Source organism: Myxine glutinosa, chromosome 8 (assembly GCF_964187855.1).
Source record: "Myxine glutinosa chromosome 8, kmMyxGlut1.1, whole genome shotgun sequence".
NCBI lineage: Eukaryota > Metazoa > Chordata > Myxini > Myxiniformes > Myxinidae > Myxine > Myxine glutinosa.
The window spans coordinates 166,166,333-166,310,511 of NC_136268.1; the positions used below are offsets into that span (position 1 = coordinate 166,166,333).

Here is a 144,179-nt window from a genome sequence, read left to right on the forward strand (position 1 = left end):
CATACACCGTCATCCTGCAAGAATCACAAAACATTTCGTTGGTCATTTACTCCTTCCATATCGTTCAATCTATTGCATTTGCATCACAAATATATTTTCAAAACAACACTTCACCATCACCAAGATACAACAATTTCACTTCATTTTCAAGTTTTATAAAGCATCTGCACCATCTGGCAAAAAACGTTTGCCTCCACACAAATGTTGACTTTGTTTGAAAGGAAGGGCTGATCACTTGTGTTTGAATCCTGGTATGAAACATTTTCTCCTAATGTCTTCATAGCTCCTGCACTACTTCGTGTAGGATTTTGCTGTTGTGGTGACATTTCGGAGTCATAGACTGACCCTGCTCTCCTTGTAGCATTCTTGCCACTTTTTGCTGTAAACCATAGTAATTCCTGAACAAGGCCTTCACCCAGTTGTAGTCGACTTGCCTCCTCCCTCATTGTGAGTGGGCAGCAAGTATTGGTGTGACGTTGATTGGCCAGCAAGATGTGGAACAGGGATGCCGGATGCATCCACACTGATGTTGGGACCATGGTGTTCAGGTCATTCATGGTCCTTACCAGGAGCAACCAGCAGAATCGTGCACAGCTGTTGTGACAAGGGCACAGCCGTTTTTTGCAGCTCCATGCTGGTTCCCCGGACGTTGGTGAAGTAATAACATATGTCCCCGCATTTCACAGAGGTTGCAGGTAAAATGTCGTTGTCCTGCAACTTCTGATGTGGTGAATGTTCGAAGCCTTCGAACAAGAGTAAGTGATCGCCTTTCTTTCATATGTTGCAGTGTGATCCAGGCAAATGGTCACATAAATTTCCTTGGTGAAGGTAAGCATTCATCTCCAAGTTACACGGGAGAATGTCTTCATCATTCTTTGAGAAAGAGGGTGTATGCCACGATTAACTTCATTTTTTAGCCACAAATTTTCTTTCTCGAACTTCTTCCCAATTCCGTTAGCAATCCCTCCAAAATGTGATCTCGTCTTATCCTTATGCTCAGTCACATCTGAATCTGCTTTCCGCACACACTGGATCAGATAGGGTACATCTTACCATGAAATCAGCATAATCATGTATATCTTCCGACAGTTTCACATTCAACAATTTGTTGTTTTTCCTTAACACAAAAGTTATATTCATTTATATGCGTCACACAAATAATATTCAATCAGGTATGTATTTTATTACTAAACTAAGAATAGCATTGTATATGATTACAATCACAAACGGGAATACCTAATTCCCAACAACAATTTTTCCAAACCAACAAATTAAACATAATGTATTATTACCATAATTCCTCTCCACTTTTTCTTTTCCCTTTTTTTTCCTAACAGTGTGTCACTCGTGGTGATATGAGTTCACTGATATTGTAATTGACACAACTCATAACATTGTCGTTATGCCATTATCTTAATTCTACTGTATTCACTATTCATTTGCAACATCACTTGATTCATTCTTTTAATCTCGGTATTATTCATATCATCATAACAATCTTTCTATTTTAGGTCCATATTTGTTTATATTCTTATCAACCTCCTACGGTTTATCAATTTGTTCCAAAACACTGCAACCAAAGGTTTTAACCAAAGCTCTACCAAACTATTTCCAATTTGAACTCAAAATGCTAATTAAACAACAATTCAAAGAATTAACTTCAATGGGTATCAACAAACTCATTTTATAAACAGATCTAATTTTCCCATCCAATAATTTTCCTTGCCAAATGTCATATTGCAACACTTTAATAAACCTTCGAAAAATGTCTCCCAAATCAATAAATTCCCTTTTTACTTCCCAAATACTCATCTGTAAATTACATATTCAATTACAGTTTTTCCCTATTTGTTTGGCCTAAATGGCCACTGAAGTGGCTGCCAACATGCAGTACCGTTTTATCTACCAAGCAAGTATTCGTCCACATAAGATCTCTACCAAAATGTTGTTTGTAAAAAACAAATCTGGGATTTCTGATTACATGGATGCACACTCTCAGGACATTTCAGGCTGCTTGTTAACAATCCACTACGATTAATTAATTCCTTTACCCACAATCAAATAATTAGTACAAATTGAGGATATTATCCCTATCACATTCATTTATAGATTCATTATGTTGGATCTAAATTTTCTCCCACTGCTGCAAGGAAGAACAATAGCTCTAATAAGTCTTTGTAATATCTCACTTCATTTACCCAGCATCGAAGAATTTATTTACTATCCATTCCCATCTGTTAACCAGTGACTTTGTTTGAACTCCAAAACTTAATTTGATGAATCCCATGTGTATGGTACCACTTATTGAAACCCCTACTTTTGTAGAAAATATCCAAGTAAGTGTTTTTTTTTTTTTTTACACCCCCTTAACTGTTGCTCATCCATTTCTATGCACCCAGTGAGTACTACTGACACCAGTATGCCAATATAGGTGTGCGAGATTAACAAATATGTTGCAGGTACACGTAACAGCGCGTTCTGAGTATAAATAACGTAACAGCGCGTTCATGGCTGCCCCTTGGTTTAAGATGCACAATGCATTCCGTTTTAAAACTTTTTAAAAAAGTTTATATATATATATATATAAATCCATGAGCAGAGTATTCTGGGAAGTCAGTGTAAGACCTCTCCCAAATTTGGATAATTTTGTACTCCCTCATTTCTTTTTATGAAGCTCATATCCATAAATAGCTGTTATTCTCATATAAATTCTATCAAAAATGGAATCCCCAAGTTACTCACAATTTTACTATTTAATTAATGGCTGCTCATAACCCAGCACATCATATCTTTATATTCCATCTCCCTTGACAAAAGAGATAATGTTCATAATCAAATTTTATTTCTATTTTATTTTACGGATTCTCTGCATATTCAATCCCATCCACATAAAACTATCCATTTCCAGACAGGCACACTGTCGGTGTCAACAATCTTTTAAGATTGATACACAAAACAATAAAAACACTAACATTGACACACAAAAAATACACACACATGCATTATGCGTATTTGTTTGCGTTGGAACTATTATTTACAGATCAAGATGGGTGTCAATTTTATTTCAATTTCATAAAATTTGTCCTTCAATTTTTTAGAAATGCTAATACACAAATGGACCAAAAAGTTTATTCTTAGAAAACCCCTATGATGTCACATTGAAATTACCCTTTCAGTTCCCACAATAATTTATCCAAATTTGACTACACACCCATTTACATGTCAGTCGACCACTGACTTATCAATCATGCGGAACACTAGTCCGAAATTCTCACCTGATCATCATGTGACCCTTGTCACTTAGTTTCAAAAATTTGCAAAGCAATTGTTCCAACTTTGTAAATTTAAAATTGTGTGCCCAACATAAAAGATCCAATTTCGGCATGTGATCAATTAATTACTAATTTGCTTACAAGCAAAAGAAAAAATGAATAATTCTTGCTCCGAAAACTTTTCAGACCCAAGAATCATCGACAGTTATTCATGTTTGTCCAGTAATCTAATTTGTTGAGGCCAATCGTCATTTGGGATTTGTCGCAATGAAGGCCTAATCATTGTCTGAGGTATCGGTCAGCACTGGTACCCTTGATCTTAGTTTACCCTATGAACTTGTCTTCCTTTTGGTATACGGACATCCTCTTTTCCAATGTCCCATCCGTCCACACTTGAAACACCGGTTTCTGTCGTTGCCTGGTCTGCGCACCTGTGCACTTGTATTGCTGGGCTGCATCTCTACATCCCTGAGTTGCCACTGCAATCTCTCGTTATCTCCCGAAACACGAAAAAATTCTCTGTATTGTCCTTTTTGGGGAGACAACTGGAAATCAGATGGGACAACTGTCCCTTTCATTCCTAATTTCGAGGGCAGTTGTGCATTTGTCTCCTCCACTGTATCCTGTATCCTTTTTATTTTAAGTTCTAGATCCGTTATCCGTTCTTGCTGTTCCCGTTGTCTGGATTCACCATCCCAAAGATGGAATGCAAGCCAGTCTACCATTAGATTCTGTCTCTTCCTGGCTTTCAATCTTTGTTCCAATCTTTCCAATCGACTTCGCTCAAATGTACCATCTCTTGGAAACTCCTCATCATGTCCCTTTGTCCACAAATACCAATTCTCGACCTGCCTTATAGCTTCGGCACCATAACGGTCGTACATATGATGTGTACAAGTACCTTTTTGTGGAATTTCTGGTTGTCCCTGTGTATTCTTGCAGGCTCCATTTCCCATTCTGCCTTTTATCAAAGTAGCGTTGGATGTGTTGTAGCTTGTTCCAGGTTCCTCTAAAGCTTCACTCGTACCTCCAGGAAGGATCTCTCCACCTGTTCACACGGTGATTTCCAGAGAATCTCCCTCAGCTGTGGCTTTTGCACAATCCAATCTCACAGATCAGTATTTGCAGATGAGCCGGAGGGTCAGTATGAAATGGGTGAATCCTCAGGTGTCCGCTCTGTTGACGGGGAAATCACACAATGGTAACCGCACATATATATCTGTATATAAACTCACCACCTTGCTCAATTTTCCCAGGTTGTCTCCACATTGATAATATCTCGCAAAGATATCAAAGCTTCTTTCTTGAGACCGCATTTTCATCAACCAAACAATCAATATATTCAATTCAATTTATTCAGTTCAATTTATTCAGTTAAATTTATTCAATTAAATTCAATCAATTAGATTCAATCAATCAACAATTCAATCAATTATTCAATTTCAATTAATTCATCAATATTCATCAATAAATCAAATTAATCATTTTGGATGTCTCCTTGCATAAGCCCTTTCCCCAATGATGTCAGGACAGGTCCATCCATTGACTGAGATCGAATTTCATCGGTCGTCACCTCGGGTTCGTACCTCATGTCAATTGATGAATCACCGTCCTGTCCTAGGGTCATATCTAACATATTTCCCCATTTTGCCTGGTCTCCACAAATTTTCTTTGCAACCACTAAAGGCAACTCATCCTTCATTCGTGAGACAGCCAAAATGGATGGCAGATATTAAAGTTCATTGGGAAAAATATCTCATCATTTTTTCTTTTAATAGTATCCAAAATCTCTTGGCAATATAAATTTCGTAAAACTCCTGAAATAAGACTGTAAAATTCCTTCAATCATGCTAAATTTTGAAACTCCATCGCTTGTACCACCCAATTTATCCCATAGGGCTTGAAAGTTCTTTCCCAAGTTCATGCAATCATTCTGCATTTGAACCCTATGATATCATTCATAATAATCATCATGATTTTATAGTCATGGTCCTATCATAATCATCTATTTAAAACGAACATTTCCTTTATCACCACAGCTATGTGGTATAATCAACAATAGAATAAAACTGTACATAGCAACAGGCTACCTCATGGCCACTTAGTATACCTATTGACAATAAGTCATAACAATATCGAATAATCATTGAACAATTCAAAAATCGCTTTCACTGCTCCAGCCGCAGCATTCGTCATTTTCTCTGCTCGTCCGCATGACCAAAACGAAATAAAGGGAGCTCAACCATTACACAGCGCTTTTAATGGCGCATGCCATAGGACCTCAACGCAATTTCGACTCGGCCAGAAAACGAGCAAATTTGCAGGATGTTAACTGGAATTAGTCGTGAAAATATATCAAAAATACACAAAAATACACACCCACAAAAATAAACAACAAAACCCAAACAAAACCTAAGGTCGACCATCTTACACAGTAAATTACATCATTTCAGCATCGTATTGATTGCTGACATATTCCAGGGTTTATACACACCTTAAAAGAGGTATGCGTGGTGTTGCCCCCTCCCACTTTTAATTCCTCATTAAATTCCTCATTAAATTCCTTATTAAATTACTCATTAAATTACTCATTAAATTACTTATTAAATTGCTCATTAAGTTACTTATTAAATTGCTCATTAAGTTACTTATTAAATTGCTCATTAAGTTACTCATTAAATTACTCATTAAGTTACTCATTAAATTACTCATTAAATTACTCATTAACTTACTTATTACATTGCTCATTAAGTTACTTATTAAATTGCTCATTAAGTTACTTATTAAATTGCTCATTAAGTTACTCATTAAATTACTCATTAAGTTACTCATTAAATTACTCATTAAATTACTCATTAAATTACTCATTAAGTTACTCATTAAATTACTCATTAAATTACTCATTAAATTACTCATTAACTTAACTTACATAGTTTCAGCATTGTATTGATTGCTGAAATATTCCAGGGTTTATACACACCTTAAAAGAGGTATGCGTGGTGTTGCCCCCTCCCACGTTTATTCCAGGGTTTATACACACCTTAAAAGAGGTATGCGTGGTGTTGCCCCCTCCCACTTTTAATTACTCATTACATCGTTTCCATTTAAAAAAACATCGCTTCTACTGCTCCAGCCGCAGCATTTGTCACTTTGTTTGCTCATCCGCATGACCAAAACGAAATAAAGGGAGCTCAACCATTACACAGCGCTTTTAATGGCGCATGCCATAGAAGCTCAACGCAATTTCGACTCGGCCAGCAAACGAGCAAATTTTGCAGGATGTTAACTGGAATTAGTCGTGAAAATATATCAAAAATACACAAAAATACACACCCACACAAATAAACAACATTTATTCCGTTCAACAGAACAAACATTTCCTCTATCATGACATGCATGTCTTCAAAATTATATGACCAAGAGAAAAGTAAAATTAATTAAAAACTGCGGGCAGTGATGATCCGGGGACCATACCGCTCCATCCTGATTGGACGAGTGCGTGCTAGAGTCGTTAACAACGACAGTCCAGATCCGATTGTTCAAAATTTCAACTCAATCGATCGAAAAATGAACGCAGGGATGCATTTTAAAGGTGCAGTGGCACTAACTGAGTTGCCACGAATATGGCCACGAAATTGCCAATATGACAAAATATTTTCCTTAATCAATTGGCTCATAGCATAACCAATCTGTAAGTATTTCATCCGAAGATGTATCTCTGAGGACTTTTAATTAAATAAGTCATTTATAAATCAACGAGTTAATTTATTAAATGATTAATCAATAAATCAATATTTTCCTTGACAGCCACATCACTTGGTCAGTGTCATGTCCAAATATCAGCTTCCTTACTCAAAAGGTGCCTGAGTTAATGTAATGTAATTACTGTAATAAGATTACTGCAATTACTGTAATGATTACTGTAATTACTGTAATTACCGGAACTGTAATTACTGTAATTACCTCAGGTAATTACTGTAATGTAATTACTGTAATTTAATAAGAAATGTAATTAATTAAATGAGTACTTCATTAATCGCTCATAATGAAATAATTCCTTAATTTTCATTCGATTCACTTGACATTCGAATGGGATTTATATATCCGTCAACTATTTTATTCAATCACTACATTTTATTCAACATAGGCCAAAGTCCACAACAATTTGAAAAATCCTTAATTTTCATTCGATTCACTTTACATTCGAATGGGATTTATATATCCGTCAACTATTTTATTCAATCACTACATTTTATTCAACATAGGCCAAAGTCCACAACAATTTGAAAAATCCTTAATTTTCATTCGATTCACTTTACATTCGAATGGGATTTATATATCCGTCAACTATTTTATTCATTCACTACATTTTATTCAACATAGGCCAAAGTCCACAACAATTTGAAAAATCCTTAATTTTCATTCGATTCACTTTACATTCGAATGGGATTTATATATCCGTCAACTATTTTATTCAATCACTACATTTTATTCAACATAGGCCAAAGTCCACAACAATTTGAAAAATCCTTAATTTTCATTCGATTCACTTTACATTCGAATGGGATTTATATATCCGTCAACTATTTTATTCAATCACTACATTTTATTCAACATAGGCCAAAGTCCACAACAATTTGAAAAATCCTTAATTTTCATTCGATTCACTTTACATTCGAATGGGATTTATATATCCGTCAACTATTTTATTCAATCACTACATTTTATTCAACATAGGCCAAAGTCCACAACAATTTGAAAAATCCTTCATTTTCATTCGATTCACTTTACATTCGAATGGGATTTATATATCCGTCAACTATTTTATTCAATCACTACATTTTATTCAACATAGGCCAAAGTCCACAACAATTTGAAAAATCCTTAATTTTCATTCGATTCACTTTACATTCGAATGGGATTTATATATCCGTCAACTATTTTATTCAATCACTACATTTTATTCAACATAGGCCAAAGTCCACAACAATTTGAAAAATCCTTCATTTTCATTCGATTCACTTTACATTCGAATGGGATTTATATATCCGTCAACTATTTTATTCAATCACTACATTTTATTCAACATAGGCCAAAGTCCACAACAATTTGAAAAATCCTTAATTTTCATTCGATTCACTTTACATTCGAATGGGATTTATATATCCGTCAACTATTTTATTCAATCACTACATTTTATTCAACATAGGCCAAAGTCCACAACAATTTGAAAAATCCTTCATTTTCATTCGATTCACTTTACATTCGATCATTTCGTCGTGTCACCCATGCTATTTATCTGGCAAATTTCGTCAAAAAAAACAACAGCACTGGTTTTATTTCCTGGAAGCGTCCTGCAAAACGCTTTGCTTCTCGCAAAACGTCCGCCAATGGGAAGTAAAGGGAGGGAAAAGGAGCGGGAGGAAGAGACAGGGTGCCGGAATGGACATGAGGGACAATGAGGGACAGTGAGGGAGTGTTGGTATGCAATTTTTATCCAATCGCCATCTTTCACAGTAATTCTGGACCGGCATGAGGTGGGATTGTCTGTCATGAATTTATTTGTTGATCGAACGAGTTTTAATTTGTCTAAATCCGACCAGTCGTTTCCAAAGATATAAGCCTTTTTGTCGCAATACCATAAATTGGAATGAGGTAAAAATATATATATGTAAATATAATTCCCTTTCCCGGTTCCCTGTCGCTCGCCGAGCGCCGAGCAAGTCGCTCGCTCGTCGAGCAAGTCGAGTGCTTTGAACAAGTGCAAAAAAAAGAAGTACTTTATACGTGTACGGGTGGGTAAACGAGTGTACCGGCCTTACACATCCTGGAAGCAAATGGTCGCAAGGTGCACGCTTGCTCCGTTTGCTCCCAGGTCACAGTAAGACCCTTAATGACCAGCGCAAAAATACGTATTTACAGAAATCATTTAGAGAAAAAAAACACGAATAAATTGCTACAGTCGTTTAACACGTTTCATCCTTGTATTTCCTATGGACAATCGCTAGTCCCACACACCAAATCCTCCATCTTCAGAATTCATATTTCATAATGGACAGATCCCCAAGAGGTCATGCTCACCTTGACCCTTGACGACGTCCACTCGAAATTCCAGCGGTGCCTCCAGATTGTTGGAGAATTTGTAGCTGAGAGACTCACAGGACTCCAATGACCGGACACAGGTTTACAAAAGGTCTGGTTTATTAACTGGTTATTCACTTCATTCCATTTACCAAATAATACCGCATAATATAATGGATCAGGTTAACTCTTTTCGCATGGTCCTTCTCGTTCGGCTGATGTTCCTCTGCCACTCCCGTTGGTCAGAGCTTCTGGTAGCAGCTTCTCTCGACTCCACGTTTGCTCTCGTTTATATGGACAAACTGGACTTAATCCCCTCTCCGCTAATGCCCCGAGGTCATGCATGTACCAAGTCCTGGTATCAGCTCGCTCCCCTCCTGTTGTGAGTTCCGTTTACCAAACGATAGGGGGGTGCTTCAGCCAGGGGCTGTGACCAGGTGGACAAGAGATTATCATGTTCGGGCGCATTCCTGACTCATTTACAAACTCGGCTTTCACAGAGTTTGCAGGTAAAATGTATCTGCTTTGTTACCAGGTTAATTAATAAGTTACCAGTGCCAATTAATAAGTTACACTGAGTTACACTTCCACAGTAGATGGATGTAAAGGGTGGATGTGTGGAGGGATGTTGATGGTGGAGGTGGAGAGGGATGTGTAGATGGATGTAAAGGGTGGATGTGTAGATGGATGTAAAGGGTGGATGTGTAGATGGATGTAAAGGGTGGGTGTGTAGATGGATGCAAAGAGTGGATGTGTGGAGGGATGTTGATGGTGGATGTGGAGAGGGATGTGTAGATGGATGTAAATGGTGGATGTGTAGATGGATGTAAAGGGTGGATGTGTAGATGGATGTAAAGGGTGGATGTGTAGATGGATGTAAAGAGTGGATGTGCAGATGGATGTAAAGGGAGGATGTGTAGATGGATGTAAAGGGTGGATGTGTAGATGGATGTAAAGGGTGAATGTGGAGATGGATGTTGATGGTGCATGTGTAGATGGATGTAAAGGGTGGATGTGTGGAGGGATGTTGATGGATGTGTGGTGGATGTGTAGATGGATGTAAAGGGTGAATGTGGAGATGGATGTTGATGGTGCATGTGTAGATGGATGTAAAGGGTGGATGTGTGGAGGGATGTTGATGGGATGGGATGTTGATGGGATGTGTAGATGGATGTAAATGGTGGATGTGTAGATGGATGTAAAGGGTGGATGTGTAGATGGATGTAAAGGGTGGATGTGTAGATGGATGTAAAGAGTGGATGTGCAGATGGATGTAAAGGGAGGATGTGTAGATGGATGTAAAGGGTGGATGTGTAGATGGATGTAAAGGGTGAATGTGGAGATGGATGTTGATGGTGCATGTGTAGATGGATGTAAAGGGTGGATGTGTGGAGGGATGTTGATGGTGGACGTGTTGATGGATATAAAGGGAGGATGTGTAGATGGATGTTAAGGGTGGATATGGAGAGGGATATAAAGGGTGGATATGGAGAGGGATATAAAGGGTGGATATGGAGAGGGATATAAAGGGTGGATATGGAGAGGGATATAAAGGGTGGATATGGAGAGGGATATAAAGGGTGGATATGGAGAGGGATATGCAGGGTGAATGTGTAGATGGCTGCAAAGGGTGGATGTGTGGAGGGATGTTGAAGGTGGATGTGGGGAGGGATGTGTAGATGGATGTAAAGGGTGAATGTGTAGATGGATGTAAAGGGTGGATGTGTAGATGGATGTAAAGGGTGAATGTGTAGATGGATGTAAAGGGTGAACGTGGAGATGGATGTAAAGGGTGGATATGGAGAGGGATATAAAGGGTGGATATAAAGATGGATATAAAGGTGGTGGATATAAATTCCCCTAGTGGTGGATATAAAGTGTGAATGTGTGGATGGATATAAAGGGTGAATGTGTGGATGGATATAAAGGGTGAATGTGTGGATGGATATAAAGGGTGAATGTGTAGATGGATATAAAGGGTGAATGTGTGGATGGATATAAAAGGTGAATGTGTGGATGGATATAAAGGGTGAATGTGTTGATGGATGTAAAGGGTGAATGTGGAGATGGATGTAAAGGGTGAATGTGTAGATGGATGTAAAGGGTGAATGTGGAGATGGATGTGAAGGGTGGATGTGTAGAGGGATGTTGATAGTGGATTTGTAGAGGGATGTAAAGGGTGGGTGTGTAGAGGGATGTTCATGGTGGATGTGGAGAGGGATGTGTTGATGGATGTAAAGGGTGGATGTGTCGATGGATATAAAGGGTGGATGGATGTAAAGGGTGAATGTGTAGATGGATATGATGGGTGGATGTGTAGATGGATGTAAAGGGTGAATGTTGAGATGGATGTAAAGGGTGGATGTGTAGATGGATGTAAAGGGTGGATGTGTGTAGGGATGGTGATGGTGGATGTGTAGAGGGATGTGTAGATGGATGTAAAGGGTGGATGTGTAGAGGGATGTTGATGGTGAATGTGTCGAGGGATTTATAGATGGATGTAAAGGGTGGATGTGTAGATGGATGTAAAGGGTGGATGTGTGTAGGGATGGTGATGGTGGATGTGTAGAGGGATGTGTAGATGGATGTAAAGTGTGGATGTGTAGAGGGATGTTGATGGTGGATGTGTCGAGGGATTTATAGATGGATGTAAAGGGTGGATGTGTAGATGGATGTAAAGGGTGGATGTGTGGAGGGATGTTGATGGTGGATGTGTAGATGGATGTAAAGGGTGTTTGTGTTGATGGATGTAAAGGGTGGATGTGTAGATGGATGTAAAGGGTGGATGTGTGGAGGGATGTTGATGGTGGATGTGTAGATGGATGTAAAGGGTGTTTGTATTGATGGATGTAAAGGGTGGATGTGTCGAGGGATGTTGATGGTGGATGTGCATAGCTATGGCATGAAGTGGTTGTGGGTATTTATTCTGTTTGTTTCTTCTCTCGCTCCCTGTGTGCTTCACTCCACTGATTGTGGCCTATTTTGAGCACAACCCAGTTCGACATGATGGACAGGCGCCAACTGCTGGAGCGGACAGTGCGGATCGAGACCTCGACCGTGAAAACACTTCGCGATCACTCGAAGAATTTCTCACTCTCTCACCTCATGGAGACGTGGTAAGTGTGATCACGTGGGTCACGTAACACGGATCCGAATTGACGCCACCATTCTTTAATATGCACTTTGTGTGTGTTTGGGGATAATAAAGGTGCCATGTCGCCTCGCGCTTCCACACTCGGTGCGTGTGTGCAACAGGGATGACGCAAACGTAACGGAAGAGCAAAGACAAATGAAGAGGGAAGTTGGACAATCGGTGGCGCGAGTGGCCGTGAAGATCCGCCAGTCGGTGGAAGATGGACGATGTCTCGGTACGAAATACGAATTTCCTGTCACTTTGTTAGTTTGTGACATGGGCGAGGGGCGGTCCTTGCTCTCACGCTGTTACACGTCATCGATGACGTCACGGATTATTTCCTGGAGCGAGTTCTGTCATAACTGCACTGTAACTCAGACTCAGCACAATGACGTCATACTCAGCACAAATGTCGATTGAAAGAAACGTTCTGACAATTACTTGGAGTATGTAAGTTTGAAAAGGAATGATTAATTTGTTGGAGTATGTAAGTTTGAAAAGGAATGATTAATTTGTTGGAGTATGTAAGTTTGAAAAGGAATGATTAATTTGTTGGAGTATGTAAGTTTGAAAAGGAATGATTAATTTGTTGGAGTATGTAAGTTTGAAAAGGAATGATTAATTTGTTGGCGTATGTAAGTTTGAAAAGGAATGATTAATTTGTTGGTGTATGTAAATTTGAAAAGGAATGATTAATTTGTTGGCGTATGTAAATTTGAAAAGGAATGATTAATTTGTCGGAGTATGTAAGTTTGAAAAGGAATGATTAATTTGTTGGAGTATGTAAGTTTGAAAAGGAATGATTAATTTGATGGTGTATGTAAGTTTGAAAAGGAATGATTAATTTGTTGGAGTATGTAAGTTTGAAAAGGAATGATTAATTTGTTGGAGTATGTAAGTTTGAAAAGGAATGATTAATTTGTTGCAGTATGTAAGTTTGAAAAGGAATGATTAATTTGTTGGAGTATGTAAGTTTGAAAAGGAATGATTAATTTGTTGGAGTATGTAAGTTTGAAAAGGAATGATTAATTTGTTGGAGTATGTAAGTTTGAAAAGGAATGATTAATTTGTTGGAGTATGTAAGTTTGAAAAGGAATGATTAATTTGTTGGAGTATGTAAGTTTGAAAAGTAATGATGAATTTTTTGGAGTATGTAAGTTTGAAAAGGAATGATTAATTTGTTGGAGTATGTAAGTTTGAAAAGGAATGATTAATTTGATGGTGTATGTAAGTTTGAAAAGGAATGATTAATTTGTTGGAGTATGTAAGTTTGAAAAGGAATAATTAATTTGTTGGAGTATGTAAGTTTGAAAAGTAATGATGAATTTTTTGGAGTATGTAAGTTTGAAAAGGAATGATTAATTTGTTGGAGTATGTAAGTTTGAAAAGGAATGATTAATTTGATGGTGTATGTAAGTTTGAAAAGTAATGATTAATTTGTTGGAGTATGTAAGTTTGAAAAGGAATGATTAATTTGTTGGAGTATGTAAGTTTGAAAAGGAATGATTAATTTGTTGGAGTATGTAAGTTTGAAAAGGAATGATTAATTTGTTGGAGTATGTAAGTTTGAAAAGGAATGATTAATTTGTTGGAGTATGTAAGTTTGAAAAGGAATGATTAATTTGTTGGCGTATGTAAGTTTGAAAAGTAATGATGAATTTTTTGGAGTATGTAAGTTTGAAAAGGAATGATTAATTTATTGGCGTATGTAAGTTTGAAAAGGAATGATTAATTAGTTGGAGTATGTAAGTTTGAAAAGGAATGATTAATTTATTGGCGTATGTAAGTTTGAAAAGGATTGATTAATTAGTTGGAGTATGTAAGTTTGAAAAGGAATGATTAATTTGTTGGAGTGTGTAAGTTTGAAAAGGAATGATTAATTTGTTGGAGTATGTAAGTTTGAAAAGGAATGATTAATTTGTTGGAGTATGTAAGTTTGAAAAGGAATGATTAATTTGTTGGAGTATGTAAGTTTGAAAAGGAATGATTAATTTGTTGGAGTATGTAAGTTTGAAAAGGAAAGATTAATTTGTTGGAGTATGTAAGTTTGAAAAGGAATGATTAATTTGTTGGAGTATGTAAGTTTGAAAAGGAATGATTAATTTGTTGGAGTATGTAAGTTTGAAAAGGAATGATTAATTTGTTGGCATCTGTAAGTTTGAAAAGGAATGATTAATTTGTTGGAGTATGTAAGTTTGAAAAGGAATGATTAATTTGTTGGCGTATGTAAGTTTGAAAAGGAATGATTAATTAGTTGGAGTATGTAAGTTTGAAAAGGAATGATTAATTTATTGGCGTATGTAAGTTTGAAAAGGAATGATTAATTTGTTGGCGTATGTAAGTTTGAAAAGGAATGATTAATTTGTTGGAGTATGTAAGTTTGAAAAGGAATGATTAATTTGTTGGCGTATGTAAGTTTGAAAAGGAAAGATTAATTAGTTGGAGTATGTAAGTTTGAAAAGGAATGATTAATTTGTTGGAGTATGTAAGTTTGAAAAGGAATGATTAATTGGTTGGAGTGTGTAAGTTTGAAAAGGAATGATTAATTTGTTGGAGTATGTAAGTTTGAAAAGGAATGATTAATTTGTTGGAGTATGTAAGTTTGAAAAGGAATGATTAATTTGTTGGCGTATGTAAGTTTGAAAAGGAAAGATTAATTAGTTGGAGTATGTAAGTTTGAAAAGGAATGATTAATTTGTTGGAGTATGTAAGTTTGAAAAGGAATGATTAATTGGTTGGAGTGTGTAAGTTTGAAAAGGAATGATTAATTTGTTGGAGTATGTAAGTTTGAAAAGGAATGATTAATTTGTTGGAGTATGTAAGTTTGAAAAGGAATGATTAATTTGTTGGAGTGTGTAAGTTTGAAAAGGAATGATTAATTTGTTGGAGTATGTAAGTTTGAAAAGGAATGATTAATTGGTTGGAGTGTGTAAGTTTGAAAAGGAATGATTAATTTGTTGGAGTATGTAAGTTTGAAAAGGAATGATTAATTTGTTGGCGTATGTAAGTTTGAAAAGGAATGATTAATTTGTTGGAGTATGTAAGTTTGGTGAAGTGCATTTTACCATGGTGAAGGGTATTGTTATTAACGACTATCAGCACATTTTACCATGGTGAAGTGTAGTTATTAACGACTATCAGCACATTTTACCATGGTGAAGTGTAGTTATTAACGACTATCAGCACATTTTACCATGGTGAAGTGTAGTTATTAATGACTAATCAGCACATTTTACCATGGTGAAGGGTAGTTATTAACGACTATCAGCACATTTTACCATGGTGAAGTGTAGTTATTAACGACTATCAGCACATTTTACCATGGTGAAGTGTAGTTATTAACGACTATCAGCACATTTTACCATGGTGAAGTGTAGTTATTAACGACTATCAGCACATTTTACCATGGTGAAGTGTAGTTATTAACGACTATCAGCACATTTTACCATGGTGAAGGGTAGTTATTAACGACTATCAGCACATTTTACCATGGTGAAGGGTAGTTATTAACGACTATCAGCACATTTTACCATGGTGAAGTGTAGTTATTAACGACTATCAGCAGATTTTACCATGGTGAAGGGTATCGTTATTAACGACTATCAGCAGATTTTACCATGGTGAGGGTTATCGTTATTAACGACTATCAGCACATTTTACCATGGTGAAGGGCAGTTATTAACGACTAGCAGCACTTTTTACTATGGTGAAGTGTCGTTATTAACGACTATCAGCACATTTTACCATGGTGAAGGGTAGTTATTAACGACTATCAGCACCTTTTACCATGGTGAAGGGTAGTTATTAACGACTAGCAGCACCTTTTACCATGGTGAAGTGTCGTTATTAACGACTAGCAGCATATTTTACCATGGTGAAGGGTATAGTTATTAACGACTATCAGCACATTTTAACATGGTGAAGGGTAGTTATTAACGACTATCAGCACATTTTAACATGGTGAAGGGTAGTTATTAACGACTATCAGCACATTTTAACATGGTGAAGGGTAGTTATTAACGACTATCAGCACATTTTAACATGGTGAAGGGTAGTTATTAACGACTATCAGCACATTTTAACATGGTGAAGGGTATAGTTATTAACGACTATCAGCACATTTTACCATGGTGAAGGGTAGTTATTAACGACTATCAGCACATTTTACCATGGTGAAGTGTCGTTATTAACGACTATCAGCACATTTTACCATGGTGAAGTGGAGTTATTAACGACTATCAGCACATTTTACCATGGTGAAGGGTATCGTTATTAACGACTATCAGCAGATTTTACCATGGTGAAGGGTATAGTTATTAACGACTATCAGCACATTTTACCATGGTGAAGTGGAGTTATTAACGACTATCAGCACATTTTACCATGGTGAAGGGTAGTTATTAACGACTAATCAGCACATTTTAACATGGTGAAGGGTATAGTTATTAACGACTATCAGCACATTTTACCATGGTGAAGGGTAGTTATTAACGACTATCAGCACATTTTACCATGGTGAAGGGTAGTTATTAACGACTATCAGCACATTTTACCATGGTGAAGTGTCGTTATTAACGACTAGCAGCACCTTTTACCATGGTGAAGTGTCGTTATTAACGACTATCAGCAGATTTTACCATGGTGAAGGGTAGTTATTAACGACTATCAGCAGATTTTACCATGGTGAAGGGTAGTTATTAACGACTATCAGCACATTTTACCATGGTGAAGGGTAGTTATTAACGACTATCAGCACATTTTACCATGGTGAAGTGTCGTTATTAACGACTAGCAGCACCTTTTACCATGGTGAAGTGTCGTTATTAACGACTAGCAGCACCTTTTACCATGGTGAAGGGTAGTTATTAACGACTAGCAGCACCTTTTACCATGGTGAAGGGTAGTTATTAACGACTATCAGCACATTTTACCATGGTGAAGGGTAGTTATTAACGACTAGCAGCACCTTTTACCATGGTGAAGTGTCGTTATTAACGACTAGCAGCACCTTTTACCATGGTGAAGGGTAGTTATTAACGACTAGCAGCACCTTTTACCATGGTGAAGGGTAGTTATTAACGACTATCAGCAGATTTTACCATGGTGAAGGGTAGTTATTAACGACTATCAGCAGATTTTACCATGGTGAAGGGTAGTTATTAACGACTATCAGCACATTTTACCATGGTGAAGTGTCGTTATTAACTACTAGCAGCACCTTTTACCATGGTGAAGTGTCGTTATTAACGACTATCAGCACATTTTACCATGGTGAAGGGTAGTTATTAACGACTAGCAGCATATTTTACCTTGGTGAAGTGTCGTTATTAACGACTATCAGCACATTTTACCATGGTGAAGTGTCGTTATTAACGACTAGCAGCATATTTTACCTTGGTGAAGTGTCGTTATTAACGACTATCAGCATATTTTACCATGGTGAAGGGTAGTTATTAACGACTATCAGCACATTTTACCATGGTGAAGGGTAGTTATTAACGACTATCAGCACATTTTACCATGGTGAAGTGTCGTTATTAACGACTAGCAGCACCTTTTACCATGGTGAAGTGTCGTTATTAACGACTATCAGCACCTTTTACCATGGTGAAGGGTAGTTATTAACGACTAGCAGCACCTTTTACCATGGTGAAGGGTAGTTATTAACGACTATCAGCACATTTTACCATGGTGAAGTGTCGTTATTAACGACTATCAGCACATTTTACCATGGTGAAGTATAGTTATTAACGACTATCAGCACATTTTACCATGGTGAAGGGTATAGTTATTAACGACTAGCAGCACATTTTATCATGTCTCACTAATACAAATAACTTTGTCTGTGTTGATTCATTTGCCCTCCATTTACAGAACTGTCTTCTCGAGGTTCTTTGTCCTAATTCTTCCCTCCAATGCCATGGTGAAGCAATGCGCTGCCACCTCACTTCAACCCCCCCCCCTCCCCCTTCTTGCCCCCACAGTCTTTATGAACCCCATTAACCCTTCCTAATCCAACTTACTTACAGGTTGCAGTGTATCTCTCCACTCCTCTCCTCTTTTCCTATTTGTTAATTCCCTTGCTTAATATGTGTAAAGTTGCCCCACTGGCGGAATTCATACCCTCAGTCATCTTGCTCTTCCATGAGCTTCGATCTTGCTAGAAAAAAAACGATATATCTACCATTAAAACACAACGAGTGTGTCTGTGTGTTTGTGTGTCTGTTCCCCTTCATAGGGCGAGGTTTTAAAGGTTTTGAGTTGTGCTTTAGGAGGGATTTGAGTGGGGGAGTTTAAGGGACAATCTTTGAACATGCCCGTGTGTCCACCGGTTAAAATAGCTAAAAGACTCTGAGGACCCAAAAGACCCCAAGGACCCAGAAGACCCCAAAGACCCAAATGGACCCCAAAATACCCTGTAGACTGTTAAATACACAAAAGATAATGAAGACCTAGAACACCCCAAGGACCCAGAAGACCCGAATGGCTCTGAAGACCCAAAAGACCCCGAAGACCCAAAATACCCCAAAGACCCAAAGGACCCCAAATACCCAAAAGACTGACAAGACACTGAAGACCCAATGGACCCCAAAGACCCAGAAGACCCAAAAGACCCAAACAACCCCAAGAACCCAAATGACAAAAAGGACCCAAAATACCCCAAGGACTCAGAAGACCCTCAAGGACTCTGAAGATCCAAAATACCCTGAAGACCCAAAACACCAAAAAGACCCAATGACCCCCAAACACCAAAAATACCCCAAAAACCCCAAAATATGCCAATGACCCAAAATACCCAAAAAGACTGAAAAGACCCTGAAGATCCAATGGACCCCAACGACCCAAAATTTAGGTATGACCCAAAGACCCAAAATACCTCAAGGACCCACAAGACCCAAAGACCCAATAGACCCCAAACACCCAAAATACCAGAAGACCCAAAATACCCTGTAGACTGTTAAAGACACAAAATGTAATGAAGACCTAGAAGCCCCCAAGGACCTAGAAGATCCCAAGGACTTGGAAGACCCAAAATAGCCCAAAGACCCAAAGCACCCCAAAGACCCAAAGCACCCCAAAGACCCAAAAGACTGAAAGACTCTGAAGACCCAATGGATCCCAAATACCCAAAAGACCCTGAAGACTCAAAATATCCAAACAACCCCAAGGACCCAAATGACAAAGAGGACCCAAAATACCCCAAAGACTCAGAAGACCCCCAAGGACTCTGAAGACCCAAAATACCCCAAAGACCCAAAATACCCCAGAGACCCAAAGGACCCCAAAGACACAAAAGACTGAAAAGACTTTGAAGACCCAATTGGCCCCAAATACCCAAAAGAGCCTGAAGACCCAAAACACCCCAGGGATCCAAAAGACCCAAACAACCCCAAGGACCCAAATGACAAAGAGGATCCAAAATACACCAATGACTCAGAAGACCCCAAGGATTCTGAAGATCCAAAATACCCCAAAGACCCAAAAGACCAAATAGACCCAATGGACCCAATGGACCCCAAACACCCAAAATACCCCAAATACCCAAAATACGCTGACGACTCAAAATACACCAAAGACCCAAAAGACTGAAAAGACCCAATGGACCCCAAATACCCCAAATTTTGGTAAGACCCAAAAACCCAAAGGACCCTAAGACCTCAAGGACCCAGAAGACCCTGGAGGCCAAATAGACCATAAACACCCAAAATACCTGAAGACCCAAAATACCCTGTAGACTGTTAAAGACACAAAACACCATGAAGACCGAGAAGTCCCCAAAGGCCCAAAAGACAGAAAGTCATTGAAAACCCATTGACCCCAAACACCCAAAATACCCCGAAGACCCAAAAGACCCCGAAGACCCCAAAGACCCCAAATACACCAAATACCCTTAAAGCCTCGATCTTGTATTAAAGTCTTTTCTCGATCTTGTATACAAGCCTCGATCTTGTATACACGAGCCTCGATCTTGTATACAAAAAAAAAAAAAAAAAAAAAGACCCAAAATGACCACAAAGACACAAAAGACCCCAAAGACCCTTAAATGCCCAAAAGACCATGGACACTCAAAGGACCATGAAGACCCCAAAAACCCCAAAGACCCTTGAATATCCAGAAGACCCAAAATACCCAAATACCCCAAAGACCCAAAATACCCCAATGACCCAAAATACCCCAATGACCCAAAATACCCCAATGACCCTTAAATATCCAGAAGACCCAAAAGACCCAAAATACCCCAAAGACTGCAATACCCTTAAAGACCCAAAAGACAACAAAAACCCAAAAGGCCCTGAAGACCCAAAATTCCCCAAAGACTCATAAAGACTGAAAAAGACCCAAAACACTGAAAAGACCCCAAGACCCTTAAATCCCCAAAATACCACCAAGACCCAAAATACCCCAAAGACCCAAAATACCCCAAAGACCCAGACTCTGAATATCCAAAGACCTCAAAAACCTTTAAATACCCAAAAGACCCTGAAGACCCTGAAGACTAAAAATACCCTGAAGATCCAAAAGACCCAGAAGACCCTTAAATACCTCAAGGACCCAAAATATCTCAATTGCCCTTAAAGACACAGAAGACCGAAAAGACCACAAAGACCCAAAAACCCCAAAAACGCAAAAACCCAAAAGACCCCAAAGACCAAAAATACCCCAAAGACTCAAAATACATCAAAGACCCAAAACACCAAAAAGACCACAGAGACCCAAAATATCCCAAAGACCAAAAAAAATCGAAAAGACCCAGAAGACCAAAAAGTCCCTGAAAACGCAAAATACCCGAAGACCCTTAATGACCCCACAGAACCAAACAATCCAAAACACCAAAAAGACCCTTAAAAACCTTGAGGACCCAGTGGAACACAAAGACCCAAATTACCCAAAATACCCAAAATACCTAGATGACTGAAAATACCAGAGGACCCCAAAGATGCTGAGGACCCAAAGGACTCAAATGACCTGAAATACCGAAATGAACCAGAAAATCCCAAGGATGCAAAAGAGCTTGAGCACCCCAAAAAAAAGACCCAAATTAACCAGAGAACCCAAAAGACCGTTAGGACTCTGAAGACTCAAAATTAGAGTAATTCTGTCTCTTACATTGGAATTGTAGACGGTGGCTTGCAAACCGAGCCTCAAGGTCTGTGTACAGAAGTGGTTTTTTAAAAATTAGAATAAGTACACGGCATAGGGAGGTGAAATTCACTGAACGTGACGTGCAAAATGCGCAGAGTAAATTGAGTGTTCATTTACGTCTGTAGGATGTCAATCCAAAACAACAAAAAGACCCTTAAATACCTTGAGGGCACAGTGGACCCCGAAGACCCAAAATACCCCAAAGACCCAGGTGATCAAAAAGACCCGAGGACCCCAAAAATCCCGAGGACACAAAAGAACCAAAATATCCCAAGGATGCAGAAAAGCCAGATATTGGGCCACTTGAAATTCCGTAATTTTTTTTTTCAAATTTTTTCAAATTTCGTAATTTAAAATTTTTGGAAAGAAAAAAGAAAAAAAAAAAAGAAAAAAAAAAAAGCTTGAACACCCAAAAGTCCCAAATGAACCAGAGGACCCAAAATATCCTGAGGACTCTGAAGACCCACAAGAAGAGTAATTATGTCTCTTACATTGGAATTGTAGACGGTGGCTTGCAAACCGAGCCTCAAGGTCGGTGTATGGAAGCGTTTTTATTTAAATCACAATAAATACAAGGCACAGGGAGGTGACATTTGCTGAACATGATGTGCAAAGTGCGCAGAGTAAACCGAGTGTTCATTTACGTCTGTAGGATGTCTAATAAATATAGAAGATAGAAGCACACCTGACACTAGGCCCATGCTTCATTTATGACGGGCTTTATACACACATACATATATATATATATATATATATATATATATATATATATATATATATATATATATATATATATATATATATATATATATATATATATATATATATATATACAGTCACGTGAAAAAGTAAGTACACCCCATGTAAAGTTTTGACTTTTTCAACATATTTCAGCATACAGCTATTTGATCTACATTTCAACAATATTGATAGATAAAGGTGATATAATATAACAAATATCATGAAACATTTACATTTTGTAGTCCATTGTATAATTTAAATAAACATAAATGCAAATTTCGCATGTGGAAAAAGTAAGTACACCCCTACATTTATCACTACTTCAAATACCTAAAATCACAATCTGGTACACCAGCTCAGGTGCCAATGATTAGAACATCATTAGAGAGGATCTTGGAGGAGCCTGTCTTATTTAAACCTCAGACATTTAGTTTGGTTTGCTCTTTGTTGTTGAAGTGTGCGGCGTCACCATGCCTAGAACAAAAGAGCTCTCTGAGGCCTTCAGAAAGAAGGTTATAGATGCCTACGAGTCTGGGAAGGGATTTAAAAAGATCTCCAAACAATTTGAAATCAATCATTCGACTGTCCGGAAGATCATCTCCAAGTGGAGAAGATTCCAAACAACTGCCAACTTGTTCAGGCCAGGCCGCCCCAGCAAGTTCAGCCCGAGAGCAGACCGCAAGATGCTGAAAGAAGTCTCTAAGAACCCCAGCATGTCATCACGGGACCTACAGGTAGCTCTTTCCACTGTTGATGTCAAAGTGCACGAGTCTACCATTAGAAAGAGGCTGCACAAATTTGATCTACATGGGAGGTGTGCCAGGGGGAAACCTTTGCTGTCCAGAAAGAACATCAGGGCAAGACTAAAGTTTGCCAATGAACACCTAGGCAAAGATCAGCACTTGTGGAACAATGTGCTCTGGACAGATGAGTCAAAGGTAGAGCTATTTGGCCACAGTACCAGAAGACATGTTATTGACGAAAACCAAAGACAGCATTTGACCACAAGAACCTGATACCAACTGTAAAGCATGGTGGTGGAAATATTATGATTTGGGGCAGCTTTGCTGCATCAGGGCCTGGGCAGCTCACCATCATATAATCCACTATTAATTCTTCATTGTACCAGAGGGTGCTTGAGGATAATGTGAGGCCATCTGTCGGAAAGTTGAAGCTCAACCGAAGGTGGACCTTGAAACATGTCAATGACCCTAAACATACCAGTAAATCCTCCAAGGAATGGCTAAAAAGAAAGAAATGGAGGGTTCTGGAATTGTCAAGTCAAAGCCCGGATCTAAATCCCATCGAGATGTTGTGGGGGGATTTGAAACGAGCTGTGCATGCAAGAAACCCCTCAAACATTGCACAGCTGAAAGAATTCTGCATGGAGGAGTGGGCAAAAATTTCTCCCAGTCGATGTCAGAGACTGGGACACAGTTATAAGAAACGTCTACTTGAGGTTGTTTCTGCCAAAGGGGGCAGGCAATACCACCTATTAGAGCCAAGGGTGTACTTACTTTTTCCACATGTGAAATTTGCATTGAGGTTTATTTAAATTATACAATGGACTACAAAATGTAAATGTTTCATGATATTTGTTATATTATGTCACCTTTATCTATCAATATTGTTGAAATGAAGATCAAATAGCTGTATGTTGAAATATGTTGAAAAAGTCAAAACTTTACATGGGGTGTACTTACTTTTTCACGTGACTGTATATACCAGCCGAAAGCACCTGGCGTTGCCCGGGTTCTTTTTGACTGAATTTACTACTATAATTCAGTTTTTACTCGCGGCCGTAGAAGATTGACGACTATAATTCAGCTCAGCTTTTAATTGCGAAATGGGCCCAGCTTGGCCGAAGCGGCCTCGACCAGCCTCGCTACCTTGCCTATAACCTTCCCGGGGCCCGTCCCAACATTTTTGGTTCTTTTTGAATGCATTTACTACCATAATTCAGCTTTTACTCGTGGCCGTAGAAGATTGACTACTGTAATTTAGCTCAGCTTTTAATTGCAAAATGGGCCCAGCCCGGCCGAAGCGGCCTCAACCGGCCTCGCCACCTCGCCTAAAACCTTCCCGGGGCCCGTCCCGACATTTTTTGTATTAGAGGTTTCCTCATATCTATCACCGTTCAAGAGATTAGTTTGCGCAGACAAACAATCAAACAAACAAACAAAAACTTTATTTTATATATGTAGAAGATATACACGCTTATTGAATTTGAATGCACATTGAAGTTCTAAAAACACTGCAAGAGCCCTATTGGGTCGGTGAGCTCATTCTGATGATGACATCATGATGATTCTTAAGGTTGGACAACTGACATTTTTGATCCTCCGTAGGCTTTATTAACCTCCGATCATCAACTGATCCGTAGATCCGCCACGTCCCTACCCAAATATATATTTTGTGACACGCAGCACTCCCTGCGATGATTACACCAGAAGGAGAATATATTTGAGTAAGATTCAACTTTCCAATCAAGCGTCAGACAAATTGGGGACAGGTATGCTGTCAATCGAGCTATCCTTTGAAACCTCTGCTTAGTTTCCAAGATTTGATCGATTGGATACTTTCAAACATATAGATTTAAGACATTTGTATGGATGTTGGGAATCTTAAATTACCTTTGTTAATCTGTGCTTGGGTCATTTTGAATTCTCATTTTGGGATGGCAAAATGAATGATGTGCTGTGTTTGGAAACACTATCAGACCTAATTCTGCCAACCCCAAGGTAGTATTCTGGGTCCTGTGCTATTTCTTGTCTTCATCAATGATCTCACCGACTCTCTGGAAAATCCTCTCTATCTCTTTGCTGATGACTCCACTCTCTGCCGCTCCATGCCTCATCCCTCAGATCGGCAGTCTGCAGCCTCCTCACTCTCTGCAGACCTGGACAAAATCACAGACTGGTCAAACAAGTGGAACATGTCTTTCAATCCTGACAAATCTCACACTCTTACAATGTCTCTCCGAAAGGACCGACTGGAAAACCCTCCCACCTACTTTCTCAATAATCCTCTCCAACAAGTTCTGTCGCTCAAGCTTTTGGGTCTCACTATCTGCCATGATCTTTCTTGGGAAAACCACATTTCCAAGCTGGACTCCAAAGCCAGTCGCCGACTGGGCATCCTCCGTCGTGCGAAGTCCTTCCTTGGCACACCTGAGCTCCTCACCACATACAAGGCTTTCATCCGCAGCTCAATTGGAATACTGTTCCCCCCCCTCTGGGCTGGTGCTCCTGCCTCACACCTAGCTCGGCTTCACGCTGTTGAAACCAAAGCTTTCAGAATCATTAGAATCTCCTGCGATGAAGCTAACTCCGAGGGCCTTTCACTCACTCACCGCAGGCTGGTTGGTGGTCTTTCTGTCTTCTACCGACTCCTCTCCGGCCTTGCTCCCCCAGCTCTCTCTGTGCTCTGTCCCCCCAATATTCCTTCAGGTCGCACAAGATCTGCCTGCAACCCTCTTATGGTTAAACTGCCAAAATCTAGGCTCTCTGCTCACCTTCACTCTTTCATTTCCCCTTTTCTCCCGCCTCTGGAACAAACTCCCCCACTCCCTTCAATCCCACTCCCTCCAGGTCTTTAAAACAGCTGTTCACCACCATCTCTTAACTTCCCCCATCCAAAACCTTGATCTTTTCTACCCCCGCTAAATCACCCCAGATACACTTTTTTTTTGGAAATTCCAACTTCTTTCCTGGAAGTCCTGGCAGTGTTCATATGTTTTATACCTCTCCCACCTCCCCCCAAGCCCTCCCCCTCCCACATTTCTCCCGATGTCCCGACTCTCAAATGTTGTGTTTGTGTTCTTCCCCCTCTCTCCCCATCTTGTCTACCGCTCCCCTTATTAGTACCCTACCGGTGTGCACCGGAGGGGACTATAGGTTTGCACGCCGTCCCTCCGTCTGTCAGTCCATCAGTCCATCAGTCCGTCACGCAAAGAACAGTTTTCCGGACTTTTTTTCTAAACGCGTAATGCTAATGATTTCAAACTTGGCACATGGTTTCCTCATGATAAGTTACAGGTCAAGTTCGAACTTCACGACGTTTCGATCATTTTTGACAAGGTTATGGCACTTTGAACTTTGGGAATTCTGATAATTCTGATGATCCTTAACTCAGTGCCATTTTAAGTTTTAATTTCCTTTAAAAACCAATTTCTCTGCAATAATAGGACCGATTGAGATAAAAATTTTCACCATATGATGGACTCGGTCTGTAGAATATTTTATTGTTAATTATGACGTCACAGGTCACGTGGTTCAGCCGCCATATTGTTTTCCTTAAAAACACGAAAACCCCTTTTTCTCTGCAACGGCTGAACAGATCGAGGCCAAACTTTGCAGGCAGAATCGCATACCCATGACGAACAAAAAATCGCCGACCATGACGTCATGCATCACATGGTTTCAGAGTTATGACGTTTTTAAGCATGAACCTTTAAAACCGAGCTCCTCCCTCATTTTTGATCCAATCGAGGGGAAACTTCACAGATCTGTTCAGCATGTCAATCTACTAAAATGTCCTTTTGGAGTTTGCGATAGGGCACGTGGTTTGGCAGATATCGTTAATTAAACGAAAATATTTTTAAAAATGGATATCTCTTGTTTATTCTCGAGTTCTCCTCAAGCCGCACTGTGCGCCCTCAGCCTCGTCCCGTGAACGTCAACAGCGCGACACAGCGCGCGCTTTCAGGAGGTGTGGAGCCAAGCCGAGCAACATATATATACACATCGATCATTGATCGTGAACCGGAAAATATAATAAATTACTGATGGTTTCAGAGTTATGACGTTTTTAAGCATGAACCTTTAAAACCGAGCCCCTCCCTCATTTTTGATCCAATCGAGGGGAAACTTCACAGATCTGTTCAGCATGTCAATCTACTAAAATGTCCTTTTGGAATTTGCGATAGGGCACGTGGTTTGGCAGATATCGTTAATTAAACGAAAATATTTTAAAAATGGATATCTCTTGAATCGCTAGTACCTCAGACCGTGAGTTGGTAATTATATAATTCACACAGTGCAATATGTGCAGGCCGCTACACGGAGCGACCTTGCAGGCTTATCAACGAGGCGAGGCGTGACACACTTGTGTCTCAGCATACCTCAGATCAAGTTTGAAAACCAGCATCAACCTTGCAGAAATTTGCATATTCGATCATTTTTGACAAAGTTATGGCACTTTGAACTTTGGTATGGGACATGTATTGCAGCGCAATACTCAGAATGCTTGTTTTTTGTGTTTTATGTGTCGTTTTGACTTTTTGTGTGATTAATGTTAGCTCTTTCACGAGCCTCGATCTTGTATACCAAGAAGAAAAGAAAAAAAAAACCTAAAATTGTTGGGTGACCACCTGTGACACAAAAGCGTTAAACATGATTTCATCAATAATGGCGTTTGACGGTGCCTCTAATACCTAAACGTAGTTTTTTTGTGAAAAACAACCTTCTTGAAAACGTTACTGTGCCAATTGACACACATGGAACTGCACACTGATCTGCGTTGATGCTGTGGAAATGGTTTCCTTTCAGATCTATCAGATTGCAAGTTGATCTGCATTCCAGATGCCGTGTTCAAGATGATGCGTGCAGTATGTGCACATGTGCAGGTAGCGCGCCTCAACTGCAATGAACTAACTTCGTTGTCTGTGCGCTTCATCAACACATTCAGCAAACTCCAGGGTGAGTCTCTAAAACTCCAGGGTGAGTCTCTAAAACTTCAGGGTGAGTCTCTTAAACTTCAGGGTGAGTCTGTTAAACTCCAGGGTGAGTCTCTAAAACTTCAGGGTGAGTCTCTGGAGAAAGTGTGTTGTCCATAATGTTAATTCTGGTTGGGAAAATGATTTTTGTGAATCTCTTGAGTGATATTGGCGTTTGCTTGCTTAATGTTCCTAAATCAGCAGGTAGGTCACAATGGTAGGATCCCAGGTTCAAATGTCCTATAGATTATTCCCTTCTCCTAATTAATATCATAATTATTCCCTAGTGATTCATGTCAAGGAAGAGTTTTTTTGAAATCCTTGTCTTGCAATGATGCTCCCCCATAAGCCTAAAGACACCGTAGACAGAGAAGGATGTAATTTGGCATTTCAACAAAGCCACAGTACCATTTCCTTGCTTGTTTAGTAACAGGTGTATAAATAACAAGTGTATAAATCACTGGGGCAGAGTATACTGTATTTAAATCTTGAAACAGACATTTATTTGAGAAATAAAAGTGAGGATTTTCAAAGATCATTGACTGGAGATATCAAGATGCTTCCTCTGCGCTATGCTCGTATTCACTTGGCATGAAGTTGAGGTTTAAGCTGGAGGCATCCTTGCATGCTCTGCCATATTGTATTTCCTGTCAAAACATCCTGAATCCTCAACAGACTTGTGAGCAATAATATATTCACAAGCTCAGCCGTTGTGTATTTTTTAAATGAGATTCATAATTCAGGAATGGGGTGTTTTGGGGTTTGGAAGAATACAGGTGATGGCAGAAGCATTCCAATGTGGAGAGGGAGGATGACAAAATGAGAGGAGAAGGGTGGGTGGTTGTGGGACAATTGTCTTCATTTTCGGAGGTGAGGTGGGGCAGTGTTATGGGGGCTGTTCAATAGCCCGAACCAGCTCATTGTGAAACAATTGCAAGAATGACAAGAAGCTTTGCCATCGACAGTTGCCAAATGCTAATTGTACTCGGCATGCTATGAGCCTTTTCCTGCGCAGTAAACAGATCAATAAGTTTGGAGACAGACCAGTGATACAAATAATTAAGTTCTTCAGAATTCAAATTCTGCAACGTCTCCAAGCAACAACAAACAGTCATGCATGAAATATTCTCCTCATTCTGAGATACCAACAAGCCTGACTGCACCCTTTATTAACTTTCAAACTTCTGTCAAAGAAAAATGGTTCAAACCGATAAGCTAAATTAGTTTCCAAGTTTCGACCCGTGTCAATCTTACAATCAGCTTAGTGTGTAACTTAATTCTTACTTGAAGTTTAGCTTACAGAGACAAATCACCAGTTTCTCTACTGCGGCTCAAAGAAAGTTCCGTTTCCCAACAACATGAATGTATTTCCAGGTTCACGGTCTTTCAGTAACTTTTCCGCATTAAGCACTGCCGAGTGCAGGAGAGAGGGCACTTGGTCGTTAACGGCAAACTGCAGGTACCACTGCAGCTGTTGAAGCACAACAGTTGGTGGTCGTTGACCTCGTAATGACCTTGCACAGCGAAGATCGCCAGTGAAGTTGAATAATCTCAGGGACAAAATGTGGTGATGTCTGGAGTTCCCTTTCTCTGAACCTGAGCCCTTCTGAAATCGACCTGTATATTTCCATTCCCAAAGTCTTCCACCTCTGAGTGATGATAACCCATCCTTCCAGATCCCTCCAGAACTATAGTACGGAAGGCCCTGAGAGGCACCACCAATCAAATTGTACAGTCATGTGATACGGTCCTCTTCTCTTACCAATAAATGCAATGAAAAACTAAATATGATACGTGTATTGATTGTCCCAACTCTCACCTTCATGGAGATTTGGGCACTATGCATGGTAATTTTGTTGCGTCGTTGAAGATGTTTATCCATGTTAGAGGAAACTACTATATTTCTGTTCTCCACAAAATGATGAAACTACTCTATTCCTTTTGTCTACGTCGGTTTATTGTACTTCCTGGATTTCTCAGCCATTTGTCAGTCTCTTCTTCTCCTCTTCCTATTTATAAGGAGTGAGGTCCAACGGTACCAAGCTCCTGCCCTGCCTTGACCATGATACTCCCCGACTCCCCTCCGTCTTAAGCCACTCTCCAACCACCCCCAGCTTACTGATATCGCTCTTCACACAATCGACCCACCTCAACCGTGGTCTACCTCTTTTCCTCCTATACCGTACCTTGTTCCCTCAACCTATTTCTCTTTTTCATTCTCTCTTCCCGATCCACACCAAATGTCCAGCCTATCTCAGCCGGCATTGCACCAATCTCCCCGTCAAGGCCATCTGCACACCAATATCCTCCCTCGGTTCATCCATCCTCCTTCTCTCTCCAGATCCACAAATCCCAATGCCATTTCACCTTGCACCTGCAATCTCCTCTCCACCAGATGTCTCAGCACGAACATCCCATCTGTTGTTCCCCTATCCTTTCTAAAACTCCTGCTGCTCTTCTCTGATCTCCTGCTCCTCACTCTTCCTTATCCTCCCAAAAAAGAACCCTCTCCAGCACCTTCATGACATCACTAAGGAGACTAATGCCCCTGTACTTCCCTGGATCTTGAACATCCCCCTTCCATATCGGCACAATTAACACTGTCCTCCATTCCTAGATCCTAGAATTGAACCCTCTCTGTCCACCTGACTAGGACTTCTCCCTCCATTTATCCCACATTCAAACTACCTAGTCTTATCTCGCTTCTGAACCGCTGCCCACCTGGCAGAGCTTGATCAATTTGGGATGTTCAGGTCATCAATCAGCAGCGCTTCCTGGGCAATGTGTGGCTGTTTGTGCGAGTGTGTGACTGTATGACTGTGTATGTGACAATTTGTGTGACTGTGTGCTACTGTGTGGTTGAGTGTGTGTGACTGTGTGTGTGTGACTTTGTGGGAATGTGTGTGTGACTGCGTGTGAGACTATTTGTGTGACTGTGTGCTACTGTGTGGTTGACTGTGTGTGACTGTGTGTGTGTGACTTTGTGTGAATGTGTGTGTGACTGTGTATGTGACAATTTGTGTGACTGTGTGCTACTGTGTGGTTGACTGTGTGTGACTGTGTGTGTGTGACTTTGTGTGAATGTGTGTGTGACTGTGTGTGAGACTAGTTGTGTGACTGTGGGTGACTGTGTGTCACTGTATGGGCGACTGTGTGTGACTGTGTAGCGTGTAGGTGACTTTGTGTGACTGTTTGTGACACTGTATGGGTGGCTGTTTATGACTGTGTGTGATTATTTGTGTGACTGTGTGGGTGACTGTGTGTCACTGTATGGGTGATTGTGTGACTGTTTGTGTGAGTGTGTGGCTGACTGTGCGTGTGACTGTGTACGTGACAATTTGTGTGACTGTGTGTTTGTGCGACTGTGTGTGACTGTCGGTGTGTGTTTGTGACTGTGGGTATGTGTGTGACTGTGGATGTGTGTTTGTGCTTTCCTTTCCCTACTTCCCTTCCCTTCTCTTTATCCCTGGTCTCCCACCTCGTACTCACTCCCACTCATCCATCGCAGTAAAACGTCCCCCCACCCTCAATCATTCTATAATCCCCTGTCTCAGTGCTCTCCAATACAGGTGGGCTCGGATGTATGTTTGCCTGGTTACCTGCCCAGAGGTAATGCAGTTTGATACCAAAACTTACCAATCCTTTTGGGGAGAAACTGTTCTCCCTGTACCCGTGGAAAAAGAGAGGAGCAAAGGGAACGTAGTGAGTAAGCTACTTTTGAGTGAATTGAGTGAGTTTGGATAATTGGGTAGAAAATATCACCATTAGGGATCTGGGATAACATGGAATGGATGTTCGCCGCTGGCTTGAAGCCCAGGAGGGAAGAGTGGGATTGAACATCCTTCGGAATGCACTTCCACAAATGAGAGAATGCTATTATTTTAGCTCTTTCACGAGCCTCGATCTTGTATACAAAAAAAAGAAAAGAAAAAAAAGAAGACATTTTTCGAATCCCATTTCGCTAAACGACTACAACATGCTTGATTAATTAAATAAAACAGCAATTCTAGAAGCAGTTGTTTTTTTCCCCTAAAATCCTCATAAAATATGAATTTGTTTTCCTGAAAAGGTCCCAACAGCATTCCCTGGTCCTCCGATGGAAGGTGAATTTAACAAATTCGCAATGATACAAGCAATCGTATTATTTTGCAAACTTCCATATATATCCATCATAAAAATGATTACATAAAAAACACGAGCCACGCTAATTTAGATAATATGGAGGCTTCATAGTTCTGAATGAACGAACGAAATAATTGATTCGCTCTGATTGTTCAGATGTTTGGAAACGCCGGTTTGTTAAAATGAATTGAGTTCCAACGTCCAGCGCGCCATGGTCCTATTTGGCGCATTAATCACGTTCGGTGAATAGATGACCAAGAAAAGATATTTGTGGGTCTTTGGTCCAGTAGCTTTTTATCGAGACGTTTGTAGAATTTCATTTTGCGAAACGAAAAACACAGACAGACATAAATCAGGTTCATTGGCGCAGCTGATCAACTCCGCCGCAGCCGAATAAATGTTGCAGCTCGAAAAATCCTCAATCATGTTTGTTTTTTTTTATATAGAAGATCGAGACTCGTGTAAGAGCTAACATTGATCAATAAAAAAGACAAACTGACACTTAAAACATATGATAAAGGGAGCGGGAGACAAGATGGAGAGCAGGGACATTGGGAGATCTGTGGGAGGGAGAGGGCTTGAGGAGAGGTGGCATGGGATGGGGGTGGGGAGGGGGAGGAGAAGTATAAAACACAAGGACACCAAGGACTTCCAGGAAAGAAGTTGGTATTTCAAAAAAGTGGATTTGGGGTGAAATTAGCGGGGGTAGAAAAGATCAAGGTTTTGGATGGGGGAAGATAAGAGATGGTGGTGAACAGCTGTTTTAAAGACCTGGAGGGAGGAGTGGGATTGAAGAGAGTGAGGGAGTTTGTTCCAGAGGCGGGCGACAAGAGGAATGAAGGAGTGAAGGTGAGCAGAGAGCCTAGACTTTGGCAGTTTAACCATAAGAGGGTTGCAGGCAGATCTTGTGCGACCTGTAGGAATATTTGGGGGACAGAGCACAGAGAGAGCTGGGGGGGGGCAAGACCAGAGAGGAGTCGGTAGAAGACAGAAAGACCACCAACCTGCCTGCGGTGAGTGAGTGAAAGGCCCTCGGAGTTAGCTTAAAGTGCACGACTAGTGAGAAATGGGCATGGAGCATGGATACACCTTCACTTTTCAACGTTCTGGCTATGTGTGACAAATATATATTTCCATGAATGCGAATGGGTTCCTTTTCCCACCCTTTAGCCCTGGCTCATTCTATCCTGTAATTGCTAGGATGGAGAATAAAGAAACTGTTAATTTCTGAACATCACACTTCTTTATGCCCTTTTATGTATCAATACACTATTTTATGGAGAGTATGGAAATGGAGGAATTCTTTTTAACTGATGTTTCGTGGGGTGCTTATTCATTCCTTTGGGACAGGCTGGATGGAGCACAATGATTCACGAGTTATGAGTGGGCAGGTGTCATAAGCTCCAAATGTCAGCTGTAAGCCGAAAGGACGCGGAGCATTTTCCAGGATATTAAAGAGCAGAGAGGGCTGAGATATAACTAAAACCAATTGAGTGGAATTGCTTTGGATGCTCGACGGTAGTTACAGTGAAAGAGGGTAACATAAGGTCTTTTCTGGCCACTTTGCATTCCTTCGTCATCATTCCGATCGGATACAAGGTGTTCAGAAAAGCAATTGCTTTTGTGAAAGGATTACTTGACTTTGCCATAATATTATCCCCGGAAGAGCATGGAAGATAAGGTTGTAATTTATTGTGTGCAGCTTGTTCTGACAGTCATGCATCATCTTTGGCAGAATACCATTGCTCATGATTGTTTTAGTTTCATCTTTGGTGTGTCCTCATACGTGAAAAGAGTCCGACACGTGACGCACACTCCGTACTACAGTTGGGGCATTCCAAGTTGGAGATAGACTCTGTTTGAAGTGTTCTTTTTCTCCTTTATTTCTTTTCCTTTTCACCTTGCCCAATCTCAAAGGATAGAAATCCATCATTTATGTTCTTCCTCCACTTCGTTCTGTCCAGCACTGTAGCTTCCAATGATTTTTCCAACTTGTTAGTCCTTCAAGTCATCTTTACATAGATCTTTGAAACGAGGTTTTGGCCTTCCAATTTTGCGGATGCCCTCATCTTGAACTGCATAAAGGATCGATTTGGCGGACACACATTATCCATACGAACCATATGCCAAAGCCACTACAATCTTCGCCGCTTCAGCATCGCCATGATACCGACTGATTTAGCCATGGTCAAAACTTCTGTGCCAGGAATGTTGTTTTGCCAGTGAACCCCAAGGATCTTCCACAGACACCGGAGATGGAAAGGGTTCAGCCTGCACTCCTGCTTGGCATATAAAATGAAGGTTTCAGTAGAATAGAGAGTTACACCGAGACCGCATCTTGGTATATGTGTAGCTTTGTGTTGCTGTTGTTCTTGTTGTTGTATATCCCGGACAGTTCTCTTGAACAAGCCTGTGACACAGAGACAGCTGATCGATCTCCAAGGAGCAGCCCAGATATCCGCCACATCCAGGATGGTGTACCCCACCTTCACAAAGTCAGGGCCATGGCAGAGAGAGAGAGAAGAGAAGAGAGGAGACAGGAGACAGGAGACAGGAGACAGAGGAGAGAGGAGAGAGGAGAGAGAGAGAGAGAGAGAGAGAGAGAGAGAGAGAGAGAGAAAAAGAAAGAAAGAAAGAATTGAATTGAATTTGCAACACCGTTTATTTCACAAAAACAAACCAGGTCGTCAAATTTTACAGGAGAGATTGAAAAATTGAAAAAAACAAACACAGTTCTTAATGTAATTATTAGAAAAGAAAGACCAAATTCGATTCATTCACAACACATAAGGCTTCATTAATACACCATTTGCACTCAAAGAGTTTGACATTTTCATTCGCCACATAATAATCAAACTCTAACCTTATTCTTGCAGACACCAGCCCATTAAACATAGGAACAACATCAAACCCATGCCCATTATCAATTTTAATTTTCCTTGATTTATATATTGCATATTTTGCTGTGGCGACTAAGAAGTTTAGGGGAATACCAGAGTCCTTCCAGGAGGGTCTGAAAGGTACACCAAAAATAAAAGAATGTGAAGTGAAAGAAAAAGACAACTGATCAAAAAGGTGTGTGAGAATCAAGAAAAGAGGTGTTAGTCTTTCACATTTCACGTGGGCCTGAAAGAGATCCTCGTTCTGGTCACAGAAGGGGAATGCTACCGGTACTGAGCTATCAAGGTGATTAACAAAGGTGTTCGTAGGGAGAGCCCAATGTGCTAATCTCCACTGGATATCGAGTCCATGTCCATAGGGATTCTGAAGTCATCAATAGCAAATTGGTTGTCAAAAGCAGTTTCTTTTGTAGTTACTGCTGAGTAAAAGGATCTTGTAGCTTGACAATGTTGATCCTAGGATGGGCCAAATACCTTTTCTTTGACATGTGGAGAATCTTGAATTTACCCTTCCAACGAACCAAGGCATGGTCAGTGTTGCAGGTTGCACTGTGCATTGCCTGAGAGTGGACGATTTGTTTGATATCTCACTGCCTTACAAACACATGGTCAAGCTGCTGCCAGTGACCTCATCTGTGATGGCGTCATGTGACTTTCTAAGCATCTTCCATGGGAAATAAGGTATTGGCAAATGTGAGGCTGTGGCGACTGGCAAATTCCAGCAACAGCTGCCCATTTTCATTCTTCTTTCCTACACATTGGCAGCCCAAAACTTGTGTCAAAATTTCTGCCAACATGCCTCGTGGCTTGTGTAGATTGGGAGACGTGGACGTTGTGCGAGGCTCACTCACCCGTGCTGATTGGCAGGGAGCACCGGAGACTTTCAGATCACATGCCGCCCACGGTTCTTGAGCAGGACAAAATCTCGCAACATTGCCACATCCCCAGCACGTCGTGACCTTTTACACAGTCTTGTACATTTTGGAGGAGGTGGTCTATGCAAGTGTTAGAGCAGAGAAATACACGAAGACAGATACACAACAGGGAACGTTTCACAATATGAGGGAGCTAGAGGGGAATGGACCTTAGAAACAACACATTTGGACAGCATAGATGAGAGTACATTACACACTACTCCACACGATATTTTTAATTACTGAAATTACACATGCTTATGCTGATACATATTTATTGGCCACCATTCCTCCTATCCCATCTCCAGGTGCCGCACAGCCATTGCCGGGCACTGAAGGCCTTCGCTGCTCGCCGATAATTAATGTGCGTCAAAAGGGCGTACTCGGTTTTCAGTCCATTTGTTTTATTTATTTATTTCTTGTTTGTTTGTTTGTTTGTTTGTCCGGGCGATATCCCAGCCATCCTTTGAGCTAGTGAGCTGAAATTTCGGCACAATAGTGAGCACGTGCATTGGCCAAAATGATTTTTAAAATCTTTTGATTAATCAATTAATTGATTAATTACTTAATTACTATCAATTAATTAATTAATTAATTATTTTCTTTCTCATCTGGGCAATATCTCAGGCACCTTTTGAGATAGTAAGCTGATATTCAGACATGCCAAGTGATTTGGCTGAAATAATTTATTTATTTATTGATCAATCAATTAAACAATTAATCTTCAAAAAGCTACAGATTTGGATGAAACATTGTTGGTTTAGGTATGCTATTAGCCAATTGATTAAGAAATTAATTATTTTATGATTATTATTTATTGATTCTAATTACGCAATTGATCAATCAATTATTGTACACCTCTCCCTCCCAATTCTGTCTCTGTGTGCTACATGGCGGTATCGCCGGGCGCCGAAGGTGTTCCGGCAATGTCACGTGCTGGAGATCTATGTTATTTATTTATTTGGCATGGGGAACGGTGTACTTTGAATGTATCTGTACTTATTTGCTTTCTTGTGAAATAAATATTTTAATCTATTCCCCATTTACTCTTTTAGCCAGATGCATAAAAATATGTTATAATCACTCAGTTTCCAACCTCCCTCCACACCTGAATGACACTTTATATTGTTGCCAACACCACTACCACCCCCCCTCCCTTTCCCAAACGACTCCATTCAACTAAATCTTATGTTGAAATGAGCAAACTGAAACGAAATGATTGTAGACATGATGTGAAATTTTCCAAGCATCCTGTATTCTGTCGCCCATCCCAGATAGATATGCAATCTCTGTAAATGGTGCTTGCAGTGTCGAGACAAAATTCAGGTGTGCATCTAAGGATTAATATGTTCCTGCACAATCTCTCAAGCAGAACTATTTTTCCTCGTGACCAGTTTTAAGCTCAAATGTAGCTCGGTATAGATAATCTTCCAAACAAGCCATTCCTTCTTCCTGATGAAATCAAAAATATGAAACATCAACTCGAAAGACACAACAATTGGCGTTAATTGGAGAAATGCCATTTTAATCAATGCATCATTTACTCAACTGTGGGATTGAGAAAAGTAAAACAAGGTTGGGAAAAGATGAGAATTTAAACAACTTGCACATGTAATTTCAGAACCAACATCTGCCTTTTAAAGCCTGGTGCCGCAGCGTGCAGTTTTCCTCTGACCAAGTATAGATTTCTTACAGGAATGGAGTTTGATGCATTTAATTAGCGCCTTCTAAAAACAATGCTTGGCATAGTAAACCACCTTATGTGGGCGTTATGTTGTGCTGTTTGTTGCATTGTGTGAGTGAACTGCATTGTATGATTTGATGTGTTTGTGCCTGATTTGTTTTGATGTCAAATCTCAAAACCTGATACTGTTCTCTTATTTTAACAACAAATGGAATGCAAAACTAAATATAATAATATTGTCGTGTTCACAGGGATTAACACTCCTGGGTGACAGATGGCCGACTGAGCTTTAACTCCAAGGTGTGTACTCAACAATGGCGGTAGTGACATGCACAGGAGGGTGGGGGGGGGGGGGTATTGGAGGGCAGTGAGTGCTTACCTGTACGGCCTGACGCGACTGGTTTTCTGAACCACAAACAAATCAACGGACAAGACAAGGAATGTAAAATGTAACAAATAATGATTTAATGAAAATAATGCCAGGATAACAATGAATGTGCGGTAAAACTAAAATACCTAAATTGAGGATCCTCCACTCAGACACAATTACACACAAGGGGGTGATAAGATAATGAAAGTAAAAATGTATGTAATGTTAGCTGGGACTCTGGTCTCCTTGACCGTCCGGGGTCATCAAAGGTCCCACGTCCCTGCGTGGGAAAACACGTGTTGGCGCGGTCACGTCACCGCCTGCCACCGACACGAAGCGAACAGGCCCGATCCCCTCTCGCGTCCTTCTCGCTCAGCTGCACCAAGCTCCGACCGTCTGAACTTCCCAGGTGTACACGGCATGAAATGCAGCTGTCACTAGCCAACATCAAGGAGAAGAAAGAGAAGGATGCGTCTGCTCGCTATGAAGGCCAGGACAGAAGAGTGCGTCCACTCACAATGAAGGCCAGGACAGAAGAGTGTGTCGGCTCACAATCAAACCCAGCGCAAGAGAGTAAATGTGACTGCTTGTTATGAAACCCCGAACCAAGAGAGAGAAAATGGCATTCCTCTGCCGTTTTGTTCCTTGGTGCTCGAATGTTCTCTCTGACGTCACCCCCACTCCAATCAAAGAGCGCCATCGCATCAGTCTATCGTTTCTTAACCAATCGTCCTTTAGGGCGTGGCCTCACGGCCCTTGTCGCGCCCATCGAGATGATTTGCTGGGTGGTGTCATAGTGGTCGAATGTCCGGATCCGGTCGGCGATTGTGTGGTTTATTCAATTTAAGTGCTGATCGCATGGCTGGTGTTGTAAGTGTCATAAGGAACAAAGGGAAAACCACAGAGGCAACTACACACAGGGAATCTACCCTTATACCATAACTAATTAGCATAGCTCCACCCCTCCAATGGAGACAAATATACACTTATGCGACATCCGGCCCTACTTAGTTACAAGAAGGTTGTTTCTTCTTCGTGACATTCAGAGCACACTACCCTATATAATCTACCTGGACTAAGGTATTCCATTGCCTACCCCCATAAACGTAACAATATAATATGAGGACACTCAAATTTTATGGAGATTTGACCACGACAGATGGCCACACGGACCTGCAGTTTGGGTTTGATTCCCACGGCTCTCGGTCTTTGTCAACCTGCACTCGGCAAGTTTGGTGAGCAAGCAAAATGTCCATAAACATGAGATGATTGAGGCTATCCTGTCCTGCAGTGGACAGTTTTTTTTTTTCTGACAATAGTCTTGGTACATTTTGGAGGAGACGGTACTGCAGGACAAAATTTTAATGTACTGCAGGACAAAGGCTTGTTGATGGTCATTAAAGTTATTTTGGAGTATTACTGTATAGTTGTGTGATATGGAAGGACCACATTTCAATCTACACATACTCTACTTTTTACTGCACCTCACCATGTTCCACTTATTGTCCATTGGTTGTCTAGTCTGGCTTGTTGTTACCCTGCGCACTTAAAGCGAAAAGCAGAGTTTACATCTACAACCATCACTTTATAATCGAAGAACAACTTATTTATATTAAATGTTTTATTTTGAACACGAATCAGAACATGATTCGGAAAAGAAACCTGCAGTTTATCAGTACTTTGGCTCTGAATTTGTCCTGATCGCGCTTGCTCAGAGAGGGTGACATAATTTTACTCTGTCTGCCTGCTTCGCAGTCAAACAAAATGTTAAATAACTCCAAACAGGAAATCTACGTTTTTAAGGATGTCATAATGGACACAAACAACAGGCACAAACTAATGTGTAATGTGTAGGGGCGACACCCATGTAGAATGTTTTATGATAATTGTGATGTCATAGGTTACATGTTATGGCAGCCATTTTGGATTAAACACAAATAATGAAAAAATTATTTCTCGGAAACCGCTGAATGGAAAAATTTGAAACTTGGCGCATTAGTCAGGTTCACTATGTTTTTTCGTTCAAAATCATGGTAGATTAGCAAACCTATACATTTTTGGAAACGTTATTACATGGAAAATCTGAAAATCAATGTTTACATTTGCCAATTCCGACCAATTCGATTCGACCAATTCGACCAATTCGACCAATCGACCAATTCCATTCGACCAATTCGACCATTCGACCATTCGACCAATCGCTTCGATCGACCATTCGACCATTCGACCATCGATCGATTCGATTCGATTCGATTCATCGAATTCGATTCGATCGACCATTCGACCAATTCGATTTGCCAATCAATTTGACCGACCTTTGCTTGTGTGGAACGGACTGTGAAAACGATGCGGACTATATTGTCGGATACGACACACAGGACAGTGATGACGAACTCTAAATGGCATATTCTGTAATCGTGTATGTTTGATGCCATTGACTGCCTGTGTATATTTAGTCATTGACTGCCTGTGTAGATGTGAAGTTATACTGACTGCATGTGTATATATGATTTTGCTGACTGCCTGTGTATGTTTGGTGATATGAATTATTGTGACACATTTTGATGTTATTAACTGCCTGTACAAAATGATAACATGTATTTGATTATGCAACTTATCGCGAATATAAAGACAGTATTTTGCAATTCAAAACCTTTGATTCGTGTCTTACCATTCCCCATAGCACTAATTTGATACTTTCATTGGATTCCTTGTCCCTGAAAATATAGGTTTAGTATATTTTAAAAAGTTTTTAGGGTAATTAGAGGCAGAAATAGAACAAAATATGTATTTTACAGTGGCCATTTTGAAAATCCAAAATGGCCGCCATACAGGTATCTCTCCAAATGTAAACATTGATTTTTAGTTTCCTTACGCTATAACCTTTCCAAAAATGTATAGGTTTGCTAATCTACCATGATTTTTAACGAAATATAATTTATTGACATCGTGAACCTGACTACATTGTCAAGTACTCCCAATGGGGAACAAAAGCATGATCTGGGGACATCATTGCTGAAGTGGTATACCAGCCATAAATGTTTTAATCGAATGCCTTATCCTAAAAATCTGAAATTGTATGCACATTATCTATGACCCATTATTATTGAAATATTAAATTTATGACATCATAGGTCACATGGTTTGGCAGCCATATTGGATTTAACCTAAAACCTTTAAAAAAAAAACATCTTCTCCCAAACCACAAAAGTGAGCCACTCAAAACTTTACATGTGTCATCGACTAGGCATGGCGATTAAAAGTTGATCACGAAAACGTCATCAGTCACATGGTGTGGCAGCCATATTGAACTGAAGGGAAATATTAAATAATTGTATGACAGAAACCACCTACCCTATCGATGCGAAACTTTACAAATGTCATCTAACACCATTGCTGCATATAGTTTGGAAATGATGACGTCATACGTCACGTGGTTTGGCAGCCATCTTGGATAGAAAAACGAACCCTATCCGATCAACACAAAACTTCACAAATGTGATCTCCTACCCATATATATGCAGAATGTACATTTTTCATGTCATATGTCACGTGATTTGGCAGCCATATTAGCTTGAAAGCCGATATTTCACGAATCAATTTGTATCGATTGGTGAAACCACTTCACCAAACGATGTGAAACCTGTCATGTGTGGTAAAAATGTAATACATGAGAACAGCTGAAGGGATTAAAATCAAACTTGTGTATTTTTGGACAGTGAATGATGGCATCTACCCATTGTCACAGGCATGGACTATGTGGAGGCATATTGGCGACGCAGTCACATTGCTCTAGTTTCTTATATGACCTTCACAATCTTGATTTAATTTAAATTTAATTGTATCCCGGAACACTGGAGAACACAAATCGCCTTTTTGCCACTTTCAGAAACGCCCGGTTTTGCAGGACCTGTTACAGTACATGTTGAATAGGGTGGTGGATAAGACTACTTCAATATCGCTAAAATTCTGGATTTTTTCAAATTCTCTTTAATATCATTTTATTTACATTGAAGTACAGTAACACCCCGCCATTGGCAAGGGCTATCTTCCTGAAAAATGGCGCGAATGTCGAATCTGCGAATGTCGAATCCGTGAATGTTGAGGCGATGTTTCAATGGGAAAAAGGAGGATAGGTTCCCGGTGGTTCATGATTCATAAGGGATTTTAAAAAAATTTTTACGAACATGAACACACATCATTACAGTTTCATTAAAAATGCTTCCAAATAATAAAGCAACAGCTACTGTTTCCAATTTTCATTTAAGATATGGTACATAGAGTACAACGTAACTTTTGTTTATGATGATGATGATGATGATGATGATTTACAATCCAGTGGACTCGGTGAACTCCTCTAAAGAAGATGCAGGTGATGATGTTGGTGAGTCCTGCAACGAAGGGGATGCAGGTGAGGGTGCTGATGTTGTTGAGATGGAGAGGTTGGGACAAAAAATGGGTGATCGAGAGTTGTTACACTGAGTGCTGCAGGTTTCTGTGCAGCTCTTTGTACGTCAGCAAAACATCATCAAACTCCCTTTTGAACCGGAGTTCCTCACTCAAACAGGAACTTGACAGTCAGGTTGGGCCTCACCACCTCTTCCTCCTCTTCACTGCCCTCCTCCTCGGAAATCTTGATGATGGCCTTGAACTCCTCCTGAGTCAGCACCTCCCCATGCAAGGGAATGAGCTCCTCCAAATCCTGAGCGTTGAAGCCTCTCCCTTACCCCCCTTCCATGTAAACCCGGAAAATGTCCGCCTCTCTTCCGTGGTCTAGGGGAAAAGCCTCTGAAGACCAAAGTCGTTGACTTCCTGGGGCCATATGTTTTGTCAGCAAGTGCTGATGAGTGTAGGCTCTGACTTCGTCCAGCAAGTCTTTGGTGGTGTTGATTCACTGCGCTATGTTGAAGTCTTTCCAACATTTTCCGACGGTAAGTTAGGGGTCGGCATCATCTGCATCCAAGATGTAATACGTTTTAAACTTTGAAATTACCCCTTGGTCAAGTGGTTTGATCAGCGAGGTGGTGTTGGATGGAAAGAAGATAACCTCGACATTGGGATGGGTCACCTTAATCAGCACCTAGGGGTCACCAGGAGCATTATCCACCAGCAGGAGCACCTTGAAGGAGAGGTTATTATCTCTCCCCTTGAGAGACAAAAAAGCCTTTGTAGACGGTTCGTCAAAATCTTTAGAGACTTTAAAATTATTTTCGATCCAAATTTTTTTAGGCAAACTGGAAATCGTTTTTTATTCATAATTCGAGTACGCAGATTCCAAAAATCCAATATTTTCGCTTATTTGGTTGCACATTAATTTTTCTATGACGTCATCAAATTTGCATATGGCCATTCAATATGTAGAATCAATATTGGGTGTTTAATGCCGAATTTCGACATGGGTGGCATCAACTTTTCAAAATTCAAGTATGAGGAGTACAATAATTCAATATTTGCAATTGATTGCGATGCACATTAATTAGTTATGATGTCATCGAATTTGAAAAAAAAACATTATCCGCCAAAGTTAATCTTAAACATTTTGCAGTGAGGCGAACAAAGGGAATGCAAAAAAAATTCTAATTCGAGAATCCAGAATACAAAAGTGGATTGTTGCGGTAATTACGATGCACATTAATTACTTATGATGTAATCTGATTTTCCATTATACTGAAGGGGATGCGAATGTTGGGGCAATGCTTGATGTGAAACCTGTCATGTGTGGTAAAAATGTAATACATGAGAACAAAATGTAATACATTTCTCCATGAAATCGATAAATTATGGTGCAAAATACACAGACACAGCGTGTAATAAGAACATGGAAAATACAAAGATACCATGCTGACATTTAAATGTGATGCATACTAATTAGTGATGACGTCATAATCACTAATTAGTGTATGTCATCATTCTACATTTTAAACATCCGAATCTCGAATTAGACACAAAAATGTATCACGAAGTTAACAAGAAAGAGCAAACAGAGATTGCAGAACCTCGCCAGGAATGTTTTTAGTGGTTTTTAAGGCTTTTCTGTTAAAACAAATAGGGTGGCCAAACCACGTGACCGATGACGTCATCATTATTTTTTTCTAAACTAATTTATTCCTAGATTATGCTCAAGAAATTTCATCTTGATCGGATGAAGTTTTGTACTTGTCGAATTATGACGTCATAATGGAGGCACCTATGACATCATCATTAACATATAATTTTTCCATGGGGAGTTCTTTACAATGAGCCATGTCACATTTTTTCTGTGCAGCGCTTTCGGAGATATTGAGGTGCAAAGTTTTTTGTTTTTTCCAAGATGCGCCCACACCACGTGACCTATGACGTCACAATTATCATTAACAAATTCTACAGGAGGAAGCACACCTAATGTGAAAATTTAATGTCAATTGGACCAACGGTTGCAGAGAAAATCATATTTATTCTGTGCAGACAAACAAACAAGAAGACGTCATGCAGAGCACGATACTTGCAAAATCCACCTCATCAATCCCCCCGGAAAAAAAGGTTGCAATTGATCCAGCAAATTGTCCATTTCATCAAGATCAAAATTGACGATCTTAATCAAAGCTCAAGTCAATAGGATGAAAAGTTGGTTTCCCAATTCAATGAGGTGCTATGCAAATGCTGTTAACTTTTCAAGTCAATCGGATGAAAATTTATGATTTTTCAGATAAAAATTGATGATTTTGGAAGTTCGACCATGAGTTGACCTTTGACCTTTTGACCTCAAACATAGTTGGTTTCCCAATTTAATGACTCGATGTGCAAATGCTGTTCAATTTCTAAGCCAATGTGATGAAAATTGACGGTTTTTCAGATGAAAATTGATTTTGGAAATTCGACCTTGAGTTGACCTTTGACCTTTTGACCTCAAAAATAGTTAGTTTCCATATTTAGTGACTCGATGTGCAAATGCTGTTCAATTTCTAAGCCAATGTGATGAAAATTGATGGTTTTTCAGATGAAAATTGATTTTGGAAAATTTGACCTTTAGTTGACCTTTGACGTTTTGACCTCAAAAATAGTTATTTTCCCTTTTTGGTGACTCAATGTGCAAATGCTATTCAATTTTCAAGTCAATCGGATTAAAAATGGCGATTTTAGAAGTTTGACCTCCAGATGACCTTTGACCTCAAAATCAATAGGCTTCTCAGTTGTGACGACCTCTACAACTTGGTGGTTTCGTGACGATCGATTTAGAATTGTGACCTGTAGGCAGGTGACAAACAAACAAACAGGCAGACAGACAGACAATAAGAAACGCAACCACCAATATACTTGAAAAATCTTCGATTTTGCAGGTAACAAACGCAGAAACAGACAAATGGACTCAACTGCAATACCCTCTCCTCTGGCGAGAGTAATAATGGCAGAAAATGAGTCGAATCGATCCTCATCGCTGGATTTGTCTCCTGGATCATTGTCATCGTCACTGGTCACGTGTTCTTGACGATCACAGCAATCGCTGCACCCGTAAATGTCAGTGCAAGGGAGACTGATGCAGGACCAGTTTGTGTGTTGGCAATTACTCTTTTAGCATTTGCAATGCACGTTCTGGAGTATTCACAATGCACGTTCTGGAGTATTCACTATGCACGTTCTGGAGTATTCACTATGCACGTTCTGGAGTATTTACAATGCACGTTCTGGAGTACACTCGAAGGGGCTGGACCGTCGCACATCCTGTGTGTTGTGAAGCATTCATTGTGCATCTTCCATCCATGATTCACTGGACTTGGGGCACTGATTGAGGTGTCAAGACATCGACGATAAATCACAAACCGATAAGCGGCTCGCAAGGTGTGCTGTCTCAGGCAATCTCTGTTTGATGGGAGAGCTTCATCAGTTCGACATTTTATCAGGAAGAGATTCTAACGAATTTTGTTTACATGACGTCATTGTGGCTGATTGTAGAGATTGCAAACAAACTTTTCCAGACCAGAGAAACTGTCATCACAGGTATCCAGTCAACGCCAAGATTCCTGAATATTTGTACAGCTGCCGGAGACTTCAACAGGAGACAACGCCCTTAGTTCGTTTCCTTTGAAGACACTCACACCGCCACACCTGGTGAAGACACTCACACCACCACACCCCGTGAAGTTACTCACACCGCCACACCCCGTGAAGACACTCACACCGCCACACCTGGTGAAGGCACTCACACCGCCACACCTGGTGAAGGCACTCACACCGCCATACCTGGTGAAGGCATTCACACCGCCACACCTCGTGAAGGCACTCACCCCGCCACACCTGTTGAAGGCACTCACCCCGCCACACCTGGTGAAGGTACTCACACCGCCAGAGCTGGTGAAGGCACTCACACCGCCACACCCCGTGAAGACACTCACACCGCCACACCTGGTGAAGGCATGCAGTCAGAGAATGTGTGATATTGAAGTGCAGTGCTATGCGCATGACTTGTTTGCCAAGAAGAGAAGCAACAACGCAGGTAACCAAAAAAGAGTCTTTATTACAAAGCTCAACTATAGCACTGAGGTGCTCGGGGCTGCGCGCCCCGTGTATATCCCGAGGCCACGCCTACGCCTCGGGCGTGGCCGGCACCCTCTTGGTGCGCGGAATGATGTCACCGCGCCAGCGAGCCATCGTGTCCGCCACACGCGCCCCCCCAGAATTCCCGCGCACCTGAAGGGTCAGTTTGCGTGGCAAACGGATGACCCGGCCGAAGCGCCCTCTGGCAGCTGGCGGCGTCTGGGACGCCGGGGTGTCATCTGGGATGCCTCCGGCGGCACCTGGGATGGGTGCAGGACCGGGGGGGGGGGGCGTGCCGGCGGGGCCGGGCAGTGCCTGAGGTCCGCCCGCCGGGGGGCGGCCCCACCGCGGGGGCCGTGCCACTGGCGAGGGGTGGTCCACGTCGAGGTGGGCCGGCTTTAGGCGGTCCATGGAAACGCGGTCAGGAGTACCGCCGATGTCGAGGGTGAAGTGTTTTGCACCGGTCATCAGCACGCGGAAGGGCCCGTCGTACGGGGGCCGCAGCGGTGTCCGGTGGGCATCGTGGCGGACGAACACGTACTCCGCCGTGCGAAGCTCCGGGGCGACGTGCGTTGGCGGGCACCCGTGGTGCGCCGTCGGCACTGGGGCGAACCTCCGGGCGGTCTCCTGCAGTGCGGAGCGCTGCTGCGCCGCGGACCATGGTGCCGTGGAGTCGGGGAGGAACTCGCCCGGCACCCGCAGCGGTTGTCCGAAGACCAACTCCGCCGCGGATGCGCGCAGGTCGTCCTTGGGCGCCGTCCAGAGGCCCAGCAGGACCCAGGGGAGCCTGTCGACACAGCCGCCGTCGCGGAGGGTGGCCCGGAGCGCGGCCTTCAAGGAGCAGTGGAAGCGCTCGCACAGGCCGTTGGCCTGGGGGTGGTAGGCCGTGGTGCGGTGCAGCTGGACGCCAAGCCCCCGCATGACCGCCCCCCAGAGCTCCGAGCTGAACTGGGGGCCGCGGTCGGACGAGATGTACGAGGGGGCGCCGAACCGGGCACCCCAGGTGGCGATGAATGCCTGCGCGACGTCCGCCGCCATCGTCGCCGCCAAAGGCACGACCTCCGGCCACCGGGTGGTGCAGTCCACCATGGTGAGGACATGGGTGAAACCCCGAGAGGGGGGCAGAGGTCCCACCAAGTCCACGTGACCGTGGTCGAACCGATGTTCGGGCACCGTGAACGGGGCCAACGGGGCCTGGGTGTGGCGGTGCACCTTCGCGCGCTGGCACACGAGGCACGTCCTGGTCCAATCACGGATGGCCTTCCGGAGGCCATGCCAGACGAACTTGTCGGCGACCAACCTCTGGGAGGCCTTCGTGCCAGGGTGGGACAGGCCGTGGATGGCGTCAAAAACCCGGCGCTGCCAGCCCGCCTGGGCACGATGGAGCGAGGCTGCCCGAGGGAGACGTCACACAAGAGGGCTGTGCCCGCGCCATTGAACGGCACCTCAGTGACGCGGAGGCCCGTGACGGCGGTCCGCAAAGCCTGGACGTCGGGGTCGGCGGTCTGGTCCGCCGCCATCCGTGCATAGTCGATCCCGAGGTGGACTGCGTGGGCGACGGACCGGGAAAGGCAATCCGCCACCAGGATGTCCTTTCCCGCGACATGCCGGATGTCCGTCGTGTACTCGGACACGGCCGAGAGGTGACGCTGCTGCCGGGCCGACCATGGCTCGGCGACCTTGGCCATCGCGAAGACCAGGGGTTTGTGGTCGACGAAGGCCGTGAATGAACGGCCCTCGAGCAGATGGCGGAAGTGCCGCACCGCCAGGTGGAGCCCGAGCCACTCGCGGTCAAGGGTGCTGTACCGGCGTTCATGCGGGCGAAGCTGCCGGCTGAAAAACGCCAGCGGTTGCCAAGCACCATGCACCCATTGCTCGTGCACCGCGCCCACCGCGTAGTCCGACGCATCGGTGGTGAGGGCGATCGGTGCATCGAGCGCCGGGTGCGCGAGCATGGTGGCGTTAGCCAAGGCGAGCTTCGCGCCCGCGAACTCCGCGTCCATCTGCTCAGTCCAAACAACGTCACCTTTGCCCGGATTCCCCGGAGGGCCTCGTGCAGGGGGCGCAGGAGCTGGGTGACGCGGGGCAGGAAACGGTGGTAAAAGTTTACCATGCCCAGGAACTCCTGGAGCCCCCTGATTGTGCGGGGGGCGCGGAAACCCCTTGACCGCCTCCACCTTTGCCGGCAAGGGGGTGGCCCCGTGCCTGGTGACGCGGTGCCCCAAAAAGTCGATTTCAGTGATGCTGAACCGGCACTTGGCAGGGTTTACTATCAGGCCATGCTGGCCCAGGCGTTCGAAGAGCGTGCGGAGGTGGTGGAGGTGCTCTTAGCGGGATGCGCTTGTGACGTGGATGTCGTCCAGGTAGACGTAAACGCAATCCAGGTCGCGCAAGACGCTGTCCATCAATCGTTGGAACGCCTGAGCTGCATTCTTCAAACCGAAGGGCATCCGAAGAAACTCGAAGAGGCCGAATGGTGTAATGACGGCCATCTTCGGTACGTCCTCCGGCCTGACGGGGACCTGGTGGTATCCGCTGATGAGGTCCACCTTAGAAAAGAAGGACATTTTCGCCAACCGGGCGGAAAAGTCCTGAATGTGAGGGACCGGGTAGCAGTCGGGGGTGGTGGCATCGTTGAGGCGACGGTAGTCCCCGCACGGCCGCCATCCCCCGCCGGGCTTCGGCACGATGTGCAGTGGCGACGCCCAAGCGCTCTTGGAGCGCCGTACGATGCCCAGCCGCTCCAGTGTAGCGAACTCCGCCTTTGCCACCGCGAGCTTCGTCAGCTCGAGGCGGTGTGCCCGGGCGTAGACCTGTGGCCCGACGGTGGGGATGTGATGTTCCACCCCGTGCTTGACGGCCACCGCCGAGAAGGTGGGCCGCGTAAGGGCCGGGAAGCTGGCGAGGAGGCGGGTGAACTCGTCCGCTGCCGGAAGCGTACAGACCAACCTCGCCGGGATCGAACCGCTCAGCAAGCCGCTTGGCGAGCCGCTCGGTGAGCCGCTCAGGGAGCTGCCCAACGAACTGCTCAGCGTGCAAGCAAGCGAGCTGAACGTTTCCGCCTGGACGAGGCGCCTGTTCTTCACATCCACCAACAGCCCATTTGCACATAGGAAATCCGCACCGAGCAATGCCATGGGCACACTGGCGGTTACGAACGTCCATTGAAAGCGTTGCCCTCCGAACCGCAGGGAGAGGCAGCGCTTCCCGAATGTGCATATGGGTGTACCGTTGGCTGCAAGCAACGCGGGGCCCCGGCCCGCGGTTCGCTTGTCGGACGTGGAGGCGGGGATAACGCTCACCTGTGCGCCTGTGTCGCAGAGGAAGCAACGCCCGGACAAGGTGTCCGTGACAAAAAGGAGGCTGCCGGAATGGCCGACGCTCAGGGCCACTACCAAGCGCCGGCTTGGTAGTTTCCCGACTTGCCAAACGAGCACGGTGGGCAACAATTCCTAGCCTTGTGGCCAAACCTGGCGTGGAAACGGCACCAGGTTTGCGGCGAAGGCGGAGGCCGTGGTTTTCGCGGTGGTGGTGGGTGGGGCGTGGTGGCGGCTATGCGGTGTGCATCGGCATCAGCCTCGGGAACCACGATGTGTGCATGCGCATCAGCCTCGAGATCCGCGACGGCCGCACCGAAGCTCGCCCGCGTCTCACAAGCCGCGAAAAACTTGTCGGCCTCGACGGCCAGCGCGCGGGGTTCCTTTATTTTGGAACCGGCCAACGCGAGGCATACCTGTGCCGGCAGCTGGCGTATAAAGAGCGCCCGGAATAAAAAATCCGGGGCTTTGTCACCCAGTAGCGAAAGCATGTGGTCCATCCGGACCGATGGTCATGTGTCGCCGAGTTCGGGAAGGTCCAGGATGCGGTCGGCCCGCTCACACTCCGTGAGGCCGAACGTGGCGATGAGGAGATGCTTGAGCGCCTCATACCTGTGGTCGGCTGGTGGGTTCCGCAGGACGGACACGACTCGGGCAGCTGTGCCGGGCCCGAGGGCGGCGATGACGTGGTAATACCGCGTCTCATCCGCCGTTACGCCTCGAAGTCGGAACTGTGCCTCGGCCTGCACGAACCATACTTCGGCCTGAGCTTCCCAAAACTCGTGGAGCTTCACCGCTACCGCGTTGTTGGCCATGGCGCGTTCTGTTGGTCAGCGGCAGCTGAACCAGCGTCGAGGTCACCAGTGAAGTGCGGTGCTATGCGCACGACTTGTTTGCCAAGAAGAGAAGCAACAACGCAGGTAACCAAAAAAGAGTCTTTTTTACAAAGCTCAACTATAGCACTGAGGTGCTCGGGGCTGCACGCCCCGTGTATATCCCGAGGCCACGCCTACCCCTCGGGCGTGGCCGGCACCCTCTTGGTGCGCGGAATGATGTCACCGCGCCAGCGAGCCATCGTGTCCGCCACAATATCATTTGCTTTCCTTGTGTAACATTTCCGATGGTAAACGAGATCCGTGTTCTGACTGGAATCCTTCATCGTAGCACTGAATCCAATGGCAACGTTTCACTCCTTTGCATCCAGGTTTTCCCATCTTTTACACACTGACAATTTTTTTGGAAACTGACATCAGAAATCGGTACAATAGGGCCATTTTCAGCCGGTACAATGTGCAAAGAACACCCCATGGGGGCCGCCATATTGGATCGAGAAACCAGGAGACTGGTGTCGACCTACGCATGGAGGTCGTTGATTGGCCGCTCGCCAGAGTCACGTGGCAGCTGAGCACCATTTTTCAGCTGTTGCTCTCTCGTTAATGTTCAAATAGAATCGCTGGGACATCTGTGATTCCTAATCTCAACATCATAAAGTACATCTGGTGTGAATATTGGGTTGCCTAAAGAAAATTGCATCAAGAAGACAACCTGGCGATTTTGGCCCACGGTCTACTGAGAGCACGCGGGTTTAGGGAATGGTACGGCATCATGGGTTTGATCATGAAGTCCCCTTTGTCATTGGTGCAGAGGAGAAGAGATACCCTTCCGTTGGCAGACCCCGATGCTGTCCTCTTTCACTTTGAGATGAAAGATCTTGTGGGCATTTTCTTCCAAAACAGGCTGGTCTCATCTGCAATGAAGATCTGTTCCGTTACCCCTACTCCTCGATGAGCTGCCCAAATTAAGCAGGGAAAGTTGCAGCAGCCTCGTGGTCCACTGAGACACGCTCACCTGTGAGCTTTACATTGTGGAGACTGTACCACTTCTTGAAGTGGTCAAACCATCCCCTGCTGACTTGAAAGGGATTGGGGTCACTCATTCCCACATCACTCCTACCCGCATCACTCGGAATGGTTCACACCATAGTGCCTGCATAAGAGGCCACACTCTCACCTCTTGATAGTCCGTCAAGCAGCTCCACTTTCTGGCTCAAGCTCATGACTTTTTGTCTGCCTCTTGGGACCAGACACATCTCCTGCACTACTCGTTTGCTTCGGGTCCATCATGAACAATGGGCGCAAAATAGACACTACACGCTGTACATAAATAGTCGTGCAGGGCTTGTGGGTAGTGTGCCCATTGTTTGTGGAGGTTGGTGGTGGAGGGTAGTTTATGCGCACGTACGGCTGCTTTATGTGAGGTTGGTGGTGGAGGGTAGTTTATGCGCACGTACAGCTGCTTTATGTGAGGTTGGTGGTGGAGGGTAGTTTATGCGCACGTACAGCTGCTTTATGTGAGGTTGGTGGTGGAGGGTAGTTTATGCGCACGTACAGCTGCTTTATGTGAGGTTGGTGGTGGAGGGTAGTTTATGCGCACGTACAGCTGCTTTATGTGAGGTTGGTGGTGGAGGGTAGTTTATGCGCACGTACAGCTGCTTTATGTGAGGTTGGTGGTGGAGGGTAGTTTATGCGCACGTACAGCTGCTTTATGTGAGGTTGGTGGTGGATGGTAGTTTATGCGCACGTACGGCTGCTTTATGTGAGGTTGGTGGTGGAGGGTAGTTTATGCGCACGTACGGCTGCTTTATGTGAGGTTGGTGGTGGAGGGTAGTTTATGCGCACGTACAGCTGCTTTATGTGAGGTTGGTGGTGGAGGGTAGTTTATGCGCACGTACAGCTGCTTTATGTGAGGTTGGTGGTGGAGGGTAGTTTATGCGCACGTACAGCTGCTTTATGTGAGGTTGGTGGTGGAGGGTAGTTTATGCGCACGTACAGCTGCTTTATGTGAGGTTGGTGGTGGAGGGTAGTTTATGCGCACGTACAGCTGCTTTATGTGAGGTTGGTGGTGGAGGGTAGTTTATGCGCACGTACAGCTGCTTTATGTGAGGTTGGTGGTGGAGGGTAGTTTATGCGCACGTACAGCTGCTTTATGTGAGGATGGTGGTGGAGGGTAGTTTATGCTCACGTACAGCTGCTTTATGTGAGGGTGGTGGTGGAGTGTAGTTTATGCGCATGTACAGCTGCTTTATGTGAGGTTGGTGGTGGAGGGTAGTTTATGCGCACGTACAGCTGCTTTATGTGAGGTTGGTGGTGGAGGGTAGTTTATGCGCACGTACGGCTGCTTTATGTGAGGTTGGTGGTGGAGGGTAGTTTATGCGCACGTACGGCTGCTTTATGTGAGGTTGGTGGTGGAGGTAGTTTATGCGCACATACAGCTGCTTTATGTGAGGTTGGTGGTGGAGGGTAGTTTATGCGCACGTACAGCTGCTTTATGTGATGTTGGTGGTGGAGGGTAGTTTATGCGCACATGCAGCTGCTTTATGTGAGGGTGGTGGTGGAGGGTAGTTTATGCGCACGTACAGCTGCTTTATGTGAGGTTGGTGGTGGAGGGTAGTTTATGCGCACGTACAGCTGCTTTATGTGAGGTTGGTGGGTGATTGTTTTCGAAATGTGTTGTGCGTGTGACTGTTTATCTTGAGTCCGTTTGTTTATTTCACCAGAAGAAAGGGATGATTACAGTACAATTGAAATTATGGGAACAAAGGTGCAAATTGAAGTTTAGGTAAAGAATTTTAGGGTGTTTTATTTGTCAAATAACCTTTGTCTGAATAAATACTAGTAATATTTTTTGAAATAGCGAAGGAAAGCATGTAGTTTACATGCAATTGCATGTCCCATGCATTTAAAGCATGTCCCATGTTTTGACATTATCTTGTGGGTACAAAAAGGTTTAAAAGGTCCAAATGTCCATGGCCTTTTTAAATATGAATGTGAGACTCATTGAGGAGTTTGTACATAAATCACATTGAGGACAAAAATATTGGTGGACATCAGTGTAGTCTCACATGACTTCCAAATAAATGAGTAAATAATGGATCGTATTTGGATCTGGATTCCCAATATCATCAGCTATTCTTCAGATGGGAATGCTAATCAGGCCTTTGGCAATGTTTGCAAGGTCTTTAGAAATCAATGGACTTCAATTTTTGGGATGATCCAAGGTTCTGGTTAGACTTTCATGATTCTTGGAGATGTGTTTAAAGATGAGAAAAACGATTCTTGCTGCTTTTCCCGAGATTATCATTTTTCCATGAAATAAAAAAAATAGTCTATTTTGAACATAGTATTTTCCTGGAATACCTGTATGTGATGACCTACTGAATCCTTCATGAGTTAGCTGCTCTGCATCTCACCTATTTATTGTACAATCGAAAGCCTTAAACATCATGATCATGGCACCACTGAAGAAAAAGCACAGATGGATAAAGACATACCTTTCTCTCATTATGGGATACAGGTAAAATACCGTTTGGCACCAAATCAGATTTGTACATCAATTTTATTTTGACTTAGACTCCCTTCCCCTCCCCGTTCCCAATCCCATCCGTTCATCTTTCCATTTCTACCAACCCACCAGGTGTTGCACACACCTATTCAATGACGTTTTTTAAACTTTTTTTTTTTTTTTACTTTTCTTTTTTGTACCAACCTCCACTCGTTTATATCTTTTCTCTGTCTCCATGGAATCATCTTTGTGTTCAAGGTGCTATGTTCTCTGTCGAATATTGGAAGTACAGTTAACAGTGAATAGTAACAATACGTGATCGTAACCATGATAATCTGTACAATTCTGTATAAGGAAAACCCTACACAACAGACCAAGAATACGATTTGCTGGTACTGATCCTGTACTAATTAGTTGGATTGTTTGATGCCGCTGATCACGTGACTCAGCCCCGTTGCAACGAGCCGCCATTTCTGAGTTAAACGTATTGAGACCAGCTCCATGTGCTTTGCCTTTATTACTCTCCCTCTCAGAACCCGGTGAAAGGTGGCAACATCTCCACTGCGCAGGGGTTTGTATGATATCCCTCGATACTTTGTCAGTTTTCTCTCCAATGTTTCTTTTAGTCATTTCAAAAACAAGAACAAACAAGAAAGAGCAATCAGAGATTGCAGACCCTCGCCAGGATGTTTTCAGTGGTTTTTAAGGCTTTTGTGTTAAAAAAATATGGCGGCCGAACCACGTGACCGATGACGTCATCATCATTTTTTTTCTAAACTAATTTATTCCTAGATTATGCTCAAGAAATTTCATCTTGATCGGATGAAGTTTTGTACTTGTCGAATTATGACGTCATAATGGAGGCACATATGACATCATTAACATATTTTATTCCACATGGAGAGTTCTTTACAATGAGCCACGTCTCAATTTTTTCCATGCAGCGCTTTCGGAGATATAGAGGTGCAACGTTTTTCGTTTTTTCCAATATGGCGGCCGAACAACGTGACCGATGATGTCATCATTAACATAAAAATATATATACAGGTGGAGTTGCACCGACGGTGAAAATTTCCTGTCAATCGGACCAACGGTTGCAGAGAAAATCATAAATTATTCTGTGCGGACAAAGACAAACGGACTGAAATACAATACCCTCTCCTCAGGCGAGGGGAATAACAACATTTATCATAATGGCATAACATTAATGATGTATTTTCAATGACCTGATCTAACATGTTATAATGTCATGCATGTTCTGATCCTTTCAATATCTCCTGCTGCGCATGGAACGGGCTAATAAAATCTGAAATATATGACCTGCCACCATGAAAGTTTCCATACACGGTCGAGTCCCAGTCCCATGAATTTGGTATGTGCACGCATCACAATAACCTGATCTAACATGTTATAATGTCATGCATGTTCTGATCCTTTCAATATCTCCTGCTGCGCATGGAACGGGCTAATAAAATCTGAAATATATGACCTGCCACCATGAAAGTTTCCATACACGGTCGAGTCCCAGTCCCATGAATTTGGTATGTGCACGCATCACAATAACCTGATCTAACATGTTATAATGTCATGCATGTTCTGATCCTTTCAATAACCTGATCTAACATGTTATAATGTCATGCATGTTCTGAGCAAGTGTACTAATTCTCAAAATAACGAAAAGTTAAAAAAAAAATACAAAAAGGAAAATTGATTTTATGCAGCCTTGACCTTTGAGTTTTAGATTTTAAAAAAATAATGAGCTTCTCGCTTTTGATTAGTGAACCAATTATGTAACCCAACATGCAAATTCTTTAAAATTTCAGGGTAATCGGGTGAAAATTGAAGATTTTATGTGACACTGATATTTGATCTTCAGAAAAAAATTATTAACTTGCCTTCTTCATGGTCTCATAATAAAGCTTTGGTAAAAATTTGACGACAAAACATATAAATGAAATGATAAAAAATGGTTAAAAAAAAAGTTATGGCCCGGACAAACACACACACACACACACACACACACACACACGACACACACAAACAAGACACACACACACACACAAACAAGACACACGCACATACACACACACACGACACACACAAACAAGACACACACAAACAAGACACACGCACACACACATGCAGACACATACACACGCACACACACACGCAGACACGCCCACACACAAACAAGACACACACACACGACACACACAAACAAGACACACACACACACACACACAAACAAGACACACGCACACACACACATGCAGACACATACACACGCACAGACACGCAGACACGCCCACACACAAACAAGACACACACACACGACACACACAAACAAGACACACACACACAAACAAGACACACGCACACACACACATGCAGACACATACACACGCACACGCAGACACGCCCACAGACACACCCACAAAGAAACACACATACACAGCCACAGACACACACAGACACACACACACACACACATGCACACACAGCCACAGCCACACAGACACGCACACACACGCAGACACAGACACACAGACACACGCACACACAGATACGCGCACACACGCACACACACGCAGACACGCCCACAGACACACCCACACAGAAACACACATACACAGACACACATACACATACACAGACACAGAGACACAGACACAGACACAGACTGCAAAACCCCATCTCCTGCTGCGCATGGAACGGGCTAATAAAATCTGAAATATATGACCTGCCACCATGAAAGTTTCCATACACGGTCGAGTCCCAGTCCCATTAATTTGGTATGTACACGTATCACAATTTTAGCGACCTGGCTTGAAATAATGAGAAAAAAATACTTTTCTTTTCTGTATAATTTCGTGTGCATGATAACAATCTCTCATGGCAACTGTGGAAGTGTAATTCAGTGTAACTTATTAATTGGCACTGGTAACTTATTGGTTGACCTAGTAACAAAGCAGATGCATTTTACATGCAAACTCTGTGGGGGACGGGTTTGTAAATGAGTTAGGAATGTGCACGAACATGATGGTCTCTTGATACACCTGGTCACAGCCCCAGGCTGGAGCACCCCCCTATTGTTTGATAAATGGAACTCACAGCAGGGGGGGGCTAGCTGGCGCCAGGAAGGCGACCGGTGACGTCGGCGGAGAGGAGATTACGAGTTCAGCGGACAGAGGATTAAGTCGAGTTGGTCCATATAAGCGAGAGCTGCGGCTGGAGTCGGGAGGACTTGCTGCGAGGAGCTCTGACGAACGGGACCATGGCGGAGGAACATCAGCCGAACGAAAAGGACCATGGAAAAGAGTTAATCTCAGCCATTGAATAATGCGGTATTATTTGGTAAATGGAATCAAGTGAATAACCAGTTAATAAAGTTGTGACCTTTTGTAAAACCTGTTTCCGACCATTGGCGTCTTGAGTCTCACCCTCCACTTCCGCGACAATATGGAGGCACCGCTGAAATTTCGAGTGGACGTCGCCAAGGTGAGCATGTAAGCATGACGTCTTGGGGATCTGTCCATTATGAAATATGAATTCTGAAGATGGAGGATTTGGTGTGTGGGACTTGCATTCCGTAGGTAATCCAAGGAGTGTAAAAGTATTTTTGTCACGACCGTCCAAGGTAAAAGTCACGGATGGAACGGTTTAAATGATTCTATTATTCGTGTGCTTGCATATGCGTACGGTATACGCTGGGTGTTAAGAGCCTTACTCTGGTCTGCGGGCAAGTCGGCTCATGAAGTGCACCATGAGGCGATTTGTTTGCCGGGTCGGTAAGGTTCGGTAAGGTCCGTCCGTACACGTGTACAATCGTGTACACCCGTTTTAAATAGAGAATTTTTTTTCAGTTTTCCCGCCATAACTAAAACTTGTTGTTTTTTTTTTGACGAAATTTGCTAGATAAATAGCATGGGTGACACGGATTAAATGATTTTATGATTATGAATTAATGAGAAAATGATTTTATATTTAAATAAAAAAATTGATCTGCTTGGTGTTAGTTTAAGGGCTGTTCCAAATTTATCTTGATTATGAGACAAAAACAGCAGAATGGGAATCAACAGACAATGGAACAGCTCGCGACGAGTGTTTGTGGGTGACAACCACCCTCTGGTCGAGGCTCATAGAAGGGGTGATGCTTACTGATTCGGCACGCTTAAAATAGGTGTTAATGGTGGGATGTCAGAGGTTTTGGCGTGGGCTTAATAGTCACACTGTTTGAAAAATAATGCTCGATGCAACATGATCCTAAAAAGAACCCATCCCTACATCTACCCCAGAGACAGACAAAAAGAGATAGACAGAGTGAGACAAAGTGAGAAAGAGAGACAGACAGAGAGAGATAGACAGAGAGAGAAAGAGAGAGAGACATAGAGACAAACAGAGATAAAGATGATAGTCAGACACATAGAGAGAGACAGACAAAAAGAGATAGACAGAGTGAGACAAAGTGAGAAAGAGAGACAGACAGAGAGAGATAGACAGAGAGAGAAAGAGAGAGAGACATAGAGACAAACAGAGATAAAGATGATAGTCAGACACATAGAGAGAGACAGACAAAAAGAGATAGACAGAGTGAGACAAAGTGAGAAAGAGAGACAGACAGAGAGAGATAGACAGAAAAAGAAAGAAAGAGAGACATAGAGACAAACAGAGATAAAGATGATAGTCAGACACATAGAGAGAGACAGACAAAAAGAGATAGACAGAGTGAGACAAAGTGAGAAAGAGAGACAGACAGAGAGAGATAGACAGAAAAAGAAAGAAAGAGAGACATAGAGACAAACAGAGATAAAGATGATAGTCAGAGTCAGACACATAGAGAGAGACAGACAGAGAGAGATAGACAGAGAGAGAAAGAGAGAGAGACATAGAGACAAACAGAGATAAAGATGATAGTCAGACACATAGAGAGAGACAGACAAAAAGAGATAGACAGAGTGAGACAAAGTGAGAAAGAGAGACAGACAGAGAGAGATAGACAGAAAAAGAAAGAAAGAGAGACATAGAGACAAACAGAGATAAAGATGATAGTCAGACACATAGAGAGAGACAGACAAAAAGAGATAGACAGAGTGAGACAAAGTGAGAAAGAGAGACAGACAGAGAGAGATAGACAGAAAAAGAAAGAAAGAGAGACATAGAGACAAACAGAGATAAAGATGATAGTCAGAGTCAGACACATAGAGAGAGACAGACAGAGAGAGATAGACAGAGAGAGAAAGAGAGAGAGACATAGAGACAAACAGAGATAAAGATGATAGTCAGACACATAGAGAGAGACAGACAAAAAGAGATAGACAGAGTGAGACAAAGTGAGAAAGAGAGACAGACAGAGAGAGATAGACAGAAAAAGAAAGAAAGAGAGACATAGAGACAAACAGAGATAAAGATGATAGTCAGACACATAGAGAGAGACAGACAAAAAGAGATAGACAGAGTGAGACAAAGTGAGAAAGAGAGACAGACAGAGAGAGATAGACAGAAAAAGAAAGAAAGAGAGACATAGAGACAAACAGAGATAAAGATGATAGTCAGACACATAGAGAGAGACAGACAAAAAGAGATAGACAGAGTGAGACAAAGTGAGAAAGAGAGACAGACAGAGAGAGATAGACAGAAAAAGAAAGAAAGAGAGACATAGAGACAAACAGAGATAAAGATGATAGTCAGAGTCAGACACATAGAGAGAGACAGACAGAGAGAGATAGACAGAGAGAGAAAGAGAGAGAGACATAGAGACAAACAGAGATAAAGATGATAGTCAGACACATAGAGAGAGACAGACAAAAAGAGATAGACAGAGTGAGACAAAGTGAGAAAGAGAGACAGACAGAGAGAGATAGACAGAAAAAGAAAGAAAGAGAGACATAGAGACAAACAGAGATAAAGATGATAGTCAGACACATAGAGAGAGACAGACAAAAAGAGATAGACAGAGTGAGACAAAGTGAGAAAGAGAGACAGACAGAGAGAGATAGACAGAAAAAGAAAGAAAGAGAGACATAGAGACAAACAGAGATAAAGATGATAGTCAGAGTCAGACACATAGAGAGAGACAGACAGAGAGAGATAGACAGAGAGAGAAAGAGAGAGAGACATAGAGACAAACAGAGATAAAGATGATAGTCAGACACATAGAGAGAGACAGACAAAAAGAGATAGACAGAGTGAGACAAAGTGAGAAAGAGAGACAGACAGAGAGAGATAGACAGAAAAAGAAAGAAAGAGAGACATAGAGACAAACAGAGATAAAGATGATAGTCAGAGTCAGACACATAGAGAGAGACAGACAAAAAGAGATAGACAGAGTGAGACAAAGTGAGAAAGAGAGACAGACAGAGAGAGATAGACAGAAAAAGAAAGAAAGAGAGACATAGAGACAAACAGAGATAAAGATGATAGTCAGAGTCAGACACATAGAGAGAGACAGACAGAGAGAGATAGACAGAGAGAGAAAGAGAGAGAGACATAGAGACAAACAGAGATAAAGATGATAGTCAGACACATAGAGAGAGACAGACAAAAAGAGATAGACAGAGTGAGACAAAGTGAGAAAGAGAGACAGACAGAGAGAGATAGACAGAAAAAGAAAGAAAGAGAGACATAGAGACAAACAGAGATAAAGATGATAGTCAGACACATAGAGAGAGACAGACAAAAAGAGATAGACAGAGTGAGACAAAGTGAGAAAGAGAGACAGACAGAGAGAGATAGACAGAAAAAGAAAGAAAGAGAGACATAGAGACAAACAGAGATAAAGATGATAGTCAGAGTCAGACACATAGAGAGAGATAGACAGAGAGAGATAGACAGAGAGAGAAAGAGAGAGAGACATAGAGACAAACAGAGATAAAGATGATAGTCAGACACATAGAGAGAGACAGACAAAAAGAGATAGACAGAGTGAGACAAAGTGAGAAAGAGAGACAGACAGAGAGAGATAGACAGAAAAAGAAAGAAAGAGAGACATAGAGACAAACAGAGATAAAGATGATAGTCAGACACATAGAGAGAGACAGACAAAAAGAGATAGACAGAGTGAGACAAAGTGAGAAAGAGAGACAGACAGAGAGAGATAGACAGAAAAAGAAAGAAAGAGAGACATAGAGACAAACAGAGATAAAGATGATAGTCAGACACATAGAGAGAGACAGACAAAAAGAGATAGACAGAGTGAGACAAAGTGAGAAAGAGAGACAGACAGAGAGAGATAGACAGAAAAAAGAAAGAAAGAGAGACATAGAGACAAACAGAGATAAAGATGATAGTCAGAGTCAGACACATAGAGAGAGACAGACAGAGAGAGATAGACAGAGAGAGAAAGAGAGAGAGACATAGAGACAAACAGAGATAAAGATGATAGTCAGACACATAGAGAGAGACAGACAAAAAGAGATAGACAGAGTGAGACAAAGTGAGAAAGAGAGACAGACAGAGAGAGATAGACAGAAAAAGAAAGAAAGAGAGACATAGAGACAAACAGAGATAAAGATGATAGTCAGAGTCAGACACATAGAGAGAGACAGACAGAGAGAGATAGACAGAGAGAGAAAGAGAGAGAGACATAGAGACAAACAGAGATAAAGATGATAGTCAGACACATAGAGAGAGACAGACAAAAAGAGATAGACAGAGTGATGACCAAGTGAGATTGGATTGTGGTTTCAAAGTTTTGTTGTTGTTGTTTGCACGCATGTTTTTTGCAAGCACGTACGGGCGAGCACGTACGTGCGGGCACGCCCTAGTATATATAAACCAGAGGTAATATTAAGTTATGGAATTAATTGCTTTCAACAATGCAAAGGGTGACAAAATATGGGATTTTAATGGGATTTTTTAATGGGATATTGGTTTAGGAATGTTTAGAGGTCATTGCAATGTGATAATAACTTGTTGGAACTTGTTGTTGGAACTTGCTGTTGGAACTTGCCGTCGGAACTTGTTGGAACTTGTTGTTGGAACTTGTTGTTGGAACTTGCTGTTGGAACTTGCTGTTGGAACTTGTTGGAACTTGTTGGAACTTGTTGTTGGAACTTGCTGTTGGAACTTGCTGTTGGAACTTGTTGGAACTTGTTGTTGGAACTTGCTGTTGGAACTTGTTGGAACTTGTTGTTGGAACTTGCTGTCGGAACTTGTTGGAACTTGTTGTTGGAACTTGTTGTTGGAACTTGCTGTTGGCACTTGTTGGAACTTGTTGGAACTTGTTGTTGGAACTTGTTGTTGGAACTTGCTGTTGGAACTTGCTGTTGGAACTTGTTGGAACTTGTTGTTGGAACTTGTTGTTGGAACTTGCTGTTGGCACTTGTTGGAACTTGTTGGAACTTGTTGTTGGAACTTGTTGTTGGAACTTGCTGTTGGAACTTGCTGTTGGAACTTGCTGTTGGAACTTGTTGGAACTTGTTGTTGGAACTTGTTGTTGGAACTTGTTGTTGGAACTTGCTGTTGGAACTTGTTGTTGGAACTTGTTGGAACTTGTTGTTGGAACTTGCTGTTGGAACTTGTTGTTGGAACTTGTTGTTGGAACTTGCTGTTGGAACTTGTTGTTGGAACTTGTTGTTGGAACTTGTTGTTGGAACTTGTTGGAACTTGCTGTTGGAACTTGTTGGAACTTGTTGTTGGAACTTGCTGTTGGCACTTGTTGGAACTTGTTGGAACTTGTTGTTGGAACTTGTTGTTGGAACTTGCTGTTGGAACTTGCTGTTGGAACTTGTTGGAACTTGTTGTTGGAACTTGTTGTTGGAACTTGCTGTTGGCACTTGTTGGAACTTGTTGGAACTTGTTGTTGGAACTTGTTGTTGGAACTTGCTGTTGGAACTTGCTGTTGGAACTTGCTGTTGGAACTTGTTGGAACTTGTTGTTGGAACTTGTTGTTGGAACTTGTTGTTGGAACTTGCTGTTGGAACTTGTTGTTGGAACTTGTTGGAACTTGTTGTTGGAACTTGCTGTTGGAACTTGTTGTTGGAACTTGTTGTTGGAACTTGCTGTTGGAACTTGTTGTTGGAACTTGTTGTTGGAACTTGTTGTTGGAACTTGTTGGAACTTGCTGTTGGAACTTGTTGGAACTTGTTGTTGGAACTTGTTGTTGGAACTTGCTGTTGGCACTTGTTGGAACTTGTTGGAACTTGTTGTTGGAACTTGCTGTTGGAACTTGCTGTTGGAACTTGTTGGAACTTGTTGTTGGAACTTGTTGTTGGAACTTGCTGTTGGCACTTGTTGGAACTTGTTGGAACTTGTTGTTGGAACTTGCTGTTGGAACTTGCTGTTGGAACTTGTTGGAACTTGTTGTTGGAACTTGTTGTTGGAACCCGTACTTATTTAATTAATTACATTTCTTATTACATTACAGTAATTACATTACAGTAATTACCTGAGGTAATTACAGTAATTACAGTTCCGGTAATTACAGTAATTACAGTAATCATTACAGTAATTGCAGTAATCTTATTACAGTAATTACATTACATTAACTCAGGCACCTTTTGAGTAAGGAAGCTGATATTTGGACATGACACTGACCAAGGGATGTGGCTGTCAAGGAAAATATTGATTTATTGATTAATCATTTAATAAATTAACTCGTTGATTTATAAATGACTTATTTAATTAAAAGTCCTCAGAGACACATCTTCGGATGAAATACTTGCAGATTGGTTATGCTATGAGCCAATTGATTAAGGAAAATATTTTGTGATGGCCATATTGGCAATTTCGTGGCCATATTCGTGGCAACTCAGTTAGTGCCACTGCACCTTTAAAATGCATCCCTGCGTTCATTTTTCGATCGATTGAGTTGAAATTTTGAACAATCGGATCTGGACTGTCGTTGTTAACGACTCTAGCACGCACTCGTCCAATCAGGATGGAGCGGTATGGTCCCCGGATCATCACTGCCCGCAGTTTTAATTAATTTTACTTTTTCTCTTGGGCATATAATTTTGAAGACATGCATGTCATGATAGAGGAAATGTTTGTTCTGTTAAACGGAATAAATGTTGTTTATTTGTGTGGGTGTGTATTTTTGTGAATTTGGATATATTTTCACGACTAATTCCAGTTATCGTCCTGCAAAAGGTCTGCTCGTTCTTTTCCTTTGAGTCGTAAATTCCTGTTGAACTCTCATTAAAAAGCGGAATTAAGTACGCTGTGTGATGATGGAGATCCTTGATGACGAATCAGGAATAGTGAATGAGCAGACAAATATCACGGATGGTACACCAGATAGGGAAAATGTAGATGAAACCCCTTTTGCTCAGGTGCTGTGTAGCGCTGCACAAAGATCCATATGAGCGGGGCCTGGGTGCTGTGTAATTAGTACACAAAGAACCAATTACTAGGGTGCTGAATAAACACAAAGATCCATTTTTGGAGCTGGTTCTCCCGGTGCTGTGATTTATTCAAAGAACCAAAATCTTGTAAGAATTAAGATATGATTTGTCGACATCATAAATACTTTAATATATGTAACGATTTTTGTAACGATCATCCTGCAAAAGGTCTGCTCGTCCTTTTCCTTTGAGTCGTAAAATCCTGTTGAATTCTCATTAGAATGCGGAATTAAGTACGCTGTGTGATGATGGAGATCCTTGATGACGAATCAGGAATAGTGAATGAGCAAACAAAGTGACAAATGCTGCGGCTGGAGCAGTAGAAGCGATGTTTTTTAATGGAAACGATGTAATGAGTAATTAAAAGTGGGAGGGGGCAACACCACGCATACCTCTTTTAAGGTGTGTATAAACCCTGGAATAAACGTGGGAGGGGGCAACACCACGCATACCTCTTTTAAGGTGTGTATAAACCCTGGAATATTTCAGCAATCAATACAATGCTGAAACTATGTAAGTTAATTTAATGAGTAATTTAATGAGTAATTTAATGAGTAATTTAATGAGTAATTTAATGAGTAATTTAATGAGTAATTTAATGAGTAATTTAATGAGTAATTTAATGAGTAATTTAATAAGTAATTTAATAAGGAATTTAATGAGGAATTTAATGAGGAATTAAAAGTGGGAGGGGGCAACACCACGCATACCTCTTTTAAGGTATGTATAAACCCTGGAATATTTCAGCAATCAATACGATGCTGAAATGATGTAATTTACTGTGTAAGAGGGTCGACCTTGGGTTTGTTTGGGTTTGTTGTTTATTTTGTGGATGTGTATTTTTTGTGTATTTTGGATATATTTTCACGACTAATTCCAGTTAACATCCTGCAAAATTTGCTCGTTTTCTGGCCGAGTCGAAATTGCGTTGAGGTCCTATGGCATGCGCCATTAAAAGCGCTGTGTAATGGTTGAGCTCCCTTTATTTCGTTTTGGTCATGCGGATGAGCAGACAAAATGACGAATGCTGCGGCTGGAGCAGTGGAAGCGATTTTTGAATTGTTCAATGATTATTCGATATTGTTATGACTTAGTGTCAATAGGTATACTAAGTGGCCATGAGGTAGCCTGTTGCTATGTACAGTTTTATTCTAGTGTTGATTATACCACATAGCTGTGGTGATAAAGGAAATGTTCGTTTAAATAGATGACTATGATATGACCATGACTATAAAATCATGATGATTATTATGAATGATATCATAGGGTTCAAATGCAGAATGATTGCATGAACTTGGGAAAGAACTTTCAAGCCCTATGGGATCAATTGGGTGTTACAAGCGATGGAGTTTCAAAATTTAGCATGATTGAAGGAATTTTACAGTCTTATTTCAGGAGTTTTACGAAATTTAAATTGCCAAGAGATTTTGGGTACTATTAAAGGAAAAAATGATGAGATATTTTTCCAATGAACTTTAATATCTGCCATCCATTTTGGCTGTCTCACGAATGAAGGATGAGTTGCCTTTAGTGGTTGCAAAGAAAATTTGTGGAGACCAGGCAAAATGGGGAAATATGTCAGATATGACCCTAGGACAGGACGGTGATTCATCAATTGACATGAGGTACGAACCAGAGGTGACGACCGATAAAATTCGATCTCAGTCAATGGATGGACCTGTCCTGATATCATTGGGGAAAGGGCTTATGCAAGGAGTCATCCAAAATGATTAATTTGATTTATTGATGAATATTGATGAATTAATTGAAATTGAATAATTGATTGAATTGTTGATTGATTGAATCTAATTGATTGAATTTAATTGAATAAAATTAACTGAATAAATTGAACTGAATAAATTGAATTGAATATATTGATTGTTTGATTGATGAAAATGCGGTCTCAAGAAAGAAGCTTTGATATCTTTGCGAGATATTATCAATGTGGAGACAACCTGGGAAAATTGAGCAAGGTGGTGAGTTTATATACAGATATATATGTGCGGTTACCATTGTGTGATTTCCCCGTCAAACAGAGCGGACACCTGAGGATTCACCCACTTCATACTGACCCTCCGGCTCATCTGCAAATACTGATCTGTGAGATTGGATTGTGCAAAAGCCACAGCTGAGGGAGATTCTCTGGAAATCACCGTGCGAACAGGTGGAGAGATCCTTCCTGGAGGTACGAGTGAAGCTTTAGAGGAACCTGGAACAAGCTACAACACATCCAACGCTACTTTGATAAAAGGCAGAATGGGAAATGGAGCCTGCAAGAACACACAAGGACAACCAGAGATTCCACAAAAAGGTACTTGTACACATCATATGTACGACCGTTATGGTGCCGAAGCTATAAGGCAGGTCGAGAATTGGTATTTGTGGACAAAGGGACATGATGAGGAGTTTCCAAGAGATGGTACATTTGAGCGAAGTCGATTGGAAAGATTGGAACAAAGATTGAAAGCCAGGAAGAGACAGAATCTAACGGTAGACTGGCTTGCATTCCATCTTTGGGATGGTGAATCCAGACAACGGGAACAGCAAGAACGGATAACGGAACTAGAACTTAAAATAAAAAGGATACAGGATACAGTGGAGGAGACAAATGCACAACTGCCCTCGAAATTAGGAATGAAAGTCACAGTTGTCCCATCTGATTTCCAGTTGTCTCCCCAAAAAGGACGGTACAGAGAATTTTTTCGTGTTTCAGGAGATAACGAGAGATTGCAGTGGCAACTCAGGGATGTAGAGATGCAGCCCAGCAATACAAGTGCACAGGCGCACAGATCAGACAACGACAGAAACCGGTGTTTCGAGTGTGGAAAGATGGGACATTGGAGAAGAAGATGTCCGTATGTCAACAGGAAGACAAGGTCATGGGGCAAACCAAGATCAAGGGTACCAGTGCTTACCGGTACCTCAGACAATGATTAGGCCTTCATTGCTGCAAATCCCAAATGATGATTGGCCTCAACAGATTCGATTACTGGACAAACATGAACAACTGTCAATGATTCTTGTGTCTGAAAAGTTTTCAGAGCAAGAATGATTCATTTTTCTTTTTGCTTGTTAACAAATTAATAATTAATTGATAAAATGCCAAAATTGGATCTTCTATTTTGGGCACAGCAATTTTAAATTTACAAAGTTTGGAACAATTGCGTTGCAATTGTTGGCAAACCAAGTAACAAGAGTCACATGATGATCAGGTGGGAATTTCGGACTATTGTTCCGCACGATTGATAGGTCAATGGTCGACTGACATGCAAATGGGTGTGTAGTCAAAATTTGGATAGATTATTGTGAAGGCAGAAAGGGTAATTTCAATTTGACATCATAAGGGTTTTCTAAGAATGGACTTCTGGTTTATTTGTCTATAAGCATTTTGAATTTGATTGACAAATTTTATGAAATTGAAATAAAATTGACACCCATCTGATCTGTAAATAATGGTTCCAACGCAAACAAATATGCATAATGCATGTGTGTGTGTGTTTTTGTGTATCAATCTTACAAGATTGTTGACACCGACAGTGTGCCTGTCTGGAAATGGATAGTTATATGTGGATGGGATTGGGATATGTGGATGGGATTGAATATCCAGAGAATTCGTAAAATAAAATAGAAATATAATTTGATTATGAACATTATCTCTTTTGTCAAGGGAAATGGAATATAAAAATTTTTTGATGTGCTGGGTTATGAGCAGCCATTAATTAATAGTAAAATTGTGAGTAATTTTGGGATTCCATTTTTGATAGAATGTATATGAGAATAACATCTATTTATGGATATGAGCTTCATAAAAGGAAATGAGGAAGTACAAAATCATCCAAATTTGGGAGAGGTCTTACACTGACTTCCCAGAATACTCTGCTCATGGATTTTATATATATAAACTTGAATTTTATCAGCATATAAATTGTGCTGTATGTATGGATGTGTTTTAGGCATAGATGATATGGGAAAAGAGTAAAGAAAATTTTGCTGGTTTGAACTATTGTGGGTTTTTCAGTTCTGGAGTTTAAACAAAGTCACTGGTTAACAGATGAGAAAGGATAGTAAATAAATTATTCTCTGCTGGGCAAATTAAGTACGATATTACTAAGACTTGTGAGAGCTATTGTTCTTCCTTACAGCAGTGGAAAATTATTGGAAAAAATTAGATCCAACATAATGAATCTATAAAAGAATGTGATAGGGATAATATCCTCAATTTGTACTAATTATTTGATTGTGGGTAAAGGAATTAAGTCATCGTAGTGGATTGTTAACAGCAGCCTGAAAATGTCCTGAGAGTGTGCATCCATGTAATCAGAAATCCCAGATTTGTTTTTACAAACAACATTTTGGTAGAGGTCTTGTGTGGAACACTTCCTTGGTAGATAAAAACGGTACTGCATGCTGGCAGCCACTTTTACGGCCAGTTAGGCCAAACAAATTGAGAGGAAATTGTAGTTAAATACGTAAGTTACACATGGCTATTTGTAAAAAAGGAAATTTGTTGAGATGGGAAACATTTTTTCGAAGGTTTATTAAGGTGTTATAATATGACATGTGGCAAGGCAAACTATTGGATGGGAAAATTAGATCTGGCTATAGAATAAATTTATTGACCCCTTGAAGTTAATCCTTCGAATCATTGTTTCACTGGCATTTTTTGTTCAAATTGGAAATAGTTTGGTAGAGCTTTGGTTAAAACCTTTGGTTGCGGTATCTTGGAACGAATTGATAAACCATAGGAGATTGATAAGAATAGAAACAAATATGGACCCAAAATAGAAAGTTGGATTCATGCCTCTCATTGCAAGCAAGCACATGGGGCTAAGGTGGACGATCCCACAGAAAATGAGGCTGCACCTAGCAGCCCAGCAGAACATTCAGTGGTAGAAAAATGATAGTCGTGATTTACAGTCATTTGAATTACATTTTAACACCCCTTGCATTGATAAACATTACATTTTCAACATGTGATATTCCTACTTGGAATAGTGACATTTATTTGCCTACATGACATACAATTACCTGCTGATATTAATACAGCATGAGTGAAAAAATGTATCACAACTACACTCATGATCAGGGGATTGAGTTCAACCCCGGGAGATAGGGGGATCAGGGTAAGACAAATAATCTGATTATGTTACATATTAAGGGATTTTCTTTATTTACCTTTTAGGAAGCTTGTTAGTTTGGTATATAATGTTAAATGTCATCGACATATAACTATGTCATAGATATGAATATATACAAGGAGTAGCAGACTTGTTTGTTGGTTTAGTAGTTATATTGGCAATTGTTTTAGTGGTGGCTTGCTTGAAAGCCTTAGTGACGGTGTGTTTGAATAAGGTAACCAACAACACGATGATAACGCATGAAGTGACAAATGAGGAAAGAAATGTGGAACCAGAAAAGGAAGACTTTTATGGCGACATAAATACTGAGATTAAAAGACTAAATCAAGTGATGTTGCAAATGAATACAGTAGAATTAAGATAATGGCATAACGACAATGTTATGAGTTGTGTCAATTACAATATCAATGAACTCATATCACCACGAGTGACACACTGTTAGGAAAAAAAAAAAAAAAAAGAGGGAAAAGAAAAAGTGGAGAGGAATTATGGTAATAATACATTATGCTTAATTTGTTGGTTTGGGAAAATTGTTGTTGGGAATTAGGTATTCCCGTGTGTGATTGTAATCATATACAATGCTATTCTTAGTTTAGTAATAAAATACATACCTGATTGAATATTATTTGTGTGACGCATATAAATGAATATAACTTTTTGTGTTAAGGAAAAACAACAAATTGTTGAATGTGAAACTGTCGGAAGATATACATGATTATGCTGATTTCATGGTAAGATGTACCCTATCTGATTCAGTGTGTGCGGAAAGCAGATTCAGATATGACTGAGCATAAGGATAAGACGAGATCACATTTTGGAGGGATTGCTAACGGAATTGGGAAGAAGAAAGAAAGAAAATTTGTGGCTAAAAAATGAAGTTAATCGTGGCATACACCCTCTTTCTCAAAGAATGATGAAGACATTCTCCCGTGTAATGGAAGGAGTCAATGACCAACGAAATGTTTTGTGATTCTTGCAGGATGACGGTGTATGCCTAAGGGAATTTGATTACCAAAGTTATGATTATTTACTTATACTTGTAATGATGTTTACTTGTAGTGATTGATTGTTTACTTATATTGATGTTTAGATTAATGGTTAATATAAACAAAAACAAAAAGATGAGGGAATTGTGGAAGTGTAATTCAGTGTAACTTATTAATTGGCACTGGTAACTTATTGGTTGACCTAGTAACAAAGCAGATGCATTTTACATGCAAACTCTGTGGGGGACGGGTTTGTAAATGAGTTAGGAATGTGCACGAACATGATGGTCTCTTGATACACCTGGTCACAGCCCCAGGCTGGAGCACCCCCCTATTGTTTGATAAATGGAACTCACAGCAGGGGGGGGCTAGCTGGCGCCAGGAAGGCGACCGGTGACGTCGGCGGAGAGGAGATTACGAGTTCAGCGGACAGAGGATTAAGTCGAGTTGGTCCATATAAGCGAGAGCTGCGGCTGGAGTCGGGAGGACTTGCTGCGAGGAGCTCTGACGAACGGGACCATGGCGGAGGAACATCAGCCGAACGAAAAGGACCATGGAAAAGAGTTAATCTCAGCCATTGAATAATGCGGTATTATTTGGTAAATGGAATCAAGTGAATAACCAGTTAATAAAGTTGTGACCTTTTGTAAAACCTGTTTCCGACCATTGGCGTCTTGAGTCTCACCCTCCACTTCCGCGACACAACGAAGACAAAATGAATAATTGCCACGTTTATTTCCCAGGAAATCATTTTAATAACCTGGTGTGCCATGACACCGTAAAAAATTTCTGAACCACTGAAGGGATCTTCTTGGTCCAAGCTGACAATGAAAATCACAAAAACCTGGGTTTCACTTTTGGATTTCCAACCTCGTCTAAGTTGCTCGGCCTTTGGGTGAAATGAATGGCTTCGTCAGAAGGTGCTTTCTGATGTGTACAACAGGGGCCATCGCATATGAATGTCGACACATAAACTTTCATACTGGTGAAAATTTGATCTCAATCGGCCCAATTATTGCAGAGAAAATCTTTTTTAAAGGAAATTAAAACTAAAAATGGCACTGAGTTAAGGATCATCAGAATTATCAGAATTCCCAAAGTTCAAAGTGCCATAACTTTGTCAAAAAATGATCGAAACGTCGTGAAGTTCGAACTCGATCTGTAGCTTATCATGAGGAACCCATGTGCCAAGTTTGAAATCATTAGCATTACGCGTTTAGAAAAAAAGTCCGGAAAACTATTCTTTGCGTGACGGACTGACAGATTGACGGACTGACGGACGGAGGGACGGAGGGACGGCGTGCAAACCTATAGTCCCCTCCGGTGTACACCGGTAGGGGACTAATAAGCGAAGTACCAACTTCTAATCTGGTGTGTGGGTGTATCTAGGCATAAGGAAGAACGCTATTGAAAATTGGGTCGCCACGTCAAAATCCAAGATGGCCGCCTCCATGTATGTCTGAACCTTGTGAGCGAAATATCATATCATAGCATGTTTTCTGCGTCTTCCACTTTGTCAACTCACATCACTTCCCCGACGGGGGACCTCGGCGTAACGCTTGTTTACCTTAACTCTGGTGTTTGTGGGTTTTCCCCTCTCTTTCTACTGTTCCTTTTGTTCTGTTATGTTCTGATCCATTCTATGTTCCAACTCCTCCACAATCTTTGACATTGTAGTGTAAATGAATACATGCCCTGTCCAGTATTTTTGCCTTCTCCTGATCATTTCTAGAAAACACAACAAACAATTTGAAAATGACAATAAACCCTGTTTGTTATACTTATAAATATTCGTTTTTCATTAATCATCCACTTTCAATTCTCCCCCATCACCCCTCCCCACGACAACTCCCCCCTCACCCTTCCCTTTTAATTCTCCCCCCTCACCCCTCCCCTCCTAAACTCCCCCCTCACCCCTCCCCTCTAAATCTCCCCACTCGCCCCTCCCATTCAAAACTCCCCCCTTACTCCTCCCCTTCAAAACTCCCCCTTCACCCATCCCCATCAAAACCCCCCTTCTAATCTCCTCCCCCTATCTTTCACCAAATTTCCCCGCCTCCCCCCTCCTCCTCAAAGCTGCCGCCTCCCCACTTCCTCTCCCTTCCATCACATACCTCCACCTCCTCCAACCTTCGACTTTGCTCTGACCCCCCCCCCCCCCCTCAAACAACACCTCACTGTGCCTCTTCCCATCACCATCAAACCTGTTGTCCTCCTCGTCCTTCCCTTTCTCTGAAATCTTCTGCAATCTCTGACACACCATCAACAGCTTTCCCTACCTCCCCTCTCACCACTCATCTTACCCTACCCCTCCCCTGTCCTGTACCCGATGCTCCCCCTCCCTCTTCCTTAACGGTATGGACCTCAAACATTCGGGGTCTTCGCTCAAACGTGATTGATCTCTCCATACAGGTTGATTCTGACAAACCAGAAGTAATCTGCTTAACAGAAACTTTCCTCATTCAAGATGTCTCTGATTCCTTAATATTTCTTCCTGGTTACTCCCTCTTCCTGTATGATAGACCTGAGCCTCCTCCTGGTAGTGGAGTTGCTATCTTTATCAAAAACTCTCTTCCTCACTCTCCTTGCACTGTCCTCTCTCCACCCCACCCTCAGGTGTACCTCTGGCTACGGCTTCCTCTCCGCTACCACCTTTTGTTCATATGTGTTCTGTACCGTCCTCCAAACAGTGATGACTCCATTTACATCTCCATGTCTGACAACATGGACCAACTTCTATCCACTCATCCCATCTCTCTCTTCCTCATATGTGGCGACTTCAACTGTCATCATGCCAGCTGGCTGGGTGTGGGTTCCTCTCTCACCAGCCATGGCATCTCAGCAAAGGACTTCTGCGACTCATTGGGACTGACACAATCTGTCAATTTCCCGACCCAGATCTCAGACAATAGAGTATCTTCTCTTATAGACTTGGTTACGACTAATTTCCCTGCGAATGTCTGCTGCTCTTCTTCTGCTCCAATCGGTTCTTCTGATCATTTCCTTGTTAAATTGGACATCTCTCTGGCCATTCTCAGAGAGCCTCCTCAGCGTGGACGAGTCTGGCATTTCACACAGGCTGACTGGCATGGGCTGCAAGCAGCCATCAATCATCTGGACTGGTCTTCCATCTCGACTGCCCCTGACATCAACTCTTCCTGGGAATTCTTCCAAAGTAAACTTCTCTCTCTCATGCACAGATTTATCCCATCTCGTCTTCAGTTGTCACACCCTTCCCCCCGTCCAAGCTACACTGAAGATTGTGGTGAGCCAGTTGCCATGAGGCAACTTGCCTTCATCTCATTGAAGGCTAATCCAACTGAAGGCAATCTCAGTTCCTTTCACAAAGCTCGGAAAAAGTGTGTCCACCCTCAGGAGTGCCAGGAAACAATATATCTCTGCTCTCAAGACTGATTTCTCAAACCTGTCTCCCTCCTCCAAATCCTGGTGGCATCTGGTCAAATCCGTTTCTGGTGTTTGTTCCCCCTCCATCGCCTCCATTACCTCAAACGGTTACACAGCTGACACCGCACGCGAAAAAGCCGAATGCCTCAACTCTGTTTGTCTCAAAATATTGCGCCCCGAACCCACCTCTCTCTGTACCCACCTTTCCCAGTCGAACCCAGCTGCTCCTGAACTCTGTGTCTTTCTCTCCTGACAATGTGGAGAAGTTTTTGTCAAACCTCGACTCTGATTCTGCAACTGGACCAGACAGCATCAGCCCACGGGTCCTAAAATCCTGCTCTTCCGCTCTATCTCACACTCTCTGTTCTCTTCACCTTCTCTTTTCCTCAACGTCATCTGCCATCAGCTTGAAAATCAGACAACATTACTGCTTTACACAAAAAGGTGCAAAAACAGATCCTAGCAACTACAGACCAATCAGCTTTCTCCCAAATATCAGCAAAGTCATGGAATCCATCATTGCTTCGGATATGAAATCTTTCCTCTTCTCCAATGGCTTGATCTCTGATCATCAATTTGGTTTCAGACCTGGTCACTCTACTCTGGACATGCTGCTTCTGCTGTCTCAACAATGGATGGAGGTCCTCAATGCCAAACAGGAAATTAGAGCTGTCTCCCTCGACATATCACGTGCCTTCAATACGGTCTGGCACCCCGCTCTGCTCACCAAACTCTCCTCCTTTGGTATCCATGGAAATCTCCACGCATGGCTGGCGGACTTCCTCTCTAGTCGTAGTCAACGTGTGGCCCTGAATGGGTTTCTCTCATCTCCTATTCCTGTTCAGGCTGGAGTTCCCCAAGGCAGTGTTCTGGGCCCTGTGCTTTTTCTGGTCTTCATCAATGATCTCTCTGACTCTCTTGAAAATCCTCTCTATCTCTTTGCTGATGACTCCACTCTCTGCCGCTCCATTCCTCATCCCTCAGATTGGCATTCTGCAGCCTCCTCACTCTCTGCAGACCTGGACAAAATCACAGACTGGGCAAACAAGTGGAACATGTCTTTCAATCCTGACAAATCTCACACTCTTACGATGCCTCTCGGAAAAGACCGACTGGACAACCCTGCCATCCACTTTCTGAATAATCCTCTCCAAGAAGTTCTGTCACTCAAGCTTTTGGGTCTCACTATCTGCCATGATCTTTCCTGGGAAAACCACATTTCCAAGCTGGCCTCCAAAGCCAGTCGCCGACTGGGCATCCTCCGTCGTGCGAAGTCCTTCCTTGGCTCACCTGAGCTCCTCACCACATATAAGGCTTTCATCCGCAGCTCAATGGAGTACTGCTCTCCGCTCTGGGTTGGTGCTCCTGCCTCACACCTAGCTCGTCTTCATGCTGTTGAAACCAAAGCGTTCAGAATCATTGGAATCTCCCACGATGACGCTATCTCCGAGGGCCTTTCACTCACTCACCGCAGGCAGGTTGGTGGTCTTTCGGTCTTCTACCGACTCCTCTCCGGCCTTGCTCCCCCAGCTCTCTCTGGGCTCTGTCCCCCAAATATTCCTGCAGGTCGCACAAGATCTGCCTGCAACCCTCTTATGGTTAAAGTGCCAAAATCAAGACTCTCTGCTCACCTTCACTCCTTCATTCCTCTTTTCGCCCGCCTCTGGAACAAACTCCCTCACTCTCTTCAATCCCACTCCACCCTCCAGGTCTTTAAAACGGCTGTACACCACCATCTCTTATCTTCCCCAATCCAAAACCTTGATCTTTTCTACCCCCGCTAATTTCACCCCAAATCCACTTTTTTGAGGTGTCTTTTGACTGCTTTCCTGGAAGTCCTTGGTGTCCTTGCGTTTTATACCTATCCTGCCTCCCCCCAGGCCCTCTCCCTCCCACACATCTCCCGATGTCCCTGCTCTCAAATGTTGTGTTTGTGTGCTTCCTCCTCTTCTTTCCCCATCTTGTCGACCGCTCCCCTTTTTATATACTTTGTTTGCTTGTTTGTTTGATTTGTTTGTTTGATAAATGTTAGCTCTTTCACGAGCCTCGACTCTGTATACAAAAAAAAAAAAAAAAAAAAAAAAATGTTGGTCTCACGTTCAATTAATCGAATCCTTGCCTTTCATCATTAAGTCTACATTTCATAAGCTTCGAATTTCATTGTATCCTGCTTTGTAAGCATCTAAGTCTTTAATCCATACAGAATTACAATAATCCAAACTGAAGTCTCCATTTTATTATCAGCTATTTATCAAAACTCATTGGTGACAATTCCTTCCTCTTGTTGAAGGTCGCTTTGTCTATTACAATCCATCACTTGATCTTCCTGTGGCAAGTCATTCTCTGCAAATTTACAACTGAAATCCTTCAACTCAGTGGTCTGTTCAAACACCTTTGCATCCACTCAAATTGGCAAGCTTTTGCCTACAATCCGTGAAATTCTCATTATCGTCATCTTTTTCATTCAAAATACTTTGATACCTGGTTCATGGCTTCAGTCATCCTCTGCAGGCCTTGCTCAATGTCCACCACAATTGATTGGCCATCTGCAAATAACACAGTCTTCATCATTTTCCTTCCAACCTCAAAGCTTCTCCTTCCGCATGATTTTAAGCTTCTTTTAATAAAATAATGCTTCACATACAAATTACAAATGTACTTGCATTTAATATGGACCAGATGTCTAAAAAGGAGCCAACCTCAATGTTAATATTAAAATGGGAAACGATTTTGAAGAAATTGCAAACTTTATTACAAACTCGGGGTCTAATATGTAGCCAGTGATGTTGTGAGTTTATTTTTTTAAAGAGTTGAACAATTAGACATTTACTAATAGCCATATTTATACACGACAAGTTAACAAAATGTCTTTCCTAACAGAGCTGGTGTTACAAGGAAACCGGCTTCAACGTCTTCCAGATGAAGTGGCTCGTATGCCTCGCTTGATATACATTGACTTGTCACGGAACAAGTTTCAAGAGTTTCCTGAGGTCGTTACTCATTCATCTTCACTCCAAAAAATCTGCCTTACCGAGAACAGCATTCGTGGTATGTGCTACACACACACACACACACGCACACACACGCCCACACACACACACACACACGCACGCACGCACACACACACACACACACACACATAGTCCATGAGCCAGGCCCCTACATTTTGGCCACGGGTACCATCTAGGAGGGGAATAATGCTCATAGTGTTTTTTGGCAAGGTATTCACTCCGAGAGCTGGAAAATATGTGATACCATTGCAGCAGTGGGACCTTTTTGGGTGATATCACCCTTTTTGTAACCCTACCCTAAAATAAACTTTGCTGAAATGTGTCGAGCACAAAATACGACATCCCACTTCAAACTAATGGTTCTCCCTTATTATAGACCAGATCTTGCAAATTGTTGGGCATGTAGCTCAGCCCATTTGCACACATGTGGGTAATGTCTATTTGACATTTCAACTAAAAAATGGTGTGGTGGTGCAACATGGAAATTCCAACATGGCAGGCCCCAGTCCATTTGCTGCAGGTTCAGCTCTTACAACTTCATCATAAACATACAGCAATGTTTGAGATTTTGATAGGTTGGTATAATGCAACAAGACTACGAACATGTACGACAATATAAATAATCAGATAAGTTAAGTGTATAATGGGTATTTGAGCTGTTTCGTTCTGGCGAACTAACATTTTTGTACGTTGTTGTGGAGAATTGTGAAAAGTTATTACTATTTTGCATGTATAATGAATAATTTCCTAAATTGTCTACAAATTTTATTTCTGTGATTGGAAAATAATTGCAAACAATGTCAGAAACATAAATTGATGTTCATTTATTCTGATGATTGATAAATATATATAATATTGTAGGAGCTGTGCTCCCACGTCAATCGGAAGAATGGACGCGACAAAAAGCTGGAATTCGTCCGAGTTTCTTTATTGTCACAAAACAACTCGGGTACTCTGAAAATCCCGTTTATCGGGCAGCAATATATATACACACATTATCCCGGAGCGTTTGCCCGGGAAAGGCGAGAGGGGGCGTGGCCGGGCGTCCTGGCCGCGGCCTGGCAAGTCGAGGGCGGGCATGCCCGGGCATGCCCGGGCGTCCCAGACGCGGCCTGGCAAGTCGAGAGCGGGCGTGGCCGGGCGTGCCCGGGCATGCCCGGGCGTCCCGGCCGAGGCCTGGCAAGTTGAGCGCGGGCCTGCCCGGGCGTCCTGGACGAGCCCGGCATGGTGATCGCTCCGCGTCCTTGGTAGGTGCAAGGCGATTGTGTAAACCCAGCGGTAGCCGCTACAATATAATTAATATGATTTATTTTCAGGTTTATTACTCCCGCCAGGGAGTAACGCATTCGATCGTGTCCGTCCGTGCGTATGTGTGTTCGTATGTTCGTGTGTTTGTGAACAAGATATCTGGAAAAGTTCTGAACGGATTTGGATGAAAGTTGGTGGGATGATTGCCCTTGGGATGAGGAAGAATTGATTAGTTTTTGGTGAAGCGCAGGATATTATTCCGGATCCAGGAATTTTTTAGGAAAGATTTTTTCCGTTTTACTGCATTAAAGCTTTTATTCTTATTCTTAAATGATGTTTTTCTCCTCTAATTCCGAGATATATCAAAATAAATTCTCTGACAGTTAGGGCCTACTTTCTTTTTCATTTATTGTTTTGGGGAGAGGGGGTGTTAAACAAAACATATTATTCCAACTTGACCCACGGCGGGAGTATGCGCTCTACTGAGTGACGTTCTAGTTGATAATATTTTCTAACTTACATTTTTGGAATCCTCAAGGTGTCTATTAAACGAATTTTCATGTTGCCAAGACGAACTATTGTCCCATGGGGTCCGTTGGCTGCCATCTTTTCGGCCATATTTGATTTCCGATGAAAATCGATAATTGGCATAACTTTTGAACAAGACATCATACAGAGACAAATGCCCCCATTTTTCCGGCTAATTCTGGCCTGAGGAATCGTTTGAGAGGGTTATTTTCATGATTTAAACAAGTTTAATACAATAAAACTCGAAAAGTATGCAAAAAATCAGTAATATTTACACTCAAAAATCTTGCCAGACGTCTAACTTCAAATATACCAAATTATAAGATGCCCGTGCATACTGGAAATTATAATAATTGTGAGTAATTAGGGTTAAATAAGACAATATGACACTATGAATTCAATAAATGAAAATAAGAAGGAAACTCTGCCACGAATGTTCTCATCTTGCACGACAGGTCAAGCTACAGAAGCGGTAAGCAATGCCATTTTTTCATCACACTGCTGTATATCTAATCATCGTCATCGAATAGCTCCTCATAATCAGTCTCTTGCTACCTTTCGGCCTCTTCATCCTCCTCCACCTCTTCAGCAGTTTTCCCTACCAAGTCAATGAGGGAAGGAGGCAGGATGGGGCCACACGACCACAAAGGCTGCAAGATACCCTCTTCCGTCTTCTCCCAGCCTTGCCCAGGATCATAGCGTTTGGGGCACCAGAATATCGTCTTGCCAGCTCACTTGTAGTGGGCAAGGCGGTGGTTCACACGCTCAATGTGTTGGACAAGGTTGTCTCTGCAAGGTGGTACCTGAGAGAGGTCCACCTTAGATTTGGTCATGAGTTGCTCGTCCTCCCCCACCATCTGCTTCAGCATGATGCTGCGTACGGCATTGACAGACTTTTCCAGGGCCTGGCCATACATCAGACACGTGAATGCCTCGATGTCATCCATCACCTCTGGTTTTACAGACCATTCATCACAAAGTTTTCTGAAAAAGATATAATGCTACATTGCAAAATCATGATGTAGTGGTACGTATATTCAGCAATTACTTGATTGCCATGAAATACTACTGAAATTGAAAAAAGAAAACACTCTCACCTGAAGGCAGCGTGGTACTTGGGGTGGCTCTGGAGCTTCTTCAGGGGTCCGACCTTGCCCTTGAAGGCACTTGTTACATCTTCCCCGGTGAACACGTACAGGCCGAGCGAGTATCATGGTGCAGTAGTCCGCTCCCTTCGATTCCGCAAGTTCACTGACGTTCACAATCTGGCGATGCTTTCCAGTCCCAGTATCGAGGTAGATGGTGAGTCGGATGGAGTGAGCATGGTGCAAAAGGATCATGAAAATGTCGGTGCCTGGCGTCATCACCACAGCTGACATGTACCCCAGCTTGGCAGCATTCGTGAGGTAGAGCACAACCCAGGTGTCTGTCTCCTCCTGGTTCGACTCCAGCTCACGGATCTCACGTGCCGTCACCTGAAACATGCAAATGTGCGAGTTTTGATTTTATGTTAAGGTACATTTTTTTCACTGTTTCTCATGTCTGTTCGAACCTATTGAATCAGAGAATTAAAAATGGTGCCCTTACAGTGCTGAGCATTTGGTAAAAAAAGGCTCACTGCTGCATCATATGAAATTGAATATCCTCACGTTGCCATCTAATGAGTCCATCTGATACGCCTTGCCCTCCACCACAGCCACCGTTGTTCCACTTTTCTCGAGACGAGATGCCGCTGCCTTGCTCTGCCACACCTGTAGTAGTAGGTTACAGAGCTGTGTCTTATTCTGCTTGTTGGCCAGGAATAGTTTGAAGTCACTCGGCTTCCTTGTTGCCGGCACCTCCAGGATATACCGCTGGGAGAAGGCACGGCGCAATCTCTCCTGAGACTTGATGGAGTCATCATGATATGAATCAGTTGAGAAGACAAAATTCTTCTTAGCCACCATTTGATCTGGAATCTGAAGACAAATATCACCAAACGTTGGGGGGAGGTTCCTCAGGGCATGAAAAAGTGCATTGCCATCCTGGATGTAGAGGGCATCTTTTGGATAAGGCACATCCTCAGGAGCATCTTCCATCAGTAAATGAAGCATCGCGGCCTTGTTGGTCTTATTGAAGAACCCGTCGGCGGTGCCGAGGCTGTGAGGGACAGGAGTGAGCGAGTATCACATCAGCTCGTCAATATTCAGGGGCTCGTCCAAGTGCTGAGACTTGATGAGCAGCATGAAAGAGATGTCGCTTTGCTCACGGTACTGGATAACCTGCAAAGATGAACATGGGAACAATTTTTTAGTCCTCACTTCGGCATGCATATTGTATTGCAACAATGTTGAAGGAGCCGGGGCTCCCACGTCGATCGGAAGAATGGATGCGACAAAAAGCTAGAATTCATCTGAGTTGCTTTAATGAAATCAAACACTCAGGCACTCTGAAAAACCGTTTATCAGTCAGCAATATATATCTATTCCGCCAGGGGGTTTGCCCAGGCCCGGCGCCAGGGGGCGTGGCCCAGCGTCCTGGCTGCGGCCTGGCAAGTTGAGCGCGGGCCTGGGCGTCCTGGACGAGCCCGGCATGGTGATCGCTCCGCGTCCTTGATAGGTGCAAGGCGATTGTGAAAACTCAGCGGCAGCCGCTACACACGTCCCCCCAGAATCGACTTGCACCGGCAGGGTCAATTTGAGGGGGGTCCTGATGACCCGGCCGAAGCGACCCCTGGCGGGTCGTGGGAGGGGGTCCGGTGAGGTGGTGGGCGGTCGAGTGGGGGGCACCGTGGACGGGGGACGGCCTCGCCGCGGCGGAAGGGCCACCCGTGGTGGGTGGTCGACGTCCACGTGCGCCGGCTTGAGGCGGTCCACAGCAATCCGGTCCGACCTGCCGCCGATGTCGATGACGAACGACTTGTCGTCCCGTCGCAGCACCCGGAAGGGCCCGTCGTACGGCGGCTGGAGTGGCCACCGATGTGCGTCGTGACGCACAAAAACATACTCCGCTGTGCGGAGTGCTGGGGGGACGTAGGACTGGGGGTCACCGTGGTGGGATGTTGGCACGGGGGCAAACCGTCGGGCGGCCTCCTGGAGGTCCGAGCGCTGGTGAGCTGCGGACCAGGGACTGGTAGCGTCGGGCACAAATTCGCCCGGGACGCGTAGCACCTGGCCATAGACAAGCTCGGCGGTGGATGCCTTGAGGTCCTCCTTGGGGGCCGTGCGAAGGCCCAAAAGGACCCACGGCAGCCGGTCGGCCCACCCGACGTCTTGAAGGCCGGCCATGAGCGCGGCCTTCATGGAGCGGTGGAATCGCTCGCACAACCCGTTTGCTTGGGGGTGGTAGGCCGTAGTACGGTGGAGCTTGATCCCCAGGTTGCGGGCGACCGCGCCCTACAGCTCGGAGGTGAACTGTGGACCGCGGTCTGACGAGATGTCCGCCGGTGCGCCGAAGCGGGCGACCCAGGTGGCGATGAAAGCCTGCGCCACGTCGGCGGTGGTGGTGGAGACGAGGGGAACGGCCTCCGGCCACCTGGTGGTCCTGTCCACCATGGTGAGCAGGTGTGTGAACCCCCGTGACGGGGGGGGGGGGGGGGCCCACCAGATCCACGTTGACGTGGTCGAAACGTCGTTCGGGCACGGTGAAAGGTGCCAGCGGGGCCTGGGTGTGTCGGTGGACCTTGGCCCGTTGGCAGGCCGTGCAGGCGCTGGTCCAATCGCGGACGTCCCGACGAAGGCCGTGCCAGACGAAACGCGCCGACACCAGCTTCTGGGAAGCTTTCCGGCCCGGGTGGGAAAGGCCGTGGAGGGAGGCGAAGATGCGGCGTTGCCAGGCGACGGGCACGATGGGGCGAGGCTGGCCTTGGGAGACGTCGCAGAGCAGGACAGTGTCCGCGCAGGGGATGTCGGCCAGGCGGAGGCCCGTGTCCGCCGCCCGGAGGGCTTGCACCGTGGTGTCGGTGGTTTGGTCCGCCGCCATAAGCGCAAAATCCACGCCCAGGTGGACCGCGTTCGCGCTGGCCCGGGAAAGACAGTCGGCCACGGCGTTGTTTTTGCCGGCGACGTGCCGGATGTCCGTGGTAAACTCCGACACGGCGGAGAGGTGGCGCTGTTGGCGGGCCGACCATGGCTCCGTGACCTTGGCCATGGCGTAAACCAACGGCTTGTGGTCGACGAACGCCGTGAAAGGTCGGCCCTCCAGGAGGTGGCGGAAATGGCGGACGGCCAGGTGTAGACCGAGGAGCTCCCGGTCAAACGTGCTGTATTTGAGCTCGTTCGGCCGGAGCTGCCGGCTGAAAAAAGCGAGTGGCTGCCAAACCCCGTTCACCCATTGCTCATGTACGGCGCCCACCGCGTAGTCGGAGGCATCCGTGGTGAGGGCGATGGGAGCGTTGAGCACCGGGTGAGCGAGCAGTGTTGCGTCGGCGAGGGCCCGCTTTGAGCCTTGGAAGGCCGCATCCATTGCTGCGGACCAGGCGATGTCGTGCTTGGCCGGCATGCCCCGGAGGGCTTCGTAGAGGGGCCGCATGAGCTGAGCAGCGCGGGGCACGAAGCGGTGATAAAAATTCACCATTCCCAGGAATTCCTGCAGGGCCTTTATGGTGCGGGGACGCGGGAACGTGGTGATGGCCTCGACCTTGGTTGGCAGCGGCACGGCCCCGTTCTTGGTGATGTGATGGCCCAAAAAATCAACGGCCGTCGTGCCGAAGTGGCATTTGGCCGGGTTGACGATGAGGCCGTGCTCGCTGAGGCGCTCGAACAGCGTCCGGAGGTGGAGGAGGTGCTCGGCCCGGGACGTGCTGGCGACGAGGATGTCGTCCAGGTAAACGAAAAGGAACGGCAGGTCACGCAGCACGCCGTCCATCAAGCGCTGGAACGCCTGAGCCGCGTTCTTGAGACCAAACGGCATCCGCAAGAATTCGAATAAGCCGAACGGCGTGATGACTGCCGTTTTAGGGACGTCGGCCGCCCTGACAGGTACCTGGTGATATCCCCGTATGAGGTCAATTTTCGAAAAAATGACCCGTCCCGCCAGACGGGCGGAGAAGTCTTGGATATGCGGGATCGGGTACCTGTCGGGGGTGGTAGCGTCATTGAGACGGCGGTAGTCGCCACACGGGCGCCATCCACCCCCCGGCTTTGGCACGATGTGCAGTGGCGAGGCCCACGCGCTATCGGAGCGCCGCACGATGCCGAGGTGCTCCAACGCGTCGAATTCGGCCTTCGCTACGGCGAGCTTGGCTGGGTCGAGGCGGCGGGCCCTGGCGTAGACCGGCGGGCCCGTGGTTGGTATGTGGTGCTCGATCCCATGCCGTACTGCGACGGCCGAAAACGTCGGCCGCGTGAGGGCCGGGAACTCCGTGAGCAGGCGAGCAAACTCGTTCGCCGCCGGGACGGCGCATGCCAGCTCGGTCGGCGCGGAGCTGCTCAATGTGCATACCAGGGAGCTGAAGGTTTCAGCGTTGATTAAACGACGCCGTTGGACGTCCACCAGCAGTCCGTGTGCGCAGAGGAAGTCGGCGCCTAGCAGAGCCACGGGCACGTTGGCGGTTACAAACGTCCAAGCAAAGCGTTGGCCGCCGAAGCAGAGGGTGACGTTGCGCGGGCCGAAGGTGCGGATAGTCGATCCGTTGGCCGCAACTAAGGAGGGGCCGCAAACCGCGGATTGCCTGTCCTGGTCAGAGGCGGGTATGACGCTCAGTTGGGCGCCGGTGTCGCACAGGAAGCGCCGTCCGGACGCTTTATCCGTGATGAACAGTAAGTTGCCCGTGTGGCCGGCGCTCATGGCTGGTAATGAACGCCGGCCCGGCCGTTTCCCGGCCTGCCGAAGGTGCACGGGGGTCGGCATGTCCGGGCCTTCTGTCCGAACCTGGCATGATAGTAACACCACGCTTGGTCAGGTGGAGGCCTCGGTCGTCGTGCCGGAGGTGGTCGGCTCGGTAGAGCGGCCGCCAATGGCGTCGGCAGTTCGGCCGTCGACCGTGCCGGGTGCTCGGGCGCCCTGGGTGTTGCGTCGGACGGCGGTGGGTCCCATGTCGCCGCTACGATGCGCTGTCCTGCGGCGGAGATCTTGTCGGCTTCTCTGGCAAGGGCCCGGGGATCTGTGATCGTCGTGCTTGCCAGGGCGAGGCGTACCGGGTTAGGCAGCTGACGGAAGAACAGCTCCCGGAACAGGAATGCCGGAGAGTGCTCGCCGAGCAGTGAAAGCATGTAGTCCATGCGCTCGGAAGGGCGCGTGTCGCCGAGCTCAGGCAGATCGAGCAGGCGCCGTGCGCGTTCCGCCGATGGGAGGGCGAAAGCATCGAGGAGCAGCTTCTTAATCGCGCCGTATTTGTCAGCGGCTGGCGGGCTTTCGAGGAGGCTCAGGGCGCGGGCCGCGGTAACCGACCCGAGCGCAGCTACCACATGGTGGAAGCGGGTGTCGTCGGCCGTGATGCCTCGCAGGGCGAACAGGGACTCCGCCTGTGCGAACCAAACCGCCGCGTGAGCCTCCCAGAAGGTAGGCAGTTTAAGGGCGACTGCCGTGTCCATGTCGATAGGTCACCAATGAAGGAGCCGGGGCTCCCACGTCGATCGGAAGAATGGACGCGACAAAAAGCTAGAATTCATCTGAGTTGCTTTAATGAAATCAAACACTCAGGCACTCTGAAAAACCGTTTATCAGTCAGCAATATATATCTATTCCGCCAGGGGGTTTGCCCAGGCCCGGCGCCAGGGGGCGTGGCCCAGCGTCCTGGCTGCGGCCTGGCAAGTTGAGCGCGGGCCTGGGCGTCCTGGACGAGCCCGGCATGGTGATCGCTCCGCGTCCTTGATAGGTGCAAGGCGATTGTGAAAACTCAGCGGCAGCCGCTACAATGTTACATTATTGTTATATGTAGGTAGTGAGCTTGACTGTCTTGTCGGAGGCCTCAATCGTCTTCAACTTCTGCTTCTTGATTGGCTCAAAGAACAGTGACTCAGAAGAGCCATTCACGAAACGATCTCGGATGAATGTTTTTTTGGCCTCCTCACCAGCTGACTCAGTATTGAGCACATCCAACTCCACCTCCGGGGAAGCAGGAGCACCAGACGCCAGGCTGTAGAAATGGTCCTTGTCGACCAAGGAGAAAGGATTGGTGAAGTTGCGAATAGCAGAGATGGTACGCTGAACCTTCTTGATCTCAGCTCTCTCCAGCTCACGGTGTTTTCCAGCCTTCGGACAGTCCGGGTCCTCGATTAGGCCACACATCTCGAGCATCTTCTCAAAGTAGTGAGTACGGGTTGATGTCGTACGGCACCGGACATGGAGAAAAGCCTTACGAATCCACCTGGAGAGATAAATAATGGAGTGATAGAAAATATTTTCATACTAACTTTCATCTAAAACACCAAAGTAGTAATAGTATTTCAGTACCTGCTGACTTGGCGAACTTCATGAAGGTCTCCTCCATCGTCTTGTCCACCATGCTGAGAGCACCAGGAATGAGAGACCGTGCCACCGTGATGCCACCCTTCTTCAGCCGCTCCTTGGTTCCAGGATGAGACTGATTGATATTTGTCAGGAACACCTCCAGCCACACCAAGTACCTCTGGAGGGAGAGAAAGGATGCAAGTAACTATTTAATCACGACTACAAATCAGATAATGAAATAATTTCTACTAGTTTACTCACCATACTAATTTTAAGATGCACATTTAGGCTGAAATGACATTTACCTGGAGTAGTTTGGCCCATCGTATGCAAAGAATAGGTCTGCAATATCCCCGTTGCACTTGTGGAAGAGGGCCAAGTTGTTAGTCTTCACAGAATACTGCAACATTAGGATCAGACGGGTATGGTCTATCACGCTGAGCCAGAATGTAGCGGTCTTGCCGATGTGGCTGGCATGCAACTTGTCTTCAAAGGCCACATACTTCCCGAGGATGGTGAGGGTGGAAGGGTCCTGCAAAGTAAGGTCGAGGGTCTCGCGACTACAGGTCTGCATGAGATTGAGCAGGGCCTCGGGTTTAATGACCTCAACTTTCTCCTCCTCGATGAATCTCTCAATTAACAACCGTTCCATTGGCTTCACTGACTGTGTTGAGACAAAACAGGGATTTAGCGTTTGCCTTCCCACTCAGCACACTATTCAGGCAGCCACTGGTGACTAGTCCAGCCTCAATGAGGATGTCAGAATAGCATGAGCCCCTGCATTTGTGACCAGTCACCATACCCATGTAATTCATCCCGGTGTGGAATGGCCAATTGACATTGACGTGAAAAAATGACATTGCTTACCGCTTCTGTAGCTTGACCTGTCGCGCAAGATGAGCACGTTAGTGGCAGCGTTTCCTTCTTATTTTCATTTATTGAATTCATAGTGTCATATTGTCTTATTTAACCCTAATTACTCACAATTATTATAATTTCCAGTATGCACGGGCATCTTATAGTTTGGTATATTTGAAGTTAGACGTCTGGCAAGATTTTGAGTGTAAATTTTACTGATTTTTTTGCATACTTTTCAAGTTTTATTGTATTAAACTTGTTTAAATCATGAAAATAACCCTCTCAAACGATTCCTCAGGCCAGAATTAGCCGGAAAAATGGGGGCATTTGTCTCTGTATGATGTCTAGTTCAAAAGTTCTGCCAATTATCGATTTTCATCGGAAAACCAAGATGGCCACAAAGTTGGCAGCCAACGGACCCCATGGGACAATAGTTCGTCTTGGTAACATGAAAATTCGTTTAGTAGACACCTTGAGGATTCCAAGGTGTCTAGTAAGTTAGAAAAATATATCAACTAGGTGCATGGGGACCCCATCTTCCTGCTAGACTACAACGGTGTATGATCCAATTTGCATTTTCTGTTACAAGGTCAAGTTCCAAAAGCACTCCAAGTCATGTGAAAAGCTTATACAGTCTGTACAACTGAGAGCAGGTCAACACTAAGACGGTGTGCAATCCAAAAGGTGGATGAAAAGATGTTAGCAGTAACGAGTAGAGACATAGTTGCTGCAGAGGACCACGATCATGTTTCATGCTAAATAATTATACACGAGTAAATACTAAGGAACAAGAGTATAAAGATAAGAATGAGAGAGAATGAAACAGATGGAGATGAAATGTATCAAAGGATTGAAAGAGAGGCTTATGCAGACCTTTACGAGTACATCAGAACTGATATCATTCCCAACAAGAAGATTGTACCAATAACTTCTTTGACCACAAAACTGGAATCCTCCGTGTTGTCTGGTGGGGGTAAACTCCTGAAGGATTCTACAAGGAAGCACATTCGCAGGAGACTGGACTGCGAGATGGGGGATGCAGTTGATATATTTCCAGATGACAAGGGAAAACTCTTGATGGTCCCTGACAGTACATCATTAAAGGATGTTGTCTTGGAAAATCAAACTCTACATCAGGAGCGCCAAGTTTGGAAGGCCAAGCCCACTAATTTCACCAACATCATAGATCGGACCAGCCATCAGACAGGACATGACACCCACTCCCTGGCCATACCATCCATCTGATGTGAATTATAGTGCTCACATCTCCATACCAAATCCACTAGAGCGGTTTCTTGTCGGGCTTCTGACTGGAGATCCTGACACCAAGATTCAAGCACACAGTCTCATGACTCTGGTCCAGTCATTTAGCCAGGACATGATCTATGCTGTGACACGTGGACAAATAAAACCACCAAAACATATCCTGCTTCCATATGCAGTAAAAACACTGACTGGAAACATCGAGATAATCCGGACACTGAACAAGTTTGGGCATGGGGTGTCTTACTCGCAGATGGAAGAGAATGATACTGCTCTGTGTCTCCAAAAGTTAGCGACAGGCCTCAACCAGAGAGTTGTACTTCCATCTTCCATCAAGCATCATGTCTTCACCACTCTTGCATGGGACAATATAGATAGATTGGAGAAGACTCTCAAAGGAAAGGGTGCGTCACATCGAGTCAATGGCATAGCGGTACAGACCAAGGTCTATGGACCACATCTCCCTAGAACTGAACTTCCATGCATTGAGAAACTGAAGCAGAGATCAGCCAACATTGAACACCAAGAGCTGGAAGTCTATAATAATAATAATAATAATAATAATAATAATACATTTATTTTATATAGCGCTTTTCAAGAAGCCCAAAGGCGCTTTGACAGAGTACAAAAAACAAGTGCAAAAAGACAAAAATCAATAGGTAAATAATCAAAGCAAAAGGAAGGAGAAGGAGAAGAGATAGTCAGGGGTTAAATGCTGTGGGTAAATGTTGAATGCAGTGTTGAACAGGTGGGTCTTGAGTGATGTTTTGAATGTGGTGAGTGAGGAGGACTCTCTGATGGTGTGAGGTAGTGAGTTCCAGAGGGTGGGAGCAGCGATGGAGAAGGCCCTGTCCCCCCAGGATCTTAATTTGGTCTGCATGGGGGGGGGGGGGGGGGTCAGGAGGTTGGTACCAGCAGAGCGGAGGTTGCGGGTGGGAGTGTGTCTGGAGAGGAGGTCAGCCAGGTAGGATGGGGCCAGTTTATGGAGGGCTTTGTAGGTCAAGAGGAGGATTTTGTACTGGATTCTCTGGGGGATGGGGAGCCAGTGAAGCTTGTAAAGGACGGGGGTGATGTGGTCACGGGTCCGGGAATGGGTGAGTAGACGGGCAGCGGAGTTCTGAATGTATTGGAGTTTATTGGTGATTTATTGAGGGTGAACCATAGAGGAGGCTGTTGCAGTAGTCCAGACGGGAGGTGATGAAAGCGTGGATGAGGGTTTCTGCAGCCGTGGAGGAGAGGGATGGACGGAGACGGGCGATGTTTTTCAGGTGAAAGAAGGCTGTCTTTGTGATCTGTTTAGTGTATTTGTCGAAGGAGAGGGTTTGGTCAAAGATGATGCCAAGATTCCGGATGTGAGCGGAGGTGGATACTGGGAAACCGTCGATGTTGAGGGCAAAGTTATGGGTGGATTTGGTGAGCGTTTTTGGGCCAATGATGATTATTTCAGATTTATCATAGTTAAGTTTGAGGAAGTTGATTTGAAGCCAGGATTTTATTTCAGTGATGCAGTTTGTCAGGATAGAGTGGGTGGCGGTGGAGATGGACTTGGTGGAGATGAAAAGCTGGATGTCATCGGCGAAGCAGTGGAATTGGAGACCATGACGGCGGATTAAGTGACCAAGGGGGGACAGGTACAGGATGAAGAGGAGGGGGCCGAGAACTGAACCTTGGGGGACACCTTGGGGGAGGGGAGCAGTGGGGGATTTGCAGTTATTGATGGAGATGAACTGGCATCTGTCAGAGAGGTATGATTTGATCCAAGAGAGGGCAGTGCCGGTAATGTTAAAGGTGGTTTCAAGTCGGGTGAGGAGGATGGTGTGATCGATGGTGTCAAAGGCGGCGCTGAGGTCGAGGAGGATGAGAATGTTGAGGTTGCCGGCGTCAGAGGAGAGGAGAAGGTCGTTGGTGATTTTGAGGAGAGCAGTTTCAGTACTGTGGTTGGAGCGGCATCCGGATTGGAATGTTTCATACAGGTTATTGGCAGAGAGGTGATGTTTGAGTTGAGTGGCTACAGCGCGTTCCAAAACTTTTGACAGAAAGGGTAGGTTGGAGATGGGTCTGAAGTTATTTAGGGTGTCAGGGTTGAGTCCAGGTTTTTTCAGAATGGGGGTAACAGCAGCAATTTTGAGGGATGGTGGGACGATGCCTGTAGACAGGGAGGAGTTTATTGTTGCAGTGATAATTGGAGAGAGAGCAGGAAGGGAGGCCTTGACAAAGCTGGAGGGGATGGGGTCAAGAGTGCAGGTGGCAGTTTTCATTCCTATGAGGAGTTCAGAGAGATCAGTAGGGGAGACTGGGGAGAATTGAGACAGGGGTTGGCAGGATAAGGGGGGGCAGGTGGTTTGAGGGCGAGCGGGTGCGGTGGTGGTTAAGCTGTTGTAGATGTTGTCAATTTTGCATTGGATGAATGAAAGGAAGGAGATGCAGTTGTCTACTGTGAATGACTGGGTGGTGGTGTTCAGGGGGCTGAGGAGTTTGTTTATTGTAGAGAAGAGTGCTTTTGGGTTTCCAGAGCCAGAGTGGATAATTTGAGAGTAGTAGACGGAGCGGGCGCGGGAGAGGGCATCTTTGTAGTGCTGTAGGTGGTCCTTGTAGGCTTGGGAGTGAATTGTGAGACCTGTTTTATTGCGGAGTCTTTCAAGTTGGCGAGCACGAGTTTTCATCAGGCGGAGTTCAGGGGTAAACCAGGGAGCAGAATGGGTGAAAGAAAGACGTGCACCGGCTATGTAGCCGGTGCACGTGTGGGCCCTCAGCCTCTTCCAACCAGAAAGGACCATGTCCACTTGTCCAGGAAGCCAAGGAAGCTGCTCAAGTTGCCTGCAAAAAGAACCTGGTGTGGATCCTTGCAAGGCAAACATATTCAGACAGTCAGACAATCCCCAGCTGGATCAGAACAAGGGACCAAGTGCCAATATCAGAAGATGTTGTTGGATATCTGCCCACCATCAATGCACCAGCCACAGAGTTGAACACAGTGTTTGAAATCCTCAACCAGTCAAAACTGATCAGGAAGGAACTGCTTCTGGACACAATTGTGGTAGTTATGGATCAAGCGCTCGATGCAAAAGCTGTTGAAATTGCCTGGAAGCACAAAGAGCGCTTTTCCAATATTCTCCTAAGGATGGGAACATTCCACACAATCTGTAATGCCTTAGCCATCCTAGGAAAGCGCTTTCGGGATGCTGGTCTGAAGGATATATGCATAGAAGCTGAGATAGTTGCTGAGGGATCGATCAATGGGGTCCTTGATGGTAAGCACTACAATCGTGCTGTCAGGGTCCACAAGTACATCTATGAAGCCCTGATGAGATTGGCATGGGTAGAGTTTACGCGGTGGGTGGAAGACACCATTCAGGAGAGGAGAGCTGTGATCAAGTCGTTCATAGACCAGGTGTACAACATGGTTGATGATTTGAACCAACAGGAATTTAACAATCTGCTGCAAAGACCATAGTAGGGCCAATATACGAAAAAAACTCACCTAACCCCCAAAAAATTGATACAAAAGGTTTTTCAATGGATTCTGGTACCATTGGGCATGCTAAATAACATACTAAAAATCTAGTAACATCTGACTTCCGGAAAGGGGTCATTTTCAAGATGGCGTCCAAGATGGCCGCCGGGAGCTTAAAATGGCCATATCTCAATTATTATTCAACCTAGAAAGGTGGTTTTGGTGTCTAACCCTAGGTTTTAGGGCCCAAGGAATCCAATTGAATCAATAAAATTACCATCAGTTAATTATTTATTGACAAGTCCAAGATGGCATCCCAAGGTGACATCCTGATCCACTAAAATGGCTCTGTCGAATAGTAGTCAACCTAGAGAGATATTTTCAGTGTGTATACCTAGGTTTAAGGCACCCAGGAAATCACCAAAATTACTTAAATAGGCACAAAGTAATCAGGTAATCCAGTAAGCCAGGTTTACCAGCCCATTAGGCATTTGTTGTCTTATACAGTTAGTCGCTATTCATCGACGGATAACATGAAAACCCTTTTCGAATTTTCTGAATATGTCTGGGTGGTTGATATCAAGCAGACCCATCTCTTGGACATAGACGTATGCTGATTACAGGTAACTGTAATGCCCAGCTGCGGCGAATATCGGAATGCAGTCAGAAACGGTGCGTAGGTGCATCAGCCAAGAACCTGTTCGATCTGCCTTTATCAGTGACATAGCAACTTTTACCATGCTTTGGTAATTCAGCCACAATTGACTTGTCTTGGACCTAGCACCCAGTTCCATCTTCCTTTTCTCCAGCTCTTCGTTTATTCGACCGAGGGTCTCTGAGGTGAACATAGTTTCTAATGTCATCTCACCGTTCAATAGTGCAGTATACATCCCTTCAGACTCTTCAACCATTGCTGCAAATTTGGGACATTACACTCTTATCTCCAATCTGAAACACACACTTGGTTCATTAGCTGGTGAGTCGGAGGATGACGATGAATAGCGACTAACTGTATAAGACAACAAATGCCTAATGGGCTGGTAAACCTGGCTTACTGGATTACCTGATTACTTTGTGCTTATTTAAGTAATTTTGATGATTTCCTGGGTACCGTAAACCTAGGTATACACACTGAAAATCTCTCTCTAGGTTCACTACTATTCGACAGAGCCATTTTAGTGGATCAGGATGTCACCTTGGGATGCCATCTTGGACTTGTCAATAAATTAATTAACTGATGGTAATTTTATTGATTCAATTGGATTCCTTGGGCCCTAAAACCTAGGGTTAGACACCAAAACCACCTTTCTAGGTTGAATAATAATTGAGATATGGCCATTTTAAGCTCCCGGCGGCCATCTTGGACGCCATCTTGAAATGACCCCTTTCCGGAAGTCAGATATTACTAGATTTTTAGTATGTTATTTAGCATGCCCAATGGTACCAGAATCCATTGAAAAACCTTTTGTATCAATTTGTTTGGGGTTCAACCATATATTGACCCCTCTACCACTGTTAGCTGAGCTGATGACCCTGTGGAGTGACCTCCTGGAACACATACGTCACAACAATGGAGAGCTAACAGCATACTGGATGTCCTACATAGACATGGTAGAGGATGTAGTACTTGGCCTTCTGCATGCTTCTTGTGAGGGGAAATGGGACTTGCACCTAATGCCATAAGGACTATGATCCCATGGTGTTTTGCTTACGATAAGATGAACTATGCCAGGTACCTGTCCGCATACGTTGCTCAGATGACAAATCTGCAAGAGAATAATCCTGATGTGTATGGAGCCTTCAAGACTGGCCAATTCTCTGTGGAGATGTCCAGCAACAACCCCTTTGGGTGGATCCGAGTGGACCAGACTATTGAGGTCACAGTAAACAAAGACACTCAGACCCCTGGAGATACAGCTGGGTTCAGCCTGAAAGCTGGAGCTATCAAACGGTACTACATAACAGTGCATGTAGTACCGTTTGTGCATGTAGTGCATGTAGTACAGTGCATGTAGTACCCTGCTAATTTCACCCCAAATCCACTTTTTTGAGGTGACTTTTGACTTCTTTCCTGGAAGTCCTTGGTGTCCTTGCGTTTTATACCTATCCTGACTCCCCCCAGGCCCTCTCCCTCCCACACATCTCCCGATGTCCCTGCTCTCAAATGTTGTGTTTGTGTGCTTCCTCCCCTTCTCTCCCCATCTTGTCGACCGCTCCCCTTTTTATATACTCTGTTTGCTTGTTTGTTTGATTTGTTTGTTTGATAAATGTTAGCTCTTTCACGAGCCTCGACTCTGTATACAAAAAAAAAAAAAAAAATTCCTGGGACAGTTAAGAGACATGGTGCAAGCTAACAAATCGGAACTCCACCATGCAGAGCTACAGGGGCCGAGACTCCAAAAAGATGAGGAAGCAATATCAGCAGTCGTTGGCCTCATCCAAGGCTGGGTCAACCCATTTGCAGAGAATCAGGACATCATTAGCATCTCTACTGCAAAGGCAGCCCCCAAGGCCATTGCTTCTGACCTGATGAAGGCGTACGAGATTGGTGAGCAATGCTATGCTACCTTCAAGGATGAGAGACTAGAGAAAGACCCACCAGCAAAGAAATTCCATGACCCCATGAAAACTAACAAATTGAAGACATTTAGCAATATGTGTAAGAAGAAGGAAGTGAAATCCAGTGGGAGGGTGATCATCTTGAACGCAGACAGGTCTCTGTTTGGACGCATCATAGTTATGACTCAAGGGCGCACTAGTCTCCAGATGGAGGATATCCTCTCTCATCCCCTTGGACCATTACCCTGGGCCCTGTCCACACCAGATGAATTGCTGAGAAAGACAGACAAAGCTATTTTAGCCACAACATTGCAGAATAATGTGACACTAATAGAGCAACTCCCAGGAAATTCTGCTTCTGTAGTTGATGGAATGAACTTAGTCCAAAGAGTAAAAGGTGATCAGGCTACTTTTGGAAATGTTGCCACTACAGTTTTGTCTATGACACTGTGGGAAGGAAGTCAGAGCAACAGAATAGATGTTGTGTTCGACACATACCGGGATAACTCTATCAAGAACAGTGAGAGATCAGCACGAGGCGGAGAGACTGGGCACCAGTTGCAGGGTATCACAGGCACACACATTGTGAGGCAGTGGAGGAGTTTCCCGACGAGTCAATAACAAAACCAGTCTCATTACCTTCATAGTCATTGAATGGAGGAAGGCAGAGTGCAGAGAAAAGCTAAAGGAGAAGGTTCTATATGTTACTGTGAATGACAAGTGTTACAGAATCACATCTCAGAACAGTGAAAAGGTGCCAGCTCTCCAGTGCCAGCAGGAAGAAGTAGACGGGCACCTACTTCTGCATGCTGCCCATGCTGCTAGAGAGGGCTATCAGGCCATAGTGACCTGCTCAGAGGACACGGATGTCTTCATCATGTGTATAGCATTCCATGACAAGATACGAGTCCCATTGTTCCAGAAATGTGGCAGTAGATCCAGGACAGGGGTAGTTGATATCAGGAAAATCGCTGCCACTGTTGGCGTAGATGTCTCCAGAGCCCTCATTGGATTGCATGCATACACCGGATGTGTCACTGTCAGTGCTTTTGCAGGCAAAGGGAAGGCAAAGGCCCTGAAACTATTGACTAGCAACAGGGAAATCAAGGACACATTCTTAGAGTTGGGTCAGTAATGGGACCTCTCGGAAGAACTGATGGACAAACTAGAGGCATTCACATGCCTCCTCTATGCCCCCAAATCATCATCCACTGAGGTCAATGATCTCAGGTACCACCTGTTCTTCGCTAAAAAAAAAAGGTGAGATAGAGAGTCATCAGCTTCCACCATGCAGGGACTGCTTGGTGAAACATGCACAAAGAGCCAACTACCAGGCTGGAGTATGGAGAAGATTTCTGGAGCAGGACCCGCAGGTGCCAATCCCTGTTGACAGAGGGTGGAAGATTGAGAAGGAAGAATGAGCTGAACAGTTGGTAGTGTACTGGATGGATGGTCAGCCAGCACCTTAGACCATCCTGGATCTACTGGCCTGCAACTGTCCAAGAAAGTGTGAACTGCCAAAATGTGTGTGTATGGTAAATTGACTCAAGTGTACCGATATGTGCAGACTGCCAGACTGTGAGAACCAGGCATACACCTCAGACAATGAGGAAAGCGCAGATGAGGATGAGGATGAGCTGGAAAATGATTCTGATTATTAGTTTCAGCTTGAACAATTTACATTGCTTATTACACTTGCTTGTATGGATGGACTGAAGGAAAAGATGAACAAGTGGAAGGAATGTATGGAGACAAAAGGTCTGAAGGTGAATATCGGAAAGACGAAGGTGATGGCAAGTGGTAAAGCTTATGGTGAGGTGGAAAGAACTGGGAAGTGGCCCTGTGCTGTGTGCAGGAAGGGTGTCGGAGTGAACTCCATTCAATGTACAATGTGCGCTGAGTGGGTTCATCAAAAATGTAGTGGTCTGAGAGGGTCATTAACCAGTGTGGCAGCTACATTCAAATGTAAGGTGTGCACAGAGGGAGCTGCAGATGGAGGAAATGTTGAGTTGGATCTTGGAGACGGCGTGAAGCTGGAAGGTGTGAAAACATTTTGCTACCTCGGAGACATGCTGAATGGAGAAGGTGGATCAGACTCGGCAACGGTTGCTAGAGTGAGATGTGCATGGGAGAAGTTTCGGGAACTGAGCAGGGTGCTGATGAGGTGGGGTGTCGTTGAAGCTGAAGGGAAAGGTGTATGCTGCATGTGTGAGAAGTGTTATGATTTATGGGAGCGAGACATGGGTAATGAACGTAGAGCAGCAACGAAGGTTGGAAAGGGTGGAAATGCGAATGGTTCGATGGATGTGCGGAGTATCGTTGAGAGAGAGGAAGACAAATGATGAATTGCGAAAGATGATGGGAATAGAGCCTGTGATTGATGCTGTGAAGAGGAACAGGTTGAGATGGTTTGGTCATGTGTTGAGGAAGGATGAAAGTGACTGGTTGAGAAGAGTGATGAAAATGAATGTAGAAGGAAGTAGAGGACGGGGAAGACCGAGAAACACTTGGCTAAAGATGGTGGAAGAAGAAATGCGGGCAAGGGGGTTAACAAGGAGAGATGCAGAAAATAGGGCAAAATGGAGAAGATTGTCATGGGGACCGCAAGGCTAACCTCCGCTCTAGCAGGGAAAATGGCCTTAAAATGCATGTTGTTGTGTGTTGTTGTATTACACTCAGTGCATATTATATGAAATGTCTAAATAAATTATACCATTATACCAATATATACCATTTAGGTATTTTGATTCCTCAATAAATTTTCTACAACCCCATGTAATCATATGCATCCCAGAATTGTTATTAACTTTTTCAAATATATGATACACAAATAGTTTTCCATTTTTGATTTTTTACTTTTTTTTTCTTTGTTTTTAGGATAGGGTTACAAAAAGGGTGATAACACACAAAAAGCTACGACTGCTGCAATGCTATCATATATTTTCCACCTCTAGGGGTGAATACCTTGTCAAAAATCACTATGAGCATTATTCCCCTCAGATGGTACTGACCAATCCTAGTGGCTCACGGACTATTTGTGTTATAGGGTATGTGGAGATAGAGTTCAATAAAGCCTCATATCTTGGCAAAAGGTCTCGACTTGATTTCATAACAGGGTCCTTGGGGATTTTTGGGTCCTTGGGGACTTTTGGGTCCTCAGGGACTTTTGGGTGATTTGGGTCCTTGGGGTCTTTTGGGTCATCTGGGTCATTTGGGTCATCAATAACTTTTGGATCCTCGGGGGTCCTTTGGGTCTCAAGTGTTAAAGGGTCTTCCAAGGTCAAACCGGTCTCAGCAGTCTAAAGGGTTAAAAGGTACATTTGGATAGTACTGTGGCGGACACAATGCCAGTGGGCAATAATTCCGCGCACCAGTGGGTGGCGCGAGCATCCGGGCGTGGAAGCACGGCTCGGGCTACGCCCAGAACAAAGGCGTCACGAGGCGCAGGGTGGAACTGAGATACATGCCCCGCCTTTTGGCCGACCGGCCACGCCCGGGGGCAAGGCGTGGCCTCGGGACATATATGCGGGCTCGAAAGTCTAGCCCGCCCAGTGCTTACGTGCGAGCTGATAATAAAGTGTTTTGGTTTGTACAACGCGTTGTGCCCTACCTTCTTGGCAAACGAGTTGTGTGTGCACAGCACTACACTGGTGACCCCGACTGGTTCAGCCGTAGCTGACCCCTGAACGCGCCATGGCTACCAACGCTGTCGCCGTTAAACTCCCGGAGTTCTGGGAAGCACAAGCCGACGTTTGGTTTGTGCAGGCCGAAGCCCAATTCCAGCTCCGGGGCATCACGGCGGACGACACCATGTACTTTCACGTGGTCGCTGCCCTCGGGCACGGCACTGCTGCCCGCGTCGTGTCCATCCTTCGGCGCCCGCCGGGCACCCACAAGTTCGCGGCACTCAAACGTCTTCTCCTCGCCACGTTCGGGCTCACGGAGGCCGACCACGCCAACCGCCTCCTGGACCCTCCCTCCCTCGGCGACACACGACCGTCCGTTCGGATGGATTACATGTTGTCCCTTCTTGGAGACCATCGCCCGGATTTCCTTTTCCGCGCGCTTTTCCTCCGTCAGCTACCTGCGCAGGTGCGGCTCACGCTGGCCGGTTCGAACATAACGGAACCCCGCGCCCTGGCCGGAGAGGCGGACAAATTTTTCGCGGTCTGCGACACGCGGCCGATGTATGGCGCTGCCGTAGTGGATCCCGGTGCGGAGGTTTCAGTGCCGCACACGCGGCTGATGCATGGCGCTGCTGTACTGGATCCCGGTGCGGAGGCTTCAGCGCCGCGCCCCTCGTGGCCGCTGCTACACCCCGTCCACCACCGCCGTCATGACCGACGCGGCAGCCACCACCGGGGCAAACCTGGTGTTACTATCATGCCAGGTTCGGCCACAAGGCTAGGGCGTGCCGCCCGCCATGTTCTTTCGACGGGTCAGGAAACGACCGGACCGGCGCTCACTTGCGGCCATGAGCGTTGGCCATTCCGGCAGCCTCCAGTTCATCACAGACACCTCGTCTGGTCACCGTTTTCTGTGCGACACTGGAGCGCAGGTAAGCGTCCTCCCTGCCTCCGCGTCCGAAAAGCAAGCCGCGGGCCGGGGCCCCTCCTTGCTCGCCGCCAACGGAACTCCCATCCGCACATTCGGGAAGCGTTGCCTCTCGCTGTGTTTCGGAGGACAGCGCTTCCAATGGTCGTTCGTCACCACCAGCGTGCCAATGGCCCTGCTCGGTGCGGACTTCCTTTGTGCGCATGGGCTGTTGGTGGACGTTAAGCGTCGACGTCTCGTCCAGGCCGAAACCTTCAGCTCGCTCGCTTGTTCACTGAGCGGCTCACCGAGCGGCTTACCAAGCGGCTTGCTGAACGGTTCCTTCCCGGCGAGGTTAGTCTGTACGCTTCCGGCAGCGGACGAGTTTACCCGCCTCCTCGCCAGTTTCCCGGCACTCACACGGCCCACCTTTTCAGCGGTGGCCGTCAAACCCGGGGTGGAACACCATATTCCCACCGTCGGACCACCGGTCTATGCCCGGGCACGCCGCCTCGACCCCTCGAAGCTCGCCGTGGCGACAGCGGAGTTCGCCACACTGGAGCGGCTGGGCATCGTACGGCGCTCCAACAGCGCATGGGCCTCTCCTCTGCACATTGTGCCCAAGCCCGGTGGCGGATGGCGGCCGTGCAGTGACTACCGCCGGCTCAACGACGCCACCACCCCCGACCGCTACCCGGTCCCGCATATTCAGGACTTTTCCGCCCGGTTGGCGAAAACGACCATTTTCTCCAAGGTGGACCTCATCCAGGGCTACCACCAGGTCCCCGTACAACCGGACGATGTACCGAAGACGGCCGTCATCACAGCTTTCGGCCTCTTCTCGTTCTTGCGGATGCCTTTTGGGTTGAAAAATGCGGCCCAGGCGTTCCAGCGGCTCATGGACAGCGTCTTGTGTGACTTGTCCTTCATCTACGTTTACCTGGACGACATCCTAGTCGCGAGCACGTCCCGGGAGGAGCACCCGCTCCATCTCCGCACGCTCTTCGAACGCCTGGGCCAGCATGGCCGGATAATCACCCCCGCGAAGTGCCGTTTCGGCGTCACCGCCATCGACTTCTTGGGGCACCGCATCACCAGGCACGGGGTCATCCCTTTACCGGCCAAGGTGGAGGCGGTCAGGAGTTTCCCGCGCCCCCGCACGATCAAGGAGCTCCAGGAATTTCTGGGCATGGTGAATTTTTATCACCGCTTCGTGCCCCTCGTCGCTCAGCTCCTGCGCCCCCTGCACAAAGCCCTCCGGTGGAAGCCGGGCAAAGGTGACATCGCCTGGACGGAGCCGATGGCCGCGGCGTTTGCGGGCGCAAAGCTGGCCTTGGCCAAGGCCACCACGCTGGCGCACCCTGTGCCTGATGCACCAATCGCCCTCACCACCGACGCGTCGGACTACGCGGTGGGCATGGTGCACGAGCAGTGGGTGAGTGGTGCTTGGCAGCCGCTGGCGTTTTATAGCCGGCAGCTCTGCCTGCACGAACGCCGGTACAGCACCTTCGACCGCGAGCTGCTCGGGCTCCACCTGGCGGTCCGACACTTCCGCCATCTTCTCGAGGGCCGCCCGTTCACGGCCTTCGTCAATCACAAGCCCCTTGTTTTCGCGATGGCCAAGGTCGCCGAGCCGTGGCCGGCCCGGCAGCAACGTCACCTCTCTGCCGTGTCCGAGTACACGACGGACATCCGCCACGTCGCGAGTAAGGACAACCCGGTGACGGATTTCCTTTCCCGGTCCGTCGCACACGCGGTCCACCTCGGGATCGACTATGCCCGGATGGCGGCGGACCAGACCGCCGACCCGACGGCCATGCCTTGCGGACTGCCGTGACGGGCCTCCGCGTCACCGAGGTGCTGTTCGACGTCGCGGGCTCTGCCCTCTTGTGCGACGTCTCCCTCGGCCGGCCTCGCCCCATCGTGCCCGCTGGCTGGCAGCGCCCGTTTTTGACGCCATCCACGACCTGTCCCACCCGGGCACGAAGGCCTCCCAGAAGCTTGTCGTGGCGAAGTTCGTCTGGCATGGCCTCCGGAAGAATGTCCGCGACTGGGCCAGGACGTGCCTCGTGTGCCAGCGCGCGAAAGTCCACCGCCACACCCAAGCCCCGTTGGCTCCGTTTATGGTGCCCGAACGTCGGTTCGACCATGTCCACGTCGACTTGGTGGGACCTCTACCCCCCTCTCGGGGTTTCACCCATGTCCTCACCATGGTGGACCGCACCACCCGGTGGCCGGAGGCCATGCCATTGGCGGCGACGGCTGCGGCTGACGTCGCGCAAGCTTTCATCGCCACTTGGGTTGCCCGGTTCGGCGCCCCCTCGGACATCTCGTCCGACCGCGGCCCCCAGTTCACCTCGGAGCTCTGGGGAGCAGTGGCGCAAGGGCTCGGCGTCAAGCTGCACCGCACCACGGCTTACCACCCCCAGGCCAACGGCCTGTGCGAGCGCTTCAATCGCTCAATGAAGGCCGCGCTCCGGACCAGCCTCCGCGACGGCAGCTGGGCCGACAGGCTCCCCTGGGTCCTGCTGAGCCTCAGGGCGGCGCCCAAGGACGACCTGCGCGCATCCTCGGCGGAGCTGGTTTTCGGACAACCACTGCGGGTACCGGGCGAATTTATCCCCGACTCCACGGCACCTTGGTCCGCGGCGAAACAGCGCTCCACCCTTCAGGAGACCGCCAGGAGGTTCGCCCCGGTGCCGACGGCACACCACGGTTGCCCGTCCTCCCACGTCGCCCTGGAGCTTCGCTTTTGCTTTTGTCAGGCACGGCGCCCACCGGGCACCGCTGCGGCCCCCGTGCCCCCGTACGACGGGCCCTTCCACGTGCTGGAGACCGGGGACTAGCATTTCACCGTGGACATCGGCGGTACTCCGGATGGTATCTCCGTGGACAGCCTCAAGCCGGCCCACCTCGACCACCCCCCGCAAGCAGCTCTGCCTCCGCGTCGAGGCCGCCCCCCGGTGGGCAGACCCCGGCACCCCCCATCCCCGCCGTCCCACTACCCCCCAGCCCTGCACGCATCGCCAGAGGGCGTTTCGGCCGGATCATCCGGCTTCCCCGCAAACTCACCCTTCAGGTGCGCGGGAATTCTGGGGGGGCGCGTGTGGCGGACACAATGCCAGTGGGCAATAATTCCGCGCACCAGTGGGTGGCGCGAGCGTCCGGGCGTGGACGCACGGCTCGGGCCACGCCCAGAGCAAAGGCGTCACGAGGCGCAGGGTGGAACTGAGATACATGCCCCGCCTTTCGGCCGACCGGCCACGCCTGGGGGCAAGGCGTGGCGTCGGGACATATATGCGGGCTCGAAAGTCGACCCCGCCCAGTGCTTACGTGCGAGCTGATAATAAAGTGTTTTGGTTTGTACAACGCGTTGTGGCCTACCTTCTTGGCAAACGAGTTGTGTGTGCAAAGCACCACAGTACGTAATTAATTAATAGACGTCAAAAGGTATGACACACACACACACACACACACACACACACACACACACACACACACACACACACACACACACACACACACACACACACACACACACAGACACACAGACTCCATTTATAGTAGATACAATTCCCGTGGATTCCTTGTTCAGGCTGTTCCATACGACGCCATTTGTGATGCCCCGCGTAGCGAATCTGCTGCCGCGAAACCGTGACTCGAGAAGGTTATTGATCACGTGGTTTGCTTTTACCTTGACCCGTGACTAGAGTGTTCATGATCGCATGTCCTGTGTGCGATGTGTAGCATTGATACCTCGCTATTATTTATTTTCATAAATGTAAAACTGAAAAACAAGGCATTTCCCGATACATGATATTTCTGCTGAGATTATTTGATCCCACATTACATTATCACGCACAACGCCGACATGGAGGTGAATGTGTCTAGCGGCTCCGCCTCCATCAAGCTGATTGACAGTCATAGCCACGCCTACCCCGGTCCTATACTTTTACAAAGGAATGTCGTTTTCCGTACATTTCGAGGAATTCTTTAAAGCGACGAGAATTATAATACCAACGGATGTTACAAGAGGTAAAACTCTATCGAATGGTAGCAGAATCATTGCAATTGATAGAGGCAGCTGAGAAATATGCCGTCTGAAGATTATTATTATTATTATTATGAACAAGAAGATGAATTCCCGGGTTTGAGCGATTGTGGTGCTGTGTACACACGACTCGATTGCCAGAGAGGTAGGCCACAACGCATTGGTACAAACAAAGAGTCTTTATTAAGAGCTCGCACTTCAGCACTGGGCGGGCTCGAGCTTAGAGCCGCATATATGTCCCGAGGCCACGCCTTGCCCCCGGGCGTGGCCGATCGGTCGAAAGGCGGGGCATGCATTTTCGTTCCCCGCCTGGACACTCGCGCCACCCACTGGTGCGCGGAATTATTGTCCCCTGTGCCCGCCACACGCGCCCCCCCAGAATTCCCACGCACCTGAAGTGTGAGTTTGCGGGAAGCCGGATGACCCGGCCGAAACGCCCCCTGGCGATGCGTGCAGGGCTGGGGGGTAGCGGGACGGCGGGGCTGGGGGGTGCCGGGGGTCTAACCGCCGGGGGGTGGCCTCGACGCGGAGGCAGAGCTGCTTGCGGGGGGTGGTCCAGATCGAGGTGGGCCGGCTTGAGGCGGTCCACGGAAATACGATCCGGGGCACCGTCAATGTTGATGGTGAAATATTTGTCCCCGGTCTCCAGCACGCGGAAGGGCCCGTCGTACGGGGGCCGTAACGGTGCCCGGTGGGCATCGTGCCGGACGAAGACGTACTCCGCCGTGCGAAACTCCGGGGCGACGTGGGAAGACGGGCAACCGTGGTGTGCCGTCAGCACCAGGGCGAACCTCCGGGCGGTCTCCTGCAGGGTGGAGCGCTGTTGCGCCGTGGACCAAGGAGCCGTGGAGTTGGGGATAAATTCGCCCGGTACCCGCAGTGGTTGCCCGAAGACCAGCTCCGCCGAGGACGCGCGCAGGTCGTCCTTGGGCGCCGTCCTGAGGCCCAGCAGGACCCAGGGGAGCCTGTCGGCCCAGCTGCCGTCGCGGAGGCTGGCCCGGAGCGCGGCCTTCATCGAGCGATGAAAGCGCTCGCACAGGCCATTGGCCTGGGGGTGGTAGGCCGTGGTGCGGTGTAGTTTTACGCTGAGCCCTTGCGCCACCGCGCCCCAGAGCTCCGAGGTGAACTGGGGGCCGCGGTCGGACGAGATGTCCGAGGGGGCACCGAACCGGGCAACCCAAGTGGCGATGAAGGCTTGCGCCACATCAGCTGCAGACGTCACCGCCAATGGGACGGCCTCCGGCCACCGTGTGGTGCGGTCCACCATGGTGAGGAGGTGGGTGAACCCCCGCGAGGGGGGCAGAGGTCCCACCAAGTCGACATGCACGTGGTTGAACCGACGCTCGGGCACCGTAAACAGGGCCTGGGTGTGGCGGTGGACCTTTGCGCGCTGGCACGCGAGGCACGTCCTGGCCCAGTCGCGGACATCCTTCCTGAGGCCATGCCAGACGAACTTCGCTGCGACGAGCTTCTGGGAGGCCTTCGTGCCCGGGTGGGACAGGCCGTGGATGGCGTCAAAAACTGGGCGCTGCCAGCCAGTGGGCACGATGGGGCGAGGCCGGCCGAGGGAGACGTCACACAGGAGGGCCGCGCCCGTGGCGTCGAACGGCACCTCGGTGATGCGGAGGCCCATGACGGCGGTCCGCAAGGCCTGGACGCCGGGGTCGGCGGTCTGGTCCTCCGCCATCCGGGTATAGTCGATCCCAAGGTGGACCACGTGCGCGACGGACCAGGAAAGGCAATCCGCCACCGGGTTGTCTTTACCCGCCACGTGACGGATGTCCGTCGTATACTCGGACACGGCAGAGAGGTGACGCTGCTGCCGTGCCGACCATGGCTCGGCGACCTTGGCCATCGCGAACACAAGGGGCTTGTTGTCGACGAAAGCCGTGAACGGGCGGCCCTCGAGCAGGTGGCGGAAGTGTCGGACCGCCAGGTGGAGCCCGAGCAGCTCGCGGTTGAAGGTGCTGTAGCGGCGTTCGTGCGGGCGAAGCTGCCGGCTAAAAAATGCCAGCGGCTGCCAAGCACCACGCACCCACTGCTCGTGCACCGCGCCCACCACGTAGTCCGACGTGTCGGTGGTGAGGGCGATCGGTGCATCGGGCGCCGGATGCGCCAGCATGGTGGCGTTGGCCAGGGCCAGCTTTGCGCCCGCAAACGCCGCGGCCATCGGCTCCGACCAAGCGATGTCACCTTTGCCCAGCTTGCCCCGGAGGGCCTCGTGCAGGGGGCGGAGGAGCTGGGCGACGTGGGGCACGAAGTGGTGGTAAAAATTTACCATGCCCTGGAACTCCTGGAGCCCCTTGATCGTGTGGGGTCGTGGGAAATCCCTGACCGCCTCCACCTTGGCCGGTAAAGGGACGGCCCCGTGCCTGGTGATGCGGTGCCCCAAGAGGTCAATGGTGGCGATGCCGAAACGGCACTTTGCAGGGTTGATGATTAGGCCATGCTGGCCCAGGCGTTCGAAAAGCGTGCGGAGGTGGAGCAGGTGCTCCTCCCGCGACGCGCTCGCGACTAGGATGTCATCCAGGTAGACATTGATGAAAGGTAAGTCGCGCAAGACGCTGTCCATAAGCCGTTAGAATGCCCTGGCCGCATTCTTCAACCCGAAAGGCATTCGCAGGAACTCGAAGAGGCCGAAAGGGGTGATGACGGCCGTCTTCGGGACATCGCCCGGTTGTACGGGGACCTGGTGGTAGCCCGGATGAGGTCCACCTTGGAAAACACGGTCGTGTTTGCCAACTGGGCGGAAAAGTCCTGGATATGTGGGACCGGGTAGCGGTTGGGGGTGGTGGCACCATTGAGCCGGCGGTAGTCACCGCACGGCCGCCATCCTCCGCCGGGCTTCGGCACAATGTGCAGCGGAGAGGCCCAAGCGCTGTTTGAGCGCCGCACGATACCCAGCCGTTCCAGCGTGGCGAACTCCGCCTTCGCCACGGCGAGCTTCGTGGGTTCGAGTCGGCGTGCCCGGGCGTAGACCGGCAGCCCGACCATGGGTATATGGTGCTGCACCCCGTGTTTAGCGGCCACCGCTGAGAAGGTGGGCCGCGTGAGGGCCGGGAAACTGGCTAGGAGGCAGGTAAAGTCGTCCGCTGCCGGAAGCGTGCAAACTAAACTCGCCGGGACGGAACCTTTCAGCAAGCTGCTTGGCAAGCCGCTCCGTGAGCCGCCCAGTGAGCCGCTCAATGAGCCGCTCAGCGAACAAGCGAGCGAGCTGAAGGTTTCGGCCTGGACAAGGCGCCTGCGCTTAACGTCGACCAACAAGCCATGCGCACATAGGAAGTCCGCACCGAGCAGGGCCATTGGCACGCTGGCGGTGACGAACGACCATTGAAAGCGCTGCCCTCCGAACCGCAGTGAGACGCAACGCTTCCCGAATGTGCGGATGGGTGTACCGTTGGCGGCAAGCAAAGCGGGGCCCCGGCCCGCGGCTTGCTTGTCGGACACGGAGGCAGGGAGGACGCTTACCTGCGCTCCTGTGTCGCAAAGGAAACGGCGCCCGTAAAAGGTGTCCGTGATGAACAGGAGGCTGCCAGAATGGCCGACGCTCATGGCCGCAAGTGAGCGCCGGTCGTTTCCCGACCTGTCAAAAGAACACGGCGGGCGGCACGTCTTAGCCTGGCGGCCGAACCTGGCATGGTAGTAGCACCAGGTTTGCGGCGGTGGCCCCCGCGGCGACCATGCCGGCGGCGGTGGTGGTGGCGGTGGCGGTAGTGGACGGGGCGTAGCAGCGGCCACGAGGGAAGCCGGGGGCGCTGGAGCCTCCGCGCCGGGATCCACTACGGCAGCACCGTACACTGACCGCGTGTCACAGGCCGCGAAATACTTGTCGGCCTCTCCAGCCAGGGCGCGGGGTTTCGTTATTTTGGAACCGGCCAGCGCGAGGCGCACCTGTGCAGGTAGCTGGCATAGGAAAAGTGCTCGGAATAAGACATCCGGGCGCTGGTCTCCAAGCAGGGACAGCATGAAATCCATCCGGACAGATGGTCGTGTGTCACCGAGGGCGGGAAGGTCCAGGAGGCGGTCGGCACGTTCGACCTCTGTGAGCCCGAACGTGGCGAGGAAGAGACGTTTGAGGGCCTCGTACTTGTAGTCGCCTGGCAGGCGCCGAAGGATGGACACGACACGGGCGGCAGTGCTGGGCCCGAGGGCGGCGACCACGTGGTAGTACCTGGTCTCGTCCGCCGTGATGCCCCGGAGTTGAATTTGAGCTTCGGCTTGCAAAAACCAAACATCGGCCTGTGCCTCCCAAAACTCTGGGAGTTTGATTGCGACGGCGTTGGTAGCCATGGCGCGTTCGGGGGTCAGCAACGGCTGAACCAATCAGGGTCACCAGTGTGGTGCTGTGCACACAGGACTCGATTGCCAGAGAGGTAGGCCACAACGCATTGGTACAAACAAAGAGTCTTTATTAAGAGCTCGCACTTCAGCACTGAGCGGGCTCGAGCTTAGAGCCCGCATATATGTCCCGAGGCCACGCCTTGCCCCCGGGCGTGGCCGATCGGTCGAAAGGCGGGGCATGCATTTTCGTTCCCCGCCTGGACGCTCGCGCCACCCACTGGTGCACGGAATTATTGTCCCCTGTGCCCGCCACACGATCTTTTTTTTTTCCACTTTATTTTGCTTTTGCCTTTGTCTGGAGAACTGAAAAGTGATCCCTACCGAGACAATCAACTGAACAGACCAGGTGGGCTCTCATATGTAGCCTCAGTGACTTTTTAAAGAAGATAATCCAACTTTAGTTTTGCATGTAGCAGACGGGACCGACATTTTTTTCCACACCCTCCCCACATAGAGAGTACTAGCGTACTCTCTGATAAATCCACAATCATCGCCCTTTGCATCGCCTTGTGCTCCATTATAATATGATTCCTAATTGTTTGCGCTTTCTTGAAAAGTAATATCATCTCAAATAATGTTAATTTCTGTGATGGATGCATCCACTCTTGAAGCTGATAATAAAACGCTTGTCTTCCTCAAACAGACGTTTCTCTAGAAAAGCTCGATGCCATGAAATCCCTGCGATGCGTGGACCTTCGCCTGAATCCTGTGGTGTCTTTGCAACCGGGAGAAATCGCTCGTCTCAGCTTTGAGTTGCTTTACTCTCCCACAGAAACCAATGTGCAAGGCACGGCTTAGCGCTTTACTCTCCCACAGAAACCAATGTGCAAGGCACGGCCTAGCGCTTTACTCTCCCACAGAAACCAATGTGCAAGGCATGGCCTAGCGCTTTACTCTCCCACAGAAACCAATGTGCAAGGCACAGCCTAGCGCTTTAGTCTCTCACAGAAACCAATGTGCAAGGCACGGCCTAGCGCTTTACTCTCCCACAGAAACCAATGTGCAAGGCATGGCCTAGCGCTTTACTCTCCCACAGAAACCAATGTGCAAGGCATGGCCTAGCGCTTTACTCTCCCACAGAAACCAATGTGCAAGGCATGGCCTAGCGCTTTACTCTCCCACAGAAACCAATGTGCAAGGCATGGCCTAGCGCTTTACTCTCCCACAGAAACCAATGTGCAAGGCACGGCCTAGCGCTTTACTCTCCCACAGAAACCAATGTGCAAGGCACGGCCTAGCGCTTTACTCTCCCACAGAAACCAATGTGCAAGGCACGGCTTAGCGCTTTACTCTCCCACCGAAACAAATGTGCAAGGCACGGCCTAGCGCTTTACTCTCCCACAGAAACCAATGTGCAAGGCATGGCCTAGCGCTTTACTCTCCCACAGAAACCAATGTGCAAGGCACGGCCTAGCGCTTTACTCTCCCACAGAAACCAATGTGCAAGGCACGGCCTAGTGCTTTACTCTCCCACAGAAACCAATGTGCAAGGCATGGCCTAGCGCTTTACTCTCCCACAGAAACCAATGTGCAAGGCATGGCCTAGCGCTTTACTCTTCCACAGAAACCAATGTGCAAGGCATGGCCTAGCGCTTTACTCTCCCACAGAAACCAATGTGCAAGGCATGGCCTAGCGCTTTACTCTCCCACAGAAACCAATGTGCAAGGCACGGCCTAGCGCTTTACTCTCCCCCAGAAACCAATGTGCAAGGCATGGCCTAGTGCTTTACTCTTCCACAGAAACCAATGTGCAAGGCATGGCCTAGCGCTTTACTCTCCCACAGAAACCAATGTGCAAGGCACAGCCTAGCGCTTTACTCTCCCACAGAAACCAATGTGCAAGGCATGGCCTAGCGCTTTACTCTCCCACAGAAACCAATGTGCAAGGCACGGCCTAGTGCTTTACTCTCCCACAGAAACCAATGTGCAAGGCATGGCCTAGCGCTTTACTCTCCCACAGAAACCAATGTGCAAGGCATGGCCTAGCGCTTTACTCTCCCACAGAAACCAATGTGCAAGGCACGGCCTAGTGCTTTACTCTCCCACAGAAACCAATGTGCAAGGCATGGCCTAGCGCTTTACTCTCCCACAGAAACCAATGTGCAAGGCATGGCCTAGCGCTTTACTCTCCCACAGAAACCAATGTGCAAGGCACGGCCTAGTGCTTTACTCTCCCACAGAAACCAATGTGCAAGGCACGGCCTAGCGCTTTACTCTCCCCCAGAAACCAATGTGCAAGGCATGGCCTAGCGCTTTACTCTCCCACAGAAACCAATGCGCAAGGCACGGCTTAGCTGCGAAGACCTGGCCTCTGCACTTGTGGTTTCCTGGAATGTGCTGTGAAATATGCCGTTTTTTAAAGTTTGTCTCTTTGTGAAATAGTTGCACAAAACATGACATTTTAATAGAAAAAACAAAATTATGCATTGATCTTTTCTTTTTCATGACAGAGGTGATTTCCTCAACTTACAGTGTGGTTTTTGTTAACGCTTTTCATATGACTTTTCGTTTAGTGATTCGGTGATTTTACCCTCTCCACAACAATGCATGCTTATTAGTCCATCCACCGAGCAGGGGCCTTTTGTCGTTGTACATCTGCAGGCCATAACCGTTTTACCATTTGAGCTTTTGCCATCAAATGTTTAAGAAATTATGACAATTTGGAAAAGACAATTATTAATAATTGGATCAAAATGACTCCTACCGAAACTCCTTTGGGTTTGTGATTCAAATCGCGGTCAGGACACGTTTGTAAATAAGTTGTTCTAAATTCTGACTTAATAATGTAACAACCTTATTCAAATTTTATTTAATGATTGGATTATGTATAATAATAAAAGGAAGTGTTTGGTGTGTATGGTGTGTGCGTGTCCCCTCCATAACTCCGAAACCATGAAACCTAGCCACCCCAAACTTTGCATGCATACTTATCGACTTCCAATGGATTGTATGAACGAAAACTGCTTGTTTTTAAAATCAATTACGCAAACAGGTTTACCTTTGTTCAGCCTGCGTCAGCTTGCTCAGCGTGGGGTCTTAATTCCGCCATTTTGTCCGCTAAACACAAGCATGCCTTGCCTCAGAACAGATCGGTTTCTGTACAATAAATTTCACATCTATGAATGGCAATATTGCTGATCTTCATACCTACGAATTGCTGTATTCCTGTATATATCGCAATGCTTATAAATGCTAGTGTTCATGCCTTTATTTAATTTTTGAAAGATCGAGAATCTCTTCACCAGAATCAAATTTCAAAATTTTAACTTCGGATTTAACCTCAGCAGAAGTTCCGACTGCGGTATTAAAAAAGTGTTCATTTGTTTAATTCAGACATAGTGGAACACTCCAGGCATCTCAACACTATTGTTGGAGGTGCGTGCTTGAGTTTCTTAAGCTGCTTGGCGAGTGCTCTTCAGCCTTCTTTTGCAAGTCATGGCGATACAGTAGACAGCGCTCCCTTTTTGTTTTTAACATGCACAGTTTGTTATTGCATGAGATCACAGTGATTCACATTTTGTGCGATCCACTTTCATAATATTGATATAAGTTATATTAATATACCGATAAAAATATACTTACAAAAAATAACGTCGAATCAAACATTGTGTTTGGAACTCCACCATGTTGAACTGTAGCTTTGCAAATGAAAGTCTGACATTTTGTTTGCTCACTCTGGTTTGCACATTTCGCTGATTTCCTTCTTGATTTTCACTTTTATAGAAAATGATTTAAAGGTAATATTTGTGGGTGCCGTTTTTTGTAGCCTGTTGAAATTTGTGACCACTTCAACTGTCCTCTTTGGTGACTTCTTACTTGTGGGATCTACTCAACTTGTATTTACATTTTTAGACGTCCCTCGAGGAGCAAATGTAGTAAAATTAAATTGTCGTAAAATATAGTAAACTGAAATTAAAACAACTATAGTAAAACCAGATGTTTAAAAGTGGAATCACATCGTTCTGTGCATTCTGCAGGTAATCATCGGGTGGCTGATCGAGCTTAAACTCCAAGGCGTTTGATCAACAATGGCGGATCTTGCTTATATGCGCGAGGGGGTAGTGGAGGGAAGCGAGCGCTTACCTGGACGGACGGGCACGAAGAAGGTCCTCCGAACCACAAACAAATAAACGGGACAGAACAAGGAATTAAAATTCAACAAACAACGGGTTTAATAAAAGAAATGCCAGGGAACAAGAAATGTGCAGTACTAAAATTCCTATTTGAGGAGCCCCCACACTGACTCGGAAAACAGACACAGGGAGAGATAAATAAATGAAAAATAAATGTATTTGCCTGCACTCCGTGGTCTCTTCAAGTGGTCCCCAAGGGAAAAATGTGAAGGAAAAATGTGCCCAGAGAGAGGGAAAAATGTGTCTGCCTGCAATGAATGTCCCAACACAAGAGAGTAAAATTGTGGCCCCTTCGCCTTTTTGTTCCTTGGTCTCCAACATCATCTGATGACGTCTGCACACGCTCCAATCAAGGAGTCCATCGCAGCAGTCCATCGCCCTTACCATTCATCACCTCTTGGGGCGGGGCCCCACGGCCCTGCGAGCTTGGTGTTGCAATGACTCGGCTGGCGGCACCAGCAGCAGCGTTCAATGTCTGAATCCTGGTGGCTTTTATTTAGTGTTATTAATTTAGGAGCGGAGTGCAGGCTGGTGTGGTGTGTGTCATAAGGAACAAGGGGAAAACCACAGAGGCAACTACACACAGGGAATTACCCTTATACCCTACCTAATTAACATAGCTCCACCTCTTGCCATGTAGACAATTATACAACCTTACCGGACACACAGAGCTGACTTAAGTACAGGTTTCTTCTTCTTCATGACAGTCGGAGCACTACCTTATGCAATCCTACCTGGCCCTAAGGTATTTCATTGGTACCCCCACAAACGTAACATGTTACAGGTGATTGTACTAATGGATGCATCTGAGGCTGTTACACTTGCCGCTAAAATATGTTTGGGGGAAATTGGAAGTTTTTGTGGAATTATAAACCTTGATGATTTATATCATAGAATTTTGGAGAATCGTATAGTTTTGAGGCCTCGCTGGCACAAGTATTTATCTCGATTATAGCACATGCTTACCTGTTTTGATACAACTTGGACCTGATGTAGACAATTCAATGATTGCACTTGAAGATTTCGAAATATTTGAAAGAATCGATGTTTCGTCAAAATCAATGGGATTAGTCATTTACAAGAAAAAGAATACAGATTTAGTTTGGCTTTCATGCTCAGGCTTTACACGAGCTTCAGGAAAAGGTCAAATAATCATATGTAAGATAAATGTAGCCTTAATTATGTTCCTCTACCTTCACCCAAAATATGAAAGAAGTGATCTCGCAGATCTTACTAACTTCATTGGAGCACCTGAATGCAATTCAAATGTAAAGATTATAATGGGTGACTTCAATATGGATACTCTCTCAGGTCTTACACATATAGTCAGGTTCACTATGTTTTTTCGTTCAAAATCATGGTAGATTAGCAAACCTATACATTTTTGGAAACGTTATTACATGGAAAATCTGAAAATCAATGTTTACATTTGCCAATTCGACCAATTCGACCAATCGACCAATTCCATTCGACCAATCGCTTCGATCGACCATTCGACCAATTCGATCGATTCGATTCGATTCGATTCATCGAATTCGATTCGATCGACCATTCGACCAATTCGATTTGCCAATCAATTTGACCGACCTTTGCTTGTGTGGAACGGACTGTGAAAACGATGCGGACTATATTGTCGGATACGACACACAGGACGGTGATGACGAACTCGAAATGGCATATTCTGTAATCGTGTATGTTTGATGCCATTGACTGCCTGTGTATATTTTGTCATTGACTGCCTGTGTAGATGTGAAGTTATACTGACTGCATGTGTATATATGATTTTGCTGACTGCCTGTGTATGTTTGGTGATATGAATTATTGTGACACATTTTGATGTTATTAACTGCCTGTACAAAATGATAACATGTATTTGATTATGCAACTTATCACGAATATAAAGACAGTATTTTGCAATTCAAAACCTTTGATTCGTGTCTTACCATTCCCCATAGCACTAATTTGATACTTTCATTGGATTCATTGTCCCTGAAAATATAGGTTTAGTATATTTTAAAAAGTTTTTAGGGTAATTAGAGGCAGAAATAGAACAAAATATGTATTTTACAGTGGCCATTTTGAAAATCCAAAATGGCCGCCATACAGGTATCTCTCCAAATGTAAACATTGATTTTTAGTTTCCTTATGCTATAACCTTTCCAAAAATGTATAGGTTTGCTAATCTACCATGATTTTGAACGAAATATAATTTATTGACATAGTGAACCTGACTAATAAGGAAGATCATTTGAAGTACATTTGTGAAAGTACTGGGTGTGTTCAAGCTTTGAAAGCCATGACACATATAAATGGAGGACAACTAGACCATATCCTATTGGATTCGAAATTTCCCTTTACATTTGTTTCTAGTTGCTTCACTAATTTTTATAGTGACCACAAAGCTATATCAGTGCGATTTTCTACCAGTGAAGGAGTTACAGCAAGGAAAGACAAAGTAAATGTTTGAAGAGGAGTAAGAAAGTGAATGTGGTTGTACCAACAAGCTTTGAAAGCAGTTACATAATATATAAATGGAGGACAACAAGACCATATCCTATTGGGTTGTTAATTTCCCTTTACATTTGTTTTTCGTTGCTTTCCTATTTTTCATGGTGACCACAAAGCTACATCAGTATGATTTTCTACCAGTTATATAGTTGTTGTTATGTAGAAAGTAAAGGGTTGTGAGTTATGTAGAAAGTAAATGTTTGAAGAGGATGAAGAAACTGAATGTGGTTATACCAATAGTGTACATGATGGACAGAGAGAAGTTGCTCAAAAACAAACATGTTTCGAAACACAGTCTGTGATTCTTGATGATACCACCACGATACCATGAGTTACTCTTCATGATACCACCACGATACTGTAGGGGAATTTGTAGCTGAGACTTAAGACTCCAATGACCGGACACAGGTTTTACAAAAGGTCTGGTTTATTAACTGGTTATTCACTTCATTCCATTTACCAAATAATACCGCTTAATTCAATGGACCAGGTTAACTCTTTTCGCATGGTCCTTCTCGTTCGGCCGATGTTCCTCCGCCACTCCCGTCGGTCAGAGCTCTTGGTGACAAGTCCTGTCGACTCAATGTTTGCTCTCGTTTATATGGACAAACTGAACTTAATCCCCTGTCCGCTGAACGTTAATCCTTTCTCCGCTAATGCCCCGAGGTCATGCATGTACCAAGTCCTGGCATCAGCTCGCTCCCCTCCTGCTGTGAGTTCCGTTTACCAAACGATAGGGGGGTGCTTCAGCCAGGGGCTGTGACCAGGTGGACAAGAGATTATCATGTTCGGGCACATTCCTGACACTCATTTACGAACTCGTCTTTCACAGAGTTTGCAGGTAAAATGTATCTGCTTCGTTACCAGTGTTAATTAATAAGTTACCAGTGCCAATTAATAAGTTACACTGAGTTACACTTCCACAATTCCCTCATCTTTTTGTTTTTGTTTATATTAACCATTAATCTAAACATCAATATAAGTAAACAATCAATCACTACAAGTAAACATCATTACAAGTATAAGTAAATAATCAATCACTTTGGTAATCAAATTCCCTTGGGCATACACCGTCATCCTGCAAGAATCACAAAACATTTCGTTGGTCATTGACTCCTTCCATATCGTTCAATCTATTGCATTTGCATCACAAATATATTTTCAAAACAACACTTCACCATCACCAAGATACAACAATTTCACTTCATTTTCAAGTTTTGTAAAGCATCTGCACCATCTGGCAAAAAACGTTTGCCTCCACACAAATGTTGACTTTGTTTGAAAGGAAGGGCTGATCACTTGTGTTTGAATCCTGGTATGAAACATTTTCTCCTAATGTCTTCATAGCTCCTGCACTACTTCGTGTAGGATTTCGCTGTTGTGGTAACATTGCGGAGTCATAGACTGACCCTGCTCTCCTTGTAGCATTCTTGCCACTTTTTGCTGTAAACCATAGTAATTCCTGAACAAGGCCTTCACCCAGTTGTAGTCGACTTGCCTCCTCCCTCATTGTGAGTGGGCAGCAAGTATTGGTGTGACGTTGATTGGCCAGCAAGATGTGGAACAGGGATGCCGGATGCATCCACAATGATGTTGGGACCATGGTGTTCAGGTCATTCATGGTCCTTACCAGGAGCAACCAGCAGAATCGTGCACAGCTGTTGTGACAAGGGCACAGCCGTTTTTTGCAGCTCCATGCTGGTTCCCCGGACGTTGGTGAAGTAATAACATATGTCCCCGCATTTCACAGAGGTTGCAGGTAAAATGTCGTTATCCTGCAACTTCTGATGTGGTGAATGTTCGAAGCCTTCGAACAAGAGTAAGTGATCGCCTTTCTTTCATATGTTGCAGTGTGATCCAGGCAAATGGTCACATAAATTTCCTTGGTGAAGGTAAGCATTCATCTCCAAGTTACACGGGAGAATGTCTTCATCATTCTTTGAGAAAGAGGGTGTATGCCATGATTAACTTCATTTTTTAGCCACAAATTTTCTTTCTTGAACTTCTTCCCAATTCCGTTAGCAATCCCTCCAAAATGTGATCTCGTCTTATCCTTATGCTCAGTCACATCTGAATCTGCTTTCCGCACACACTGAATCAGATAGGGTACATCTTACCATGAAATCAGCATAATCATGTATATCTTCCGACAGTTTCACATTCAACAATTTGTTGTTTTTCCTTAACACAAAAGTTATATTCATTTATATGCGTCACACAAATAATATTCAATCAGGTATGTATTTTATTACTAAACTAAGAATAGCATTGTATATGATTACAATCACAAACGGGAATACCTAATTCCCAACAACAATTTTCCCAAACCAACAAATTAAACATAATGTATTATTACCATAATTCCTCTCCACTTTTTCTTTTCCCTCCTTTTTTCCTAACAGTGTGTCACTCGTGGTGATATGAGTTCACTGATATTGTAATTGACACAACTCATAACATTGTCGTTATGCCATTATCTTAATTCTACTGTATTCACTATTCATTTGCAACATCACTTGATTCATTCTTTTAATCTCGGTATTATTCATATCATCATAACAATCTTTCTATTTTAGGTCCATATTTGTTTCTATTCTTATCAACCTCCTACGGTTTATCAATTTGTTCCAAAACACTGCAACCAAAGGTTTTAACCAAAGCTCTACCAAACTATTTCCAATTTGAACTCAAAATGCTAATTAAACAACAATTCAAAGAATTAACTTCAATGGGTCAACAAATTCATTTTATAAACAGATCTAATTTTCCCATCCAATAATTTTCCTTGCCAAATGTCATATTGCAACACTTTAATAAACCTTCGAAAATGTCTCCCAAATCAATAAATTCCCTTTTTACTTCCCAAATACTCATCGGTAAATTACATATTCAATTACAGTTTTTTTTTTTCCTATTTGTTCGGCCTAAATGGCCACCGAAGTGGCTGCCAACATGCAGTACCGTTTTTATCTACCAAGCAAGTATTCGTCCACATAAGATCTCTACCAAAATGTTGTTTGTAAAAAACAAATCTGGGATTTCTGATTACATGGATGCACATTCTCAGGACATTTCAGGCTGCTTGTTAACAATCCACTACGATAAATTAATTCCTTTACCCACAATCAAATAATTAGTACAAATTGAGGATATTATCCCTATCACATTCATTTATAGATTCATTATGTTGGATCTAAATTTTCTCCCACTGCTGCAAGGAAGAACAATAGCTCTCATAAGTCTTTGTAATATCTCACTTCATTTACCCAGCATCGAAGAATTTATTTACTATCCATTCCCATCTGTTAACCAGTGGCTTTGTTTGAACTCCAAAACTTAATTTGATGAATCCCATGTGTACAGCTACCACTTATTGAAACCCATACTTTTGTAGAAAATATCCAAGTAAGTGTTTTTATTTTAAACCCCCTTAACTGTTGCTCATCCATTTCTATGCACCCAGTGAGTACTACTGACACCAGTATGCCAATATAGGTGTGCGAGTTTAACAAATATGTTGCAGGTACACGTGACATCGCGTTCTGAGTATAAATAACGTAACAGCGCGTTCATGGCTGCCCCTTGGTTTAAGATTCACAATGCATTCCGTTTTAAAACTCACAATAGTTCAAATCAGCAAGATTTTCTTTACTATTTTCCCATATCATCTATGCCTAATACACATCCATACATGCAGCACAATTTATATGCTGATAAAATTCAAGTATATATATATATATATAAATCCATGAGCAGAGTATTCTGGGAAGTCAGTGTAAGACCTCTCCCAAATTTGGATAATTTTGTACTCCCTCATTTCCTTTTATGAAGCTCATATCCATAAATAGATGTTATTCTCATATAAATTCTATCAAAAATGGAATCCCAAAATTACTCACAATTTTACTATTAATTAATGGCTGCTCATAACCCAGCACATCAAATCTTTATATTCCATTTCCCTTGACAAAAGAGATAATGTTCATAATCAAATTATATTTCTATTTTATTTTACGGATTCTCTGGATATTCAATCCCATCCACATAAAACTATCCATTTCCAGACAGGCACACTGTCGGTGTCAACAATCTTGTAAGATTGATATACAAAACAACAAAAACAAAAACACTAACATTGACACACATAAACACACACACACATGCATTATGCGTATTTGTTTGCGTTGGAACCATTATTTACCGATCAAGATGGGTGTCAATTTTATTTCAATTTCATAAAATTTGTCCTTCAATTTTAGAAATGCTAATACACAAATGGACCAAAAAGTTTATTCTTAGAAAACCCCTATGATGTCACATTGAAATTACCCTTTCAGTTCCCACAATAATTTATCCAAATTTGACTACACACCCATTTACATGTCAGTCGACCACTGACTTATCAATCATGTGGAACACTAGTCCGAAATTCCCACCTGATCATGATGTGACCCTTGTCACTTGGTTTCAAAAATTTGCAAAGCAATTGTTCCAACTTTGTAAATTTAAAATTGTGTGCCCAACATAAAAGATCCAATTTCGGCATGTGATCAATTAATTACTAATTTGCTTACAAGCAAAAGAAAAAATGAATAATTCTTGCTCCGAAAACTTTTCAGACCCAAGAATCATCGACAGTTATTCATGTTTGTCCAGTAATCTAATTTGTTGAGGCCAATCGTCATTTGGGATTTGTCGCAATGAAGGCCTAATCATTGTCTGAGGTATCGGTCAGCACTGGTACCCTTGATCTTGGTTTACCCTATTAACTTGTCTTCCTTTTGGTATACGGACATCCTCTTTTCCAATGTCCCATCCGTCCACACTTGAAACACCGGTTTCTGTCGTTGTCTGATCTGTGCACCTGTGCACTTGTATTGCTGGGCTGCATCTCTACATCCCTGAGTTGCCACTGCAATCTCTCGTTATCTTCTGAAACACGAAAAAATTCTCTGTACCGTCCTTTTTGGGGAGACAACTGGAAATCTGATGGGACAACTGTCACTTTCATTCCTAATTTCGAGGGCAGTTGTGCATTTGTCTCCTCCACTGTATCCTGTATCCTTTTTATTTTAAGTTCTAGATCCGTTATCCGTTCTTGCTGTTCCCGTTGTCTGGATTCACCATCCCAAAGATGGAATGCAAGCCAGTCTACCGTTAGATTCTGTCTCTTTCTGGCTTTCAATCTTTGTTCTAATCTTTCCAATCGACTTCGCTCAAATGTACCATCTCTTGGAAACTCCTCATCATGTCCCTTTGTCCACAAATACCAATTCTCGACCTGCCTTATAGCTTCGGCACCATAACGGTCGTACATATGATGTGTACAAGTACCTTTTTGTGGAATCTCTGGTTGTCCTTGTGTATTCTTGCAGGCTCCATTTCCCATTCTGCCTTTTATCAAAGTAGCATTGGATGTGTTGTAGTTTGTTCCTCTAAAGCTTCACTCGTACCTCCAGGAAGGGTCTCTCCACCTGTTCACACGGTGATTTCCAGAGAATCTCCCTCAGCTGTGGCTTTTGCACAATCCAATCTCACAGATCAGTATTTGCAGATGAGCCGGAGGGTCAGTATGAAATGGGTGAATCCTCAGGTGTCCGCTCTGTTGACGGGGAAATCACACAATGGTAACCGCACATATATATCTGTATATAAACTCACCACCTTGCTCAATTTTCCCAGGTTGTCTCCATATTGATAATATCTCGCAAAGATATCAAAGCTTCTTTCTTGAGACCGCATTTTCATCAATCAAACAATCAATATATTCAATTCAATTTATTCAGTTCAATTTATTCAGTTAAATTTATTCAATTAAATTCAATCAATTAGATTCAATCAATTAACAATTCAATCAATTATTCAATTTCAATTAATTCATCAATATTCATCAATAAATCAAATTAATCATTTTGGATGACTCCTTGCATAAGCCCTTTCCCCAATGATGTCAGGACAGGTCCATCCATTGACTGAGATCGAATCTCATCGGTCATCACCTCTGGTTCGTACCTCATGTTAATTGATGAATCACCGTCCTGTCCTAGGGTCATATCTGACATATTTCCCCATTTTGCCTGGTCTCCACAAATTTTCTTTGCAACCACTAAAGGCAACTCATCCTTCATTCGTGAGACAGCCAAAATGGATGGCAGATATTACAGTTCTTTGGGAAAAATATCTCATCATTTTTCTTTTAATAGTACCCAAATCTCTTGGTAATATAAATTTCGTAAAACTCCTGAAATAAGACTGTAAAATTCCTTCAATCATGCTAAATTTTGAAACTCCATCGCTTGTAACACCCAATTTATCCCATAGGGTTTGAAAGTTCTTTCCCAAGTTCATGCAATCATTCTGCATTTGAACCCTATGATATCATTCATAATAATCATCATGATTTTATCGTCATGGTCCTATCATAATCATCTATTTAAAACGAACATTTCCTTTATCACCACAGCTATGTGGTATAATCAACAATAGAATAAAACTGTACATAGCAACAGGCTACCTCATGGCCACTTAGTATACCTATTGACAATAAGTCATAACAATATCGAATAATCATTGAACAATTCTAAAATCGCTTCCACTGCTCCAGCCGCAGCATTCGTCATTTTGTCTGCTCGTCCGCATGACCAAAACGAAATAAAGGGAGCTCAACCATTACACAGCGCTTTTAATGGCGCATGCCATAGGACCTCAACGCAATTTCGACTCGGCCAGAAAACGAGCAAATTTTGCAGGATGTTAACTGGAATTAGTCGTGAAAATATATCCAAAATACACAAAAAATACACACCCACAAAAATAAACAACAAACCCAAACAAACCCAAGGTCGACCCTCTTACACAGTAAATTACATCATTTCAGCATCGCATTGATTGCTGAAATATTCCAGGGTTTATACACACCTTAAAAGAGGTATGCGTGGTGTTGCCCCCTCCCACTTTTAATTCCTCATTAAATTCCTCATTAAATTACTTATTAAATTACTTATTAAATTACTCATTAAATTACTCATTAAATTACTTATTAAATTACTTATTAAATTACTCATTAAATTACTCATTAAATTACTTATTAAGTTACTCATTAAATTACTCATTAACTTAACTTACATAGTTTCAGCATTGTATTGATTGCTGAAATATTCCAGGGTTTATACACACCTTAAAAGAGGTATGCGTGGTGTTGCCCCCTCCCACGTTTATTCCAGGGTTTATACACACCTTAAAAGAGGTATGCGTGGTGTTGCCCCCTCCCACTTTTAATTACTCATTACATCGTTTCCATTTAAAAAAACATCGCTTCTACTGCTCCAGCCACAGCATTTGTCACTTTGTTTGCTCATCCGCATGACCAAAACGAAATAAAGGGAGCTCAACCATTACACAGCGCTTTTAATGGCGCATGCCATAGGACCTCAACGCAATTTCGACTCGGCCAGCAAACGAGCAAATTTTGCAGGATGTTAACTGGAATTAGTCGTGAAAAATATATCCAAAATACACAAAAATACACACCCACACAAATAAACAACATTTATTCCGTTCAACAGAACAAACATTTCCTCTATCATGACATGCATGTCTTCAAAATTATATGACCAAGAGAAAAAAGTAAAACTAATTAACACTGCGGGCAGTGATGATCCGGGGACCATACCGCTCCATCCTGATTGGACGAGTGCGTGCTAGAGTCGTTAACAACGACAGTCCAGATCCGATTGTTCAAAATTTCAACTCAATCGATCGAAAAATGAACGCAGGGATGCATTTTAAAGGTGCAGTGGCACTAACTGAGTTGCCACGAATATGGCCACGAAATTGCCAATATGGCCATCACAAAATATTTTCCTTAATCAATTGGCTCATAGCATAACCAATCTGTAAGTATTTCATCCGAAGATGTATCTCTGAGGACTTTTAATTAAATAAGTCATTTATAAATCAACGAGTTAATTTATTAAATGATTAATCAATAAATCAATATTTTCCTTGACAGCCACATCACTTGGTCAGTGTCATGTCCAAATATCAGCTTCCTTACTCAAAAGGTGCCTGAGTTAATGTAATGTAATTACTGTAATAAGATTACTGCAATTACTGTAATGATTACTGTAATTACTGTAATTACCGGAACTGTAATTACTGTAATTACCTCAGGTAATTACTGTAATGTAATTACTGTAATTTAATAAGAAATGTAATTAATTAAATAAGTACTTCATTAATCGCTCATAATTAAATAAGTCGTGAATTCTTATCCGATTTACTTAACATTTGAGTGTCCCCAAAACGTTGGAGCAAAACGTTGCAACAACGAAAGTGAAACGTTGTGGCGACGTTGTGGAAACGTCAGCAAAACCCAACATTTAAATGTTCACAAAACGTTGGAGCAAAACGTTGCAACAACGAAAGTGAAACGTTGTGGCGACGTTGTGGAAACGTCAGCAAAACCCAACATTTAAATGTTCCCAAAACGTTGGAGCAAAACGTTGCAACAACGAAAGTGAAACGTTGTGGCGACGTTGTGGAAACGTCAGCAAAACCCAACATTTAAATGTTCACAAAACGTTGGAGCAAAACGTTGCAACAACGAAAGTGAAACGTTGTGGCGACGTTGTGGAAACGTCAGCAAAACCCAACATTTAAATGTTCACAAAACGTTGGAGCAAAACGTTGCAACAACGAAAGTGAAACGTTGTGGCGACGTTGTGGAAACGTCAGCAAAACCCAACATTTAAATGTTCCCAAAACGTTGGAGCAAAACGTTGCAACAACGAAAGTGAAACGTTGTGGCGACGTTGTGGAAACGTCAGCAAAACCCAACATTTAAATGTTCACAAAACGTTGGAGCAAAACGTTGCAACAACGAAAGTGAAACGTTGTGGCGACGTTGTGGAAACGTCAGCAAAACCCAACATTTAAATGTTCACAAAACGTTGGAGCAAAACGTTGCAACAACGAAAGTGAAACGTTGTGGCGACGTTGTGGAAACGTTAGCACAACCCAACATTTGAATGTTCCCAATTTATCCCATTAAAATCCCATTAAATCCCATTACAATCCCATATCTTGTCACCCTTTGCATTGTTCAAAGCAATTAATTCCATAACTCAATATTACCTCAATTTATATATACTAGGGCGTGCCCGCACGTACGTGCTTGCCCGTACGTGCTTGCAAAAAACATGCGTGCAAACAACAACAACAAATTTTCTTTGAAACCACGTGGCAGTAACGACCACAGAACCCCCCCCCTCTATTTACATGAAATGGTTTGGTCCATTCGCAAAGCCAAAGCGAACGACCACAGAACCCCCCCTTCTATTTACATGAAATGGTTTGGTCCATTCGCAAAGCCAAAGCGAACGACCACAGAACCCCCCCTTCTATTTACATGAAATGGTTTGGTCCATTCGCAAAGCCAAAGCGAACGACCACAGAACCCCCCCTTCTATTTACATGAAATGGTTTGGTCCATTCGCAAAGCCAAAGCGAACGGCTTGCGAGTACGGTGACCATACCTTGGGACCCACTTGTCTGATTAATTTCAAACCTTGAAAAGGCACATCCTCGGGTCCCCAGCAATATACCTGGCAAGTTTCAAGTATATCGGACCGGTAGTTGTCGAGAAACAGCGGTCGCATACAGACAGACCGACACACACACAACTAGAACGACGCTCAGTAGAGAGCATATCTCCGCCTTGGTGAACAGTTTATGTTTTGTATCCCACTGATAGGCCGGATCTGGATTCGGACCTGAACCAAAATGGAATCGGCGTGTCTTTGTCACCTCCTCAACTCATCCACCAGGTTCATTCACTCATCCATAACTTTTTTAAATATATGAATAATATTAAAATAATAACATTAATAAGTATATTATGTTAAATATAATGTATATCGCTTTTCACCCGATCTCTTGATGGTGAAGAATCACTTTAAACAATTCTCGTAGCCGGATTCGCACCTGGGTCTTCACCAAAATCCAATCATTTCGTCCGTGTCACCCATGCTATCTATCTGGCAAATTTCATCAAAAAAACAACAGCACTGGTTTTGTTTCCTGGAAGCTTCCTGCAAAACGCTTTGCTTCTCGCAAAACGTCCGCCAATGGGAAGTAAAGGGAGGGAGAAGGAGCGGGAGCAAGAGACAGGGTGCCGGAATGGACATGAGGGACAATGAGGGACAGTGAGGGAGTGTTGGTATGCAATTTTTATCCAATCGCCATCTTTCACAATAATTCTGGACCGGCATGAGGTGGGATTGTCTGTCATGAATTTATTTGTTGATCGAACGAGTTTTAATTTGTCTAAATCCGACCAGTCGTTCCAAAGATATAAGCCGTTTTGTCGCAATACCATAAATTGGAATGAGGTAAAAATATATATATATATAAATATAATTCCATTTCCCGGTTCCCTGTCGCACGCCGAGCAAGTCGAGTGCTTTGAACAAGTGCAAAAAAAAAAAAAAAAAAAAAAACTACTTTACCGGCCTTACACGTCTTGGAAGCAAATGGTCGCATGGTGCACGCATGCTCCGTTTGCTCCCAGGTCACAGTAAGGCCTTTAATGACCAGCGCCGACCTTGTGCATTTTATTTAGACAGCGCAAAAATACGTATTTACAGAAATCATTTAGGAAAACACGAATAAATAGAATCATTTAACACGTTTCATCCTTGTATTACCTATGGACAATCGCAAGTCCCACACACCAAATCCTCCATCTTCAGAATTCATATTTCATAATGGACAGATCCCCAAGACGTCATGCTTACCTTGACGACGTCCACTCGAAATTCCAGCGGTGCCTCCAGATTTTAGGGGAATTTGTAGCTGAGACTTAAGACTCCAATGACCGGACACAGGTTTTACAAAAGATCTGGTTTATTAACTGGTTATTCACTTCATTGCATTTACCAAATAATACCGCTTAATTCAATGGACCAGGTTAACTCTTTTCGCATGGTCCTTCTCGTTCGGCCGATGTTCCTCCGCCACTCCCGTCGGTCAGAGCTCTTGGTGACAAGTCCTGTCGACTCAATGTTTGCTCTCGTTTATATGGACAAACTGAACTTAATCCCCTGTCCGCTGAACGTTAATCCTTTCTCCGCTAATGCCCCGAGGTCATGCATGTACCAAGTCCTGGCATCAGCTCGCTCCCCTCCTGCTGTGAGTTCCGTTTACCAAACGATAGGGGGGTGCTTCAGCCAGGGGCTGTGACCAGGTGGACAAGAGATTATCATGTTCGGGCACATTCCTGACACTCATTTACGAACTCGTCTTTCACAGAGTTTGCAGGTAAAATGTATCTGCTTCGTTACCAGTGTTAATTAATAAGTTACCAGTGCCAATTAATAAGTTACACTGAGTTACACTTCCACAATACCATGATTTACTCTTCATGATACCACCACGATACCATGAGTTACTCTTCATGATACCACCACGATACCATGAGTTACTCTTCATGATACCACCACGATACCATGAGTTACTCTTCATGATACCACCACGATACCATGAGTTACTCTTCATGATACCACTACGATACCATGAGTTACTCTTCATGATACCACCACGATACCATGAGTTAATCTTCATGATACCACCACGATACCATGAGTTACTCTTCATGATACCACTACGATACCATGAGTTACTCTTCATGATACCACCACGATACCATGAGTTACTCTTCATGATACCACCACGATACCATGAGTTACTCTTCATGATACCACCACGATACCATGAGTTACTCTTGATGATACCACCACGATACCATGAGTTACTCTTCATGATACCACCACGATACCATGAGTTACTCTTCATGATACCACCACGATACCATGAGCTACTCTTCATGATACCACCACGATACCATGAGTTACTCTTCATGATACCACCACGATACAATGAGTTACTCTTGATGATACCACCACGATACCATGAGTTACTCTTCATGATACCACCACGATACCATGAGTTACTCTTCATGATACCACCATGATACGATGAGTTACTCTTCATGATACCACCACGATACCATGAGTTACTCTTCATGATACCACCACGATACCATGAGTTACTCTTGATGATACCACCACGATACCATGAGTTACTCTTCATGATACCACCACGATACCATGAGTTACTCTTCATGATACCACCACGATACCATGAGTTACTCTTCATACCACCACAATACCATGAGTTACTCTTGATGATACCACCACGATACCATGAGTTACTCTTCATGATACCACCACGATACGATGAGTTACTCTTCATGATACCACCACGATACGATGAGTTACTCTTCGTGATACCACCATGGTTCTAGAATTGTTTTAATTTACGACCATTTTTGCAGGCTTATGTATTGTGTATGCTCTTACCTGTTATCTGTGGATGCTTATACCTGTTATTATGCTCTACTGGTGAACATATGAGTCATTTTGCGATGCATTGAAAATGTGGACAATTTGCCAATTTCCGTCATTTCAATAAATATAATACCAAATCGTGATGGTCTTTTTTGTACAACAGCCCCTCACAATTCTGTTTCTAGGTGCCGCATGGTGACATCGGCGGGCACTTTAGTTGCCCGCCGATGTCACTGTCGGAAGTATTATTTGTGCACATTTACCTCAGGAGTGCATTTGTACACTATGCACGCGGACAAAACAACAACAACAACATGCATTTTAAGGCCATTTTCCCTGCTAGAGCGGGGGTTAGCCTTGCGGGCCCCATGACAATCTTCTCCATTTTGCCCTATTTTCTGCATCTCTCCTTGTTAACCCCCTTGCCCGCATGTCTTCTTCCACCATCTTCAGCCAAGTCTTTCTCGGCCTTCCCCGTCCTCTACTTCCTTCTACATTCATTTCCATCACTCTTCTCAACCAGTCACTTTCATCCTTCCTCAACACATGACCAGAACCAGCTCAACCTGTTCCTCTTCACAGCATCAATCACAGGCTCTATTCCCATCATCTTTTGCAATTCATCATTTGTCTTCCTCTCTCTCAACGATACTCTGCACATCCATCGAACCATTCGCATTTCCACCCTTTCCAGCCTTCGTTCCTGCTCTACGTTCATTGCCCATGCCTCGCTCCCATAAATCATAACACTTCTCACACATGCAGCATACACCTTTCCCTTCAGCTTCAACGACACTCCCCTCCTCATCAGCATGCAACTCAGTTCCCGAAACTTCTTCCATGCAGATCTCACTCGAGCAACCGTTGCCGAGTCTGATCCACCTTCTCCATGCAACACGTCTCCGAGGTAGCAAAATGTTTTCATACCTTCCACCTTCACGCCGTCTCCAAGATCCAACTCAACATTTCCTCCACCTGCAGCTCCCTCTGGTTTCCTTCTTTCTGGCACATGGTTTCCTCATGGTAAGTTGCAGATGAAGTTCGAACTTCACGACGTTTCGATCATTTTTGACAAAGTTATGGCACTTTGAACTTTGGTAATTTCCCCAACAGTTTTCCGGACGACAGACTGCCGGTAGGGGACATGTATTGCACCGCAATACTCAGAATGCTGTTTATTTTCTTTCTCATCTGGGCAATATCTCAGGTACCTTTTGAGCTAGGAATCTGATATTTGGACATGACAGTGACCAAGTGATTTGGCTGTAAAACGTATTTTTGATTTATTGATTAATCAATTAAGCTTTTATTGATTAAGAAATTAATTCTTTAATTTTTTCATTAATGACTTATTTAATTAAATTTCTAAAAATTACATCTTCGGATGAAGCACTAGTGGTTTAGTTATGCTTATTAGCCAATTGATAAGAAAATATTTTATCACAATCTTTTATTGATTTTAGTTATGCAATTAATCAATCAATTAGTGTACACCTCTCCCTCCAAATACAGTCTCGATGAGCTGCACTGCGGTATTGCCGGGCGCCAGAGGCGCCCCGGCAATGCCGCGCTGAAGGATATTTAATTATTTGGCATGGGGCGGTGTACTTTGAATGTATGTGTACTTGTTATTAATTTTTGTAAACTGTTGCCGAAATAAGCTCCGCCTCCGATGGATTGACGTGCTGGAGCTCCACCCCGGTGCGCTCCGGCTGGACTACACCCCTGGCCTCGACCACGATACTCCTCCACTCCCCCTGTCCTCAGTCATCTCTCTCCACTCTCCGACCACCCACACCTTACTGATATCCCTCTCCACACAATTCTTCCATCTCAACCACGGTCGACCTCGTTTCCTCCTACCTTACTCTCTCAACCTACCTGCTCTTTGCCATTCTCTCTTTCTCCAAGCACAATAAATATCCAGGCCATCTCAGCTGGCATTTCACCAATCTTCCCATCAATCTCCTCCCTCAGTTCATCCATTCTCGTTCTATCCACCTTCTTCACTCCTGCAATCTTGACCCAGTTGTTCTCACAAACCTGCAGCCTCTGTTCTTGTCTCTCTGTCAGTGCCTCCATCTCCAGACCGTAAAGGCAGGCCGGTATCACACAAGTTACCATAACTTTCCCTTTCAATTTATTTAGTCTTTTCTGTCTGCCATTACTCCCTCCACCCTCCTCCATGGATTCACACCAACCTGAATCCTCCTCCGCACCTCTGACTTACCATTCCAGGTCACTGTTCCCCCACAGATACTCAAACCTATTTCCTTGTCTGATCACCTTCCCTTCTATCCTGTAATTCATTTATTTTCTCTGTTGCCCAACCGACATCACCTCCATATTCTGCATGCTCATTTTCAGTTCATGTTTCTCAAATCCCTTCTTCCACTCCCCTAGTAATTCATGCATCTCTTGCCCACTCTTCACCATGACAGACAGATCATCCGCATATAATATCCTCCCCAGCATACCTTTCATGTTTACCTTGTAGTGTCCATCTTGTTCATCCTATGTACCCCACCCCATCCCTCTCCCTTCCACAGATCTCCCAATGTCCCGGTTCTTCACTGTTGTTGTGCTTCCCTTTCTCTCCTCCTCTAGTCTCCCACTCCCTTTATTATATGTTCTGTGTTAGCTCTTACACGAGCCTCGACTTGGTATGCAAAAATACATAAAAACCTTCCTGCTTACCAGCTCCATCACCATGATAAACAGGAGTGGGCTGCGAGAGCTTCCCTGCTTCAAACCGATGTTCACATAAACTCTTCCCTTCAATCCCTTATACATCCCTTCCACCAATCGAACTTGTGCTTCCGGCACTCCCAGCCATCTCAGTGTCACCATCAGTATCTTTCTCGGGACAGTGTCATAGGCCTGCTCCAGATCCATAAATCCCAATGCCATTTAACCTTGCACCTCAACCTCTTTTGACCTCCGACGTATTACATCTTTTGAAAATATCAAGTCAGTTGTATGATGGTACCCAGGCCTAATTTGAAATTCTAGCGTTTGTACATGCCACCCAGAATATTCCTTGCTGGAGAGACTGTTTCAGTATTATCTACCCTCGTATCAGAGAATGTAGACAGATCACATCGACATAGCTCTTTGTATGAACAACACATTTACTTTCATTGTTCTCTGCAAACACAACTTCATTATTATAACGAGCAATGAATGATGGAAAAGCAGCTTTTTCATCTTTGGAGTAATAGCCAAAAGTGGTTTCTGCCAACACTTTGTTCTGTGTTAACAAAGCAGTCTTTGTGCTGTGTGACAAAAATCAATAAACTAGTATATCACATGAAAAAAAGGAAATACTATTTGTGCTTTACAACAAAAAAGATGCTTCAGGGTGAAGAAGAATTACCGAAATGTTACAATTCCAGGGTCAATAACATAAAGGCCATCGAATAATTCGGCTGAAAAAAATTCTGCTTAATAATGTTAAGAAATACAAGTCAGGAGACGACGATGGTTCACGAGCGAGCGGTATTCAATGACAAAGGACGGACTATAACCGAAACAGGCCCGGGCTGGGGGGTCGGGGGCCCACGTGGCGGGTGTTGGCCCCCGACATGCGGTGTACATGCCTATTTACAAAGGGCCCCAATGCGCTGCGTGCACAGGCCTTTAAGAGCCAGCTGTACGTAATTGTGTGTGGATCTGGCCTGGAAATGTCAAAACGAAGGTTACTGACTTTGAAATGAGATATAAAATAATGTATAATCAGTTGAGGTTAGTTAGCTACACAATACCGAAAATTCGGTTCGATTCCGACAACTTTGAAAATTCGACCTTTGTGACCTTTAAATGTCAAAACGAAGGTTACTGACCTTGAAATTAGATGGAAAATAATGTATAATCAGTTATGAGGTTAGTTAGCTACACAATACCGAAAATTCGGTTTGATTCCGCCAACTTTGAAAATTTGACCTTTGTGACCTTTAAATGTCAAAACGAAGGTTACTGACGTTGAAATGAGATGGAAAATAATGTATAATCAGTTATGAGGTTAGTTAGCTACACAATACCGAAAATTGGGTTCGATTCCGACAACTTTGAAAATTTGACCTTTGTGACCTTCAAAGGTCGAAGATTCTGAAATTTGTTGGAAAACTTGTATTTCATGATGTATGTGATAATATAAGATCATGTACGACATTTCACCCTATCAGGAAGCGAACAATGTAATAAAACCATCAAAAATCGACTTTTCTAAATTTCGTGACCTTGTGACCTTGACCTTGGGGCGAAAATGAAAAATCGAGCTCCGTGGGGCTAGACACATGACATTGGCCTAACCAAATACCGAAACCCCTGTCACATTCCGCCAACTCCCTCGGAGAAGATGTAGCTTGAACTCGATTACCCCCTAAAAGCACATCTTTTTCGGGCGTGGCTCCGCCCACAATGGGTGACATACACCCACTCTAGGCAAAACACAACTAGATCATGATATCAACCTCCCACCCAAGTTTAATCAAGATCAGATGATATCATCGGCTAGTTATAATGCGGACAGACAGACACACACAGACACACACCCATAACGAATATAGTAGTCACGCTGTTTGATAACTCGTGAACCAATAATAAAAACCACCAACCAGCGATATGCATTCAGTTATTGACGTCATGAAAAAGACTGCAGTGGGTGATGGTGACAATCCCATGAAGATGACCCAAAGGGTTCACAGCTATTCTTTTAACTTTTTCATGAGAGGAACATTTCCCAGAAAACTTGTGTTCAATGGAAATGGGACAAATCATGAGCTACGGACAGTGAAGACACTATGAGGCTCATTTTAATCATTTCCTGCACTTTGTGTGTAGTTTTACCATTGTTATCTTTGCAAAACAAAACAAGCACATGCCACAAACAAATCGAGTGTGGCATGCAACATGGCCGAACAGGATAGGTCAAAGGTAGTATCGTGGAACATGGCCGAACAGGATAGGAGGTCTAAAGTAGTATCGTGGAACATGGCTGAATAGGATAGGAGGTCGAAAGTAGTATCGTGGAACATGGCAGAACAGGATAGGAGGTCTAATGTAGTATTGTGGAACATGGCCGAACAGGATAGGAGGTCTAAAGTAGTATTGTGGAACATGGCTGAAAAGGATAGGAGGTCTAAAGTAGTATCGTGGAACATGGCTGAATAGGATGGGAGGTCTAAAGTAGTATTGTGGAACATGGCTGAAAATGATAGGAGGTCTAAAGTAGTATCGTGGAACATGGCAGAACAGGATAGGAGGTCTAAAGTAGTATCGTGGAACATGGCCGAATAGGATAGGAGGTCTAAAGTAGTATCGTGGAACATGGCAGAACAGGATAGGAGGTCTAAAGTAGTATCGTGGAACATGGCCGAACAGAATAGGAGGTCTAAAGTAGTATTGTGGAACATGGCCGAACAGGATAGGAGGTCTAAAGTAGTATCGTGGAACATGGCCAAACAGGATATGTCTAAAGTAGTATCATGGAACATGGCCGAACAGGATAGGAGGTCTAAAGTAGTATCGTGGAACATGGCTGAATAGGATAGGAGGTCTAAAGTAGTATCGTGAAACATGGCCGAACAGGATAGGAGGTCTAAAGTAGTATCGTGGAACATGGCCGAACAGGGTAGGAGGTCTAAAGTAGTATCGTGGAACATGGCTGAATAGGATACGTCTAAAGTAGTATTGTGGAACATGGCCGAACAGGATAGGTCTAAAGTCGTGTCGTGGAACATGGTCGAATAGGATAGGTCGAAAGTAGTGTCGTGGAACATGGCCAAACAGGATCGGTCTGAAGTAGTGTCGTGGAACATGGCCGAACAGGATAGGTCCAAAGTAGAATCGTGGAACATGGCCGAACAGGATAGGAGGTCTAAAGTAGTATCGTGGAACATGGCTGAATAGGCTACGTCTAAAGTAGTATCGTGGAACATGGCTGAATAGGATACGTCTAAAGTAGTATTGTGGAACATGGCCAAACAGGATAGGTCTAAAGTAGTATCGTGGAACATGGCCGAACAGGATAGGAGGTCTAAAGTAGTATCGTGGAACATGGCTGAGTAGGATACGTCTAAAGTAGTATTGTGGAACATGGCCGAACAGGATAGGTCTAAAGTAGTCGTGGAACATGGTCGAACAGGATAGGTCTAAAGTAGTGTCGTGGAACATGGCCAAACAGGATAGGTCTAAAATAGTGTCGTGGAACATGGTCGAACAGGATAGGTCTAAAGAAAAGTAGTATTGTGGAACATGGTCGAACAGAATAGGTCGAAAGTAGTGTCGTGGAACATGGCCAAACAGGATAGGTCTAAAGTAGTGTCGTGGAACATGGCCGAACAGGATATGTCTGAAGTAGTATTGTGGAACATGGCCGAACAGGATAGGTCGAAAGTAGTGTCGTGGAACATGGCCAAACAGGATACGTCTAAAGTAGTGCCATGGAACATGGCCGAACAGGATAGGTCCAAAGTAGTGTCGTGGAACATGGCGGAACAGGATAGGTCTAAAGTAGTGTTGTGGAACATGGCCGAACAGGATAGATCTAAGGTAGTGTCGTGGAACATGGCCGAACAGGATAGGTCTAAAGTAGTGTCGTGGAACATGACCGAACAGGATAGGTCAAAAGTTGTGTCGTGGAACATGGTCGAACAGGATAGGTCTAAAGTAGTGCCGTGGAACAAGGCTGAACAGGATAGGACTAAAGTAGTGTCGTGGAACATGGCCGAACAGGATAGGTCTGAAGTAGTGTCGTGGAACATGGCCAAACAGGATGGGTCTAAAGTAGTGTCGTGGAACATGGCCGAACAGGATAGGTCTAAAGTAGTGTCGTGGAACATGGCCGAACAGGATAGGTCTAAAGTTGTGTCATGGAACATTTCCGAACAGGATAGGTCTAAAGTAGTGTCGTGGAACATGGCCGAACAGGATAGGTCGAAAGTAGTATCATGGGACATGGCCGAACAGGATAGGTCGAAAGTAGTATCATGGGATATGGCTGAACAGGATAGGTCTAAACTAGTATTGTGGAACATGGCCGAACAGGATAGGTCAAAAGTAGTATCATGGGACGTGGCTGAATAGGATACATCTAAAGTAGTATTGTGGAACATGGCCGAACAGCATAGGTCTAAAGTAGTGTCGTGGAACATGGCCAAACAGGATAGGTCGAAAGTAGTATCGTGGAACATGGCTGAATAGGATACGTCTAAAGTAGTATTGTGGAACATGGCCGAACAGCATAGGTCTAAAGTAGTGTCGTGGAACATGGCCGAACAGGATAGGTCAAAGGTAGTATCGTGGAACATGGCTGAACAGGATAGGAGGTCTAAAGTAGTATCGTGGAACATGGCCAAACAGGATAGGAGGTCTAAAGTAGTATCGTGGAACATGGCCGAACAGGATAGGAGGTCTAAAGTAGTATCGTGGAACATGGCAGAACAGGATAGGAGGTCTAAAGTAGTATCGTGGAACATGGCCAAACAGGATAGGAGGTCTAAAGTAGTATCGTGGAACATGGCAGAACAGGATAGGAGGTCTAAAGTAGTATCGTGGAACATGGCCGAACAGGATAGGAGGTCTAAAGTAGTATCGTGGAACATGGCCGAACAGGATAGGAGGTCTAAAGTAGTATCGTGGAACATGGCTGAATAGGATAGGAGGTCGAAAGTAGTATCGTGGAACATGGCAGAACAGGATAGGAGGTCTAAAGTAGTATTGTGGAACATGGCCGAACAGGATAGGAGGTCTAAAGTAGTATTGTGGAACATGGCTGAATAGGATGGGAGGTCTAAAGTAGTATTGTGGAACATGGCTGAAAATGATAGGAGGTCTAAAGTAGTATCGTGGAACATGGCAGAACAGGATAGGAGGTCTAAAGTAGTATCGTGGAACATGGCCGAATAGGATAGGAGGTCTAAAGTAGTATCGTGGAACATGGCAGAACAGGATAGGAGGTCGAAAGTAGTATCGTGGAACATGGCCGAACAGGATAGGAGGTCTAAAGTAGTATCGTGGAACATGGCAGAACAGGATAGGAGGTCTAAAGTAGTATTGTGGAACATGGCCGAACAGAATAGGAGGTCTAAAGTAGTATTGTGGAACATGGCCGAACAGGATAGGAGGTCTAAAGTAGTATCGTGGAACATGGCCGAACAGGATATGTCTAAAGTAGTATCGTGGAACATGGCCGAACAGGATAGGAGGTCTAAAGTAGTATCGTGGACCATGGCTGAATAGGATAGGAGGTCTAAAGTAGTATCGTGAAACATGGCCGAACAGGATAGGAGGACTAAAGTAGTATCGTGGAACATGGCCGAACAGGATAGGAGGTCTGAAGTAGTATCGTGGAACATGGCTGAATAGGATACGTCTAAAGTAGTATTGTGGAACATGGCCGAACAGGATAGGTCTAAAGTCGTGTCGTGGAACATGGTCGAACAGGATAGGTCGAAAGTAGTGTCGTGGAACATGGCCAAACAGGATCGGTCTGAAGTAGTGTCGTGGAACATGGCCGAACAGGATAGGTCCAAAGTAGAATCGTGGAACATGGCCGAACAGGATAGGAGGTCTAAAGTAGTATCGTGGAACATGGCTGAATAGGCTACGTCTAAAGTAGTATCGTGGAACATGGCTGAATAGGATACGTCTAAAGTAGTATTGTGGAACATGGCCAAACAGGATAGGTCTAAAGTAGTATCGTGGAACATGGTCGAACAGGATAGGTCTAAAGTAGTGTCGTGGAACATGGCCAAACAGGATAGGTCTTAAATAGTGTCGTGGAACATGGTCGAACAGGATAGGTCTAAAGAAAAGTAGTATTGTGGAACATGGTCGAACAGAATAGGTCGAAAGTAGTGTCGTGGAACATGACCAAACAGGATAGGTCTAAAGTAGTGTCGTGGAACATGGCCGAACAGGATATGTCTAAAGTAGTATTGTGGAACATGGCCGAACAGGATAGGTCGAAAGTAGTGTCATGGAACATGGCCAAACAGGATACGTCTAAAGTAGTGTCATGGAACATGGCCGAACAGGATAGGTCCAAAGTTGTGTCGTGGAACATGGCGGAACAGGATAGGTCTAAAGTAGTGTTGTGGAACATGGCCGAACAGGATAGATCTAAAGTAGTGTCGTGGAACATGGCCGAACAGGATAGGTCTAAAGTAGTGTCGTGGAACATGACCGAACAGGATAGGTCAAAAGTTGTGTCGTGGAACATGGTCGAACAGGATAGGTCTAAAGTAGTGCCGTGGAACAAGGCCGAACAGGATAGGACTAAAGTAGTGTCGTGGAACATGGCCGAACAGGATAGGTCTGAAGTAGTGTCGTGGAACATGGCCAAACAGGATAGGTCTAAAGTAGTGTCGTGGAACATGGCCGAACAGGATAGGTCTAAAGTAGTGTCGTGGAACATGGCCGAACAGGATAGGTCTAAAGTTGTGTCATGGAACATGTCCGAACAGGATAGGTCTAAAGTAGTGTCGTGGAACATGGCCGAACAGGATAGGTCTAAACTAGTATCGTGGAACATGGCCGAACAGGATAGGTCTAAACTAGTATCATGGGACATGGCTGAATAGGATACGTCTAAAGTAGTATTGTGGAACATGGCCGAACAGGATAGGTCGAAAATAGTGTCGTGGAACATGGTCGAACAGGATAGGTCAAACATAGTATTGTGGAACATGGCCGAACAGGATAGGTCTAAAGTAGTGTCATGGAACATGGCCGAACAGGATAGATCTAAAGTAGTGTCGTGGAACATGGCCAAACAGGATAGGTCTAAAGTAGTGTCGTGGAACATGGCCGAACAGGATAGGTCGAAAGTAGTATCATGGGACATGGCCGAACAGGATAGGTCGAAAGTAGTATCATGGGATATGGCTGAACAGGATAGGTCTAAACTAGTATCGTGGAACATGGCCGAACAGGATAGGTCAAAAGTAGTATCATGGGACGTGGCTGAATAGGATACGTCTAAAGTAGTAATGTGGAACATGGCCGAACAGCATAGGTCTAAAGTAGTGTCGTGGAACATGGCCAAACAGGATAGGTCTAAAGTAGTGTCATGGAACATGGCCGAACAGGATAGGTCTAAAGTAGTGTCGTGGAACATGGCCAAACAGGATAGGTCGAAAGTAGTGTCGTGGAACATGGCCGAACAGGATAGGTCTAAAGTAGTGTCGTGGAACATGGCCGAACAGGATAGGTCTAAAGTAGTGTTGTGGAACATGGCCGAACAGGATAGGTCTAAAGTAGTGTCGTGGAACATGGCCAAACAGGATCGGTCTAAAGTAGTGTCGTGGAACATGGCCGAACAGGATAGGTCTAAAGTAGTGTCGTGGAACATGGCCAAAGAGGATCGGTCTAAAGTAGTGTCATGGAACATGGCCGAACAGGATAGGTCTAAAGTAGTGTCGTGGAACATGGCCGAACAGGATAGGTCTAAAGTAGTGTTGTGGAACATGGCCGAACAGGATAGGTCTAAAGTACTGTCGTGGAACATGGCCGAACAGGATAGGTCTAAAGTAGTGTTGTGGAACATGGCCGAAAAGGATAGGTCTAAAGTAGTGTCGTGGAACATGGCCGAACAGGATAGGTCTAAAGTAGTGTCGTGGAACATGGCCGAACAGGATAGGTCTAAAGTAGTGTCGTGGAACATGGCCAAACAGGATAGGTCTAAAGCAGTGTCGTGGAACATGGCCGAACAGGATAGGTCTAAAGTAGTGTCGTGGAACATGGCCGAACAGGATAGGTCTAAAGTTGTGTCATGGAACATGGCCGAACAGGATAGGTCTAAAGTAGTGTCGTGGAACATGGCCGAACAGGATAGGTCGAAACTAGTATCGTGGAACATGGCCGAACAGGATAGGTCTAAACTAGTATCATGGGACATGGCTGAATAGGATACGTCTAAAGTAGTGTTGTGGAACATGGCCGAACAGGATAGGTCGAAAATAGTGTCGTGGAACATGGTCGAACAGGATAGGTCAAACATAGTATTGTGGAACATGGCCGAACAGGATAGGTCTAAAGTAGTGTCATGGACCATGGCCGAACAGGATAGGTCTAAAGTAGTGTCGTGGAACATGGCCAAACAGGATAGGTCTAAAGCAGTGTCGTGGAACATGGCCGAACAGGATAGGTCGAAAGTAGTATCATGGGACATGGCCAAACAGGATAGGTCGAAAGTAGTATCATGGGATATGGCTGAACAGGATAGGTCTAAACTAGTATCGTGGAACATGGCCGAACAGGATAGGTCAAAAGTAGTATCATGGGACGTGGCTGAATAGGATACGTCTAAAGTAGTATTGTGGAACATGGCCGAACAGCATAGGTCTAAAGTAGTGTCGTGGAACATGGCCAAACAGGACAGGTCTAAAGTAGTGTCGTGGAACATGGCCAAACAGGATAGGTCTAAAGTAGAGTCATGGAACATGGCCGAACAGGATACGTCTAAAGTAGTGTCGTGGAACATGGCCAAACAGGATAGGTCGAAAGTAGTGTCGTGGAACATGGCCGAACAGGATAGGTCTAAAGTAGTGTCGTGGAACATGGCCAAACAGGATCGGTCTGAAGTAGTGTCATGGACCATGGCCGAACAGGATAGGTGTAAAGTAGTGTCGTGGAACATGGCCGAACAGGATAGGTCTAAAGTAGTGTTGTGGAACATGGCCGAACAGGATAGGTCTAAAGTAGTGTCTTGGAACATGGCCAAACAGGATTGGTCTTAAGTAGTGTCGTGGAACATGGCCAAACAGGATAGGTCTAAAGTAGTGTCGTGGAACATGGCCAAAGAGGGTTGGTCGAAAGTAGTGTCATGGAACATGGCCGAACAGGATAGGTCTAAAGTAGTGTCGTGGAACATGGCCGAACAGGATAGGTCTAAAGTAGTGTTGTGGAACATGGCCGAACACGATAGGTCTAAAGTAGTGTCGTGGAACATGGCCGACAGGATAGGTTTAAAGTAGTGTTGTGGAACATGGCCGAAAAGGATAGGTCTAAAGTAGTGTCGTGGATAGGTCCTGAAAAGTAGTGTTTGCCTCTAAATCTTCTGTCCCAAACCCATCCCTCTCTGTACCCACCGTACCCAGTCATACCCAGCTGCTCCTGGACTCTGTGTCCTTTCCTCCTGACAAGGTGGAAAAGTTTCTGTCAACCCTCGACTCGGATTCTGCAACTGGACCTGACGGCATCAGCCCACGGGTCCTAAAATCCTGTTCTTCCGCTCTTTCACTCCCTCTATCTGTTCTCTTCACCCTCTCTTTTGCTCAAGGTAATCTTCCATCTGCTTGGAAATCTGCCAACATCACCGCTTTGCACAAAAAGGTGCAAAAACAGATCCCAGCAACTACAGACCAATCAGCCTTCTCCCAATTATCAGCAAAGTCATGGAATCCATCATTGCTTCAGATATGAAATCTTTCCTCTTCTCCAATGGCTTGATCTCTGATCATCAATTTGGTTTCAGACCTGGACACTCTACTCTGGACATGCTGCTTCTGCTTTCTCAACAATGGATGGAGGTCCTCAATGCCAAACAGGAAATTAGAGCAGTCTCCCTTGACATATCACGTGCCTTCGATACGGTCTGGCACCCCGCTCTGCTCACCAAACTCTCCTCTTTTGGTATCAATGGAAATCTCCACGCATGGCTGGCGGACTTCCTCTCTAGTCGTAGTCAACGTGTGGCCCTGAATGGGTTTCTCTCATCTCCTCTTCCTGTTCAGGCTGGAGTTCCACAAGGCAGTGTTCTGGGCCCTGTGCTTTTTCTGGTCTTCATCAATGATCTCTCTGACTCTCTTGAAAATCCTCTGTATCTCTTTGCTGATGACTCTACTCTCTGTCGCTCCATTCTTCATCCCTCAGATCGGCAGTCTGCTGCCTCCTCACTCTCTGCAGACCTGGACAAAATCACAGACTGGGCAAACAAGTGGAACATGTCTTTCAATCGTGACAAATCTCACACTCTTACGATGTCTCTCCGAAAAGACCGACTGGACAACCCTCCCATCCACTTTCTGAATAATCCTCTCCAAGAAGTTCTGTCACTCAAGCTTTTGGGTCTCACTATCTGCCATAATCTTTCCTGGGAAAACCACATTTCAAATCTGGCCTCCAAAGCCAGTCGCCGACTGGGCATCCTCTGTCGTGCAAAGTCCTTCCTTGGCACACCTGAGCTCCTCACCACATACAAAGCTTTCATCCGCAGCTCAATGGAATACTGCTCTCCCCTCTGGGCTGGTGCTCCTGCCTCACACCTAGCTCGTCTTCACGCTGTTGAAACCAAAGCATTCAGAATCATTGGAATCTCCCGCAATGAAGCTAACTCCAAGGGCCTCTCACTCACTCACCGTAGGCAGGTTGGTGGTCTTTCCATCTTCTACCGACTCCTCTCTGGCCTTGCCCCCCCAGCTCTCTCTGGGCTCTGTCCCGCAAATATTCCTACAGGTCGCACAAGATCTGCCTGCAACCCTCTTATGGTCAAAGTGTCAAAATCAAGACTCTCTGCTCACCTTCACTCCTTCATTCCTCTCTTCTCCCGCCTCTGGAACAAACTCCCTCATTCTCTTCAATCCCACTCCACCCTCCAGGTCTTTAAAACTGCTGTTCACCACCATCTCTTATCTTCCCCCATCCAAAACCTTGATCTTTTCTACCCCCACTAATTTCACCCCAATGCCACTTTTTTGAAATACCAACTTCTGTCCTGGAAGTCCTTGGTGTCCTTGTGTTTTATACTTCTCCCTCCACCCCCCCCCCCCTTCCCACGCCTTCTCCCCCCAAGCCCTCTCCCTTCCACACATCTCCCTGCTCTCAAATGTTGTGTTTGTGTGCTTCCCCTTCTCTCCCCATCGTGTTTTCCGCTCCCTCTTTTTGTGTGTTTTGTTTGTCTGGTTGATTTGTTTGTGAAGTAAATGTTAGCTCTTTCACGAGCCTCGATTCAGTATACAAAAAAAAAGAAAAAAAGAAAAAAGAAAAAAAAGAAAAAAATAAGTAGTGTCGTGGAACATGGCCGAACAGGATAGGTCTAAAGTAGTGTCGTGGAACATGGCCGAACAGGATAGGTCAAAAGTTGTGTCATGGAACATGGTCGAACAGGATAGGTCTAAAGTCGTGTCGTGGAACATGGCCAAACAGGATAGGTCAGTAGTAGGAAAATGGGGGTTCTGAAGCACAAAAAATTTAACATCGAAGCCAATGGAGAAAATTAAGGATAATTATTGACTCACTGGATTTTCAACTGGATTTTATCCTCAAGATTTCAAGATGTTCAACAGACATTCATTGGCTGATGCTCATTTATTACTCACTATGTCAGTTCAAGACACCCCATTTTCCTACTACTCGTGGTGGAAGGGGAATTGGGGAGGGGGACTGCATTTATTGATACTCACTAAGTGGACCAATGAATATTTGTTTATGTTTTATTTTAGGGAATAATTTAATTTCTTATTACACTCATCATCACCATCAAGTATATTAACAAACAATATGTTGGAACTTGGTTCTTGGTACAAGTATCTTTGTTGAGCCGAGATGAAATGAGAAACTTCTCTTAATGATCTCATCTGACCCCCTCCTGAACCACATATCATTTTAAGATTGTCGTAAATTATTTTCCCATTGATTTCTTGGCAACCATCAAAGTTTTCTGTCCATTCTCGGATGTTGACTCCTCTGGGAGGAGCCTCTAACTTATTTGTAATTAAATTTATTCACTTATTTGTTTTATTTACTTTTCTTTTGGTTATTTCTTCAATAAGACTTATTTGATATTTTTCACATTCGTTATGGTTTCCATTTAAATAACAAGGCTGCATTTTTCTCCACTCTTTGGTTTGGTTATTCTTTAGTTCTATCTATATATATAAAACACAGTTTGTGTGTGTGTAATGTTACCGATAGACTCCTAAACGGAGAGGCTCACGTGCTTGATATTTGGCATAGACATGGCCATTGAGCCTGGGAAGAACATGGCCGACCTAAAAAAAAAAATTTCATAATATTTTTTTTACCATATTTTTACCTCAGCGCATTTCAGCGAGGAATATTATGCACGGTATCTGAGGCGGTGGCAGAGCAGCGCGCTGATTCGCTCAGAGCGATCACGTGATGTTCCTTGCCGCCATAAACTCACAGTTACGTGTTCGCACGTAATTCAGAGCGAAAAGCGATTGCGTTTTTTCACATTTCAGCGAGGAACATTGCCATTCACACCACATAGGTTTTTTTTTCTTTCATCTTTAGATCCATATTTTTTTTCAGCGAGGAATATGATACATGGAATCTGAGGCGATGGCAGAGCAGCGCGCTGATTCGCTCAGAGCGATCACGTGATGTTCCTTGCCGCCATAAACTCACAGCAAGTAGCATAGATTTTAGCATGATTAGCATTTAGCATGATTTAGCATAGATAGTGTTGTGAAAATCAATCAAGTCCACAACTTTGTCCCATAGGTAGGTTTAATAACAATCAGATATCTGGCATCATCCTGTAGAATACAATCATGCAATATATATCAGGATCGTGGCATCATATAGGAAGGATCGATAATAATAGTCAATGCAAGCAAGCCTAGAATGTCTGCATGTACGTACCATCCGAGTCTACATGTCATAGAGTAAATGTCGCAGGAGTGGTCCGGAGTCGCGGACGTCCGAGGTCTTATAGTCGCCTCTCAGTGGTTTAAGTGAGCATCACACCTGGGTTCAACTTTGATACATTTTCACTACAGATAGTAGCATGTTTCACATAGATTTTTTTTCAGCGAGGAATATTATACACGGAATCTTAGCCGGTGGCAGAGCAGCGTGCTGATTCGCTCAGAGCGATCACGTGATGTTCCATCCCCGCCGCCAGACCATTGAACATAAAACACAGTTTGTGTGTGTGTAATGTAATGTTACCTCCCCTCCCCCCTCCGTCCTCCCCTCCTCCCTCCATCCTCCCCTTCCCCTCTGTCCCTCCCCCCTCCCCTTCCCCTTCCCCCTCCACCCTACCCCCTCCCCTTTCCCCCTCCCTTCCCCCCTTCCCCACCCCCCTCCCCCTCCCGACCCCCTCCCCTCCCCCTTCCTCCCCTTTCTCTCCCCTCCCCCTCCACCTCCTCCTCCACTACCCCCACCTCCCCCCTCCCCTCCCCCTCCCTCCCCTTCCCCCCTCTCCCTCCCCTTCCCCCTCCCCTCCCCCTCGCCACCCCCTCTCCCCCCTCCCCTCCCCTTCCCCTCCCCCCTGCCCCCTCCCCTCCCCCTCCGCCCTCCCATCCCCCCTTCCCCTTCCCCTCCCTTCCCCTCCACCCTACCCCTCCCTTCCCCCTACACCCTACCCTTTCCCCCTCCCCTTCCCCCCTTACCCTCCCCCTTCCACCTTACCTTCCCCCTTCCCCGCTCCCCTCACCCTCCTCCCTCCTCCCCCCTCCCTCCCCTCCCCCCTCCCCTCCCCCTCCCCCCATCTCCTCCCCTCCCCCCTTCCCCTCCCTTCCCCCTCCACCCTACCCCCTCCCTTCCCCCTACACCCTCCCCATTCCACCTTACCCTCCCCCTCCTCCCTCCTCCCCTCCTCCTCCCTCCCTCCCTTCCCCCTCCCTCTCCCCTCCCCCCCCTCCCCCCTCCCTCCCCTCCCCCCTCTTCTCCCCTCTCCCCATCTCCTCCCCTCCCCCCCTTTCCCCTCCCCTGCCCTTCCCCCTCCCCTCCCCCGCCCGGCAATGCCGGGTACTTCTGCTAGTCATTTATATATCAGTAAAAAAAAGGTGGTGTTAGCCCATTAAACCCCCCATCCCATTTTTAAAATGTTATCACTTTTGTTTATCTTAACACTTATACTTATCTTATTGCTTACCACTTATATCCATAAGGGATGCTATCAATTCCATTATCTAAAATAAACTCCGTATCATCAAAAGCCCCTCATGCCTTTTTATTTACAGCCACGTGAAAAAGTAAGTACACCCCATGTAAAGTTTTGACTTTTTCAACATATTTCAACATACAGCTATTTGATCTTCATTTCAACAATATTGATAGATAAAGGTGATTGTAATATAACAAATATCATGAAACATTTACATTTTGTAGTCCATTGTATAATTTCAATAAACATAAATGCAAATTTCGCATGTGGCAAAAGTAAGTACACCCCTACATTTATCACTACTTCAAATACCTAAAACTAGAATCCGGTGCACCAGCTCAGGTGCAAATGATTACAACATTGTAAGAGAGGATCTTGGAGGAACCTGTCTTATTTAAACCTCAGACATTTAGTTTGGTTTGCTTGGTTTGCTCTTTGTTGTTGAAGTGTGCGGCGTCACCATGCCGAGATCAAAAGAGCTCTCTGAGGCCTTCAGAAAAAAGGTTATAGATGCCTTCGAGTCTGGGAAGGGATTTAAAAAGATCTCCAAACAATTTGAAATCAATCATTCGACTGTCCGGAAGATCATCTACAAGTGGAGAAGATTCCAAACAACTGCCAACTTATTCAGGCCAGGCCGCCCCAGCAAGGTCAGCCCGAGAGCAGACCGCAAGATGCTGAAAGAAGTCTCTAAGAACCCCAGAATGTCATCACGGGACCTACAGGTAGCTCTTGCCACTGTTGATGTCAAAGTGCACGAGTCTACCATTAGAAAGAGGCTGCACAAATTTGATCTACATGGGAGGTGTGCCAGGAGGAAACCTTTGCTGTCCAGAAAGAACATCAGGGCAAGACTAAAGTTTGCCAATGAACACCTAGGCAAACACCAGCACTTCTGGAACAATGTGCTCTGGACAGATGTGTCAAAGGTAGAGCTA

General features: G+C 44.8%; 1 protein-coding gene across 3 annotated transcripts; it reads left to right on the forward strand.

Moving 5' to 3' along the window:
• Window positions 1–12,343: 12,343 nt before the first annotated feature.
• LRRC20 (leucine rich repeat containing 20) lies at window positions 12,344–114,046 on the forward strand. Of its 3 annotated transcripts, XR_013624429.1 has the most exons (6): window positions 12,344–12,469; window positions 12,609–12,721; window positions 27,921–28,070; window positions 76,999–77,166; window positions 107,979–108,203; window positions 108,284–111,151. XR_013624429.1 is itself a non-coding variant. In XM_068125497.2 (5 exons), exons 1-5 carry the CDS (start codon window positions 12,357–12,359, stop codon window positions 108,131–108,133), a joined length of 699 nt encoding a protein of 232 aa, XP_067981598.2. In that variant the 5' UTR covers window positions 12,355–12,356; the 3' UTR covers window positions 108,134–111,151. The 3 variants fall into 3 exon arrangements, 2 of the variants coding, with proteins under 2 accessions (XP_067981598.2, XP_067981599.1); XM_068125497.2 differs by having other exon boundaries at window positions 12,355–12,469; window positions 107,979–111,151; XM_068125498.2 differs by lacking the exons at window positions 107,979–108,203; window positions 108,284–111,151 and adding an exon at window positions 111,313–114,046 and having other exon boundaries at window positions 12,403–12,469.
• Window positions 114,047–144,179: the final 30,133 nt, after the last annotated feature.

Excerpts from the sequence above, each read along its gene's own strand:
- LRRC20 (XM_068125497.2), top strand. The coding sequence starts at position 12,357 with ATGATGGACAGGCGCCAACTGCTGGAGCGGACAGTGCGGATCGAGACC. Across the intron at positions 12,470-12,608 it reads TCTCACCTCATGGAGACGTG|GGATGACGCAAACGTAACGG; the intron begins GTAAGTGTGATC and ends TGTGTGCAACAG. Across the intron at positions 12,722-27,920 it reads GGAAGATGGACGATGTCTCG|ATCTATCAGATTGCAAGTTG; the intron begins GTACGAAATACG and ends GTTTCCTTTCAG.